Raw genomic sequence first — 121,896 nt, forward strand, 5'->3', positions numbered from 1 at the left:
TCTTCAGGCCGTGGGGTACGGGGCTCGCGGCTGCGTCGGCGCGCGCCGGTGCGGCGTTACTCCCTGAGGAGAGGGGCCTCGGGGGGGGCGGTGGGCACCCCCCGGCCCGTCCCCCACAACCGGACCCCAACGGGTCCTGCGTCTCAGGACGGGCGCTGGTTGCCAACTTCGGGTGTGCGGTTCCCGAATACAAATAACCCCAATAATGCCTTAGTGTAAATGTTGCTTTTATTCTCTCCTTGCGTGAAAACCCACCTAACGTGTAGTACCTCTGCGATACGGCCACTTGAACAATTTCTTCACTCAGAGGGCTATAAATCTATAAGGTGCTGCAGCTCTTTTTGGAAACCCGCTGTCCTAGAGTAGCATCATGGTTTGCCACAACGAGAAAAGGAACAGTGGTTTCTTTTTTAAGTCGAAAACCATTTAGACTGCTTTTAACCAAGGAATTTTCAGTTTACTTTCTGTAGAAATGTAATAATAGGCCTTTTTTGTTACATCTGTAGAAGTGAAGTCTGTAAATTGTGAGGATTGATGTGCTATAACTACGTAACGTGTCATAGTAACTTTACTTAAAGAAAACAGTACGTGAACACGTGTGGTTTCTAAGTTTGTTAGAATGATGAAGTTAGGGAAAGGATCTGCTAAATGTGTTGTGCGGGTTTGATAGCAAACCAAGCTACAAATTCTATATGAAATAGAACATGCACCTGACACCATTGTAACAGCTGCAGAACATTGTATAGAGAAAAGAAGTAAAATGAGTAATGATGTAGGAATGTTTACAGCTGTGAATGCAATCAGCAGAGAAGCCTCATTTGTCTGAACACGGCGCACCTGTCACCTACAGGCATACAGGCTCAGAAATTGCCGTTTTGTGAAGCGACTGTCAGGATTCCTAAGTTTTTTGCAAGACTTATTACTGGAATTTGCGCAAAGAAGGGTAAGCAACCTGTATATTTTTAATGTGCTATAAAATATTATTGCCCGAGCATGGGTTGAGTCGGACGATATTGATACTCAACCGTTTCTTGGTAGTTCCTGTCAAGATGCTGCAAGTTCCTGCAGGACACTTGTAAAAGGGTTGTTAATAGCATGGTCGTGTCAGGGGAGGATTCTAAATTAGACCATATGATAGTAGCATATAAATGCTTTGCAGCAATTATCTTGTATGGGGAAAAGCTGTCACTTTTGAACAGTATCTGTGTTCTGAGGCAGTATACTCTGTGTGGAGAAGGGAAGGGATGCTGAATAAGAAGCAAGCGTGTACTGCTTCGAATGTGTTGTGGATCCTAAACGCTGTGAATGGTATACTTCACGTTCCTGAAGCAATGCATATGCATACTCATTCCTGTATGTTTCTGAACAAAGTAGAGCTTTTGCAGTGCTGTCCTGATGTTGCCCACTGGATTGCAAAATTGATATGCCTCTGTTTAGTGCAAGGTTGGGTTTTTGCCTGAAGGGTGGAAAGAGGTACAAGTTATACAAAAAGTTAGATGTAGCTAGCAGGTAGTAACTATGCTAAAGACAACAGTGGGCAAAGAAAATGTGTAGCAAGAGTATATATCAGCTATTCTAGTTTCAGAACTGGGGTAGTAAGTGACATGAAGATCTTAACTCCACCCAGTTTATGAAAAGGTCAGTAAGAAAATTAAGATGTGAGCTATGTATGCTTGCAGTGCGAGTACTAGTGCAAACCTGCTACTCAGCTGAAGTATTTTCAGATTGTGTCTGACTGCATGAATGCAGAACATAATGTACAGTGTAGCTGTTTTCCCTGTCGCTCTGTCTGTTCCCAAAGGTTAGTTAGGTGTACGCGTGATGACAGTTCTGAAGGTGCCCTGTAAAAGATGCATACAGCTAATTATACTTTTCCCAACCCCAGGTACTGTTGTGCTATTACTCTAACTTGGGTTCAGTGGTGACTCCCTGAAACCTGGCTACCTGGCAGCTTGCAGTTTTATCTCTGATGGTCTATACGCTGCAGTTTCTGACTCTGCAGTAATATTGCATCACAGATTACTTTTAGCACAGAGGGACACAGCTAGCAAAACCTCAAGCATGGTCAAGAGCATGGTTTTGGTGTTATTACATGTGATTACATCTGAATTAGGAGGAGGAACTGTATTACCCTACGAGATCCTGGTATGACTAAAATTTATTTATCATATATCATCAGTATTCATTTAAATTTAGTTGCATTAGCTGGCAATAGAACAACAATTAACTGAATTGTGTTACATACTATAAAACTGCATACTCTGTAAGAGCAATAAATGGGGTGTTATGTCAGTATAGTGGTGCTCAAGTCATCTGCTTCCTGGACAATGGGATTACGTAGCAGGCAAAATACTTTATCCTTACGAACACTGCAGAACCAATATTGACATAGGAGGGTGAGCTGGAGTCCTTTCTGCCTCGTGTGTTATCATCAAAAGTGTCAGCTAAGTGCTATTTGCAGAATCTTCATTGCTAGTTGATATCTGAGAGGAAGACTGTGATTTGATTTCTACTTTTCCTCTCCTTGTTTGTTCTGGCCTGATGCTGTGTGCTGTTGAAACTCATTTGCCACACATTCATAAGATTTAATGATATGAGGGGCAAGTCTGCAATCTGCAGTGTTTTTGTGACTTGATAAAGATTCCGAACACTGTCAATACTTCTAGGAGTATTTTTGTAGTGTAGGTGGACATGAGCATACTTGGTGAAATTCCATCTTCAAGAGAAAAACAATAAGTGTTAATTTGTTGTCACTGTGGGGTAGAGCTTGGTGTTGTGTATTCTTTGACTTTAGAGGCTCCTGCCCAAGGTGAATTGAAGGCTTTTTTTCCCCAAAAATTCTTAGATGGTGCATAGGGGGCAGAGGCTGGGTGAAAGATGGCAGAAGGTTTAGTTCAGTCTGTCATATTTCAGTCCGCCTATTTGCTGGGCTTATGATTTGGCTTGACAAGAGTGATGTATTAGGGTTTAATTCTTAATTTAGTTATAAGGTCACAGTGAGCTCTGTTACATCCATGTAATCCTGTTGAAATAGCTGGTTTTGCATGAGTATGATGAAAGACAGACCTTGTAAACTCAACTAGCAATGGAGGTTTTCTAATGACACTTTTGTCACTAACTAAGCATTATAAAATCCAATATTGGCTTATTTCTTGCTTTATTCAAAACCATAGTATTTTCAGCATAAAGAGGTTTATTCCTCTGTCTCATTTTATTGTGTATAGAGTTCAGTGTTGCTTTGATATATTTCAACTGGAAGATGTTTCGTGCCAATTACTGTATCTTTCCTTGCATCATGTAAAGCACCATGTGCACTTATAGCATTACACACAAATGAGACTACATTTTGAAATGTATGTTCAAGTATTTTGGTTCCAAAGTCAGATCTGGCAGTCAGAAAATGTCTGATTGAGGGTTGTGCAGGTGTAGTTCTATGTTGTGAGCTACGCTGTTCATTGAATGGGCTGATGATTTTCAGGAAAAATAGTATGTGATCTTAACAGTTAAAAAAAGGATTAATGCAAATAGAGCTTAAGTCGTACACTGTTTTAAATATGATGTTTCCTAATTTTCAAGAGCTTAGCTTTCAACCCAAATAACCTTATTGCAAATGTAGTTTCTAACATGGAACCTCTTAGTATTAGCTTTTTTTTTTTGGTAAAAAAATATTAGATCGAGGTATAACTTCCCTTGTTGACCCTAACAAATCCTTGAGTGGGATTTGAGCCTTCAGTAGTGATTTCTAATTCAGGTAATTGCCTTACTTGGTAAGGTTGTTATTTTGTGAATGAGGAAGGACCTTCAGGATCTGTACTTCGTTTAGGGAAACCATGTTTAAAGTCTGACCTATTTCATTCTCCTTTCTGCTGTATGTCCTGCCACTCTGCTTTTTTGCTTCAGCAACCTGTAAGTGCTCCATAGCACTGTCTGCTCCTGTTCTGTCTGAAGTGCGAGCTGCCCTGCCATTGTGTCCGTGGAGTCCAGGTCTGTTTCATGATTTTTTTTTTTTTTTTTCTTTCTTTGAGACACCACCAAATCCTTGATTTAAAAAAGCAAGCAGGCATAGGAAAACAGTTCAGTTTAACTTGAGTGTATTGCCACGAGACAAAGAGCATCTCTGCTATTCCAGGGAACTTCAAAGGCTGCCTGCAAATGAGGCAAGTGTCAGAGCTTCTCAAAAAAGTTGCAAAAGTCTTTGTAGTGGAAAGTGTCGTGAGTCTGATATTTAAGTGTGCCTACCAGCTTTTTCCACTAATGGAAAATGAAATTTCATATATAAAAATAGCAAAATAAAAATTTTATTGAAGTTGGTGAGACTTTTGCTGTTGCATTATTTTAGTATTTTGCCTTAAATATGTTGTTCAAGTTTATCAAATAAATTCTTACAGACAAGTACACTACTTGGACTACCAGTCAATTTAGCTGATGGTATAAATTCAAAGAAAGCTCTTAAAGTGAACTAAAGACCTCCTGTGTGTGATAATTAAAGTTAACATGAGGCAGGTGGTGTGTGTCTCAGCTAGCAAGTGGTCCATCTTTTTTTGCAGTATATAATAGCTGCCTGGATTTTACAACCCACAACTAGTAAATAATCACATTCTTATCTGGAATGATAATATCAGACAGCTTTGAAAAGAACTTTTTAACAGGAAAGTGAGATATGAGTCAAGGTTCACATGTTAACTTGCACAAGTGTCTCCAAAAAAAAAAAAAAAGCAACCTCAAAGGTTTTTCTTGCACATATTTGCTGTTTTTCTGTTACCAGCTGCCACCTCCAGAAATCTGAATGCTCTTTTTTCCCTTCCCCTCACCCCATGGTTTGTCTTAAGAAGGACTTTCTAAGCAGGGAACACTGGTGTAATTAAATAGATAAGTTTAAATTTGAAAGGTGTTATTTTTAGGACTAGCTCAAAAGGGCAGGTACTCCTTGGAGACATTATAATATAGCCAGATTGTCTGCTCCAGCTGAAAGAGCAATGCAAGACTTGGGTAGCATCAAGGTTTACTTAAAAGTTTTTGACATGTTCTCTCTGGGCAAAAGGAAATTCAGAGGAGGCTGCAGAGTGGGACAGCTTCTGAGTCTCCCAGCTCTTGAAGCTGTGTTGGAAAAAGCATCACCTGCCAGAGAGGCTGACCCTATGGAGCGATGTCTTTGTTCCCTTGACTTTGTTAGGACCGTGGTGATGCTGGTTGTTTTCCCCATGCTTGTACAATGGCTCTTCTTAGGAATGCAACACTGTTGGAAGGTAGCACAGATGTGTACCTGCCTAGCAAGGGTTATGCTGGGGACAACAGCTGTTCCCTAACTGCCCCCTAATCATTGCCATTGCTTCTCTGCAATTTGGATCCTCAGGTGCAGGGAACAGAGAAGTTTATGTATGCTTCTGGTAGGAAGGGGCATGTGCATGAATTAATGGGCATACTGCAGAGATACTTGTCTCCCCACTCTCCTTCCTTTTTTTTTCTGATTCATATTTGCTCACTTTTCCACCTTTCAGCAAAGGGGAGCATATGGCCATGTGCTGTCCATCTGGTTGCCACTTACTGTGAAATCATTATGCAGGCGAATTTGGCCCCATCTTGAATTTCTTATGTAGGTAAAACTGTTAATAGAATGACAGCTGAAGTGTTTCTCCTGAACTACAGTTCAGAAGTAAATGGGAACTAAGCACAGAGAGTGAACGCAAAGGGAGCTTTCTGAGTATTTTCCATCTTCTTCCACGTTAAAAAAATACTTGTGCTATGTGAATATTTAAAACAAAAAAGATTGGGGACCCTCATTGTGCTGTAGCGTATTCAAGTATGGATAAAACACAAGTCCTGTCCCAGAGGATTTGCAATCTAAATACATTTTAATGAGAACCTTGTTAATGGTGATAGATGCTTAGGAAAACCTTAGTTATAGAGGTAATATATATGTCATTAAAAATCCTGTTTACATTTTTGCATCCTAGCAGAAGCTTGTAACATAGTCTCTTTAAATGCATAGCAGATGCTAAATTCATTGTTCAGTAGTAGTTTCTTTTTTTAAGTGATTAAGTGCAACACTTTTAAGAATCTCTGTTAATTTAGGTCTTGTGCGTTTTGGGTATAGCCAGATGCTTCTATTTATATACGTGTCAAGGATCAACACTCGCAAAGAGAAGTCTTACTGCCTTTGGTGGCAGCATGAGCATGTGTACATTTTTGTTGTCATCAGATTTCAGATTACTAACATTGAAATGGTAGTAACAACCTAACTTTCTTCTAGTTCTCTAAAGGGGTACCACTGAAAAAACAATTAGGCTATATTTATACTATAATATTCTATGATCTTACCTGAAGATAATAGTACCTCCAAAAGCAGTTTTAAAATTCAATGTATTTTATACATATGTCAGCTAACTTTCATACATTGTCTGCTTTGTCAGTCAATTGTTTATTTTATATGTAGCCACAATGGAAAAGCCTCTATTTTTTTAAACTGGAAGAAGTGGTTATAAAACCAGAAAGTGGGACAGTCAGAAGGAAGTAATTTATCTGAAACAATCTTTCTTGCTGCTTAGATCGGGGATCTTCACTTTTGATTGTTACATGGATATTTATTGTATAGGACGGTGCTGCAGTGACTGCACTGTGATACGAAAGTGCTTGTGGACTGGCAAGAATGGTTTTGGCTTTGGGGAGGAGAGTGGCTAGAGTTCGTTCACTGCGTTTTTTTAAAGTTTTTATCTTGTTTTGAACAGAAATGCAGTCAAGTTTTTAACAGAGCATTGGCATTTTTTGCCTTTTTATCCTGCAAGAGTCAATTTAAAAGACCGTAGATCACTTTCTAAAAAGCTTTTGTCCTATGGTGAAACAGGTAATGAGAAAGAAGTTCATTATAAGTGTTCCAAGAAAACCTGAGTTGGAGACTTACTCTGAATGAACTGGTTTTGGACAGATATATTCCGTGCGTTAGCATCTCTTCGAAGTATTTTAAAATGAAAATCCAACCCTCAGTACACAGCTGTGAAACTAGGCTGACAGTGGGAATACTGAGTAGTTTTTGGGAGAAGGAAATATTTAATGGCTTCTATTACAGTCTCATGACAGCTGCGGCCTATCTATTGGTGATCTATAGCTGAATATCTGTAGTAGTATCACTGAGGACAGCCAGCTCTGCTGTCTGAAACTGAATGGTAAATCTGTTAAATCACTGCTGAGCTGCATCTTGCCGTACTTTGGATGGAGCTAATTCTTACGTGCAGTGTTGAAAGACATGTGCTCTGTGGAATTTTTTTTTCCAATTCAGAAGGAAGGAGAAAAAAAAAAAAAGGCACAGAAAAACCCTAAGGTTTGCTTTTAGCCCTGAAATCAGAGAACTTCAGAGACTAGTTAGTGTGTAGTGGTTGGGTTTTTTAAATGCACGGTATTGTATGGCTTGTGTTAAAGTGTTCTGAAATACATTATTTAGATATTCAGGAGTTTGAAGGGTAAATCTGTGATGGATGCCACTGTGACATGCCCGGATTCATGGATATCTTCACCAAACTTGGCTCCCCGCTATTGTTTTCTAACATGAAACTGAGGAAGAATTCCTTTAGTAGTCTGCTTCTTGTGAGACAGAAATAACCAATAAGGCAGTTTCTCTATGGTCTGAGGAGTCAGTATCAGATCACCATAGTGACTCTTGAGACTAAAGCTAGAAAAAGTTTAGATTTAGTTAAAGATACTAAAGGTCTTTAGTTTAAAGATACTGACCATCTTCTTGCATCTATTATTCTGCTGTAGAAAAAGAAGTCATTGTTGTGCAGGTAAAATAACATGGTCTAGCTAAGCAAGAGACTATAATAGTTATCCTGAAGTGCTGCTTTTGGGCTGGTACCCAGGCTTCATATCCTGCCGGAAAGTAGAGGAGTTTTGATGTGTAAATGAAGGTATTCTTTGAAATGCTGGGAAGGCCTGGAGTACCAGGCAAAGGATTCCCTCGACAGCCAGAGGAGTAGGGGCTCAGGGAAATTAGATAGGCTTGTTGCTTCTGAAGAACTTTTTTCAGTCTAAGATGATTTTCTTTTTTGGGGGGAAGGGAAGGGGCACTGTTCTCAAAAGTACCCTGCCAAGGCCTGAATATGAAAGCGCTGGATACAGTGGACTGGCAAACAAAAACTAATTGGTTATTTGTTTGATGCATTTGGTAATGCGGCCAGTTCTCAAGAGTGTCTAGGTGACTGACATCAGCTAGTATCTGATTGATATTTGCTGGGTTAAATGAAGTAAGTATATAAACTAGTGAGAAATGATCCGCATCCTGATCTAAAACCACTCTTAACTAGCACTTTCACAGACTGCCTTAGTGGAGAGATTTCATAGACTGAGTGAACATGTGAAGTGACCTTTCTTCTGCTTCACACCTTCAAAGAAGGATTAAGGTGCATGTGACAAATTGGCTGGGAAATACAGCCTTGCACAGCTCATTTTGTCAAGAGAGGGAGGACTTCATGCCCTAGTGCCTGTGTACTTTACAGACTTGGAAAATCCCCTTTAAAACAGACTCACTTTCTGTTGTTGGCTGTGTGCGACAGGAGCTTTCTCTACAGGTAATGTCTAATGTAATGAAATACTCCTCTTGATTATGATGCCATCATAAAGCAATGCAGAGTGGTTTATCATAGAATGAAGATAGAAAAAGGGAAAGACAGTGTTCAAAATATTAAATTATAAAATGGAGAATTTTATATCGAAGGACAAACAGGTGGCGGTGGTACTTTCCTTCCCTAGAAGGACATCTGATCTTGGGACTGCATACTGGTTTTGTTTAAATGGTTTAACAAAGCACTTCACTGTGAAATAGACTGTTTTTCTATAGGTTTCACTGGGTATATAAAGCATACTGCATGAGCAACATTTGGCAGGAAAGGAACATAATTTATCTGAAACCTTTAATTATGTGCTGTAGGCAGCTCTGTCTAGGTCAGAGGATACCATATTATCAAATAACATATTACAGGCATTCAGAACTTGTGTGGTACCTCGATTATTCATTGAGTAATTGATCTTTGTTAAGCAGATAATAGCACTGTTTGCATTCAGAGCCTAGGTTTGAAGTATATGATATAGAATATTTGTATTTTAAATCATCTGTTATGGAGCTGATGTAAGAACTAAATAGAACAGAGTTCAGTAAAAACTTTAACAACAGCAAAGACTGCCTGTTCTACCATGCATGTCACACTCCTACTTACTGTATGTTACCAGCAGTTCTGAAAGTGTCTTAAGAGATCTTTTTGGTTTATTGAATTTAACTTTGTATGGGTGTTTGTCTGAAGCAACACTTGGGACCATACAAACTGTATAAACATAGACTATTAAAAAAAACCCCAACAAAACAAACAAACAAAAAATGCGCTAAAGAATAAAACAGTTTAGAAGCTTCCAAAACTGCTTGAGGGCAGAAAGAGAGGAAAATAAATAGTGAAGGAGAACAAGTGTATGATTAAGACAGGCAAGTAGGACTTACAAGAGAAATGGCATGTCTGTCACTCGCTGTGCCTTATTTTACTTATCTCTAGAAGAGAAAGTATTTCTACCTTATCAATAATTACTTGGGCTTTTTAATGCTTTAAGATCCCAAAGTGGAATAGGAAATTGACTGCAGTGTCAATAGCTGATAATTTTTGCAAGTATGTCAGAGTATGATCTAAGGTAAGTTTGCAGGTTCCTCTGGGAACTCACTTATGTAAGCTCATGCTTGGAGGTAACTATCAGCTTGGTAAAATTCCCAGTTGCTTCAGTACTCTGTTTGGGGTTCCCAGAAGGGCTGGGGAACAGGTGGTGATGAATGGAGCTTTTTCCTCTAGATTTCATCCTGCTTAAGACAAACATCTCCCCCCTTCCCCTCCACCCCCCCAACATGCAGTTTAAAAAACAAGAAATAAAGTGATGACATTATTGCCTTAAAGGACAACAAAAGTGATCAAAATCAAACCCACTCAAAGTAATGGTTTTATTGTATGAAGTGCAGCATGCTCAGTTAATCAAAACATGTGGTCTGTATCTGTTGTCTGTTTAGGCTGCAGAAGATCAGTTTGCTTTGCAGTAGAGAAGTTGTATTTTCCATATGAGCTATATACCCATTTGAGCTGTGATCAGCACTCTTTGCCTTCCCTAAGGAGATGGCAGTGATTGTAGCATTTATCATACATAAAGGAATCTGTCTTGCTTTATATAGCTACCAAAAGACATGTGAAAAACAGGACAAAGGCGGCACTGTCCATGATCTCAGTAACCCTTCAGACAGCAGAACTGATGGTGAACTAAGGAAATTACTTGCCCACTTCTCACCCGAACCCCATCTGTGGCCGCAGCAATGGTTATGAGCTGGGCTGATTTGGTAGTATGTCTGTAAAGGAATCTGCTAGCAGAATTACATTGTCTGAAAAGCTGGTGTGGTGGCCTGTGCATGAAGCTGTTTACCTGAGCTGCAAAGACATGAACCTCTAGGTGAAAACAAATTCTTGTTCGCTCCAGAAATTGAGTACACAGATAGAATGCTGTGGCTTAAATTAAGAATGGTTATTTGAAAATGAAGTGAAATGATGGGTAAGAGTTTGAACTGTTGGTATTCAAGGAAAAATCCAAATGCATACCAGTGTTTTAATAACAGCAGGGAGTTTGTCTGGATTATTTAGGATTGAAAAAAAACAGGATATAATGCATGTTCTGCTACCATCGAGCAGCCGTGTGACTGGAGCAGGGACATGAAACCAAGGGCAAAAGTTCTCCTATTTAGGGAAGGAAAGATGGAGCAGACTGAAGTGGCAGAGCACTTTTCCAAGGGAAAACACTGAACATTTGAACTTTGCTTTAGTCCTCTGTGCTTTATAACATGTAGCAAAGATGATGGATCAGTGATTCTTTTGACTTGGCAAAATTAAGGCTGCTTTCTGGGAAATGCAGCAAAACAGCCTCAGAGGCTGCTCTGGGGATGCTTACAGATTTGTGCTCCTATGAGGAGTATGTGCCTTTGCAAGAGAAGGAGAAAGGACTTGCAAGCCAAGATCAAAATAACAAAATGATATATCAAGATGCCGTACGTGACCTATTTTTCACTTCTCTGCTATAGGCGATGAAGCTACATGGTACTTAATTTCTAATGACTTTCCTTGTATCAGACTAAGCATTCTCTTCCTTTACCCCCAAAGGACCAAACTGTAAGGATTCTTGTTATTTGAGCAAGGAGAGATATGTAGCTGTCGCTACAGAATCTACATGCTGGACCTAGCTGCTCCCCTTCTTACCTGTCATGGTGTTTGGCGTCAATGGCATTCAAGTTGCTGATTGTTAATTTGACATCCAAATGATAGGATGGATGAAGATATGGGTATGTCCATAGCTATACAGTATGTCTATCCCTTATACAAGGGGTATGACAGTGTTGTATCCAACCTTAGATTTTTGTCAATTTTGAGATAGTTTTGTGTTTGTTTTAGTGCATGGATTAATGCATGTTTAAACTAGTTCTCATCTTTTCCCCAAGGCATAGTTTTTAATTTTTATAATAATTTATAACTGAAGTGTTGGAGGAAACATCTCAGTCATGAGTATTTAATAAATTAAGATCTAGTAACACTGTTTGCTGTTGCAATCCATTTGCCTAGAAAATCCTACCAAGTTTTTCCTTAAATAAGCAAATAAGATTTCTTGCTCTTCCCTGGGTTTGCACAAGTTTTGACATCATATCCACTGAAAAAGTTCATAGGTCAGGTTAGGAGAAGTGTGTTTGCCTTGTGGAATTTTTGTCGTTACCTAGAGTGTATGTATATACATGTGGATCCTATAATTTTTGTGCCTTCAGAGCTCTCATTAAGGTCATCCTGCTGCAGAGGTTCAAGTTTGATTCATACTTTATACCAAGTTGTCTGTAGGACAACCTCTCATCTCACTGATTTGCTGTGATATTTTTATGCTAACTATAACAAAAGGAGAAAATCTGTCAGGAGAAATATTTTAAGAATTGTAGATGTACTCTTCATCTTTTGGACGCAAACTGGTATAACAAAGGGGAGAAAAGTCAGCATAATGTGGCCAACCATCTCTGTAAGTTGTCGATGGAGCACAGTTTGAGAACATCTGGACTGTAAAATGCACCTCTTGAACCTTCATTGATTGGTTCTTTGGGCTGGCAGCCATGAAGTATATTTTTAGATACTTGCAGCAAATCTTATTGCATGTGAAAGAATGCCAAATCCATAGTTTGGCAGCTGCTGTTTTTCAGTAAGTAGGGAAAAAGGATTTTGGTTTGAGTTAAATAGTTAATTTTGTGCTGCATTGCAGACTGCAGTTGGTACAGCTATATCTGAGTTAGCTTTAAACTAGGCAGCCTGGCAACTAGTATCAAAGTCCAGCTGCAGCAGTGCTAGCTCAGCATGAGCTGCTCTAATCCTTCTCTCTAATCCGAAGAGGAAAACTATTGGCCTGGACACAGTTAAAGCAATCTTTTCTTTCAGAAAGCCATTTCCTTTAAAAGCAAAGAGGGGAAAAAATGTGTGTTTGTCTTTCATTTTTATGGCTCATGTTTTACCTTTCTTTAACAAGATCAAAGGGAGGCGTAGTAATTTAGTGCAAAATGAACGGGTTGACTCCTTAGATGGGTGGAAGTTGAATGCATGCTACGATTATGTATCACGCAATAGCACGGGTAGTCCTTGGGACTTTTGAAACGGGGCATGCTCTTGTTGAAAGTGGGAGAAATTAGTTCTGCCCTATAAATGTGTGCTCTGTCTGCCATCTGCAGCAGTACACACGTTAGTGGTGAAATGCTTTAGAAGTGTACAGCTGCCTGAACTGATCTAAACTCATTGATTGTCTTAGTCCCATAGGAGTCAGAAGTGTTCTGCTCTTGGATGAGGGTGCACTGTATGTTTTGGCCTGCCTGTACTTGGCAGAATATTTTTGTAGCCTTTGGATGCTGCCTAACACTTCTTCTCTTGTGAGTATTTTCTCAAGTTCATCATGTTTGGTTTGGACACCTCCTGCTTAGCAGGAGAGTGATTCTGTATTACCAGCTGTTAAAGAAGGGTAATATGCATTAAAAAAAAAAAAACCAAAACTTGGTAACAGAATATTTTTTGAAAAAACTTGTTCATCTTTCATTCAAGACAGAAGTTTTCCTGTGCTGAAGCATTCCCTGTTTCTCATGCTATTTATCCTTCAATTTTTCCTAAAAGACCATATCTTCAGTATCACAATAAGTATGATAGTCTGTTAAACCAACCTATATTTATAACTATTCAGTATATATTTGTTCAAAACTCTGTGATCTTATTAATGAAAACATTGTCTCAAATTAGATTAAGAACTTTGGAGCAGGGTTTATGTCACTTTAAAAAATACCTTCTAAAGTACCTATGTGTCTCTAGGTAGCATGTGAATAACAAAAGTATGGGTCAATTTTTCTTGCCCTGCAAGAATGTTCATTTCTAGGACCTTTAAAAATCATAGAATTGTGATTGTCATCTCGGTATCTTTCTCAATCTTGCCATGGATGCCTTTGACGACTCACTGAGATGCTTGATACCATCTGAAAACTTTCTATTCTGCATTTTTCAAATGTTTTAAACTCAACAGGTCATGAATGGTAAATTGTCGAGATCATGTTTGAAATCAGTATATTGAGCGTGAGAAGGACAACACAGGTGAATAACAGTTTTATTAAGGACCAGTGTTTTGGAGCTATAAGGTTAGAAATGAATGATCACAAGAAATTGCTTCTTTAAACACCTTATTGGCCCTTGCAGCAAGCAGTTTGTCTCATTTCTACTGCTTGTTTTTACAGCGTCAAATGCAGTAAACCTCTGACCTGAGGCCAATATAATCTTAATTCCTTGCAGATATTCTTGTTTTATTGGAGAATTTATATTGATTTGGCATTCTTTTGTATTTCTGATTCAAACAAGACTTTAAAACAAAATTAGTTTTATTTTTGCCAGATTTTATATATGTATTTTTAAAAAACTCAACAACCTACACTTATAATACTGGACGCTTTCCTTTCTATTGGGAAGTAGCATATTTCACCAACTGACAGACCAAAAGTCAGAAATAAGAGTTCTACTCCAGACTTTACCACCTATTTGCTATGTGGTCTTGGACTTTGGGTTAGTTAGAGAGTATGTACTGAGTTTACTTGAATTTTATTGAAAGTGTTAGTGAGTCTTTGGCTTGAGAGTGATAAGTTATTTAGCAGCTAGGGATTGGGTTGGAGGAGTTGGTGCAATGTTGATGTAAAAATATTTCTGAAAAACTTCCAACAGTTTGATGAGCTCTTCATGTTTTTAATCCAGAAGCTAATACAGATAGAGCTTCCTTGCTTTCATCTGTCTGTCTTTGGATGCTTTTTCTGAGTTTCCTACCTCCTAGAGATGTTAATGACTCTGTCCTGGTAACATTGTGGGTTTGTTTTTTTTTTAATTTTAATAAAGGTGAATTGATAAATCTTCCCAAAAGTCTGTGTTTGCAGCTGTAACAGACAAAGTTCTGTTTCAAGGAGGTGGCTGGTATGTGTAATGGGATTAAAAGCAAGAATGCATTTTATTTATAATTTAGCATTTGTTTAGTGTTTCAGGGCTTGCATTGCAGTATGAACCCCTTGCATAACCATTGCTTGAAAAGCATCCTTTTATCTGATCAGTGTATTAGACAGAACCTCTTTATTGGATATGGGTCATGAGACTTGAAGTACTAAATAAGATACTGCTAAAAAGAGCTGTGAAGAGTGGCAGGATGACCACTATGTCGGGTCACACAGTAGTGGCCAAAGCTTTTTTGTCTGTGTGGTGCCAAAAGAGGCAGAATGCCCCTAACTTGCTCTGCTGGATGGTTAGGAACAACTGCATAGAATGTTGAAGGATGACAAAGATTTTCCTGGGGTCCAGGGTGATTGGGTTGTCCTGTTTCCTTTATGATCTCTTGTTTTATAGAAAATCATGAGCAAACTAAGCTTTTTCAAATACATCTGCTTTACATGTTCCCTGGACTGAACTCCAGGGTAGCAGACTCTGTTGCATAAACTTGTCCATTATACTACGTTTGTCCAGCAAACATGGGTATGTGTGATATAAGTGTTCGCAGAAAATTATTGTATCTCCTTTAATAAATGTTTGTTATAAGTAATACAGAGGCAAAAACAACTGTGGTCTGATTCGGAGTTAGTGCTAGACATTTTAAATGAGACAAACTCTTCTCAATCAGTTCATTTCCCCAGCTTTTTTCATCTGTAAAGAAACAACTAGGGCTCTATATTTAAAGAGCAGCCTAGGAATTAACATACATGACTTCTAGTTGAAAATACATGGGAGGTTTTTATATGCTATTTGCTTTCCATTTTGCTATGATTTGGTAAATATTTTGAGTAGAACAATTATTGAAAAGTTTACTTTTGGAACTTCCAGAGAAGCTGAAGCTAGGTCCCTGTCTGTGCAATATTTCCTGTACTTTTTTGCTGCATTGTCAGTGACGGCAGAAGGCTCGTTGGGCTCTGCAGCACCTCTGAGGTTCTTGGTGCCACTTCAGGAAGACTAGCTCTGAGGAGGTCAGGATCCTCTGCATTTTCGTTAGATTGAGTGATTGCTTTCCTTTATCATTGTGTCTTACGACTATGCTGTCTTTAAGTTTGTGATCAAAACTTCTCTAAGGCAGGGATGTACTTTTTCTTTTTTTTTTTTTCTTCTCCCCTTTCCCCCGTTCCTTGAAGGCAGAACTGTGGTCCAGGAAGTCATGGTCTATTCCTGTGAAACACTTGGGCACCTGAAATGGCATGCAGGCACCGAAGTCCAAACAGCTGAAGCAGCGTCACAGCATAAACATTTCTGTTTGAACCATAGCATGAATTTTATCTGCCTCTAACATAGGAAAGTATTGTTCTTGTTGCTCAGTGCCTCTCACTCACATTCTGCTGGGGTCTTAGCTGATTAGGATGGCCAGCTGTGATGGTGTTCAGTTTTGCCATGTCTTTAATGCCCTGATTCAAAGTGCATTACAGAAGCCTGTCAGGGAATATGGAAGTAAGTTTTAAATCTGAATCTCGGAGTACCATCCTCATTGCTTTACAGCATGGATTTCTTAGTATGTTAGTACTAACTATCAGTGGAAGAGCCACAAGTTGCCAGTTCTCTGCTTTAAAACAAAGGGAGTTCATGAGTGGGTGTTCTGCACTCTTTTTTTTTTTTTTTTTTTTTTTTTGGAATTTATTCAGTAGCTTGTGGTGCTCTGCATTTACTTATGTGACAAGAGTATCAGTCCTCTCTGTTCTTTCAGAGTTTAAGAAACAAGATACCAAAAAAAAAAAAAGTTTTTTGTTTAGTTTTTCTACTTTGAAAAAAATGAGCTTGAAAGTTCCAAAGCATATATTTAGGTACAAATAGTGCCTGAAATTAAAATTTTTAAATGAACGTACTATTTTTTTAAGCTCAAAAGTATCTACTTTACATGCACAATGTAAGGTGGAAGTAAAAGTGTAATTGGTCATGAGGTATATCATTTGTAGTTGTATATTGAACCAGACCTTGGGGATGTTGGCTTTTTCCTCTATGAATTCTTTAGCAGGCCATATCCTGGGATTTGGTTGCAACAGGTGTCAAACCAGATCCTGTTTCTTCTCTTGCCACGTGTTCTGTTGCTGTGCTGCTTTTCATGGAAACAGAATGGTTTGGGTTGGAAGGGGCCTTTAAAAGTCATGTAGTCCAACCCTCCTGCAATGAGCAGGGACATCTTCAACTAGTTGAACTTTTGCAGAGACCATTCAAGTTTCTGCTTTTCCTTTCCCCTTTATATTTCTAAAAAAAAAAAAAAAAAAAAAAATATATCCTAGAGTTCACACTGTAGTTACTTTTTGCTGCAGGGCACCAAGCAAGCACTTCCCATGCTCTTTCCAGGTTCAATGGGATGAATTGTTCTGTATGCAGTTCTCAGCAGGCAGTCTAGACTCCAAACATATACTAGCCGTGTGTCTCCTCTGTGATGATGTCTTCCAGACCTCAATTAGAAGTGAGAGGGGAAGGTCCAGGCTTGGCTACTGAATGTGGAAATTACTGGCCAGTTGACATGGCTGCGTTGGGTGGGCTACCTCCTCCAGATTGTATGTAGGACTGTCGGGGCTGGCCTGCTTACTCACAGCTTGGACTCGGTCCCTTACCATCAGTATTTTGTACAACTGTGGTGTCCGCATGCGCCGTGTGAAATAACTTTCCTCTGAAGTACCAGACAGGATGTGAATTCAAGAATTTTATTAGCTGTCTGGTCTTGCAGAGTGAGGCTTACCCTGTACGCATCACCAGGATGAGGTACGGCAGCTGTTTGTAATTTTACAATCAAAAGGGCTGGGCTATTTGTTTCCAGAAGCTAAACTACAAAGCATAGCACTGTTTGGGAGAAGAGCAATGTATTTCACATCCATGGGCTAATTATTATATACTTGCTTTTAAGACACACTATATAGCCATAAATTCATATAAACTTTTTGCATTTTGTCTGGAAGGTTGCCCATAATATCTGTGAGGAATGACAGAACATAGCTACTTCTCAAAAAGTTACTTGTAGTATAGTTGGTTCATATAATGAAATCTTTCCCTCCAGATGCTGTTTTTGACTTGTCTAATAGCTTGACTGGGTTTAGTACCAGTCTGCTTGGGTTTGTTTTGATTCTGTACTGCTGATTATGTGAGAGACACAGAATTGGTCTAAAGAACTTTCTTCTCAGTCTCCTTATACAGGGATATAACATTTACGGCTTTGCAGAGCCATAATTAATAAGATGTGTTGAAATCCTCAGCTCTGAGAGAATAAATAAATGCTAAGAATTTCTCATGAAGTTTGCTCTGTACTTTCTCCCATTCTTATTGTAGTGTTGTGAACCTCTTGCATTTTAGTTGACATTAGCTTCTCTAGAAAATTAGAGAATTTAAAATTTTCTGAAGGCATTTCAATCCAGGATCTATTAGTCCTAGGATTCTAAGGAAAATAAAAATTAGTAGCTTGAGGAATAGTCTTAAGGCTGAAGTCTAATGGCTGAAAGCCAGTCTTCAAAGTACATTAATCAAAGGGTATGGGCAGATACTTAAGCTTGTATTTATTAGGTTAACCTCCAAGTAAGATGAGCAGCAGATATTGTAGATGGAAATTATAATGTAGTGACTTTTAACCATTTTCATGGCAGACAGGGGGTGAACCTGGTACTTTTACACAATTGAGAGAGTGTCACCCCCATGAATTGCGACATACACTGTACTGAGGGATGTCTCAAAGCAGGTTGACTCAAGTATTTGTGTTACTCTGTCTAGTGTTAAAAGCTTGAGTGAAATTCCATCTCTGTTCAAATAAATTTTGCTGTTGGATTCAAATGGGCTTGCATTTTTACCTCAAAAACGATTAGCAGACTGCAAAAATTAAGTGCGTGTGTGTTTAACTCAAATCTCATCAGAGAGACCTGCCAGTTACCTATATCGAACTAAAAACATTAATTCTAGCATGTTGAAAGGTGTATGTATTTTTTCTTTACTATTCTAGAGTGGCTGGAAAACAAAAGACATGGCTGCATGTCTGTGCCTAGTGGCTTTTCACTGCAGTTCCAGGGAGTAAGAAAGAGAGCTAGAAGCAAAATCCAATAATTAATTCTTGACAGACACAAGCAAATCAAACTTCTTTGAGACTTGGTTGAGCAAATTGGTACTTGATTTGCTTCTAGTAGTAATAATTTGGCTTGATATGACTCAGCTAGGTTAGTGTCATCCCCAAAGATCCAAATTCAGAAATGGAATTGTTGGCCAAGAAATTATAAACCCAACTTTGCTGGCTTTCAAATTTTATATTTTAATATTTGATCTAAGGGAGATTGGAGTTATTTATTTTCTTCTTTTGAGAACCAAGATTTGTGGCACAAAGAAATCTCGGTTGGGTTGTGGGGGAGTGCCTCTGTTATGAAATTGGTCCAAATGATCTTCTAACCATGTGCTGGCTGAGCCCAGAGTCATTTAGTTTCCCAGACCGTAAAAAAACAGATGTTTTCAGTCCAGAGGAGCTGTTGATGCCAGGCTCGTTCCTATCAGCATGTGCAGTGGCATATCGCAAATGCTAATACTGAGCTTTCCAACTTGTGCCCAGAAGCAGTATCAACACAGCATCCTGCTGGAGCTATTTTATCCAAGCCCATGGTCCCTGTTAGTATCGTTGTGCTGGGCTATAAAGAGAGATCATCTCGCTAGGAGCTATGTCTGGTCTAAGTGGTGCTGCTTTGTATGTGTAGATATGCCCTTGATTTTTCTCAAATGCAAGTACTGTCTCCAGCAGCTGGAGTCATAAGCAGAGCAGGAGATGTTGAGACATGCAGTAAAATACTGTAAGTTGTCATTCTTGTGCCTAATGCTCATGTGAAACAGTAAGTGTTCTTTTGTGGTTTCCCTGCCTATTCAGCAGGCCCAAGCTTTGGAGACTAGACAAATCCGTAAAGGGATCTTTTAAATACGTGATTGCTCTCTTTCGTTCTTTCTCTGGACTCGAGAGCCCTATAGCGTGGTGGGTTTTTTTCTTCCACTTTAACCACATGGGGAAGCTATAGAGAACAACTGTTGGGATCACCAATTTAATACAATTAAATTTACAGTTTGTAAAATGGTGAGGTAAATGGAAAGCTTGGAGAGTTACTCCAGAGTAAGAGATCAAATGAGTAACTTTCTTGCTGAATGAATACATGTTCTCTATTAAGGAGCTAAGAGCAAACTTAGTTTGCGTAGCTTTGATAGTTACTGAGTTCTTCCAAATTTTTGAGATACCATATTGTTCCCATTATTTGCCACAGAGTGTTAAAATTTGGCAAGCAGAAGGCCCTCAGTCCAGAGAAGTACCTTTTCTTTGCCCCGTGACGTCTTCAGAATAAGCTACATTATGGATTGCTTCAGTACCTGCTGGACATAGGCCTTTTCTGGAAAATATTGGTAGTCTTATCAGAACAACTGAATTTCAACGGTGCCAGTATGCACTGTGTAACGTGGACTGGAATGAAGGCCCAAAGGAGCTGTCAGGGCAGCACTGGTATGTGTTGAAAGCATATTCATGCCGGAGCGTTTGCATGTCACAGAACCCTGTCTGTAGGCCAGGTACACATAGCCCCTGCCCTGTCTCCCCCATTCTGAGGTGAAGAGGCAGCAGAGGGAAGGAGCATGAGTGGAGTCTTTTCATAACCATCCCAAACAGAACAGCTGCTCCTGTTTCTTTCTGGCTGGAAGTACCGTGTGCTGCGCATCTGCAAGCTCCTGGGAAGAGGGTGGTCTTGACTGGGCTCTACTGGGAGTTTGTATTGGTCTAGGCTTTCTTCCACCTAGTGTTATTTGTCTTGTAGTCCACATTTGCAGTGCTGGTAAGTTAGAGGTTTGACGAATGATCATGATGCATTTGCAGAGTGATTATTATGGTTGTGCCCAATATAATTTTTCTCTTATTTTTGGCCCATCTAAATGTCTCTCTCTAGAAAGTATGAGCTATACTTACGAGTAAATGAGACAGTCTTTAGTTACATGATAACGTGCTTTGTTCCCCCCAAAGAGCATTCTGCTTAATTTCAGCATATAGGATGATCCCACAAGGGGCTAGAATTATGGCTGCATGAGCAAGTTCAAATCTGCTGTTTCCTAATTTCTGAATGCCTGATTTTTTTTTTTCAGTCTAAACAGCTTTCCTGTAATGGGGGGTTTTCTCCTTTTTTTAATGTGATATGTTAAAAAACTTTACTGTAGACCCCTCCATAAAAAAGATGCAAAATTCAATGTCCCTTCTGCCTTGAAATAAAAAGCTCTATCTCTTGTACTTCTTTCCTTTTCTGGATACTTCATAGGAGTGTTAAAGCTATGAATGGAATTGGGAATCTGCAGTGTTAAAATAATATGTATCAAATGTACTTGACTTGTTAAGAAAATTAATTAGCTGTTTGTTTTCTGTGTGGCATCTCTGCATTCATAATCTTTTGACAAATCTAATTCTTCTATTTTTTTTAAAGAAATAAAGGAAGTATTCTGTATCCACCTATACAGAGCCATATAAACAAATACTTTATCAAACTCTTGGCTTAAATAGAAGTGGGATTAGGGAGGGTCAGTTTAATCGAAAGAAATTTTAAGTTTTTATCACAATGAACCTGTTCACCCATTAGGAGAAAAAAAGAAAAAACAATTTTGTTCAACCTGAAGTGAAGCAAGGAAGTGCTGGGACCTCTCCTGAAGGAGATTTCCAGGGTTTCCCCTTCAGAAGTGCAAGTTGCTGGACTTCTGAAGGAAACAGTTTTGACATACATGACCAACAAAACTTTCTAAATGCACATGTGTGGAGCTGGTTAAAATTCTCACGAAGAGGTTAAAACAAAAACAGTTGTCAGAATTGTCAGGCTGTGATCCCAGGAAGCCTAGTTTCAGTTCTTGAAGAAACGTGACTTGCACTAGTAGAGATGAGCGATCACATCATGTTCATACTGATCATCAGGGTGATATCATCAATGGTGTTAATCACAAAATAAATGTGGCTAGTCTGATTCACAAGAGCTAAATGTAGATATATATATATATGTGTGTGTGTGTATATATATATAATGTATATATTCACACTACCACTTTCTGTTTGAAAGCTTCTGGTGTCATGTCTGGTTAGGTGTTTCCCCTACTCCTATTTCAAATTAGTCCCTCTTTCCCTTTCTCTGTTTTTCTGGATAGCTCCATGATGTCCTTAGGATTCTGCTTGGTAGGAACCTCAATAGCAATTGCTTGCATTTGAGCTTTAGACTGCGTAAGAATTTTAATTTAGAATCTGAAATAAGAACATAACTTTTTGGCACAAAGGAAACAAAATTCCATTTCCTGATGTGTACTAGAGCTCCGATGTGACACAGAAGGAGAAAAAACCCACACAGAACCTCTTTTCATTTCCACCCCTTCCCCAATCTGTTAAGCAGATTGAGTGCTTGCTCCAGTTGAATATTGCCAATGATGAGGGCTCAAGACATCATCTTTGGTTTGAGTATTTCTGATCTTAGGTGTTTTTCCACCATGCTGTTTGTTCCTGTGGCTGTGCCCAATGCACTGCCCTACCCTCTCAGTTTTGCTGATGTAACTATTTTTGGAGCTGTACTGTGACCTGTATCAGGGAAGCCATCCTACTTTTTAGAAGGGAAGAAAAAAAGTGCAGGAAAAGAATAATTTTGTTGGTCCTCTTGGAAATGCCAAATCAGTTTCCTGGTCCAGCTCACAGTAGTGGCCCGTGGGCAGAGGAAGGAGCAGAAGCTGGGCAAGAATACCTAAAACCTGCATTTCAGCTAACAGCAGTGTTTCCTCAAAGCATGGCCTGTTGCATTTAATTTGGATGTGAACTGTGAACCTGTCCATGTGTCTAAGCTGCTCTTGGGGGGGCTGTGTGGAAGAACTTTTAGCTAGAAGAACATGTCAGAGTTTTGTAGCTACTTATAAGTACATAAACTCAGATGTTTCAGTGTCCGTTTTGTACAGGAGCTTACAGCTTCATGATAATACTCCTCTGAACGTGAGCAAATGCAACAACAGCTCCGAACCATGTGGTCTTGACTTCAGCTTAGCTAAACACGGTACAAGTTAGTGGAGACTTTGGTGCAAAAGGCTTAAATGAAACCATCTCCCTACTCCTCACCCCAAATGGGGCCCGCTACATTGTGGTATGTATTTTGTAAGACTGTGCTTAAACCAATGCTACAAGTAATGGTGTTCATGCACCAGTGGAATAGAGATAATTATTTTTTTTCTTTAAGGTTGCTCTTGGGGTTTTGTTTAGGGTTTTTTTTTCTTTTATCCTAGAGTGTATGTACACACACAACAGGCACCATCTCACACGTGCTATGCTTTACCATATGTTTTCCAAACTCTGTTCTATGCTTTGTGTTTTTTAAGCTGGACTTTATCTCCTTTATCTTGGCAAGCTACAGCCAAGGTGTGGTGACTGACAATAGAAGGTTGATCTAAACATTAACAAATTAACTCAGGCAGGATGTGTGCTGGGCAAGGGCAGCAGCATGAACCTTTGCTCAACTGTAGCGCATGACCCCACTTTTCAACCTGCGTGATTCTGAGCATAACCCATGAACTGTGAAGCAGTTGCTTGCCAGTGCCCCCACAGAGGAGGGAGTGAAAGAAATCATGATCAAGCAAAGGGTACCTTGCAAAAGCTTTGAGGAACACTGGTGTATGTAATACCTGTGCAAAGAATGGGGAAGCTGGAGGGCTTGGAAGACAAGTACAGTGCTTCTAAGCACTTTGAAGGTCTTTCCTTGGAAAGAGCTCGGTGAACTGGGTGCAGCTTCCTTCAGGTACTGCAGAGGGGTGAAGAGCTGAGTCAGCTTTGCTGAGATTTGAACTGTAATCCCACACATTTTAACTGCTAGTCTACAAACTTCACTCTATACAGAAAACCAGGTGCAGAAATATGCTTCCCATCAGATTGCACTGTCCTCTTGGTACATGCAAGACAGTATGTCAGTCATTTAGTCTAGTGAATGTTTCTGGTTTTTTACACTGCTTCAAAGCTTGCACTAGAAACTTCTTGGGACTATTCTTTCCCTTCTGTCATAGGCCCTTTTTAAACTACTTCTGTTTAACTCTGGAAACTGTGCTCCTTTTACAGCCATCTCACCTTGAAAACACACCACAGAACAGATAGAATTGCTGAACTCTCACAAAATGGGCATTGCTCATACTCACATGGCAACTCAGCATGCATCGTGTGCTGTCTGGTCTCAGTTCCAAGAAGTGAAAAAAACCCCAACCTTGGAACTGTTAACTAATTCCCTTGGAGGAGACCATGAGAGATGAGGCTTTTTTGTCTATTGAACACTGAGTGGGATAGGTGTGGGAAGGGCTGTATGGAGAAATTCCCACTCGGGTGGTGGATGGAATACCCAAAGATTGCACTCTGCCCCCTGCCCCTCTCTTTTGGTAGGGAGGAGAGCCACATCATTGCTCTTTGCCTACGCTGTATCCTATAGGAATGCAAGCGAGAGAGAAGTGCAAGAGAATGAAATCTCCCTGCTGTTCCTTGTTGCCTCTAAACACCACTCAGTTGCACAGAAATTTGCTGTGGAAGTTGGAAGTGGTTTACGCTGCTGTAAAAGTTTTGGGGTTTTTTTAAGGAAGTTTTGAATGTAACAGATAGGTGAGGTGGAGTGGATGGAAAGACTAAGTTTCTGCAAAATATCAGTTTATGTTAAGACATTTCTGTTGCTTGCATAAAGCCTAGAAAGAAGCATGAATCATAGTAATCTCTTTAGGATATAGATATACGCAACCCATTACGTCGTTTTGAAGGTTTCAGTTGTGCTGCCTTCTTATTGTACATATTAACTAGTTGTCTTTTTAATTCATTAAATCAGCTAATACATTAGTCATCTGCACCAGAAGTTACTCACTTTTTGCCACTTTTTTCTCACAGGAAGGCTCCACTGAGTCCTTTGGAGACTTGACTCCTTCTATCTCCTTTCAGGTCTCTTTCCACGTTACTCGTCTCACCTTTGTGAGCGCCCTATGTCATGGTAACGATCCCTTCAGCTAAGGCAAGTTGGACTCTGCTCCCTGTGGAGCCGTCAGAGCTGTCGGAAGAGCTTGCTGCCTGGCTGTAAGTTGCTCCTTCAGTCCTGGTGGTGAGCAAACTTTATCTGTAGAGCTGCCAACTCTGGTAAGAGGGAGCAGGTCTGGCTTATTGGTGTTGCCATTGGTCAGATCTGGTTGAGTTGTAAAACAAAATTCTGTATGAATGTGAGCATATTTCCAGCTTTTAAAAATAAAGAGACTGAGTCTGTATTCTGGAGGGGCAAATATTTCATCTTCATGTTCTGTGTGAAAGAACTGCAGTGTTGCTGGCCCCACTGTTAAGATTTAAGTTCCCTCAAAATCTTGAGATTAATCTAAAGACTAAGAATTTTTAAAAACCTAGCTGTACATTTTTTGTCATTGTTTTGTTTTATAAACCCCCTCTGGGAGGGAGGTTGCGTGTGTTAGCACTGTGCTGTCTTCCAAATAAATGGTGAGGTTTTTACAATGTTAAGAAATTCCCATATCTACATCTGACTCCTGTCCTTTGAGACCAGTTTCCGTCAGTTTTATTCCCATTTCCTAAATCAGCTGTATCCCCATCTATCTTTTATTCTCCAGGCCTGCAAATGCAGGTATAGCAGGATTCTCAGCTTCCTCAGTCTCATAAGACAGGTGCAGAGTACTTCATGCCTGTACCATTTTCTCAGGCTGAGTGCTTAGAACAATTGGTTTGGGTAAAATTTTTCATTAAAATTTTTTTTCTGAAAAATGTTGTAAAGTATCAACCCAAAATGAGACATTAGGGAGCTAACATCGCAAAACAAGGCTGATAGTTATATTTTAGTTTTGTTGTGCTGGTAGGTTTAACAATTGCTATCGTGAAGCTGTCATAGGTACAGATTCACCACATCCCTTCAGTGTATGATTTAAACATGCATAATTTTAGGCAAATGTTTTAGTATTTTGCTACCTTAGGGATATAGTAAATGAAATAATTCAAGGACTGGGAGCAAGCCAGGGAAGAGATTCCCACTGGTATCAAATGGATATTGAATCAAGTCTCTGCTGTATCAGGGAAGGTTTATCAGTAAAAAGTTGGCTTCTTACTCTGACTTTAGAAGTAGTGCCATGTTTTAGATAAATGGACTGTGTGTGTTTTTCTAAAATATGTGAATTTTTCTGTTTTTAAGTCAGTCATGTTTCTTTTCTTCATACAAAAAAATCAAATTGCTTTTGGCTGACTTACGTACCTGAGGAGGGTGATCACAGTGTAGACCCTTTCTTTTTGCATACCCAGGCCCGTTATCTGAGAATGCATTGACTACATTTTACGTTATTATAAGGTTGCAAGACATGAAATAAAGCCTTGGAAATGGCTCTACAGAAGATGTAAGTTTGATTTCATTATTTGGTATCAAGTGTTTGTTACGGACCATACTGCTGCTACATTTATATGTCTCCACTGTAACTACTTGACTGATACTAACAATTCAGCCTGTAAGTGACTCTATTATAAAGTTTAGTATAAGAAGCATTTTTCATTATAATGAAAATTTTTTTGGTGTTAGTTAGCAATATTCTAATTTGCCAATCACTATTTTTGTTTAATTAAAATAAGAGTATGGTTTTATGTTACTTTTATTGTATTTAGCATATAATCTTGACAATAGCTTTACAAAATCTCTCATGATATCTTTTCCTAAAATTTTTTGTTTCTTATATGGTATTCTGCAGTTTACATTTTTCCAGCTACCAAAACCTGTGTATCAGTAGGTTTCATTCTCACAAGCTCTTCCATTCTGGTTGCCATGCATTGGTCCAGGTACAACACAAATGGAGATTTTGCTAAAAGCAAATGTGGTGCATTTCCCAAATGCAATAGTGGCTTTTGTTGATCAAAATATCGTCTTGATAACAGCCCATCTAGAATGTTTGACAAAATGAATTAATTCTTGGAAGAGACTTCCTAAAGTAGAAAAGGGAGTCAGGAACACAGTTCAAATTGGAAAATGGAGAACAAAACCCCAAACTTTGTTGACAAAGCTAATGCTCATCTCTATAAGGTATATTAAACGGTTAAAAAAAAAAAACCCAAGCAACCAAAAATCAGTTGGCTTCCAATAGAATTTGCTTTGAAAATCTGCCACCCCCCTCTTATCTTGGTTATCTTTCTCAACAGTCTAGTAGTTTAAAGCACGACCTGTGTTCATATGGAAGTATATATGTGAGCAGGTGTCCCTGTGTATAAGTAAATGCACTGTAACTCTCTACAGCTTCCATAATATGGAGGAATTAACCTGGATTAAAACCATTTTGAAAGGGCATCATGGGGGAAATAAAATTATTAGACAAACTCACAACATGACAACAGATGTCAATACAGCCCTTTGGAATTCTTTCAGCTGTGTTTTAAATAATTTTAATTTGCTTCTCACAGAGACCTAATCTTGGAAGGCTAGAACTTCTGTGCAGAGCAGCTGGAATTAGTTAAATACTGGAACCACTGCTGATTGTTTGCATCCTCCAACATGACCAATCCTCAGTAAGTACCATGTGAGGATAGTTGTAACTTAGTTTAAATAGAAGGGAACAGGTTGCTACCTGTAGGAGAATGATGTTGTGACATCAGGAGGGTTCTATCAGTATTACTTGAAGGAAAAGTTCGTAATTTGAGGAGTAATAGGATTTGGTCAGTTGTCTATATAGTGTGAATTAGCAGAAAAAAAAAACCATGAATGCTCTAAGCATGTCTGATGTGTTACTAACAGCCAGTGGCTGAAAACTAGTATGTCATGTTATTTTCAGATCCATTTGCCTTTTTTCTTTCCAAAAGCTGTTTGCCAACACTAGTCTGTTGGTTGATTGGCTTTCCTTTTCAGTCGAATCAGACAATGTCTGTCATTTAGTCTGTCTAGGAACACGGAAGGTAAGTACTGTTGGAAGAGGGAAAGCTGCACCAACCCGTTTCCTTTTTCCCTTCTTTTACTGGAAATTGGATCATTTTGTGCTCTTTCATGCAAAACTGGACTAGCTTGGGCTTATAAAGGTAAATGTCCACAGGATGGTGCTAGAGGTGGAAAATTAAAGAAAAAAAATTCTAGCCAAAATTAGCTCCTCCCTCTGGGCTTCTGATTTCAGATTGTTTATAGAGGAATATAGTTCCGTTGGAAATGAAAGAATCTCATTACTTTCCAGTATTAGTTAAATAAAAAATAAAATAAGCCTTCAGGTTGTTCAAATGGTACTTCCTTTTACCTCTATTTTCTGCCATCATATAACATATTTGAAGCCTATCCCTGCCACATACTTGAGATATAACAGCATTTTCCGATTTTTAAAATTACTTTCTTGTGTAATGCTGGCAGCATTTAGGTCCTTTTAATTTAGGAATAATGTTTTCCATCTGAAAATTATTCTAGTGGTGAGGCTCTGACCAGTAGAATCTTTCTCTCTGTCTTTCACACAGAATTTTAGTTCCTTCCCTCACATCCTTAGACTTACAGGATCTATGAGTTAAGAACGCCTCTAAATTATTCATTTTTTTCTGCGGAAAAAAATGAACTGTTATTCAGGTTGCTTGAATAGCTGGAAGATTTTAATACTCTTCTTTAAAACAAAATCAGCAATGCAACTTTTGCAGTCAAATAACAGAGGGAAGTTGGGTGCTACGCACTTTTTAACTATATCCCTAAGGAAAAAGAGCATCCTCACACCTGCTGTTGAAAAGCTCTGACAAGTAGCCTGAGATTTCTTCAGAAGTTAACAAGCTTCCCTGGATGAAAGCTAGAGAAGTTTATGCGTGCACCTACTCTGAATCAAACGGAGCAAGCAGCTTTCACTGCTTTCACTGGGTACTGCAAAGGATCAATCCCTTCTGGGGCTTGACATGCAAGCTCTCTCCTTCAATGAAGTCATCCTTCTCATGCACTAGTTAATACACTAACTGACAAAGTTTGAGTTTCTAGATGAGTAGTATCTTGTTATAAATGTGGAAGACACATACATAGTCAGACTCTGTTTTTACCTGATAGAGTTCCCATTAGTGGGGTGGTAGAAGAATACATGTTCACATTTAGAAGCTGTACATAAGGATAATTAAGATAATCTTTATAGAGGAGTCCATAATTCTTCTGAGTCGTAGTTCTCCTTTCAGAATTATGTTGAAATAACATGGAACAGAATGATCCTTTCTAGCTGAATGAAACAAAGTCACCATCCATCAAAACTATTTGAATATTGACCCACAGTGGAAGAAAGGTCAAACTACATCCATTAATTACCACTTAATTTGTATATAATGATTAATAAGCTTAGCTATTCATTGCTCACTGATCTAACTGACAAAGCAGTCAGTTTTTAGTTGGCATAGTTACATGCCTTCTTTCTGTTTTGCACAAATATTTTGCTTTTGGATTAATGCATTGTTTCCATATTTGTTTGTTTGCTTATAACACATCCGTTTATATTTAGTACTTTTGAAGCAGATTCAGCAGAGTGAAATGCTGTTCTCCTTTGTCTGTGAGGTTTCTGTTGATTGCAGTGGGAGCTACAAAAGGCAAGTTTGGAGAGATTTGGTCTGTCCCCTCAATGAGGACACCTCCCCCAATGACCTTGTAAAGGCCTTTTAAGTTGCTGGCCTTTTTGGGTTTTGTGAAGTTCTTGTATCTAAGTTATTTTTACTTGCTTGCTTATTTGTTTATATGTATGTGTGTAGAGAGAAAGGGTTGGTTTTTATTTTGCTTATTACATTTTCAGGCCTACAATAGAAGGTGGTGTTTCAGAAGTTGAGATAATTTCACAGCAAGTGGAAGAAGAGACCAAAAGCATTGCTCCTGTACAGCTTGTTAACTTTGCTTATCGAGATCTACCTTTAGCTGCACTTGATCTCTCTGTGGCTGGGTCCCAGCTTCTGTCAAATTTGGATGAGGAGTACCAAAGAGAAGGGTGAGTACAAAGGACATCATTTTGTTTTATAGTTTTAGGTTATAGGTATTTCATGGCCTGGAAAAAAAGAAAACCTTGAGCTGGAGAAGTGCTGCCAGTTGTCCTCAAACTTTTTTAAAAAGCATTGTCACATGATGGAAGTGACTTTTTCTAATATAACCAAGCTGTGCTGGATTGGAGCTCTTTGTGATTTTAAGTGATTCATAGCTGCTATTTGACCACAGTCAGGAAGCCTTCTGTCAGGGAAGACTACAGCAAGCATCTAACCCCCATCAGACAAGCAGAATGGTCTGGTGAAAGCTCTTTGTGAAAGGTGTTTCAGGATGACACAGAGTGGCTACTGTGATTCTTGTACATGGTTGTGCATCTCCTGACTGAGAGGTAATGACTTAGTACTGCTGATTCTTGGACAGGCTGTGTGCTTTTCACAGAATAATTTGAATTGTGTAGTGTGCTTATGTGAGAACATGGTCTTTTGATAATGTAGGTACATATTACGCCTGTTTTCATGGAACAACTGTTCTGGTTTTATTGGAGTAAAAGATCTTAATCAGTTCATAACATTTGCCCAAACGTAACCCAGTGTCAGATTATGTAGCATTGTTGTCCTACAGGACATTAGAAGTCATTGTTATGCCTGGTTCAGGCTTGAAGTGGCTGTAGGTGGACTGCTGTACTAAATTTTTTATGAAAGATTTAGGTCAACTGGAGAGAATCCAGAGGAAGGCAGTGAGAATGATTAGAGGCTCAGAAAACCTGCCGCTGGAGTACCGATTGAAATAACTGTTTGTGTTTTATGTGAAGAAGAGACTTTTGGGGAGCTTGTAAGAGACTTCACTGAGAAAGAGAACAGTCTGTTACCGATCTCCGTGATGTTTAGGTCAAGAAGTGAAAACCTTGAATTGCAGCAGAGAAGAGAATAATGAGGGTACCAAAGTGCTGGGGTAGACTGCTGGTGCGTATGGGGAAGTGAGGAGTAGAGTTGCGATTGCTAGATGTCTTTAAGAAGATGCATTTGTCAGGAATGATAGCGCTATAGGTTAACATCTCTTGGGACAAAGGTTAGGTGAGCGCTTGTGCCTAGCCCCTCTGATTCTGCGATTACTGTTCCACTGTGTGTTGCGCTGGACATATATATACTCCACTGTCGATAAGATCCATCTAAAAGCACTTCACAGTAAGTCATATAGAGCTCTTACTGATGAAGACATTAAAAGGCTTTATATAAGCCTTCATTATTAACAGATGAACGTGTGTTAACCTGTGCTCAGGAATCAGCAGAGGCCTGCTTGATCTCTGCTTAGCAGGTATTCTGTATGGTAGTCAGGAAGCAGTATGTGGGGAAGGCTCTTGCCTTTAATTTCTTTCTAAATTGGACTTTATGAGACATCTCCAGAAAGTTGTTACTCCAAAGAAGGGGAAATACATTTCAAGTAGGTTATATAAGTATGGTACAACTGTAACATAAAATACCCTGCATAGCAGAAGAGGCACTTGAAAATTAATTTGAGTATGCAGGTGTAACCCTCAGGCTATTTTGGTACTGAGTAAATACCAGTTTAGTTCAAATATGCATTTTTATAGATTTTTATGATCTGAAACTCAATTCTTCACTGTGCCAAAGTGCACAGATCTCTCATTGTAACCATTTGAGCAGCTTTGCAGTCTTAAGCATGGAAGTAGACTTGTCATTCTTTTCTTCAGCTGAGATCTCTTCCTTCTTACAGACGACTTCTGTGGCTTTGTCACTCTGAATGGAAATAAGCAGGTGCCATCTAGACCTCCCAGCTGGAGGAGACAGAGTGGATTCTCTGAAGCAAATTCAGAGCTTTAGTTTGTATGTCTCAATGCATTTTGTCTGAGTACGTTCAGCTGAGTCCTAGGTCTGCATCTGCCTTGTGGGAATGGCGGCTTCTTCCTTTCAGAAGCACTGATTGCAGCTGATGCCCTGTGAAATTTAGGAACAGAGCTGAGCTCAAGGAGCCCAGCAGCAAAAGTAAAATACTGTCCCCATACCACCTCATGGCTTGGTTGGGAATATGTTTGGTTTTATGAATGTGGTGTAATTTCTTTCTCATGGCCTAGGTACATGTGACTGCCTTCCACCTGAGTAAGAAGGAGACAGGGTGGGTCAAATCAGTTTGGTACAGGAACTGACCGTTGCATTTCCCTCATGTATGAAGAGAGTGATGGGGGAAGGGCAGCACAGGAGGTGGCAGAAAATGTCTAAGTCTCTGTAGTTTCTGCCAGCGTCCATATTTGTAACTGTGAAGCTCTGTTACCCCAGTGCTTCCATACAGGTTGCCGGTGGAGATACCGGAAGATACTGCCAATGCCAGAGAGAACTAAAAAGTGATGTAGGATTCCTCTTCCTCTCCACGGCAGTCTGCCTTTGTCGCAGACTCCAAGCATTATCTTCTGTATACTTCTCCCTGAGAATTGCAGGGAAGGTGCCAAGCTGTATGAGCTGCATACAGAGCTATATGGCTGTATAGCTCTGTTGTTCTAGATCTGTAGCTGATCTAGGCAAGTTGTAGTTGTTCTAACTGTAAGGCTTTGCAGCAGAAAGGTCTGGCGCACCCCTGTGCTTGGAAAATGCTGGGTTGTTGCTACAAGCTGCATCTGTCCATGACCTTGTGGTTTTCAACATAATTGTCCACAATACCCATTAGGAGCGGAGTGGGTTGTCACACTTCATCACTAGTAAATCTCCATCTCCATGCACAGAGCAACAAGAGAGACATCAGATGAGAGATGAATAAGTGGTCAATAAAGGAGTCTTCTGATTTAATGGTTTGGTTGTGTGCACCCCAAGGCTTTCCTCTAACTTTCCTTCTTTAAGGCCAGAAGATGTTCAGGGCCCAAGCACAAGCTCAAATTTAACCTGGCTGCTAAGTAGGGGAGCTTTTTGTTTCATCTGAGAGAATGTTTCTCTCAATAAACCTGATATTAACAGGCAGCCAGGAATAGGTGGGTCATAGCCCTCTCGGCGTGCCTGGAAACTCTCAGATGGCATCAGACTAGCTACCCCCTCCTATGACAAATGAAAAAAAGAAAGGAAAATTATGGGCTGTCTTTTGTTAGACGGACCATATGTAAACTGACGTTCCCATGGCTTTAAAGACACTGTAATAAAAATCTTATTTTGTGCAGTTTCCTTCCTTCAGTAAGTAACTTACTTCCTTCAGTAAGTTTGCAGATGACACCAAGTTGGGTGGGAGTGTTGATCTGCTGGAGGGTAGGAGGGCTCTGCAGAGGAATCTGGACAGGCTGGATTGATGGGCCGAGGTGAACTGTATGAGGTTTAAATAAGGCCAAGTGCCAGGTGCTGCACTTGGGTCACAACAACCCCATGCAACGCTACAGGCTTGGGGAGGAGTGGCTGGGAGCTGCCCAGCAGAAAAGGGCCTGGGGATGCTGGTTGACAGCCAGCTGACTATGAGCCGGCAGTGTGCCCAGGTGGCCAAGAAGGCCAACAGCATCCTGGCCTGTGTCAGAAATAGTGTGGCCAGCAGGAGTAGGGAAGTGATTTTACCCCTGTGCTCAGCACTGGTGAGGCCGCACCTCGAATCCTGTGTTCGGTTTTGGGCCCCTCACTACAAGAAGGATGTTGAGGTGCTGGAGCGTGTCCAGAGAAGGGCAAAGAAGCTGGGGAGGTGTCTGGAGCACAAGTCTTATGAGGAGCGGCTGAGGGATCTGGGATTGTTCAGTCTGGAGAAGGGGAGGCTGAGGGGAGACCTTATCGCTCTCTACAACTACCTGAAAGGGGGTTGTGGCAAGGTGGGTGTTGGTCTCTTCTCCCAAGTAACTAGCGATAGGACGAGAGAAAATGGCCTCAAGTTGCGCCAGGGGAGGTTTAGATTGGATATTAGGAAAAATTTCATTATGGAGAGAGTGGTCAAACATTGGAACAGGCTGCCCAGGGAGATGGTGGAGTCACCATCTCTGGAAGTGTTCAAAAAAAGCTGTGGATGGGGCACTTCAGGACATGGTTTAGTGGGCGTGGTGGTGTTGGGTTGATGGTTGGACTTGATGATCTTAAAGGTCTTTTCCAACCTTAATGATTCTGTGATTCTGTGAAATGCTCAGGGCAGTCAGTTCCCATCTGTCAGTGTTGTTTAAGGAATTTTGTCAACAGTTTGAACTGTTTTTGTCAGAAATTTAGTTTACAGTGCTGATCCCTGTGCTAAGCAACAAAGAAAGGACTGCAGATTAGATGGCACATTAAGCCTGTCCCTGAAGAACACCTGTAAGTAGTGAAAGGGTAATCAGGCAAGAAAAACCTTTCTGCTTGCCCAGAAACTCTCAGACAAAACACAAAATGTGTCATCTCCTAATGTGGGTTGAGCAAAAATTCTTTTCCCTCCGTAGACTTCTCAAGCAGGGAAAGTACAAAGATTTACATGATGGAAATTAGTTAAGTTGGATGGAATCTGCACTGAAAATACTCTCACTTAGTATAAATCACGTGGGTGGGCTGGCATTGCTGCCTTTGCACTGAGAAGGAGTAAGGTGCCTGTGGTCTCTGCATGTGGGATAGGAGGGATTCCTGCATCTGGCTTGCTTCCTAGCTGCAGTGAGGCTGATGTGCCTAGTGTTAAACAGAGCTGTGGGTCTTACTCTTCAGGAAAAGGAAATTTTGTGATAAATGCTAACAACATTTAACTAAAACTTTTTGAGTTTTATGTGACTACAGCAATCTCTTTTTATAAAGGCCTATGTCTTCCACACTGTGGAGCACCGTGAAGAAATAGTAGCTTGGTTCTCAGAACCAATATGAGTATGATGTTCATTATTAGTCCCGCTGATCTGCTGTGCAGGTAACTTGTTAAAATCATCTTTAGATGTATCTGCTCTGCACTGTGTGTCATGCTTAGACATGCAGAAATGATCGAGGCATAGGCTGGACACATGTATATGAGAAATAAGCACATTCAAAAAATGTGCCTTGGATGCCAAGAAGAACCCACAGTGTACACTTCTAACATATCTTTAACAGGTTAGGTGGTACTAGTTTACAAAAAGCAGAGCAAAGTTGCTGGTTTTCTTCATTTCTGTGAATTTATTGGAGAGGCTGCGTCTGAACTAGGTTTGCATGAAAATATGTAAATGTTTATTTAAGGATCCTACTTGCACAGAAAGCTAAGGAGATTTTTAAATGCTAACATTAGCTTTAAGTGCCACTCTTAATTTCCTTTTTCCAATCAGTATTCTGTTTTCCAAAAAATACTTACTTTCTTCTATTTTTGCATCAATTACCAATAAAAAATGGTGGGTAATAGTTGGAAAATTGACAACATGCAGAAAGTGCTACATGTGTGCTAAAAACAAGCAGGGAGATGGAACAGCTCTCTTTCCTATATTTTCCTTAAGTTCCAGTTAGGAGGTATCATTCATAATAAATTATAAAAGAATTTACAGACCATTGCACAACAGGCTGTATCTTTTTTTGTGAATATGCGGTTAGGCAGTGAGTCTTGTCTCATTAAAGATCTGTGTTTAATTGGGGTGGGAAGCAAGGGGAGAGAGCTACACCAACTTTAAATTATTTGTTGTATTTGTTTTAGCTTGCAGCTCTTGAATTTGTACATGTTAAATCTGAAACATGGCTGTGCTTTCAAATACCGTGTTTTACATCAACAGCTGTAAAGGTTGGGAGTTCATACAGTTAATGTGTCTCACTTGACGTTAGCTGTAAATAGTAATGCCATTGTAATTTAATCATTTATGATCATTCTGTTCATAGTCTTTGGTTGCAGCTGGAAAGTGCATTAAACAGTAGGAATAGCTGAAAAAAGAAAGCTGTAGGGATAGAGAGAGAGAGAAAAAGGAAGGGAAACCAAAACTGAACAGAGATGTTCAGAGATTCAGAAGTTAACACAGGGACGAGTTGTGAGCTTTTAATTTTAAATTGGTTGCAAGCCTTCACTGATGCATGTATTCACCCATCCTGGGTGAAAAGGATGTCTGTTCCTTCAGTCTGTCTTCTGTAATTGCATCAAGTGGATGCCATTATTTCTGGTTTTCATATTCGTCTACAAAGCTTGAAGGTGCTTTAAACTAAAAGAACCTGAATGGACCAAGTTCTCACATTTCTCTTGTTTTCTGCTTTTCTTGTCTTTGTCTGGCAGCATAATTAAAACAAACAGTCCCTTTTCTGAAAAGTTCACTACACCTCATGCAGATCCTGGAGTGCATCATGTTGGTACATGGTGAATAATGAGGTCCAAGCTCAAGATAAAGTGCAAAGGTTTTGGAGGGCAAAACTATTTCATGTAGCAAGCAAGCTCCTTGTATTTACAAAAGTGACTTTAAATTTATTTTTAGCTGCTAGCCACAGTCTGAATCCAGAAAGATGGTGCAAAATCTTAACAGCACAATACAGTGAATGAGACTGTAGTGCTGATTTGCTCTTTGTGCAGTACTATATCACTGCGACTCTCTGTGCTGTGGTCCAAAACTAAGACCTGCACTGCAGCAGAAAATGAGCATTTGGCGTGACAGAACCTATGAGGTGACCAGCTCTTCACTAGAGAATACGCGAAATTTTGGGCTATGTTACAGGGATGTTTAGTGATTTAGAAACTTCTTTTTCTGTACAGATCCTTTCAAGTGTTTATCTTTATAAATGTAATTTTCCAGAATAGCTCATTACTGTGTTTATCCTGTAACCTAAATCCTTTGAGTGTGTCCCTCTAATGTCTTTTATCAGTAACATACCAACTGGTAGAGGAAGCACTACTATAAGTAAAAAAAAAAAAAAAAAAAAAAAAATTTCTAGCTCAGTGATTTTTCAGACTTTTTTGGTTTGTAGATCTTTCTGTGTTTTTCTGACAGAACTTGCTTTTCCTAGGAATTTTTTGTGCGTAGTTGTGTAGTAGATGTAGCCTACAGACCACTGTTTGCATAGCTCTTTATTGGAGAGTGGAAATGACATGGGTCTAATTTATCTGTCTTAGCACTGGAATTAATTGTCTAAGTTGGAGATGATGTGGCTTGGTGCAAAAATTGAAAGATGGATAAGCAACAGACAAACGAGAAATGTGGAAAAGAGGAATATTAGTCTGGAAGGAGAGTCCATGAAAAGGTCAGCTAAATGCTGAGCAGCAATCTCAAAGCAAATCAGCTGTTAGGATTCATTAGGAAAGGAGTAGAGAAGAAAAGAGGCGCCATTGTTGTGCCTCTGTGTATATCCAAGCTTTGCCCACATCTTGAACATTAAGTGTCAGAAACTGTCAGAAACTGTAGATATAAAAGAACTGGGAAATATTCAAAAGAAAACAGTGATCAAAGATGTGGTACGACTTCCATTGGAGATTACTATGTAAGCTAGAACTCTTCAATATGGAAAAGAGAAGGCTGATGTGAAATTTGATTGAGATTGCAAAATCTGTGCCATAGAGAGGTTAAAATAAGGTTTGACACCCCCCCACGCATCTCCCAATACAGGTGCTAGGGTACGTTAATATATTATGGCCCAGTTAAAAACAAACAAAAAGAGGTTGCTTTTTGCACAGAGGGCAGTAGATGTGTGGAACCACTTTCTAAAGGATATGCAGCTGCTAATACCTTATTTAGCCTTACGGGGATGTTGGACAAATTTGGGGAAGAGAAATTCATTGAAAGTTACTAAGTAAAATCTGAGAAACCACATTTGTCTCAGGAAGTCACCAAGTTGAAAGTAGTTGTATGCTTGAGAGTTTTAAGGGGAAGTAGTATACATTTGCCATGTTTCTACTCATCTTGAGACATCTGCTTATGGTCACTACTGGAGACAGGATACCAAGCTTTTGTTCTGACCTAGTGTGGTTGTCCTTATGTTTCTTAAAGGTTGGTTTTGCGCATGATGTTTATATTTTGCTAAAGACCTTAGCATAAAAAGGAAAAGCCTGATAAGTAATTTTCTAATGAGAGGAGTAAAATACCAGGTAATCCCAGGCTGTCCATGAGCAAATGGTGTGATACACACCGATAAAGAAGGCACAAATGATCCTAGAAAGCCTGAAGTACTTCAAATAGAGCTGGGAAGCATTCATGTAATTAAACCTGTTCCAAAATATTATGTACTGCTCTAGTTGTCTGTATTCGTATGCAGAAGGGACTGTTAGGACAAGTATAGAAACTGAGTGTCTGTTTTACAAAAAGCATGGGCTTTAATTAAATTAAATGAGGGGATGCCATTGCTGTGTATAAATGCATCATGGACAAAATGCCAGCAAGGGGAAAAAACTAATCAAGCTAAAGAACAATATTGGCATAAGAGCAGATATGTATAAACTGGCCATGTGTGTGAGTTTAGGCAGAAAACTGGGGCAATCTTTCTTGCCATTTGAGCAACAGAGTTTTGCAGCAGTCTTCCAAGAAATGTAATGGGGTTGGAAATAGTAAAACTTTTAGGGGAAAAAAAGGATGAGGGTGCTTTCAATAGTTTAACTTCTGTAGTTAAACTAAGCTTGTAGGAGAAGCCAGGAAAGGGGTGCAGAGCTCTATCAGTTCCTTGGAGTTGCTCAAGGCCTCCAGCTGCTACCCGTAGCCTGCTGTGAGGCTCTGCTGTCTGTTTTGTCTCAGCCAGATTTGTATTGTTATCTTAGCCTTTCTGTGTTCCTGTTACTTCCTGCCTGTGGCCTTTCTACTCCTTCAGACAGTGATTTGGGTCTCATCCATCCTTCTGCTTTCTGATCATAGCCATCTTGTGAGATGTAAGCATCTGCTGTTTAGCCAGGGGAAAAAAAAAAAAGAAAAAAAAAAGGCAGGGTAAGCTCTAATGCAGATTTTGGGGTATTTGTTTGCAAGACCAGAAAATAGAAACAGTGACAGCTGTTAACAGCTTGAACAAATTGTTTCTAGTGGTTCCTTACCAAATAAATATGCTAAACCTTTTCCAGTTTTGCCTTATGTTCTTTTTTCCAAGCTGTTTATTAATAAAACTAGCAGTGATGATGACAGATTGGTTTTCCACAAAGCCATGTGTGAAAGTATCTTTGAAAAGAATTACCCCGGTAAAATTCCACTAAATATATTTTAATGTCTCATAACAACTTTACAGCCCTGTACCACCATCAACCAAGAAATTCCCATGCTAGTACATTTATTTACTTCATCTGGGCACGGTGAGAAAGGTAAATAATATTCCTGTTGTAGATTTGGAGTAACTGAGGTACCTAATGAGCCTGTTCAAAGTCTTGGAGTAAAGTTGTCCCAAGTCATACTTTATTTGTATCCATATAGTGCATGGCATCCACAGACAACACAGGATGCCAAAAGAAGTTGTACTTCTTCAAAATAGGACGCTTTTTTCTTTTTCTTTTTTTTCTTCCTGGAGTGAGAGGAGAAAGGTGTTTTACTTCTTAGTATGTAATCCCTTCATAAATGAGCTGTGTAAGTCAACTTTTATTTTTTTGAGAAGTCTGTGTATCTGAGTGTCTAATCTGAGTTTTAAACTTAGCGTAGCTTTGCCGTATTGCAGGGTAAATGGCCAGGATTTGGAAGGTAAGTTTAAACCCACACTTATTCTGGTAGGGATTTGTTTTTCTTAAACTTAAAACCCAGATTTCTCATCTGTTGAATGGATAAGCTCTTGCACATCATCAGGGAGAGATGCTACTCTACTAAGACAGGTTATAGAGTTGAAGGAGATGAGGAGATTTGTGTATTAGGAGTCGATGTGTTTAGCATGTCAGCAGGTTTATCTAAAATATACTTCCAGTTGGATTGTAGTTCCTTTTATTATTTATGTCCATCCTTTACAAGAGGTAGGAAGTAAAAAAACCCAAAAGCCAACGACCTAAGGCCTGATCAGGACTCGACTCTACAGGAGTGTAGAAGTAGCAGGGAATGAGCTAGCTAAGCAGCACGGGGGAAGGAAACGATCCAGGAGTCCTTTTAGAGCACAATGTGGTGGTTAATGTCAGTGGATTCAGAGGACTGGGAAGAGGTGAGGTGAAGGTGCTGATCACTGTCCATTCACAGGATAAGTGTTGAACAAATGCACCTGGGTGTAATAAATTAAGGTATGAAACTGGAGGTGGTTTTTGAGTGCTTAAATTGCAAACACTTCTGTGTCTTTGAAATCAATTTATATGTTTTATGAGTGTTATATAGGGGTTCACATGCAGATGATCTGTACTTGACCTCTTAATGATTGTTTTTCCAGTCATAAACTGATAGTTTTGTTCAGATGCTTTTTAGAATCAGTGGAATATTAGTACTGCACAGACAGAATACCTCCACATTCTTTAGCATTCTATAAGTAATGATTAGCTTGAATAAAGATTATCGTGGCTATATGTAATGTGTGCTGAGTATCACAGTTCATTTATTCTTATTGGTGTATTTGAAAATCTCGACTACGTAGAGCTTTTAAAGGAATGTACTTAGGCCCTCTACTGATAATTCTGAGAATAGGAAAGAGGAAAAACTGCTCTGCAATATTAAAATGCTGGCAAAACAGGTCTTTTGGGAAAAGGGAAGGTAAATGTAGGACAAGAATAGAACTAAAAACTGTTCTATTTAAACAGAGACATTCCATACCATTATTTTTAGAAAGATGTAAAAAAAAACAACCCCCAAAACCCAAAATAACAGGTGCAGTAAAGACAAGTTGTCCTGTTTTGAGGTGATGTAAAATAAAATCCATTCAAAGATCAAGCCTGCAAAAAGGCCCTATCCCAATGTCTTGTCTTCCTTATGTTTTAAAAATACCTGTTTAAAACCTAGTGCATCCTGTATTCAGGCCAGAGCCGTAACAAAGTTAAACTAAGGGCAAGTTGCTGCTAGTAACACTTGTCAAATCTTCTTTGAAGTTTTAAGAGTCAATTGAGGAGGTCTTTTACGGTCAGGTAATCAGGAAATCTAGGTTTGGGAGTATTCCCTGGTATATGCTGTCCCCAAAACTGTGCTACCCTAAACTCTGGCAAAGTCCTTTTTGGCCTGGTCCACAAACAGATTGGTGGATGAATAGATAGGCTGTCTAGCCTTGGCCCGTGGCTTGACACTTTGCCAGGCTCTGTATATTTGCTAGAACAGGTGTAGCTGTGGAGTCACTGAGCTTATTCTTCAGTGTTCTCCAGATTCCTGTTGTTCTTTTCCATGACGTCATGGACTGATTGTTGCAAACCAAATTTCGTAGCTCTTGTCTGATGTGTCACATTCTAGAACAGGGATAAAGTGCACGACCATAAAATTCAATAGCAGAGAAATTCTTAAAAAACACCATTAGCTTCTAACCTAATAGCAAAGTCCTGCTATGCCTTGGTACTCACAGATAAGTGAATGTACCATGTGTGTCAAAATAAAAACACATGAAAAATAGTAAGACAGGAGGGAAGTAGAAAACTGTGTGTGATAATTAGGGTTGCGTTACTTGGTGCATGGGAAGGCCCTTGAACACCGGTATGCTCCAGAGGGTTGGAGAGACAGACAAGACCCCCAGGGTGAAGTTTTTTGTGAAGTGTTTTTCTTGCTCAAGAAACCATTAAAAGTGAGTTTTGCCAAGTCTTTGTACATTGTTACTGAGTGTATCCATAACAGCAGAACTTGTCATTTTGAGTTCACTGCTCTTTTGCTCTCTTCCTTTTTCACTTCTTCTTCTTTTCTTTTCTGTTCTTGTTTTTCCTCTTAATTTTATTTCCTTAGATCTAACTGGCTAAAACCGTGCTGTGGGAGACGAGCAGCTGTGTGGCAGGTATTTTTGCTCAGTGCAAGTCTCAACAGTTTCCTGGTAGCCTGTGTAGTATTGGTGGTGATTCTTCTGACTCTGGAACTCCTAATAGATATAAAGCTTCTCCAGTGTGAGTAGGAGGATTTTTTTTTTTTTTTTTAATTTTGATGAAATAAAGGCTTAACTTGCTGGGAGGTTTTTGAAGGGGGGAGGATGGTGGGGATTTTTTCTTTCCTACCATTTAAATGATTACTAGGCTAGGTAAGAAATGTGTTTTTGTGGAACCCTGGTATAGTGAAGTTAGGCTTTTCCTTATTTTGCTGACCAAATTCAGTATAGGACACATTTTCAAAGGATACAAGCAGAGTGTACGTGCAGAGATCTGCATATTGTCATTGGTACTTGAAAAGGTCTGTCCCTTACAGACACGCTCCGAAGAAAGATTTGTGCATCATTAATCTCCGATGCTTTTCACAGGAATGTGGATAGACGGAAGTGATGAACTTGCTAGGGTATTTGGTGCTATCTCTACTATTAATTTGCTTATACTGAGGTGGGTAGAAATTGAAATTATGGGTTTCTATCTTGTAATGCACTGAAATGGTAGAGATTTTCATTCTTCTTTGCTAACACACTGAGAGTTAAACAATAGCTTAAATGCAGTTTTGCTTTATCTGAATTCACTCTACACAGGTTCCACAATGGAAATTTTCATGCTGTTGTTTTGCTTCTTTTTATTCTTTCTACCGCTCTTTTCCTACATGCTGCCCCCCATTTTTTTTGCTTTTGCGATACAAATCTGACATGAACACAAATACCAGCTATGTTTTTCCTTATGCTAAATGATGAAGAGCAGCCAGTAGTATCTCCATAGAATCTCAGATATGTTGAAATGGCAGCGATGGGGTTCAGACAGTCCCATAAACGCAATAATGCATAGCATGAAAGAGTCGCGGTCTGGTATCTTCTATGGCAACTTTAAACTGAGCAAACGAGCTTTTTATTCTGTTGAAGTCCTTTTATGTATGTGATTTGTCAACTGATATTTAGTGGAGTTAGATTTCACTGTAAAGATTTAGGTATTACAATTGTAATTAAGATTACTTTAGAGGACTTTACTGGTAATTGCAGCCATTTTATAAACCCTATAAGATGAATAAATAACTAAGCTGTCTTTCCACACTGTTTCCCACTATTTAGACCCCTGTCTGTCCATACTGCACACACTGTTCTGAACATGGCCACTCTGTTAGAGTTGTTATTTTCTGTAGACTCTGGTGACTTACCTTTTTGGATGAGGAAGCCCAGAATTTGGACATGTCTGCTGCCTTCAGAAAAAGTTGGGAATGCTAGTTATGGGCATAAATCCTTAAAAAGAGAATGAGAAAGAAGCTTCCAACAATATTTATTGAGGTGCCACATCTTTCTCTACATTAAGTAGAGAAAAGTCACTTCCTGTAGAGTCAAAGAATTTAAAAACTGTTTCTGTTGATGTCTCTTGGGTTTTTAACACAGTTTTGGAGACTCTTCTCTGGAAGCACCTGCTTTCTTACCATTTATTTTCTGAAGAATCTTCTAAAGAAGTCTTTATTTTAGAGATCATTCTTCCTCTATGTGTCTAGTGCATGTGATACTCTTAAAAGCTCTGCAGCTTACATCTTGTGCATAACAAAAGTTGTTTGGTTGAGTCACGTGATTTCACTGCTCAGAGGCTGCCCCTGCCTGTGTGGGTTTTCTCAGCACCTGAGAAAGAACCTGCTCTGTGTTGCTACATTGCATTGTATTAACCCATCAGGTTTCTTGTCTTTGATAAGTTGAATACCTCCTATTTTGTTTTAAATCAGATAAAGGCTATCTTGGTGGGGCTGATGTAAGTATTGCAGTTGTGTCATTTGAGGAATGTGTGTAACTTACCTTAAGGTTTTAAAAATCCATTGGGCCATAATTATGTTTTTCAAAAAAGTAATTACAGTTTTAAGTGATTCCATATTCTATATGAAATCAACCAATGCATTAGGATATGTTACGGCACATCACTACCAGTTTTGTTCATAATAACTGCTAATCCAGTTATTAGTTATATAGACTGTAATTACTTTGGAAGCCTCCTTTTTTTAAAAAAAGCAAACAAAGCCTAGCATTTTCTTCGGCTGTGACATTTTGAGAGCATCATTTTCCTCTCATACTTTTAGTGCAGTCTTTGGTCGCGCTGTGCAGTTCTCCCATACACGAAACTGTCATGTCAGTGATGGAGACCACATTTGCAAATGCGTAGGTGATGCACAAGAAAAGGACAGAGACCCCTTAGGGTATTTTAGCACAAAGCATATTCATGCCAGAATTAGATACTCTAGAAAGCAGAGGACATATAATGGATCTTTTATTATAGGTCTGTATCCTATAATCAGCTTTCTTAGTCCTATGTTCACAACTCTTCACATGCATTAACAAAATAATGCCTCAGTACCTTGTGATGGTTTGCAAATGCAGAAATAGATGTATATTAAGTTACTTGCACCTCATTTCAAAAAAAGAGGATCATGGCAGCTTCCAACCCTCACTCCTCAGAAATACAGACCATTGTATCCCTTCCTCCTCTTCAGCAGTTTTATGGGAAAGCAACTTGGGAAAATCAGCTTAGTATTGCCCTCCTTCTGCCATGAACTAGAGCGGGTGTGTGTGTAAAAGGCATCAGGCCTTATGAAAACGGTGGAGCTGCAAAGCTCCGCTACTGTCCCTTCGATTGCTGGATCCGGGCTCTGTCTTGAGTGCATGCATAGCTGTACAAAGGAAATGCACGTTGTGGTGCAGCAGTGGCTCAGTAAGAACGGGTTCAGGGCTTGCCCGAACCATGCAGTGAGCACCTGCTTTGTGCTCCTTGCAGAAGCAGTGTACTTTGTACCTGCCAGGAAATCGTCATCAGGAACAACATCCATTGAACACAAGCGCTGGTAGTACAAGCTTCTGTAGTGGCCACTCAGGGTTTGTCAGGGTGTATGCTTCATCCCTCCCCTCCTGGATATACAGTTTGAGGAGACGTGAAAGGAAGGGAAAAGCGGGGAAGGATAGACTGAGGTTGGCTGTACCTCTGCATTTTATACTGAACCATCTTCATCAGTCGACTAAAAAGCATCGTGGATTTGCATTCACTTCTTCCCCATAGCACCAGACAAGCGAAATGTGAAATAAAGCAGAACTTTTTGGCTTTTAGCTACGATTTTGGGAAAAAAAGGTTATGCCTAAAACAAATGTGAAGTTCTGTTCCAGATAGAAGTGGAAGCTGAATAGCTTAGGTGCTTTGCCTCAGACAGAATGCAAGTAATGTATCCGAACCACCACAGAGCAGGGATGAGCACCGCTTGGAGGAGACTCTTCTCCCTTTTTTGTAGCTTTCCACTGCATTTTTGAAAGGGAGTGCTTTGGAAGAGGCAAATATCCAGAATCAATGTATGGGCTAGTGATTCAGCTCTTGTACAAAAGCTTCTAGTTTGAAGGGCTTTTTAAAATTTACCATCTTACTGGCAATTTAATTGCACACTGTCTGGCAGCACGTCCAGCACTTCGCTACAGTTAGTGCAGCATCAGAAATTGATTTTCTTTCCAAATTCCTGGTTGCTCTAGCTTTTTTGTCCACTAAGGGGCAGCTGGAGCCTTGTATGTCACTCGACAGCAGTTTGAAAAATAGCTTAGGAATGGTTTCCGTTTCTTGTTCTTTATGCCACCCTTAAAGACAGTGTCTTGGGAAAGTTAAATATGATATATTTTGCCCAGTTGTTTCATCTTTAAGTAGTTTCTCTGCTGCACCACAGCAAACCCTCATCAAGCTCCAGATGAGCCTCAGCTATGAGCGTTCCAGTGACTGTACTAACAGATTTCTTTGTATTCTGATTTCCTCCTGCATCCCTTCCCTCTCCTTCCCATTTTAATCAGTTTTAATTTTAAAATAATATGCTGCTTTATTTAGTACGTGTCACATATGTTCTTGGGACTTTGTAAATTTGCCAGTGTCTTGCATCTCTATGCACACAGTCATTGATTGCCGTAAACTTTGCTGTTACACGGTAATTCTTTGAAACAGCCAGACCGCGCAGACTGTCTTAATCTGTCTGCTATAGGGATGGTAGACTCACAGATACCCTGAAGTAAAGAGAGAATTTTTTCTCATCATTCCCTTATTCCAAACTTGAGAGCATGTGACCTCCAGAGTGGAAGTTGCCAGCAGTTCAGATACTGGACCCTTTCAGCTTTCTGCTTTGTTTTGTCAGCAATGAAGGGAACTTTGATCACGGAATTTCAGTTGAACTTACTTGTTAAGGAACCCTCAAGATTTCAAGACATTCATTTAAGCCTATAAAGACAACCCATATCATAGAGCTTCTTATGTAGTCCTGCAGCAATCTCATTTGTCTGAGCTTATTTCATGTTATTTATAAGCAAAATAAGTTGAATCAAATGAGAGCTTGATTTAATGCCAGTGAGTGTCCATGCAAGGCTTTAGTAGTCTGTAAAATCATACTTTTAATGAATTCAGATAAATTTTCGTGAGTGTTCCTGCCAGTCAGTACCTGCAAGGACTTTTGTTCAAAGTCATTCTACTTTGAAAATGGCATAACTACCTCAACAATCTGCATGCATGAAGAGTACCTATATGGAAAGTTAGTATGTAGAATCCAGAGTTTTATAAATTACTCTTTACAGACTTCTTCTCAGGGAGGAGTTTGAAATGAAGTGAACATAAGTGATTTTAATGGTCACTGTCTTTCTGAAAAAGACTGCTTACAAACGTAATTGTGGTTTTTAACCCGTTACTTAAACTGGAATTTTATTTCATTTACTGTAACTTTCTCAAGTGTTCTCACAGAAACTTGCTTAAAGACAAAGCTGTCCATATGACAGCCACGTTTCCTGAAATAGCCTGGACAAAAATACTCACGTTATGTTTGTTGTACACATTAGAATTGCTCCTTAAAATTAATATATTAAGATTTGATCTTATTAGCATTAACAATGACATTGTTAATGTTTTTTCTGTTGCTTCTCTCACTATGGTTTTCCTACAGTCAAACCTGACTCTGAGAGGAATGGGATTCTGAGCCGGTCATGGCTGTTCATGCCACATCCAAAGAGCTGTGCAAAAGTCTCCTTACCTAGGTTATTTATTTAGATGATAGAAACGTGTTTTGAAGTCCAGTTTTTAAGCACCCGTTCCAGAATATTACTGATCTTCAGAGCTGAATTGTCCAAGACTGAATACAAGGAATAATACAAGGGATTCTGTTTCCTTACAGAATTCTGTGGATTTTTAGGCATACAGGATTTAGTCACACATCTCGTACTAAAGCAGTGCATGGAGTGAAAGCATGGAGCAGGGATAGAGCATCAAAGACCTAAAATGTGTATGTCATTGCTTATCAGCAGTCTTATCTGTAAAAGCTGCTGTGGCTGCTAACATGCTGGCCTGCATTAGGGTAAGCAGCTGACAGGGCTGGAGTTCCGTGTCCCATTACATCCCATTCCCTTTCTGGTACTTCCATTACAAAATTTAAGCAAGCAAGCTTCACCCATATGTAAGTTGTAGCAATACTAACTATATTAAACACAAGTTGCATTCTGCTGCTATAATGATGCTTCATTGTATTGTGTTAATTGCAGTTTCAAGTGCTTCACAGTTTGCAGGAATAATTCACTGGATCAGCCTAGTCATCCTGTCTGTTTTCTTTTCAGAGGTATGTATGATCGAAGTCTTTCACCACATACAGAACTGTGAAGTATTTTTATGCTGTCACTGGAATTAGCAAGAGTTTAACAGTAATTTGACTGTGAATAAATGTAGCACAGTGTACTTTAAGGAGAAGGAAAAAAAAATAAGAAAAAAAAATAACAGTTGCCACTCCTACTCAGCAAACTAAAAAATCTTGTTTAGATTAGCACTGTTTGTCAGCTGGCTAGAGTTGTCAAGGAAACATGGAAGATACTGTCTTTACAAACTATAATTGGAAAACTACCGAAAGAAATAACGATCTCCAAATCACTACAGGCACAGGGCAGGACTAGTTTCATCAATTTGTTCTCGCAGAAATCTCATCGGTGTCATTGGGTATAAGGTACGGGAATAAGACACATTTTTCAGGAATAGATATACACAGGGTTTTTTTACAAAAAGATCTGTTTTAAGAATGGCATTATGTCCTCTCACACTTTATGTGGGTAGTTTAGATGTTCTAGGTTGATGCATATAGACACAGGAAAAGAATGAAACAAATGGTGAATTTCTTTGCAAAAATTTGTATCAATGTATGCATTGGAAAAGGCTGTAGTCAGTGATATAACAAATAACCCAACTGGGATAATCCGTTATAGTTTTCAACTTTATTTCTCCCTCCCCCTCACCCCCCAAAAATGAAGTAATTGGTATTGAGATATTTAGACTATTCCTGAAATATCCCAAAATATTTTTAAGGCTGTTTTTCCAGGTCATAAGGTGTTACTTGTCATAAAAACCCATTTTATGTTCGTTAAGTTGGAAGACAGCTTGGACTTGAATATTTTAAAATATTTTTCCTATTTCCATAGGAGAAATTATTATCACCCAAACACATGTTAAAGTCTTCACTCTGCGGTAAATTTAGGTGAGGGTTACAAGAAAAAAAAAAATCAAAAAACAGGGAGCTGTGATATCTCCAAATGTTTTGATAGATCACTTGTGTTGAATTCACACTCGCCATATTATACCACTGATTATTGCCATGGTTCTATTAATCAAATACATTTATTTACATATATCACTTTGTATTTCTACTCATAACAGCAATTTTCTAGCTGGTGTTCAGACTGTCAGTGGGTACTTCCTGAATGGATTCCTTGATAACAGGCAGGGGGTCTAAAGACTGCTTTGCATCCTAGCCTTCTGGTACTGCAGTTAGTCAAATAGATATGATTATCTTCCCCATTCCTTGACAGTGATTGTGTGTTGTAGGATACATTTAAACTGACTGAAAAAAAATCTCTAAACGTTTAAAAAAATTTGCAGAGTCTTTCCTTTGTGAATTGCACATCCTAATTCTCAGAGACCCAGGTTTGCTAGATGGAGTCCATTCCCTGTAAAGAAATACTTTCCCCTCTCCTCCAGAATCTTTCTTCAGAGGGGATTAGCATCCTGGAGCTCTCTGTAATCCTGAGCTTCCCGATGGGATCAGCTTGTACTCTGCTGCTAGCAGCATGGCTGCACATGCACGCTCACCTGATCTTCATTGCTTTCTGGAGCTTGTTTCACAAAAACTTCTCTTGTGGTCCTCAATTTCCTTCTGCCGGGGCGTAGTCTCAAGATCTGTTTTCATTCTCTTGTACCACCAACCACTCTTCTCAAACCCTGATGCAGTGCCTTGCTCCTGTATCCCTTCCATAGTTCAATTCATACGCTGATGGTTTGTGGCTGGTTGGTTGTGGCAGTGCAGATGCATCCTCAAGGCCAGTACTCATCTGTCTCAAGGAGGAAATTAGTTGTTTTAGTTCTACTGAGACAGAGTACCCACATAAATGGATGAACTGATTCAGAAGTGAAATAACTTCACAGAGCCAAAACTGGTTGCTTGGCTCACCATCCTCATTTTGCATCAGTGTTGGCTTTTCTCCTCCCTCTGTATTAGGTATTTGGAACCACTTTTCTTTGTTTACTTGCTGTTCTCATTTTTCATAAGCCTCTTATCACTCACTTTATTATCTGTTTCTGTCTTCCAAAGTATCTTCCTTCACCTATTTGATGATGGTTTGAATTTACACCAAAAAAAAATGAGGCCACAAGGCAGCCATGTAAGGTACACAGAGGAGGGCAGATTTTTGGATATTGGTTCATTTGGCAGCTCAGAATCCTTGACTGGGTTAAAGCAACAGAGGTGGCTCCACAGAGCAACTGGATGTGCTTCAAAGACCACAGGTCCGGAAAAGAACGAAGGTGTACCTTTCCTACTGGGTTTGCTGCAGTTGGTCTTGTGCCAGGTTGGTTTAATGAGCAGCAGCATATCCGTTTGCATTGAAATGTCTCATCAGAGGAAAAATGGAGGGTTTAATTTTTTTCTCATCCAAATAAAAAACTCTGATTTTTCAAGAGGTTACAAAATATTGCAAAAATTGCAGATCACAGAAATTTTTTTTGTTTTATGCATCTTAATTTTATTTACTCTTTTGGTGCCTTCAGGGGATTTTTTGCCCTCTGATGGCAAAGACCGTGAGTCAGCTGTCTGTCTTTGGAATTATTTGTTGAGACAATCCTGTGTTATAGTGAAATTTTGCAGTCTGTGACTATTCATGCCAGGATGATTTTCCAGAGATGAGCAGGTTTAATTAGTTTGCTTGGATAATAACAGGCAACTGCTGAGGATTGATTAGTCCTTCAGTCAGTGCCTTTTTCCTCAAAGCAAGGATTCAGGGTTTCTGGTGTTCAGAAGGGACTGTTTCTACAGTAAGTATCATGTCCTAAGTTTGGATGTTTGTTCTGTAGTTTGGTTCCCATTAGTTGTAAGTGCAGATATGTAATTCTTCAGAAAGGCCTCAACTCAGACCTAGAGAACAAATAGTACAAAGTTGTAAAAGACTTGTTAAAAACCAGAAAACTTTCAGCACCAAATCTGAATGTTTTGGAAAAATATGACTGATTAAAAGCTAGTGCCATAAAGGCATTGCAAGTAATTACAGTCCTATCGTGCTGAAGTTAAACAGGCACTGGCTTTCTGCGTGGTTAAAATGAAGGGGACAAACATGCCAGCAGCTGGCAAATGCCAGCAGAACAGCTGCCAACAAAATTAAGTAGCTACTCTCACAGCATATTCCTGCTTTTTCTACACTTGTGTTATAGCCCCAAGCCTTAAAGGAATTTATTGCACTCTGTTAATTTTATATTCTCTGTCACTGTCTGTGACTTTCCAACATTAAAATATCCTTATTCATGTGAAGTGCACATCAGCTCTTTTTGCTTTTTTCCAAGTATTTGAACAGGATTTGCTAGTGGTGATGATTGTGTATGTTTGTCTCTGTTTACATACATCACTATGATTTGTCTGTGCACCAAATGTTACCCAGATGTTAAGACAGAAGAGAAGAGACAGACACTGGGGGGGGGAAACCCCAGTACCAACAGCAAAGCAAGGCCGGGGTTACACCCTATCAAGAGGGCAAATTCGGCCTTGGTAATAGTTGGCTGAGGAAAGGAAGATGGGGAATGTCACAGTGTTTTGGTAAGTGGATTGGAGTCTGCTTGTATTTTAATAGTCTTATCACATTGCCACAAATACGTGATTCTGTAGCTGTTGTTCAGTTCTGCTTTTCCACTAAGATTGATGCGACTGCGTGCAAGAATTGAGTTCTTTGATATTAGTTGTTTGCATTGCTCTGTGTGTGCTTCAGTTAGCCAAGCACTCAGGCATTCTGCTAGCTTTCAGCACTTGAGTGTTTCCCTGGGAGTAACCAAGTCTTCTGATGTGCTTAAAGTTAAGCAGTCACGGCATTGTGACTTTTTTCCTGCATCTGTGTCCAAGAAATGAGTTCTCAAATTGAGTAGAGTAAGTCTGGGGTCCTAGCTGATAAAGAATTTGTTTCATTAGCTATAGCTTACAAGTGCATTTTATATTTTCACTTTTAGGAGGGAAAAAAACCCCAAAACCAAGACTTTCCTCATCCTGTATGTTAAAAGGAAGTGTTCATAAGTAGTCTGGCACTTTATTCCTTATTAATAGCAATCCTTGTAAGGAATAAAACCTCCTAAGGAAAACCCTACTATTAGGTTTCTGTTAAAAAGGAAAGACATCCCAAATGACCGAACTAAGAAAATGACATATTTCCCATGTAGAGTTTTCATAACAAATTAATAACTTTATATTAATCAGTTATGTTACGTGTGTTATATTTTTTTGTGAGCTTCGAACAGCTGAGCAGAAATATAATAATTTTTTATTCTACAGTTCTTCCATAAGCTGTGGCTTCTTTCCTGGATGCTTGCTTTCATTCCATGTACACACAACTTTTCTCATAGTGCATAAATGCACTGCGTTGCTGGCTGTGGCTGTTTTGATTTTTTAAGGGGGTTGATTAGGGGGCATCTAGGAACAAAGATATGGATTTTATGTGCTAATATAATTTATGAAGGTAAATTTAAGAGTCCTTCTTTGCTACTGTGTAAAAAAGTAAATACTTAATGTACTGCAAAATTTGTTTTCTAACCACATTTCTTGCTTCACAAAAAAGTATTTACCAGGGAAAATGGTTTTGTAGAGGTCTAGGAATTTAGCTAAATGCCTTCCTGAAATGCCAGTCTCCCCATTTCATTTCCAAGAATATACCTGACTTACATGATGTGCTCCATCACTGCTTCATCCATGCTTTCATCTCCAGTCCAGCACCTTCTATATGGTGCGTTTCAAAGATCAGAATTAGTGCTAGAGTAGTCGTGCACAGAGGAAACTTCTGACGCAGGGCTGCTTAGGACCGGCTTTCTGTCCAAGCTGCATTTACCTTATGGTCGTATCCTGCATTTCCAGTAAGCCTTTTCTATTCCTGAAAAGCCCTTTCAAATCTGATCAGAGTTGTCAGTTTAAAATTAATTGGTTTTTCTCCATATTCTAAGAACAAATATTGTGGGAGTAGGTAAGAACAAATGTAACTGCAGTGTTTATGCAAAGGTTCATTTGGATACTATATGATATCATAATAGGGTATTAGTGGTAGTCAGTGAAAAAGAATGTACTGCATTCATGTCTATTAGTGTCACCAAGCTTTTGCAGTTAATTATTTCTGTGTGACCACACATGCTAATAGAGCCCCAGCAATGACAGAGTACACGGGGAGTGTTTTGTACTGGGTGATACGTGAGGTGAGGTCAGTAGTTACACGTTTCCTTTCAGAGCCTTGATTGAAGAGAAGCCATGGGAGGAGGATGCTTATGCACTGGAAAGAGAAGGGCGACTCAGTTTAGAGATGCTAACATGTTCCTCCATGCTGTAGTGGCCTGGGGCTAGCGTGCACTAGAACAGCTAATGCAGTGTCTCAGGACAGGCACACCAGAAGGTGGCAAAAGAAGATTCTTCCAGAGTAGTGGATGAGCTAAGGCCTCTGTGGAGTGACCCAAACCAGAGAGGTTATAAATTACAGATTGGGTACAGGATGTTCTTTCTGGGAAAGATTTCAGTAAGTACTTGGTCTTAGGAGATATATCCAAAAGCCGGAAGCTTAATCTTCAGAGTTTCGGTATGAGCCAGAGGTAAAGACCCTCTGTAACGGCTAGATTAGTTTTGTGGCAGTGGAAGGAAGGAAGGGCTCTTCAAAAGACACCCTTTCTAGCCCATTTCATCCTGCCTGTCTCTTGTACAATCACTGCCCCATCTCAGAATTCAGAGTTGCTCTCCTTTGCTGTTAGCTAAACCTGCGGGCCAGCTTCACCTCCTGTGCTGCCTTCTTTTGATTTCATTATGCTACTGATTAATTTGGCACAGTGAGTCACTGAGTAGTAAATTGTATATTAACTGTGCAGGCAAAAAAAGTATTTAAAGTTACCTAATGTACGTTGCTGTCAGCTAGCTCATGCAGATTGTGGGAATTCACACGGCTGGCTCAGGAAAGGATTTGGCCAGGTTTCCCTACAAAATTAGAGCAAAGATCTACAGTTCGTCATAAACTTCACTGCAGACAGTTAATGTTGTGCAAACAACTGTGTGTCACTGAGGGACACTGTCAACCTCAAAATTACATTTGTGTCTGAAAATGGTTTAAAATTTTACTTTTATCTGGATTTACTCCAACTTAAAGGAGTTAACAGAAGTGTTCAGTCATTTCCCTTTTATGAGTGCACTGGACAGACTTTTTATGTAGGAATTTACATTTTTTGTTTTCTGAGAAAAGCTATTTCTTATATAACTAAAAAATATGTATGTTAAGGACTTTCTAATTAAAAGATTTGCAGTTAAGAAATGTTAAAGCATTCTTTTTCAAGTACAAAAAAACCAAGCCAGCAGTGGCCTTTAACAGAAAGGTACTCGCACTGATATTTAACGTTTGCATTCAAATCTATGTGTCAAAAAACGCAGAATGCCTGTAGTGTAATGCAAAACTATGTGTGTGCATTTGCTACAGTGCTGAAAAATGCCTGCACATCAATAGGAAACAGCAGCACTGCTCTATTTTTTTCCTATTTCTTGTAGATTCTTGTGTCTACAAATGGTAGTGGTGACTAACATTTATGTTTTGTCTGTGATGAGTGTTACAGTTGCAATTCTCTTTTAATTCATATGCATTTTTCAGTTTGGTCCATGTAGAGCATGTAGGAAGTTTCCTGGATTATTAATTTCTGTATCTGTTCCCTCCCCCCCCCCGATTCTGCTACAGGTTCTCATTTTTTAAGTTCTGTACAGAGAAAGTACACAATCAAACACAATATGTATTTGTTTGAAAGGTATTTTAGATTGTTTGGGAAAAAGACTAAACCGTTGTTTATAAGTAACACCAATGCTTTCATTTCAGTCAAAGTATTTATTGTATTGAACAGTCAGGGAGATTTGCCCAGTGAAGTCCAAATTTTCTTGGCTCAAGACTCCTCTGGGTAAGAGTTGTGGCAGCCGCAGTGGGATGTGGTCTCGTGCTTTGTACGAGCAGAGGGAGAGTAGAGAAAGCTAAACCTAGTTCGCAGTTGCTGCTAGTGAAGACTGGCTAGTGGGCAGTAAATGAGCGTACGGCATCTCTGTCTCCAGATGCACACAGTCTGTGACTCACTCAAGGTACTTTCTTGGGGTGCCCGGTTCCCCCAGGACACCAAGGAAAAGCTGCCTTACATGGCTTTTGTCACTTCAGTGGTGATGAGGGTTTTTTTGTTAAGAGTACCAATGCTGGTGCATAGCTTCAAGACCTTCCATACAGAACAAATGTTTTTAAAGCTTAACCCTCAGTTGTGCCCAGTTTGTTCTGAAGAGTGCATCTCCCAGATGGAGAGCTGGGTTCATTCTGCCCTCACGCTCTTCCGTGCGATAGTATAGACACACTCGGCTTTAGCTGAGAGCAAAGATGCTATTCATCAAGGCTTTTTTTGTGAGGAGGAGGCCTGTCTTCTAGAGGTAGCACCAACAACCGTTGCTGCATTAAATGTCGGTTGAGTGAGTAGACTTCCAGTCATTGCTGACTCGTGCTGATTCACACCAGCAGACTGAAAATGAAAACATTGGTGCTAGCTGCCAGCCCTTGGAACTTCTAAGACCCATTAATATGACAGCAGCACAGTCTGATTTAAACACTGCAGTGAGGAATTAAAAAGGCAGAAAGGAAATCCTTTTTTATGTTCTCTCAACAGCACCACGTTAAATCATATTTGGGGTTCTGAGGCAGCGTTTCGATTTTCTTTGTGCAGATATGCCTTATTATTTCAGTGAAAATACTTCTGTACACACTTATCCAAAGGAAGAATGATTTTCAGCATCAGTTACTGTAAATGTGTTAAATGTTCAGCCATCCTTTAGTTAGTTGCTCCTTGGCCTAGCACTTCATAAATGCTGCCTAAGCATAGGAGAAAATGACGGCACAGAGCAATCTGGCTCAACAGGGTTGCTGTAGGAAGGATAGAACCCCAAGCCTTAAAGGCAGCGCTGCTTTTCCTCATGCATTGCCTGATGACTGCCTGCAGTGGAGCTTGCTGTGGTTGACCCCAGGTTACCTTACACAGCTGAACCTACAGGCTCATGAGTAACTTGTATTTTAAGCATTTTGTGCAGCTTCTCAGTGGGGAGTGAGGGACATGCTCACAGAGGAGCTTACAGGGATGCTTTAGTCTGAAAGTGTTCTGCTCAGGATGTGAGTTGAGGTTGCAGCAGTGCCTTGGTTGTACAGCAGCATGTGTACTTACACCTTGCACTTGCATCGCATCACATCATGCTGGTGAATTTGGAGTCATTAAGGGATTTGAGGAGCTGCAGTTGTGCATCTCTTCCTCCGTAGATAAACTCTGAGCACACAGGTTAATAAGGAAATGGCCGTGAATAGCCTTACTGCTGTGCTGCATCTGTAAAATGTTTTGGGAGTAAAATGTTCTCTTGAGAAGTACAGGCTAGCAGCAATAGCAGTTCTTGGTGTCTGCGTTAGATCCTCATAATTTTTTTGTAGAGGAAAGAGCGCGCTACATTTTTCTCTTCAGGCGAGCAACTTCCTTTCTCAGCCAGACTTGGCCCGTGCTTCACATACGCCATTTCTGAGTAAGCGTTGGCTGGTTCACTTTCCTGCTCATTGATGGTATGAGGCTGGGCTCTGAAAGCACCGTATCTCCCACTGCAATGTCTCCCTCTGCAAAACAGGATTAAGTGCTGTTACCCAGGTTTGGAGTGCCAAGATAGAGCTCAGCAGAGTCATCCCGGGCCAAGTGAGGCAGTTGGGCTCAGGGGGTTTGGCAAAACCATGCATAGGAACAGTACTGAAAAATCCAGTGTTGTTCTGCAATTAGTGCTGGTATGTTTGGCATAAATTCAGAGTTGTTAGGGATTTAATATATTTGTATTTGTAATGGAGAGGAGATACATATATTCATCACAGTCACTTTTTTCTGCACGGTTCTTGGCCCAGACATCCCTCAGACATAGGTCTGCCGAGCCTTCTGTCATTAGTACTGTTCTTTAAGGGAGAAAGTAGCATTTTGATCTTTGCAAGGCACAGCTGCTGTTAGAGTCTTCATGTCTGTAGTGTCTGTCAAAATCTGACCTTGATGTTGCTATTGGCAGAAAACATCCCTACCAGTTAGGCTTTTATGTGAATTCAATTTCAATCATGAAATGGTTGATTGATTTTTAAAAAAAAAATTTTTTTATTACATCTTCTGAAAGCTGGGTTAAAAATGAGGAAAGATGCCACTGGATTTTTTTAATGGGAATTCACCATTGGTTCATTCTGCGTTCTTTCTTTATTCCTTTTTTCTAGCTACTGATGCAACTTATAGCTGTTTTGCTTAATAGAGGAGGATCACAGAGATATTTTTCTCCCTTATGCTGTGACTTTCTGGGATTTTATAATAAAACAGCAGCCCTGTACTCCAGAGGGGGAGAATAAGAGCCTCTGCTCTTCAGATTGATGAAATGTCAGTCTCTTTAGGCTTGAAGAGGGGGCAGTGCCTCTTTTCTTTCCTTAGAAAATAGTAAGCACTGGCGTATCTAAGATCGCAAGAAAAGACAATCTTCCCCCATTCCAATTGAGGGGGCCCCACAGTGGGTCTTGTATAGTCTGGGGTGAGGAGGGTTGGTAGTCTAAATCTCACAAGTCTAAAAGAGAAGTTTGAGCAGGATGGAAAGACTGATGAACATCTGAACTTGGAACTTGTTTATGGAAGTTTCACTGAGTTGATAGAGTGGTTGGAAAGCAATACAGAAGTGTCCCTATTTCTAGATCATAGAATCGTAGAATAGTTTGGGTTGGAAGGGACCTTTAAAGGCCGTCTGGTCCAACCCCCCTGCAATGAGCAGGGACATCTTCAACTAGATCAGGTTGCTCAGAGCCCCATCCAACCTGGCCTGGAATGTTTCCAGGGATGGGGCGTCTACCACCTCTCTGGGCAACCTGTGCCAGTGTTTCACCACCCTCGTTGTGAAAAACTTCTTCCTTATATCTAGTCTAAATCTACCCTCTTTTAGTTTGAGATCCTCATTATTATTCAGAAGACATGCATAATGCTTAAATAAGATAAAAATGATCCCTTAAATAGATAAAGGACTAAATGTTTATCTAAAATTAAAATAACAGTCATCATCTTTTTTCCCCTCTAATCTATTTTACTAGACTATTTTGAGGATTGTGGTCCTTGGCATATGGGATTACATTGAAAACAAAATAGAGGTAAGCACTGTTACTCTTTGTACTGTTTTTCAGGCAAACACAGTAAGAATATTAAGAACTGCTTTGGGTGGCTTTGTTATAGACCTGATGCGATACTGTATCTTTTAACTTAGATGCATATGTATATGTATATGCACATTCTTCGCATTTTATGCATGGGTACATAGCTGTATGATGCAGTCCCTTTTTCTGTGACAGACTCAGAAAAGTATGATATTTGGAAATATTCTATTAAGAAGGGATCGTGGGGGTTTTGGTTTATGTGTTTATTTTGTTGCTAGAGCTGTGCTAGTCTAACTCTGGACACTGCTACCCTGAGATAATGAGCCATAGGAGTGAAAATTGTCACAAGACTTGTGTAACCCCATTCCCATAATCAAGGTGAAATTAGAACTGGTTGAAAGATTGTGTGCAGTTTTCTGATGGAATGTACTGCTTTGGCAAAACCCCCGATTTTATTGTGGAATTATTTTTAATTAAATTGAATTGTGATAAAGACTGTAATTTGTATCTCAAATTAAAAATGAGGTAGAATGTGTATGCTGTTGCAGAGGCAGATAAGGAAATGTGTGTGTTATAAGTAACACATAATCCTGATCTGACCAGAAATCTGGAGATCAGGGAAATTAACACCTCTTTCTTGATACTGTCTGATAAACTAGTACTGCACGGGATGTACCAGAAGAAAATCTGTGTTTTTTGGAGCTTAAGTGGGTCTAGAGGCTTGCACATTTTTGTAATAAAGCTGTAAACCTTTTAACTTGTTTTGCAAAAAAACTGAAGTGAAACTTAAATTGTTAATCCAGATATTCTTATTATTGGGGCTAAATGCAGCAGTTTCTGATAATTTATTTTGGTAATTTGGAATGCAGTGATATTGTTCACTGCCCATCTGCCCAAATAGTAGCCGTAAGAAGTGTTTCTTTTCAGTACACTGAATTTTTGTGCACAATTCTGAATGTGTGGTGCCTATAAAATCCATGTCCTGCCTCCTTATGCAAAACATTAATCAATGGTCTTTGGCAGCTGGGAAGGGTCACAGTAGGAATGAGAACATGGTATTCTACCTTGCTAGGTGAGTGTAAGGACAGACGCAACACTTGCCAGTTTGCTCTGAAATGTATTTAGTCATGCATTTCTGTCTGATGCTTTGCACAATTGCCTTTTCTGATCTAATCCACAATGCGACTAATGTCATGCAAATCATTCTGAATAGTCCCAGTTGTCAAAATGCTTGAATACCTAGCTGTCCAATAAAGGTGAGAGCAGGGAGTCTTTCTGTCTTGATGTACGGCTGTTCCCACACATGTTGTATAGTCAGGACATGGCCAAGAGCCATCAAGCCTCTTTGCTCCATCTTTTTCTCAACTTGTCTTCTTGATCTCTTCATTTAGACAGTAAGATCTATGGGCAGGGACTGTATCCTTTTTTGGGATGACATTATGCCAAGTAACAGGTAATAAATACCAATGACAATAAAACTCTTTGGCTTTAATAGCATTTTAGGCTATCACTTCTGCTTGGGGATTTTGGCCAGCATTTCCAAATACCTTTCTCTCTCCCTGCCCTCCCACCACAGTTTATCTCTCTTCACCTCATAAAATGCACTAAGGAATTCTGTTGTGCTACCTAAAAAGGATGCAGCCTTTCTGGGGCTCGGCCACCTCTCATAACCCTTTCAAATATATACCGTAATTGCATTTCCTTTGGGCAAAGTGGGAGCCCTTCAAGTCCCCAGGCAGGAATGGCAGGGTTATGATCTTTAGGAAGGGTTTGAAAAAACTGATTTCTCTCTAGGTGTTTGATGGTGCTGTCATAATCTTGTCCTTGGCACCAATGGTGGCCTCAACAGTGGCTAATGGCCCCAGCAGCCCATGGGATGCTATCAGCCTTATTATCACACTACGAATATGGAGAGTGAAGAGGATCATTGATGGTGAGTGGTGATTCAGTTTGTGACTTCAAGAATTACTTGGCAGACTGAGGAAAAAAGAGGTTTTAAAAATAGTAAAAGATTGCTTGCCACCACTGTTTCTATTGTTCTCCTTCCCCTTACATTTTAAAAGCACTGAACAGAAGAGAATTATGACTCCCATGGAGGAGAGTAGGCCTCAAGTTTGTGGCTCTATCTCCTGTTCCCTATGAGCCTTTATAATAGATTGGTTTGTTTTTTCTGTTAGGCACCTTCACATCCCCTATCCTGTAAGGTAAATACCCCGACCTGCTTCCTGTCCCTTGCCACCGGCTGTCATTCCTGATTCTGCAAAATAGTTGCTTCCAATCTGCTTTTCTGCTATTTGCTGCACCCTCCCCATTTCCATACATCTAGCTCTGTCTTGAGGCTTTCTTTTCCAAGTTCTTGTCTCCAAGACAATTTTCATGTCAGATTCCAGGAGCATTTTCTTACCCTGAGGTTTCCATGCTGAAGGGGCTCTCTGTAATGCTGATGTGTTTTACAGCATAATAATGAAGCCTGTATCGGTACTGTTTTGCACAGACCTCTGTGGGGAAGCACCAGCGGAGATAAGAAAGCCCCAGCAAGTCCAAGCTGCAGAGAGCAGAACTGGTGGTTGTGCCTGGAAGTAAAGACAAACGAAGTTTGTGTTAGCGATTTCAAGCATTTCAGGTTACAGGGAGAAGAGGTGGAAAGGGAATAAATGAAGGGTCACTTTGCTCGTGTGTGAAAGATCAGAGTCAAGTTGTTACTTTGGGTTTAGATGCCCAGGAATCTCTGTATTCAGAGTTGAGGAAAGGTCGTAGCCCCCTGACTGAAGTGTACAAGAAAAGTTCAGGATCTTGTGTAAAACAGAAAACATCAAGAATTGCAATATGCATGGAACTGTTTTGCTGATCAGTCTGAGTTTGACATAGTCATGGCAGGAGCAAAATTTCCAGAGGCGTTCAGAAGACCTATTGAGAACTGGGCTGTAGCTTGAAAAGCAATAGAAGATAAATGCCTTTTTGTTTTTTAAAATACCCTTCTTAGTCTGCTATTTCCATTAAGGACTTATTTCTTACCACAAAGTCTAGGAATTAAATGCTTAGGGCTCTGGAATAGTTCTTTTCCTAAGGGAGCCACACTGTTCAGGTTTAGAGGGGATGGGCCTAACCCTAAGCAGAAAATCCTCCAACCCAGCAATTCAGGAAATCTGTGGTAAACACTGGAAAAGATCTGTGTTAGTGGAACAGAAGCTAGGCAGGGCGTGCAGGATGCATTTCAGCTCAGCCAGGCAAATGGAGATCTGACCAAACAAGATCTCGACCCTGCTGATGACCTGCATTTCGTATGTTAGAAATCCTTCCCCAGAAGAAATATTCTAGTGCTATTTCTATAAGAAATACTCTAGTTCTCTAGATGCAAGTGAAAGGGTGACATTCTTTAGCCAGTAAAGGTTTTCCCTCTGGTAAAAAAAACATATCACAGCTGGGTTACTTTAAGTGCTTATTTGTGTTTTCCAGCCTATGTCCTTCCAGTGAAAGTGGAGATGGAGATGATGATTCAGCAATATGAGAAGGCAAAGGTTATTCAAGATGAGCAGCTGGAAAGACTAACCCAGATCTGCCAAGAACAAGGGGTAAAGTTCAGTTTATCTTTATTTACGCATAGCTTGTCATGGCTAATCAAACATCTCGTGTACTTTGCTGCAAGCTAGGATTTCAGAAGTGCCACTAGGACTTCTGTTGTAAGGTGACAGGTCTCAGTGTTAAGGAAGTATTAGCTGCAGCCAGGATATTGTCAGCGTGCTATTTGTCAAACAGCAGCTGTCTCCCTCTGCTGCTGTGCTTGTGTTTTTTAAGGTGAGGAAAACAAATCTGAAGAACAGAAGAAGAATGCTTCCAGTATGTAATTTATTGAATGAGTACAGATAGCAGGCATAATACTAAGAACATGCAAAAGTCATTGCCATTGTTGCAGACTGCAGCTATATTAAGGCGGTATTCCTAGCAAAAGTACATGCAGTTGAAAGCTAATGAATCTCCCTGCTTTAAATGCAGAAGGCAGCTTCCCTGTAGGTCAGTCGGGGACTCTTTTGGCAGAGTCAAAATGTTGCAACAGAAGCTTCTAGTTGCTGGAAGCAAGTCAAGATTTAAGACTTCCAGGCCCCCAAATGTTCAGCGACACAGCCTTGAGGTAAGGGAAGGTGAAGCTTAAAATATCTCAAACAAATGTATTTACATGAAGAAGGTGTGAAACCAGTGTTTGGGAAATGAGCCAGGAGTTTTTTGCAGTTTCTCATGCAAATGAGTTAGAAACCAGGAATGTTTGTTGAGGCCCAGGCTAAGTGGGACATTCAGGTGACCATCAAACCACAACTGAATGATCCCCCAAGTGACTTACTTCTTATTTCGGTTGCAAAGGTAAGTATGAGGTGTCCAGATAAATCCTGGAGATGTCTAGCTTCAACTCCCACTCGCCAAACGTGCTGGGTGCTTTTCAAATACAAAATGAGGAGGCCTGTAAGTCTGAATGGCTCAATCAGTCAACAAGTTGAAGGACCTGAGCAGACGGGAGGAGGGGCAACTTGTCCCAGAACAGACCAGCTGCCCAAAAAGTGCATGATCTGAAGCAGGGATTGAGGTGCCCATCTTTTACTGAGGAACCTAAAATACTTGTGAAGCCATCAGTATTTAGGTCCCCAAATGGCTTTTTAGATTTTGTTCCAGTTCTCCTGGATCTCAGCCTAGGATTCTGCAATGAACTCTTGGTAGTGTTAGGTTGCCTTGTCTGTGTGATGAATTTGGAAGACCTGTTGACAGTGTGTGTCATGAAACGTAACACTGTTTCTGACAGTCTCTCAAGTTAACCATAACAGATTTCTAAACCTTAGGCTTGACTTTTGCCAAAAAATAGTTAACTTCCAATTATGTAAGTATCTTCAGTGGCAAAACTGCAGTTCTCTTCATCACAACTTTGCACAATGGATATTAAGTGATTAAGGTTCACAACTGCTGTCATAGTTGTGAAACGAACAGGGAAGTGGTATATGCCCCATTTTACAGGGGAGAGATTACTCTTTGACTGAAAGCATCAGGCAAATCAGTGATTTCTTGAGTCCTGTTGCAGTATTTTGTCTGTCAGACCATCCTATTAGGCTAAAGGTCTTGACAATCATAAATTTGAAAACATGCATTTTTAGGAAGCGTATTATGCAGCCAGATAACACTCTCCATCTCCAAACAAGTTTTGGTGGTGTTATTTCGTAGGCTTCGAGTAAAGATGGGTTTGTTATCCCAAGTGGGGTTCCGGAGCAGCTTTTGCCACTCTCCATTCTGATCCATGTGTCTGCATGCCTGGCTTGCAAAATGGCTGAGCCTAGGAGCCCTGATCCGAGCTCTGATGGTTACAGCGTAGCTGTATATCAAGCATAAAGAAATACTGCGTTGGTAGAAGAGTAAATCTGTGAAAACAGAGCAGGTTCTCTCCTAGCTTTCAAGTGTCAGCAGCTATGGAAAAATATGGACTATAGAAAAATGACAGCATACTAATCCTTCTTATTTTACCGTCCTGACTTCCTGCCAAACAAATGTCTCAGCTGTATAATATGAGGTAAATGTACTAATTTGCTACGGTTAGCAACATAAGACATTGACACAAGTACTGCATCCTTCCTTCGTAAATTAATAGCTTCATAATTCAGTGAAGAACAAGTTGTCAGCATTATAATATTCTCATTAACATTGTGTACAGTATCTGGTGGGAAAAATGTCTCCTGGTGGTATTTAATGTCTAAAATTCTGCCAGGTTTTTGCTTTTTCATTCGATTCTCTTTCCTGACCTTTTTAAAGGATTGCTCGTTCATAGAGTTTGAGTGCATGTCTGTGTTTTTGAGCGAAGGGTTGCCTGCAGTAGTCTGGCTGTTCTCAAATCTGGAGCACCGGCAGGGAAGGGTTCCAGTTTGCCTTGTCAGTGTGGTGCCACCTCCGGCACGGGCAGATGGGGTCACTGGGAGCTGCCCATAGGGGTTGACCTGTTGCCTCAGATACGTGCTGGCGCACACTAATGCCAGCCCAAGTAGGAAGAATGGGCAAGCCACCACGGTTGCCTACGTCCCAGCAGTGGATGTAGGTGCTGATTCATCCTGAGGCTGCATCTTTGTGACCACACTGATGCTTGCATTTATTTAATAATTTTAGACAGAGCTGAAACCACTTTTCTGAGATCCTGTGTTCAGTTTCTTACTGCTTGGCCACTTGTCAGGCAATCGGGATAGCAATTCTCAAGGTCTGGCATCTTCTGCAACTGAAATTATTTTGAAAGTTTCGGACAAAATACTCATTATTTCTGAGGAGGAATTGGGAAAAAAATTAGCCTGTTCTGTTCAGGATTTAAAACAAAAATAATTGGTGGCCTGTTCTCTGAGAACTCCCACGGCCTCCTGTTTTGAAACCGGTATTTAACACTTGACAGGCAAAGGTAGAGTTCCCGCTTTAAAAAAATAAAAGCAGGAAAGACGCAAACTCTCTTCATCTTACTTTTTGAATTCTGTTTCTTTTTTCAGTTGTATATTTTTTGGCCAGTGATAGGGTATCGCAACTATAAAGTACATTTCCATTCCTGAATGACATCGGAGACGTACTTTTGCAAACATGAAAACTCTTTCCAGATGTCGTTTTTTGGCTAGCTATACATCTGAAAACCAGAATATATTTTATAAATTACAGTTGCACGGACCACCGCTTTGTTCTCTGTAGTACCCCACCGAAACTGTTTGAATAGTTTGCTGTTTTATTTATTCTCCATTGGCCAAGAAAGCAGTCATTAAAAGGAAGTGGAGCATGAGGGCTGAAAATACTGAAAGGGCTGAGATGGCTGTACAGGACTTCACAAAACATGAGAAACGTTAACAGTCACAGTAAGAAGGATTTTTAAAAATGGATAAAGGTAAAAGGTAAAAAAGCGTCTCTGCAATTACTACCAAAAATATGAACAGAGTATATTGCTGATGGTATTGTTTTATCAGAATAACTTAACTTAAAATGCAAAACAAAGTGACAAAGTTTTATTAACAATGCAAGTTCCAGTCAGGGAAGATTCTTTTTTTTTTTTTCCCTCTGGAATCACCTGCAAAGGAATTTCCATTTCTGATCATAGATCTACTTACATGATCTTTTCTGCTTAACTTTCATAAGGGTCATTCAGCTGAGTACCGTCCAGCCAAGACGATGTATTCAGCCTTATCACAAGAGCTCCTTTTCTGTCAGCTCCTATGGAATTGGGTTTTTCATCATTCTCAAAGCTGCAACAACTATGGAAGCTATAGTTTCTTCTTTATCTTGGAATGTAATTTGTACAACAGCTGCTAGTTTAATGACAGGGCTATTTAGCTGGTAAAATTACCTATCGGAGAAATAACTTATGTTATCCTTTTGCAATAATTTTAATTTATTTCTAACTACCAGTCATTTTCTTGGTGAATGGAAGACAGCCAAGGTCATCCCGTGTTTCATTCTGCCCATAAATCATTAGTTTGCAACTGTCTCCTGATTTTTATTGTTACCAACAACGGCTAAACTAATGGAAATAAACATTGGATAGTATCCCAGTGGCAGATGAGCTTTAGGGCAGGGCATTTTGTACAGACAGCACTAATAGAATTGAGCAAAGTTATTGCTCCTGTATTGGACACGAGTAAGCTTCTGGCTAAAACGTTCATTGATCTCTCTGAAACTATGTCAATCATACTCTGTTGCCAGACCATTAAAGGGAAGTACTATATGATTCACTGTGAAGTCCCTTTTTGAGTCTTATATCCATGTTGTAAAACATCAGATAGGATGGGTGGCACGTTTTACAAAACCAGGCATGTAAACTGAGATGTTATCTAGAGCTCTGGGTAGGCCTCTGTCATTTTTTACCTGCTTATTTCTTTTTTAATCACTTAATGCCTTCTTTGAGTGAGAAAGCGCACAGGTGTGCCCCATAGTTCTTTCCAGTTTGTTTCCTGCCAAAATATTGCCAAGTTCGTGCCACGAGAGGACACATAACAAATTTTGAAAACACTAAGTAAGTTTAAATTTACCAGCAATGAATGTTCTCTTCATGCCTGACCATCTAGTTACTCGTTCTTATATGAGATGGCCCGTATCTCCCTTTTTCTTGGTAGTAAGTGTATTTTCGCATTAGACGGGTCTATTACACCTTTATTCAACTCCCTCATGGGAGGGTGTAGACAGGCTCTTCTCGGAGGTGCACAGTGACACTATGCAAGCTGGAATGTGCAGTATTCCTCTTACGGAAGAACAAACATTTCACTAGGAGAATGGTCAGGCACTGGCGCAGATTGCCAGGGAGGCTGTGGTATATGCAACCTTGGAGATATTCAAAACATGACGGGACAGGCTTTTAGCAACCTGAGCTAAATGGGCTTGCTTTAAGCGGGGTGTTGGACTAGAGGACTTTCACAGGTCCGTTTCAGCCTAGGTCATGCTGTGACTCTATGAAGTTTTCAAATACACTTTTTTCCATTGCAAAGTATGAGTGTGTTAGGAACTTATTGATAAAGGAACCCGCCAGAAGCTACCAAAGTATATGTAATTAAAGATAATTAATATCCTGGGTGTCCTGGTAAGTAATGTCAGCAGCAGTCTCAAGTGGACCAGTGCTCAGCTTGTAATTATCTTGAGTCAGGAAATGGTTTACCTTAGTCCCCTTGATCGCAATAAGTTATCTTCTACACAACAGCATTATTTACCCACGGGCTCCCCGTGGGATTTACAAGATTCTTCACACAGAGCTGATACCTATGAGTAAGTCTTAATTTAAACAAATCGAAGCATGTGGTGAAGTTCATAAGCTTTTTTTTGTTTGTTTTTTTTTTCCTCTCATGATATGCATCTTCCTTGCAGGCTAAAGGAAGGATGGTCTACCTGAAAATACGAAACCTGGTCTTCTCAGTACAGCTCTCCTGCAGTAGTCTGCATTAGAGAGGCCCAAATCTACATTCAGATAGCTACATCAGCTACTACTGCAAAAAGAAATTTCATGTGTTTAACTTGGCCCAGAATTTTTACTTAGAAAGGCTGTTATATTTTATACCTTCTAATGATTTATTTAACCTGCCCTGGACTGCATGACATGCAGTCAGAGCGATCTCATTAGCTCTTTTACACATTAGAACTGCCTGAGGTCAGCGTTCAATATAACGTTCAATAGATATAAGCACCTACAATGTAATTTGCTCATGCAGTCTGTCATTGAATTACACCCGTAAGGAACACCTACTTCTCTTAGACTTAACCTTTGTTTTTAGTGGGCTGCTTTTAGTGGGCAAAACTGTATTCCAGCTTTTACAATATCTTGGGATAATTTTTAAGTAATAATTGGAAAAAATTAATATTGAACAGACCTCCTGAGTAGATGCATGCATTTTATGAGCAAAAATCTCTGTTTCTTTTTTAACTTTTCCTAGATATTTAATTTGAATGTCCTTTTGTTTTCTTAAATCGATCCTTACGATAAATGGTGATTTTTTTTCCACCCCACCCAGTCCCTTTTTGAACATGCTTTCAGAGTTTGGGTTTGTGTTTGGAACCAGTATATTGGGCTGGGTTTTGGCTCTGTTTTAGGCTCTGTGTCTGTAACAGTTAGGGTTCTGCACCTCTGTGGAACATGTTGTATAGATCGCTTTGCATCAGTAACAGTGAATGTGGGAGTGAGACAAACACCATTATTACAATGAATGCCCTCCTCTCTGTCGATAAAAAAATGACAGTTACACACACAACAGTATTTAATTCCAGCTTTCCACTGTTTTAATGACTACATAGACTTCAGGGCAAATGTGAATGGTACCTGGAAGCTGACCATCTGAGGTAATGGAGAAATGGAAGGGAGAGCCCGTGTCAACCAGCTGCAGCTGGATGGTTTTGTAGGCAACATCAGTTTCTGCTGTTACCGTTCTGAACATCTCGGTGTGCTATTATTCACCTTGCACATGATGTTGAAGGCCAGAGTACTGTGCTGCTTTGAGGAATTCAATCCTCGTATCTGCTCTTGACAGTCTCATGTTGAGTCCTGGATTTTAGACCAGCTGAACTAGCTCAATGTTAAGACCTGAAAGTAAGACAAGCATGTGGATTGTGCTTGCAGCTAGCAATAAAAGAGGGTTCATATATCACTTAAAAAGCTGCAAGTCTTGCATACACTTCTCATCCTCAGGCAGTGGATGAGGGAAGCGTTGCATGAGCCAAAACATCAGGTCTAGGTTTCAGTTTCTGCTAGAATGTCATATTTGTGTGATCTTCATAAGCAGGTGCTTCCTCTGCTGGTGTAGGCAGAAGCATGTATTTCTGTTGGTCAAACATAAGATGGCAGCAAAGCCTCTTCTGTTTCTGACTGTACAGGGCTACTAACTGTCCACTGGAATAACTGTAGTCATCGTTTTCTCTGTGGAGTCCAGTTTCTCATGCTGTCCGTGTGGTTGGGATTCAACTAAGGTAGTAATTTTTCCTATATGAATGGGAAATAAAGGATTATTTGGACAAAGGGTAGTTGTCCAGCATGGTGACCCCAGCAATGGTTGCTGACCGCTGCTTGGTCCAGCGTGCCAATCTGAGTAGTTTATAGCTTGTTGGCAGAGCCATATTAAACCATAAAATCATCAACTCATCTGTTAAAAACTGGATGTTGGAAATTTTAAAGATTGCCAATAATCTGTGGATATTTGGAAACGCTCTATTAATTCGAACATGTAAACGGGCGTCAGAAAGTCTGGTCTCTTCTCCCATTTTTGCCATAGGTTCACTGTAGTAGGAAAGATCGCTTAATGTGCTTCCTTTTTCACATCTGTAAAACGTGGTGATACCCTTCAAGCTTTTGCTTGTGAAAAGGTTTGGCCAATCTTTGTAAACGCTTAAGCTGGTTAAATTGGGTGTGATGCAGAAATGCAATTGTTGAGCTGACTTTTAGGTACTTTTACCGATTTGTGTTATAAAATACCTGCCAATTTTTTTCTCTTCCATGAAAAAAGAAATCGTATCCTGCCTCTAGGCCAGAATTAAGCATTTTAGTGGCAATATTTCTTTTTCTGGCAGACAGGAATTTTTGAAGGATGAAATGTAGAAAAATAATAATGATACCTAATTCTTATTGCCTTTTAGTTTGACCTAGGCAAGTAGATATGCTTAGACAATAATTATTTTTTTTTAAATCGTCAGATTTATTTGTTACCTCTCATATTTGAGTGCATTTCTTCCTTTAAACCAAGGGAGTGTCTGAAAGGGTATCTTCTTCCATTTAAAGGTGAAATGTAGGATTTTTGGGGACTTCTGTTGTTTTTTTCAAGTCAAGGATAAAACCTGAAATTCTCCATCTTGTAGTGTTGAACTCTAGACAGTCCTATCATGGCTGAATGACACATTCATACTGGCACCTCTGGTATGGCACAAACACCTTCAGCCTCAGGAAGCTTAGGGCTGGCTGGGAAAAGAGCCGAGTTCTCTCAGATTGCTCCTTCTTCCTAGCTGATAAGTTAATACAAACACACCATCTGGGACCTGCCATGGAGGTTTCGTTGCAGGAATCAAGGAGCAGGGCTGTATTTTGACATTTGCTGATACTACCTGACTCCTCCGACTGCCGCTGCCAGAGGACCTTTGGTTAAGAGCAGTGAGCATTTCATGCAGCTAAGCTGTCTGCAGCTGCCAGACCTTTGTCCGCTGATTTTGAGACAGAGAAAAAGCTGTGCGCTCTGTTAGATCTCTATATTAGGTAGTCTGAAGGTGATCTGGAAAGCTTAAGCTGCCCTTTTGCTCTCTAGATTTGAGTCTTGCAGTGCGCCTTCCAGATACTGTAGTTCCTTCCCTTATGCTCTGGAAAGCAGATAGTCTCCAGATGTGGCAAACTGGAATCCCTTTTTCTTTCCTCTTTTTGTGTTTCTAAAATCTGCGGAAATTGTATCTTGTTTGCCCTCCGGTCGCTTACACGACTTGGAGGAACTGCTGGTGCTCTGCAATGTGCCTGGGGTTTGCACCGTGGTGGATCAAGCTAGGTCCACTGATGGATTCCAAAATCCGACAGCAAAGAAATTTGAGTCGGCATCTGAGAGGCAAGAGCTGGAACCAGATTCATTTAGCCTACATGCTGTTGCACACCAGTTTTCAAGCATTGAGGTGCTAATTCCATCTCTGTTGTAAACATGGAGTGACGGGGCACTGTGGCTCGCCATAGCATCGTGCTTTCTGATGGCTTTTCCGGCCTTGAACTATGGGAGGTCCAGCGATGCTAAATTTTAAATGCTTTAGCCTATTACTTGCCTCATTTGCTTTTTCCTCTTCGACTCTCTATAATTAGATATGACTGGATCACTGCTGTACCACTGGTCTTAAAAAGAGTTTAAAAAAGAGCAACCTCTGCCACGTAGCCCCATAGCTGTGCTGGATGGAAGAGTGGAAGGACGGTGTCATCTCGTAGTACCTATTTAAGGGTTCAAAGAAGGGTCTCTGCAGCCTCTCCAGAAAAACTATTTTCCTTCTCGCATTGCAGAAGGCCTATGGCTGTCAAACCCAAGAGAAATATGCAGAGTCCATCAGTCAGATTGTACATGGTAGCTTCTGTCTTTTTGCCGGTGTCTGTTTTTAACACCAGCCACGAGGCAAATACCCTCCTGCCTGCAGAAAGTCCTTAACTGCCGTGGCTCATAATATTTGAGGGGAGAGGCCAGAAAAGTGGCAACCTTCCCCAGGGCTTTCTGCAACACTGTTGAGTACAGAAGGTTTCAAGCTGGAAGAGGACTGTGGTGTTCCTCCCCCTTGCCCAGTTAGTGGAGGCGGACCATTCTGGGCACTGCTTAGAGAACCTCCCTCCAAAGAAATCCTCATGACAAAGTCTAGCAGATTAGGGATGTTTGTCATGATCCTAAATCCCTAGGTGCCCGTTAAGAGTGGCATTAAGTGTTAAGAGTGCCTGTTAATCTTTTTCTACAAAGATTTCATTTGATTTGGCAGCTAGATCTGTTAAAAATCGTCCAAAGTCATATCTTCAGGATGCAGACATGTACAAAGTAGAAGACCAGCATGAGGCAGTCGTTATTTTTAGATTATGTGAACAATGGTCCAGCTCACATGGGCTCTGGGAGAACATCAGCAGCTTGGACTCGTATTCTGTCTTAACCACATTGTATTTACTGTCACCAGCGTGTAATGGTTTAGTGATAAAATGAGTAATAAGTCCCCAACTGTAGAATATAGACTTCTGGCCATGCTTGTATGACATCAGTATGTGGTGTTGTTTTCTCCTCTAGTTTGAAATCAGACAGCTGAGGGCCCACCTTGCTCAGCAGGATCTGGATCTAGCTGCGGAGAGAGAGGCTGCGCTGCAGGTCCCACATGTACTGAACAAACAGAGCAGCAACAGGTACAAGGTGGTAGCAACTGAGGATTCGGATGATGAAGCCACCGAGAACATCACTGAGCTGCGACATCCACGAGGTGAGTGCTGCCTGCGTGCTGCTACCCACTGGCACAGCTGGTCCCTTACATGGAGTTATCGAACACACTAAATACTTCCACTCTACCAGTGAATTGATTACTTTCCCTGGAGATGGCATTTTCCCGTTTTTGCAAAGAGGCTATGTCTGCTTCGAAGTGGCAGGAGCTGTTGTATTTGCGAACAGATTCTGAACAGAGCCAATAAAGTGACCCGGGAAGAAAATAACTATGATGTACCTTCCCAGTGTCCTCGTGATTATATCCCTCAAACACTAGAGGAGCAGCAGCCGCCAAATCGGAATTGGCAAAATGATAATCACTCAGAAGTAGAAGCAGGGAAATGGAGAACAACATTGAAAAACAGTTTTGGTCTTTGGCCACTTTAATTTCTGGGGTTTAGAGAGGACCCAGACATTGGCTATGAAGCTTGCCTTGCCTAGAGGCTATGTTCTCACCAGGTTGCTTAAAACTTCTGACACTGGACAGCCCATCTGCGCTTGGACAGGGCAGCTCTGGTGCCAGGAAAGGAGTGATGCACTGTGTAGGCAGCTCCTGCTCGGATGTCTCTGGGTGCCACGTGACTATGGTGGAGAGCAGTCCATCGTCTGTGAGCTCTCTGTTGGGCAGGTGTGTGGTTCAGGGGAATAGCAACAGTTGTATTTACTTGGATCCATTTTTATCGCACAAGTGCTTAGACCAGAAGTATTTTTGGAAAAGACGTAGCTCTTTTTCCTGTGATCCCCCAACCCTTACAATGGAGTGCTGAACGTGTAATCTCAGTACTGATCTCGGTAACGTAATATTCCGGAGGAGACAACACTTTTCTACCTTAGCTGGTATGTTAGTCTTCCCTGGATATCTTAGCTTGATTATTTTAGTAGATGAGCAATATGTGAATATATCTGAAGTAGAGGTTTGTGTGGTATCTTTATTTTGGTCAAATTTCTTAGAATTCAAGGCACAGAAGTCCTTTAATCAAAAGGTTTAAGAGAAAATGCGCACTAGACATTTTCAAGTGATAATCCTTTCCATTCTCTACATAGTAATGAAAGCATTGTAGAAATTTGTTTTGTTTTTTTCCTCTTCATAATATCTAAGTGCTAACCACAAGTCAGCCATTAATTATTCCTGATTTGAAATTGTATTTAAAAGCAGCAGTTGAGCAGACTGCCCCTGAAAATGCATTTCCTCCTTTTTTGTAGGATTTCACAGGTTTCCCCAGTGGTTCTATTATAATTTATGCATGCGTTCCTTGAGGGTTACATTTGGAACTGGAGAGTGTTGTGCACATTATAAGGAGGTTTGTTGAAATTTTAGTGCTGTGGAGATTCATCTAAAAACTCTTCTGTCCCAGGTATTCATTCCATCATCCAAGTTGACACAAGTACTCATTATTTGTTTCTCCCTGTAAAATGCTGGCCCCACGTGCAACAAGTAGACGCACAATCTTCAGGATCGACTTCTATGTTCAGTTAGGTTATGTGATTAGGGAGATGCGTGCTTTTCACTGAAAAAAGACTTCCAGCAAATAAGAAAACATGCATTACTTTACATATTGGGTAAGGTGCAGTTATATTTAAAACATTCATACTGAGTATACAGAATTAATTTCTGATTCCCAGAAGTCATCTGAAAATACAGGAGGAAATATTTTTTGTGCATTGTATCATGTATTGCATACAAAGCCTTTGTAGATGCATTATTTTGAGTGCTTGTCCTTAGAAGCCAAATTTGGGTGACTCCATTTAAACAATTGTCCTTTATGTTGAATGAGGCAGGAGTTGGACAGAAAAAATTTCCTTTTGGTCTTATAGCAAGGGACACCCATCTGTGATAGTCTACCGTCACGGTGGGCTACCAACAAGGGGACCGGATTAAGACTGCATGAGAAACCACAGGCCCAGCAATAACACTCAGTGCTTTAGTTCACAATTCGGGTAACAGTCAATGGAGGCAGAGGATTTTGCATGTAATTTCCTGGATTATTTTGCAAAGGAAAGAAGTAGTAAGCTACCAAGGCTTTAAATTCTGCACTAGCAGCGCTGGCTTAGACATTGCTTCTGCGTAAGCTACAGGACTTCAAAACCTCAACTAACAGCTTGAGAAGGCAGTTACCCCTGGGGAAGAGAGATCATGAGCCAGCCCTGCCTGGTTCTTCTCCCTCCCCACCTCAACAGGGTCTTTCTTCTCCAGCGCTCCCAGCGCTACCTTGCACTCCCAGTTGCTGCAGCAGCTTTCACCATTATGACGTTGGCATGCCGCCAGCATTTCTTCACCTACACTGTGGCCGCTCTGGCCAATACATATATCGGCAAAGTCTGAACGAGTGGTATGTTGGGTGGAAGAAGACCACATCTTCAGCTAAAGGCGCCTCCCATTTGCGTAGTGTGGAAGGGATATATGTGGTTGCTGTAGGATCTCCCCACCCGCTCGGTCACGTGAAATACTCCTGGGACCTGGCTCTGCAGAGCGTAGATGATTAAGATGTTTCCTGTAGGTCATTTCTGTATCCTTCCGCATCTCACGTGCTGTGGTTACACCGGCTGTGCTACCTTCAGGTCTTTCCACACCACTTGCTCTGCCTGGAACTGTAAGCCACCAGTGTTTTAAATCATGACTTTTGGGTCAAGGGTTGTGTTTTGCAAGTCACCCTCTGTGTCAGACCACATTAGGAATTGTTCTGCATCCATTTTCTCAAAGCTGTGTTTCTTCTCCTTAAAGATTCCAGTGTGATGAATGCAGTTAATCATTGTGTGTGCCACGTGGCACTTATGAGCTTTGAAAAATATCCGCAGTTGCCTATTACACCGAGTAGTTGGAGGAGAAATAAGGGACCAGGTTGCTAATACTGATAAAGAAAAGCTACAGTTCAAAGCCACAATTGAGCTGTTGGGCAAAGCAGGCTCGGATGTGCTGTTCTCTCGTGCTCTGGCAGAACATTAGCCCTACATATACCACCTGAGGGTAGGGTATAGCACGGAATGCGTGTGTTTGTGCCAAGCTTAACTTTGTCAGCCTTCAAAAAAAATCACCGTCTTTGGAGAGCCCTGAATTCTGCCAAACCAGCAAGCTTGAGTTGGCTAAGGAACATACTGCATGAGAAAACGGGATATTCCGTCTCAAGCTAATCTTATTTCCCCTGTCTATATTGAACAATGCAAACATTCAGCGCAGAATACTTTACCACAAAGGGGTTTTGGAATAGGAAAACATTCATACTCATTTCCCTACCTGGGAGTTTTATGGGACAGTGCATAAGTTAAAGCTCCTCAGGGGCAGCTGTAGCTTGTACTCTGGTATTTACACTGGATTTAGTGCAGCCATTTACTACAGCCTTCAGTAAAGTCAGTCAGGTAACCCCAGCATCATGTGGTACACACAGCACCTCGGGGAACTGGTGTAGAAACACACACTATGGCCTGCACCAGGAGAGTACTGTACGTATTGGTTGATTTGGTAGCTTTCAGTATGTGTTTTCACCCAGCTTTTCTTTCTGCAGACCTCTCTTTACCTGAAGTGCCTTAATTGCTGGTACAAGACTGGCAGAGGCAAGAGCTCTAGTCAGATGGTCAATGGGCTCTGAAAAGTGTCCCGGAACTCCCCAGCTAATATTTCATGCCTCTTTTTGAAGGACTGCTTCTTGAGGCAGTACACCTGTAAGCTGTTTATGGCCTGGTCAGCCCCGTGCTAATTCTCTGAGTAATGAGCTGGTTACTGCCTCACATGCTTTTGTCTCCCCAGAGTAGCTCACCGAGAGACCTCCTAACATAGTAGGAACAACTCTGTGGAAAATGTGTGGATATATGGTATTTTCTAATTAATTTGGCTAAGAAGCGGGAAAATTTTCACCTTTAACTTGCTTTGAATGGAGGTTTTATTTGTATTGACAAAAAATTGATCTCCAGAGCGGACAAACATGAAGGTTTCATGACAAACCTGAAGGCTTCATGACAAACATGAAACACGGGCTTCAGCATGCAAGTCACAGGGTGCCATTATCAACACCAGGAAAGGTGATGGACTCGAGAGAAGGGCAGGACTCTCTAGTTTCCAGGAGCTATAAACCTAGGGCAAAGCTGTGACATTTGCTGCACGGTGAGCACTTTACTTGGCTCCTCGGTTCGTAAAGAGCTTTAGGGTGAAAGCCATTGCATGTGAATGCACGGCAGCATCGCTAATGACTTTCAGGACCATTGTGGTCAGCCCTTCTCTAAGAGCAAGGGAGATACCCTAAGTGCTGTCATCCCCTTTCTTCTTCCCAGAGATGGTTATCATTTGACATAATGGCAAGTATTGTCTTATCTGTTCATCTCTAAATTATAAAGCAAGTTTTTTCTCTTGCTGAGTTCTTGCTTCGTACAGTATGTAACTGGTCGTGGTCAGAATAACATCTAATGTTTTCTGCTCCTGCACAAATCATTTTTAGTGTTTGGTATACAAAGTTCCAGACTTCAGGGAATGCCAGGTTCACAGTGCCCCATGTAGCCATTAATACTTCCTTCCAAAATTTATTATTCTGTAATCTCTCCCATAATACATGAATTACAGTCCCTAGTGGAAATTCCTCATTTTCCTGCATATATCATTTCATTTTTTGAAATTCTACAGTACTGCCATAGTTTAAGATTAATATGCCACCCTTCTATTCCTTTGAGCAAGAACCGGATCCTAGCTCTGTTACTTTGAATCGCAGAAAGCTTATTTTAGCTATTCTGAGTCAAATTTCCATTTTTATGGGTTTAGCAGTAAGTCTCTTGCTTTGGGGGACTGCTGCAATTTATGATCCCACTTGGAGAAACGTAAAGCTTGCTCTCCCCATAGCTACCCACTCTTTTGTAAGTGAAGAAAGTAGGATATTGGGAGGGGGACGTGAAGAAATCTGGAGCTTCGGAGAGCTTCCCTTAAGCTTATTCATCAGCTGTCTGAGAAGGCAAAACAGGGCACTGGAAAGGATTTTGTCAGTTGTTCCTTGCAAGGCAGTCTGAGCTGGTTGAACACTTTTAAACTCTAAGCCAGTTCCTTTGGTGATCATCTGTTAGTGCTCTAAGAGAGCCCTGTTACGCAGAACAATAGATAAAAAATAGTTTATGGTTATTTTCAAATGTTGAAATAGATCTACTTTGAAGCCTACTCCTGGAAGTGGTTATATCTTAAGTGCAGTCCACTTCCTGGTTAAACTCCATGTATCTGTGGAAGAGTGAGGTTTTGGCTTCTCTGTAGGTGCCTTTTTCAGGCTTTGTGGTTCTCTGTGCACTGATCATCCAGGCAGGAATCAAAGGAGTTGAACCGTAAGCAACACTTAGATAAATGTGTGTGTAGTTAGTGAAGTTAGGCTCTTGAATTTCATATATTCACCAAATGGGTGGGGTAGAAGCTTTTTGCTTCCAAACGTGGTGAGCGTACGGTCATGCGTGTGAGGCTGAAGTTGTCTCCCATCATTAATGTGCAGAGGTGTGACGACATTGCTGACAGGTAAAGGAACACAGAACTGGAACATTTTCCCCTGTTAAAGCATGCAGCCCCTTTCATAATAACCCCTTTCATAAGCAGATCGTGCTCCATGTGACAGCTGTGATGTATTTTGCCCTCTGCCGCCATTATAACACTGTTCCAGCATCTCACTTTTCTAAATTACTAGAAATCTTTTCCTAATTCCCAGTCTACATTTATTCATTGCCAGCTTACAACAATTTGTTCTTGAATCATTTAGCTTAAATGAGTCTTCTCTTTCCCTGATGTTTACCCAGCAAATTATTGTTTTGTTGGTAGCCATATTCTTTTTCAACCTTTGTTTTTCTGGACTCAACAAATGTGGCTGTTTTGCAGAGAGAGACCCAAGTTCCTCTGTGTTTGCTTCAGGCAGCCTGTGTAACAAGCCAGCTCAGATGTGGATCTGCTGATCCATATTCATAAAGAACGAGGTTGGAAAGAGCACTGGGAGGTCCCCCAGGCCATCCTCTCCCCAAAGCCACCAGCCGTGCTGACACACGGATGTCTCGCATCTCGGCACACGTGCTCTTGCAGCGTGAGCTGCTAAAGCGAGGGCCAAAGCCACCCAATTTGTTGTCGGTTGAGGAGTTTGGTTTTCTGTCACAGCAGTCTCTGCTGGTAACGGAGCCTGTTCCATATCCCAGGATTTCCTTCTGCACAAAACGACTTCCTTCTCAGGTTGATTTCTTACTTAGAACCAGGCTGAATCTGTTGCTCTGTTTTCTGTGCAAGCGAACTTTGACAGTTGCTCGCAAGAAGGAGCATCCACATGCTCAGGCATCTGCAGGGATTGGATATCCGTGTGAATGGAACTGCGGTGTGAGTGCTGCACCTTGCGCTAATGTGGCAATCTGCCTTCATTCGAAAAGCAGGGGGAAGTCTCCTGGAGAGTGCCAGCTCGGCTGTTCATGTTTCCCTCTTGGCACAAACTTTCCACGTTGCTAGAGGGAAAGGGAGAGTGACCTTCGAGGGCCAGCAAAGCAAAGGGGAAAAGCCTCTGCTCAGGTCATCTTGCACAAGACCAGCAAGGTGAACTAGACAGTACAGCGCAGCCTAGGGAGCATGCATATGCCTTAACAAATGAATTTACAAGTGAGCAGTGAGCTAGTGAGCTGTACTTGGACTGCTGGGGAGAAGAGGAGGTTAGGTCTGGCTGTGAATTTGGTGACGACGAAGTTCAGGTGGCCAAGGTCTGGAGCAGAAAGCTCCCTAGGAAGGTTACAGCTTCACTAGGGAATTTCCCGCCCCGGGTGGATTGCCGGTCTGCTCTCGGAAACACCTACAGAGGTCCTTTTTTTTTATATACATTCTGTCTTCCTTTCTCACTGTGCTACAGTGTCATACTAAAGCTATGTTCTTTTTGTGCAAAGTCGGGTTGTGGCAGTGTTACGGGCTGTGTCAGAGCAGCGTTCTTATTTCTAGAAGTGTTTAGCGGCAATAACTTGATCTTATAACTTGTGCCTTGAAATCCCTTCCTGCTGGGAGTGTAGCTTAGTGGTTTTTATTGCAAAGTGTATTTCATCCTACTTTTCTTTCCCAAATGCCTCCAAGTGGTAGTGGTACTTTAAGGAGAAGACGCTGGCATCAGATAGCAACGATGGAGATGAAAGATCTGCTTCTTTAGAAACCTTCTAGTAAAGATTGCTTTCTGGAGGAGAGTCGAGGTAAGACATTACTCTAAGGACTCACATCCTCCGTGGGAGGCTACACAGCAGAAAAAATAACCTTCCAGTTCAGAAAATTCAGCTTTGAGAGACAAAAGGCAGTACAATCAGTGGCAATAAAAATACGGAGTAAAATACTTTAATAATGAAATATTTCAAAAGAAATCCCTTTAAGGCCTCTAATCTAAAAGATGCGCAGATGGTATTTACCTTATGCAGGGGTTTTGCAGATTCATTCACTAAAGTCATTGATGAAACAATTAAAGGTCACTGTTGAGGGATTATAGAACTAAAGGAGAGATCTGCCTTGCCTTGGGTGGAACGTCATTTATGTGTTTCACCAAATTTATTAGGTTTTTGTAGGGCCAGGAGAGAGAGATTACAACGTTGTCTCTTGGGTCAGAGGAGATTATATGGGACTGTGCTCTAAATAGTTTATTACTCCCTCAATCATTTTAGCGTGTGTTCTGAATCTTGCAGGAAAAGAACAGGCAGATAAATTGAAAACCATCAGGCAAAATCCAGTAGCTGTCAGATCCTGACCAAGAAGCGCACGTTTTTTCAATAACAGAGATTTGGGTAGCAGGCTAAGAGATGAGACTCATTTCCCCTTCTTGATTTGACTTTACCGCACTTACAGGCTCACAGAAGTGGTTGGTTACCGTGTCAGGGAAGGCTGTTTTGGTTTTCTGCGACGGGTAGGAGCCTGAGCAACCTTCCGAACCAGACATTCCCTTTTGCCTAGTGAAAAGTCCCGATCATGCTGGGGTCAGCCCTGCTGTCTCTTTGTGGTCCCACATTACTCTGCTGCCTCACCTCTCGGCAGTTAGATAGCTGCCGTCTTCCACTGGTAGGGGAAGCAGTTCCCGGTGTCTCATTTTGTCTTGGTCTTTCGGCAGTCATTCACACCCCACACTACTTGAGCAAATAATGCTCATGGACCGTAGGCAACGGCCCGTTTCTGCCCGTTCCTTCTCCTCCCCAGCACAACCTTCTCTCAGCTGAATTCCTCCACAGTGCTTGCTGCATCCCTCTTACTGCTTCCCATCGCGCTCGCTTCCCGGGCAAGACTGTAGACCCATCCTTGTTCGCCACAGGTTAGGATGGGTTTTCACCTGGGGGAGACCTGCCTCGCTCTTCCCATTCTACCTTTTCTACTCACAACTATTGGACCTTCATCGCCAGATTCGTCCCCAGATTTCCTGGGGGTAAAGGCTTTCGTTTCTCCTGGGGCATCTCGCAAGAGGATCTCCTAAGGTTGCCATTTCCAGGGGAAATAAGAGGGAAATGTTTTTTCTTTCTGCTTCCTGCCATTTTCCTTCGTTTACTACAAATACCATTTGGGTGTTGTTATGGCTAAGGACTTTTAAATGGCAAGTTTCTCTTCTGGAAAAGGAAGCGCAGGTAACGTTGCTGTGTATTGCAGACATGAGTTTATTTCTAGGAAAGGAGGAAAATGAAATGTTCTGGATCCTGAAAATTCCAAGGCAGTAGAAATAAGAAAAAAAAAAAGTGTAGGAGAAAAACCAAAAACAAACAAAAAACCCACAAACCCAAAAAACCCCCCCCCACACACAAAAAAAACCCACAGGGAAACTATGAGGAATGAAGTATTTCTTAAGACAACTGCCTTTCTGGAGCTGAAACTAAAATACTCTGACAGCGCAGAACACTAGGCAGAAGTTAAATAATATAAGCAAGCAATATGCCCTCTTGTAAAAGCTGGTCTCCCCTACTTACTCATACGAACCTCCTGCATGCCATCAGCTGCAAATGTCGTACTCCTGATCCCATTTGACTGCATGTACTGAGCAGGGGGCACTTCATCTCGTTGTAAATCACCATAAAGTACTCGAGCAGTGTTCCATAGTAATATGCAATACTGTACGTTTTGTTTGTGTATACGTTACATATGCAGAAATCATTGCTTTCAGTAGTATATTCGTGGCATTTTTTTTAAACTCCCTGCTTTCAGCAATGTAGAATATAATGAGAGATAACTGGAATTGTTTATAGCCTTTTATGCCCAGGGCAGCTGAGACTCCCATATGACTGAGATGAGTTTGTTAATTGTCAGTTTGCTTTAATGTAATGATTCAGAAATTTAATCTCTTGTTGAAATATTTATTTTGCTGTTGTTACTCCATTAATCTTTACTGGTTTTTATTCGTAAGAAAATATTCAAGGTGAGAGAGAGATGTGTATTATATTTTACATATAATACATGTGCATATATATTTATACATACGTATTTTATTTGTAGATAAATAGATAAGCAATGTAAAACGACGACGTTAGTAAAATCATCACATAATAACAGGCAAGTAGGCAGCTCGGCAGCTCTCCCAACCTTGTGTGCGAGTGGTCGCACGCACAGCCGGGACAACCGGTGACTTTCCTCACCGCTCAAAGGGGTCTGAGTGAATGCATTTCAGGACTTCCTTTTCAGGCGTTTGGCCTCGGCCTCTGCTGGTATGAAGAGTAGTCTACACGTTGGTTTGAAAGCAACTGATGGGTTTGAAAATAGTGCCCTGGTACGGTCTGTTAGCTGACAGACAGATGGCCGGGGCCGTAATGGTATGCGGTCCTAAGGAAGACGTGATTTGAGCCTTGCCGTAAGACGTGAAAAGCAGACAAGTAACTTTCCCAAGTTGTCGTGGCGTTTGGAGCAGCCTTTAATGAGAGCCAGAGGAACTGAGAGCACCCCAGTCCCCCATTCCTTGTGCAGAGTGCGGCCGTGTGCTTTTGCCAGGTGGTGAGGAGGGGGGCGACCCCCACATGCAGAACATGCCCTCGTCCAGGCCAGACTGTAGTTCTGGTTTCTTCATTTCTCTGCTTAAAATTAGAGTCTAAGTTAAATTTGATGAAAGTGCATTACCAGAACTACAGATAATGCCGGTGTTTTCTGACGGTAGCTGAAGGTTCCATGCCTGAAGAAGAACCTGTATCTATGCGGGCTGGCAGGTTTGGTGGCATTTAGAGTATAAATTATGCATGATTGAAATGAAGTGTATTTTAGCAGCAGAGAGCTGAAAAGCCTTGCAATGTACTCCTAATTCAGCGGCATTGCCTTGAGCTACTCTGAGGCCTCTTTTTTAAACTCAGACATTAGCACAGAGCACACCTCTGACTGCAGGCATTTAAAGATCAACAAGGGCCAAAAAAGCTTTTAAGATCCAATGAAACCAGGAAAACAACCACGTTGCCTTTCAGTGTCAGGTTAGATTGCCTTCTTAGGAGAGCAGCTATTTCAGGTACAGAGTGCTTGGTGGTTTGGGTCTTGTTGTGTGGAGAAAGCGTTCCCCAGAAAACATCTGTTTCTTTCACCTGCAAACCGCAATGTGCTGTGAAAAGGCAGGACTGTAGCCACAGAGACCCAGGGGGACGAAGGAAATCTGGCTCAAAGGGATGAGCATGGTTTTCTGAAAGGCGGTATCAAAAAGAGCACTTAAAAGGAGAGAATGCTTTTAGAGCACGCGATACACCGCAAATTGGGCAGGTCAGGTTGCTCGTGAGCTTGAAATTCTTCCTGGATTGCCGATACTGTTTTCTTAGCAGCAGTATTTGCGTTCCGCTTGGAATTGCAACGAGAGGAGTTTTTTACTGTCTTTTTCAGCAACTGTAAAACATTCTGCTTTTCTGTAAGATAGCAGGAGATCCCAGTGTCACCTGCAGCATCTACAAGCTGTATGTGCGATACAGCTGCTGCTTTCCCTTTTGTGGGCATGGCTTCATTTTGATCGTACCGTTACTGAAGTTCAGGTGCAGCTCTCGTGTATGTTTTACAAGCGTAGTACCACACCCTTGACTTGCCAAAACCTTCATAGCCTATTTTAAGCCAACAGAAAATGTAATGTTAATACCATGCTATGTATTACATAAGTGTATCTAATAACCAACACAACCACTCCCTTTGTTCCTTCTGAATGAAAAGACGACGACGTTATTTTAGAAGCAGGACTTTACACGGTAAAACTGCACGGATTGCCAGACAGCTGGCTCGCCCGGCTCTGGTTTTTGTGTCCCGCAGCAGCGTGTGTGCTGGGCTGAAGAGGCGTTTCCACCTCCTTTGGTAAACTCGTCCTGCGGCTCCTGTTGGCCACGTCACCCAAGGCAGAACAGGGAGACTCCTAGCCCGCCTTCTGGAAACGTACTGGATGTGGTTTCCGCTTTTTTCCAAGTCGACTGGCTTTCACAGGGGCAAGTTAAAAACGCCAGAAGGAAAGAGAGAGCGCGGAAACACAGGGAAGCTGCCCAGGAGCAGCGGTTATGTCACTGCCATTCCGCATGGCAACCGTGTAGGTCCCAGGGTTGGGGGATTGCCGATAAAAATGAGGAGCTGTGTTGGAGCACGCGAAAAGAAATACTGAGAGGTGATAGAGGAGGCTGAACCCAGAACGCCTTGTTCCCAGGCTGGTCCCGTAAAGAACTGCAACAAATGATAGTCCCTATCTTGGCTGCGGCCACACGGCGGGTGGGGGGTGTCGCACGTCTCCAAATCACACCTGGTCTTCTGGCCTAAAAATACACAAGAGGTGGTGCTCTGGGCATACAGGGCCAAGGGGAGCCTGTCCCGGGGTGGAATTTCAACCATTTAATCAAAAAATTGTGGTCTTACAGGCACCTTTTTGTTCTTTCAGAGGATGACATGAATAATTACGTCAGTCGATACTACAGTGAGCCTAGCAGTGGTAAGTTTTGCTTGAAAATGTAAATGTGAACCGCGTGTTTTTGCGTTGCGCTCTGTGCTGTAAACCAGGCGAGACTGAACAACGTAGATCCGTCCCGGCAACGAAACCCACCATGGCGCCTCTCGGTTTGCTGCAGGGACGATTGTACCAAACAGTAATTCTCTAATGGGTGAAGGGCCCCAGGTTTGCTCCTGCTGAAGGTGCTCGTAACAGTTTGGAGGCCCGCGAGAGGTTAATGCCCCGGCTGCAGGGCGCTTCCGAGGCACCCGAGAAGGAACAGCGCGGACAAAACAAACGAAGAGAAAAGCAGCGGGGAGCCGGCGGAGCCCAGCACGGCACTGGGGACGGCTCGGACGGCTTGAAGCGAGGGCTCAGGAAGCCGGGTGGCAGGCACGGGCCGACACCTGCGGGCCGGCTTCGAGCGGACATTGCTAGGCCGGCGGCCCGCCGGCCCCGAGGGCTCCCCGCAGGCGGCGGGGGCGCGGCGCCGGGAGGAGGCGGACCGGGCAGGCTTACCCCGTGTCAGGGGAAGCGGGGGGGAGGTGGAGGGGGGGGTGCGCGCACCCCCCCTTATGTATATAAAATTTCATATTTTTTTTTATTGTTTTTTAAACGTGTGTGTAGGTATAATGTACTATATATGTATATCCTCAGATATACATGGGGTTATATAAAAAAAAGTGTGTCTGCATGTACACATAGGTATAATATATAGAAAATACATGCGTATAAGGATAATGTATTATATGTGTATATCCCATACATACATCCCGATATATAATATGTATACACACAGTGAGATGTAGACATACACAAAAAGATATATCTATCCGTAGAAGGATGCGTCTGTGTACATATGCACATACTGTATAATACATAGAGAAAATGTATGTATGCATATATCGCTCTAATGGATTACATATGTATATCCCACATCATATATACACACAAACTCAGATACATATACATATTTATCTAAAAAAGACATAAGCAAGAATACATACGTAAGTTTGTACATACATTATACACATGTATCATGTATGTGTTGCCAAACATACATCCATTCCCATATATATATATGAGAAGATTTATGTACATGTAAAGGTATGTGTGTGACACTATATAGATGAAGATATATGTGTATGTCTTTATATACATGTAAAGATGTGGGAGAGAGGCTGTGCCTGTGTATATACACAGATGTTTTATGTGAATACATATATTAAATATAGAAAGGTAACTGTAAAGGGGTGGGGTTGTGTGAGAGGGGAGGAGAGATGATCTCTGAATGTATGTCTATATATTATAGACATTAAAAAAAAAGTATCTCTGTAGCATATATTTGTGTCCCCGTATATACATACACACATGGAGATACTTACATGTATCTATATATGTGTGTAACGTAAGAATAAATGAAAGTGTATGGTTGTAAACATGTATATCCCTGTAGCTACACCCCTGCAGTGGGGATGACGGATATCTCCTACACGGGGAGATACATACATAGATGCTTATTAAAGATACCATCTGGGTTTTCATATATATATATATATAAATAAAAAGAAATGTGCGTGTGTGTCACAGCGTGTCTGTGTATACCTACAGATTTTGTATGTATTTTGTATGTAATACAGATTCTGTATTATATATGTATGTGTATATAGGTCTGTCTTATGTAGCCTCATGTACACACATAGATATATATGTATTTACATATATAGAAACACAGACAAAGTTCTATGAAGGTGTAAGTGTGTATGTACATACATATTTTATATGTATTATATATGAAATAGGAATATGTGTGTGTATGCATGTGTATGCAGATATGTCTTATAGATCTATATCCGTATATATGGGTATATATATTTATATGTAAAGATATGTTTGTATGTGTGTGCATACATAGGCCAGTCATAAAGCTACATAAAGGTGTGTGTCTGTGTATATAACTGCGTATATGCAGAAATGTTATATATAATAAAAAGGGGTGTGTGACTATATACTTACAGATTTTATATGTATTCTATTGTATGTATAAAGTGTGTGTGCATACATATGTAGGTATAATGTATTTTCTATCCCCATATGTGTACATGGGGATATTGAAATACAGAGATAGATATATGCGTGAAAGAAACTGTGTGTATGTATCTCTTTTGTATTTATTATGTAATATACATAAAAAGTCTGTGTAATATGTAATATATAAAAAGTGACTGTATGTACATATAATTTTTATATGTATAATATGTATTGCATACAATATGGATATATCTCTGTGTATGTGTAGCATGTATAGGTATAATGTATCTGTATCTCTCTATATAAATTCCACCTCTCCCCCCCCCACCCCCCCCGGGGGAAGAAAGATAAATATATGTGTGTGTCTATTTTATTTTAAGAGAGAGATATGTTTTAAAAGGGTGTGGGTGAGAGAGACTGTGTCTCTATATATACGTATATACATACCCTTTAAATCTGTATTATGTGTATACTGTACATATAGACTATTTATGTTTGTGTGTATATACAGGTATATCCCTATACATTCTCTGGTATGTGTGTGTATAAAGCTAATTACATGTGTACGTGTGCAGACAGAAAGACAAGACATGTAAAGGGGCGGTGTGTACCTATGTAGGTATTTTATGTATGTATAAATAATGTAAAGATAGATATACGTGGGTGTGACAAGACTGTGTATATACATATATAGTTTAACATGAGAGTGTATACACATGTATTATATATAAAATCTGTGTGCATATATAGGTATAATATAAATGGGGATATGTACATATCCCCATAGACATTCTCTATAAATATGGATAAATGTGTATCTAAAGGTATGTGTGTATGAAATCTGTAGATATGGGTGTGAGAGAAAGACTGTGTATACACACATCATAGATTGGATCTGTAAAAAAAAAGTATGCACGTACACATAGGTATACAGTATTATTTTTGTCTATATTTCTTTATAAACATTCCTGTTAAATACATGGCTATATAGAAAGATTTATGAATGTATACATAGGTGTGTGTTTAAAAAGACAGATGAAGCGGAGGTGTGACTGTGTGTATATACGTATCATTTTGTGTGTATGCATATAGGTATATATACGATTCTCACATATATACACAAAGGTAAGCTCTATATATATACACACACACGTATTCCTGGTATCTATATGGATAAAGCTATATATAAAGATTATGTGGATATAAAATGGGGGGGGGGGGGGGAAGACTGTGTACATACATGCCTATGTATTTATTATGTATAACATGGAGATGTGTGTGTATATATGTTCCTGTGTGTGCAGACAGAGTGAGAAATAAATATATTTATAGAGGTAAGTATATGAGGGAGAGCATGTGTATTCTCGTGAAAGATAGATGATTGTATTTAAAGGGGGAAATGCACACATATTATATAGTGTATGCATCAACTGCCTCTGTGTACAGATGCATGCATACTGTGTTACTGTATATGGGGCTCCCAACACACATTCCCCATAGCTGTATGGATAACTCTAAATATTATGATGTGTATATAAAACATGGGTGTGAGGAGATGACTGTATAGACACACACACATAGGTATATGGTATTATTTAAAGATGTGTAGCCCTCTGTATATTCATTGCCATGCATATAATGGGGATGAATATAAAGATGGGTGTGTACAGTTATATAAATTGGGGGGGAGGGGGTGTTCCTGTGTAGGTATAATGTCTGGTTTTTTATATATGTATATTTTGCATTAATATAGAGACACACAGAGAGAAATATATATACATATATTTATATACAAAGGTAGGAGAGTTGTGTGTATCCTGTTTACTGTATGTATTTAAGGGGGGGAAGACTATGCACTATATAGTGTGTGTATCTATAATGTCTGTACATATATAGCTATAAAATGTATTATATGTGGGGCTCATATACACACACACTCCCTGTAACTATATGGTATTACATACAGATGTATATCCCTGTCTATACAGTCCCTTAACATACTTGGAGGTGTGTGTTCATGTACAGATATGTGGGTTTTTTATATATCCCTATATATGTTCCCCAGATAGAGATGTATATATACACACAGAGTGAGAATTCTAAAGGTAAGCATATGTGTGTGAGAGAGGAAAGCATGTATCCTACTTGAAGTAAAGATAAGTTCATGTATGGGGGGGGGAAATGACATGACACATGGACACTGTGTGTGGGGTTTATGTACACACATATTCCCCCTATCTATATGAATAATGCTATACAGAAAGATCATGTGTATATGCTCCTATGTATTTATAAAATGTGTGTGCATACATTTAGAGGTATACACTAGTAGTTGTAGCTGTGTATCCCTTTACATACATCCCCATTATATATAAAAGCCATAGATGATAACTAAAGAAAGAGGGACATTCATGGGTAAGCATAATGTATTATTTGTGTATAGTCCTCCCTCTATAACCATGCCCCATACACACATATTTCCCCATATTTTATACAGGTATGGCTATATATAAAGATACTGTGTATATATCTACACCCATACCTTAAAAGTGTGTATGCAGTAGTATTTATATGTTAATGGCCCTCTCTATGCACCCTCCTTATACATGGGAATACACAAAAATGTGTTTGTTATATACATATGTTCCCCTCAGTCTAGATATTTTTTTTAAGCTATATAAATAAAGGATTGGGGGATATCCTGGGATCTATAGATGTATTTTCATTTATGTGTATACCACACACATAAGAAAAAGTTAGACAATATGTATGAATCATCTATGCTCTAGAACTACATGTGTATTTTGTATAAAATGTACACACAGCTGGAGGTAGATCCTGTGTATCTCTACTTAAGCATATACATGAGGAAAAAAAAAGCTCTGTATAAGGAAGCAGGGGCGTGCAGTGTACGTAGCTACTTTGTGCATGGATAAAAGCCATACCGGGGCTGTGCGTGCCTGGGCTCTCAGCCGCCTCTCTGTGCTCTGTTCCCTGCAGACAGCGGCATCCCCGAGGCAGCCATCTGCGTGGTCACCACCGCCGCCATCGACGTCCATCGCCCCAACATCTCTTCCGACCTCTTCACCGTGGAGGTGCCGATGCGGCTGGGCAGCGCTGGGACATCGGCCAGCATCACATCAGGCAGCGCCTCGCAGTCGACCGTCAGCTCAGGCACCCAGGCCTGCAGCAAGACGCTGGGCTCCTCCCCAGACTGCAGCACAGCCTGCGAGGACATGGCGGAGGCCTGCGCCAGCCCACAGTCCGACCTTGCACCCACCCGGCAGCAGGTGGCCCACGCTGTGGTGCAAGAGCTGCTGTCATCCCTGTCTGAAGAGGCATGCCTGGTGCAGAAGGGGCTGGATCCTGTCAACCTGAAGCTGCCCAGCCCTGCGGGCTCAGTGGGGGCCAGCCCCAGTCTGGGCCACCGGCTCAGCATCTACAACCGCAGGAACCAGGAGAGCCTGGATGTCTTTCAGCTCAAGCCCCTCCTTGACTGCCCGCAGGGCACCCCGGTGATCGAGGAGAAGTACGGGGTACTAAAACCCCCAGAGCCACAGCTGGGCACAGTTCCTGAGGCATAGGGAGAGCTGCTGACAGGACATACTCGCCATGAGGCTGCCGCAGGAAACAGTGGCAGCACTGGAGGCAACTCGTAGCACCTCTGGCACTGGCCACCACCCTGGGGCCAAGCCAGCATCGCTTCTGCCCACCAGCACCCAAGGGGCACGATGGACCTGCAGTGGGACCTCTACAGCATCCTGTGGGGCACAACGGACCTTCCAGCAGTCTTAGACCAACATTGACCTACGGTGCCTGCAGGGACAGACTATAGCCCTTCCACAGGTCCAGGGGCAGGGTGGAGCTGCTGGACAGCCGGGGAGCAAGGGTGGGAATAAACACTGACAAACACATGCTGCCTCCTGCTGTGTCCTCCCCTCTTTCATTCCCTTTCCATCCTTCCACCACTGTCTGGGCCAGGCCTTTGCTGCCCAAAAAAAACCCCCAACACCACAGTGACCCCCACCTCATTCCAGTACAATCCTTTATTTGCCCTTGTTCCACACCTCAGCCGCAGTGTGGGGTCCATCGCTCACTTCTTCTTCAGGAGCTCTGTCATCTCGGGCACCGCCTGCAAACACCAGTGCTGGGGTAGTGCCTGCTGCACTCCCCACCCTCCCACCCCCAGTACACAGCACACCACTCTAGGGGCTGTGGGTCACCCCAGCTCACAGCACTCCCCACTTCTCTCCCGCTGAATAAAGCCTCTTAATTATTTAAGAGCGCTACATTTCCATTAGGTGGAAATAATGCATTCGTACAAAATTTATTAAGGAAATTGTCTGCATGGTGTTTCTTCAGAATGTGACTTGGTCTCTGGCTTAGGAAAAGGCCCGTGCTCACCCCTGAGCCAGCGGGCATTAGTTCAGGAATGGCATTAAGTGCTGGCAGAGCTTCTGTCCACAGAGCCGTCGCAAGCTCCCGCCGATCGCACGTAAGGGACTTGCGCGCACCGGGACACGGGCTGGCTCGCAGCAGAGCAAAACGCAAGTTCTCATGGGCATTAGCAAGGCAGCAAGCCCAGGCAAAAGTAAGAGCTCCTGCTGCAGCCTAAATACGATGCCAACTCTGTACTTTCATACATTACGAAGCTTAAAATTCCACGTAAGCACCTACGTGCAGTTATTTCTCAAAATGGTTCGTGTTCAGGAAACCAGAATACAGGCAAGCTGACTCCCCACAACACACACGACAGCTTCGGCTTGCAGGGATTCAATTTTGAGACCAAAAGCCATGAAATCATAAAGCCAATTCTTTCTAACAAAACAACCCAAAGCAAACACCCTCATGCAGACATCTGTAACACTATTAGATGATACAATCTACTAATCTGAGCTATCATTAGACCTCTAAAACCATTAACCCCACGCATCTCCAAGTTTAGCCTCACCTGAAATAAGTCCGCCACCAGTCCGTAGTCTGCCACTTGGAAGATTGGAGCTTCTGGATCCTTGTTAATGGCAACAATGGTCTGCAAGCAACAGTAAGGCACCACGTTAATCTCTCTCTCTCTCTCTCTTAATTAACATCTAGGGCCAGACTACAGCAACGGGCCTAATCTAGGAAACGCAGGCTAAATTCTCTCCAAGCCCCTAGAAGCAGAAGATAACGGATCACAGCATTTAACAAACGTTCTTCCTTCCATCTCAAAACCAAACACCTCCCCTCCCTGCTCATTGCATACATCAGGGCTATCCTTCCCTGTTGAAAAGAGCCTAGAAAAAAACACTACTACAAAAGAGGATCTGCAAGATCGAAGCCACAGCACGCACTTACAGAAATAACTCAGAGGTAGCGTTTAAAACAAGTACAATACAGCCACGCCTAAAGGCCTCAGTACTTACTCTGGGACATATCTTTTAAGTTTGTCACACAGAAGAAAAACGCACAGGAGCAAAATCCCAACGCACCTGTCCAGAAAACATCCGTCTTGGATTAAAATCTTTCATACAGGTAAATCATTCCGCAAATGTCCCTGACAGCCTCCAGCAAAATAACTGTATGCGTCCACATCAAAATCTACAACAGGTCGGGGCGCGCTCCATAAAGGCTGGGGAAAAAAACCCACCCCAACGACAACAGCTCACGAAACGAGCCTTACAACCAAGGAGGGGTCTAAACCACGGCGGTCCGCTACCGCCTTTCCACCTAAACGCCGCCGCCATGAACTCTGCCTCGAGGCAGTAAGACTCCTCAGGACAGCTCTTTAATACGCTTACCTGCCATTCCCAGGTAGCCACAGTTCACGTGTCTCTCTCTCACTCCCTCCACTGAATGTACCTGTCCAACAAAGTTAACGGCTCAGTAGCATACGCCTAGGGGCAGGAACTCACAGATACAAAGTTGCAAAGCCTGTGTTTTTAGGCATGCGGAAATGCTTTTTCTTTTCCCGGGTGGTTTGTATCCCGTGACTCGCTATAAAGAAGGACCCCGTGGTATATGCGAGGAGGAAGTACCTACAGCAGAGCGCTCCTGCTGCCCTCTCGCCAAGTCATAAGCAAAGACCTGCAAGTATTCCGGTAATGGAATCCCTGACACATTTTTGCCGAAGTTTTATTGTTTTCACGTCAGTCACCCCACGTGCAAACGCAAAGCCTCCGCTGACGATTCTACAGCGCGAGAAGCTAAATGCAGGCTGCGGTACCCGAGGCTACCAGCTCAATGAAGACTTTAACTATGCTCTGAGGCCCTACCGTGCTTTCCAGAACCGTTCGCGGGGGCAATGCCGAGGGCCAGCTGAGGGCAGCGGCTGGTGACACCTTGGGGGCTGCCTGCTCTGTCCTTACCACAAAAATAATTAACCACCAGTCGCTCGCAAAACTGTCTTACGCTTTCGTTTGGCAGCCTAGTCCTTCCTCCGTCTCCGTGAGCTGAAGTAACTTTTTAATAAAATCTGGTTCGCTACCTCATGGCTAAATCAGACTTTCCACGGTAAGAGGCAAAAGCATCACCTTGCCTGCGAGAGAACTTTTGCGAGTTCAGTCTCTTGGAAGGCAAAGACGCTTGTGACTACCTCACGAGGGAATTAAAGATAAGGGAAAGCAAGCAACGACAATTCTCCAGGTCTCCTCAAAAGCCGCATTTGTTACCTTGCTGTAAAAGGACAAATAAATTATACATTTCACTTGGTAGAAAGCATCTGACTGCTTTGGAAAATGTATCCCGAAGTGTACGAGTTCGCAATGCCAGATAATTCACAGTGCTGAGGGAAGGCGAGGGACACTCCCACGGAGTTCCCGTGGCTGCAAATTCTTTACATTTGTAAAAACGGAACCTTTTCAGTAAGTCCAACACCTGTAGGCTATGGCTAAAGGGAGAGCAGAAGACATTTCAAACACGCTACGTAAAACTGAATTTTACAACACACGCCTTTACACTAGAATAAACTACAATATATAGGAGAAATGAAACCATTAAGGATGCATCTCGGTGACAAATTTCATCTGTCCTTATTTCCTACAAAAGAACACCTCAAAATACCAAACACGGCACTGGAAAAGCCAAAAAAGCAAAGATTTTGCAGTTACAGCGCAGGACAATACTGCTGCTCCGTATTTCTCTATCAAAGGAAATTCTAGCACTTAATAGGTTCCCAGTACTGGTGGTAGTCTTAACTGAGATAAGGCAGGAGATAAATACAAACAGGGTCAGATCAAGTTTTACGCACCTTTAAACACACAGTTCTCAGTCAACAGCCGATACTAATCCCACTCGCCCATCCTCTCCCTCGCCCAAAAGCGCAGCTGGAGACTAAACGCCTCGAAACAAAGACACACCTAATACCGTGGCCCATCGGCTACTAGCGGAGTCCAGAGGGAGCCGAGGACCGCCGCGGTAGCGCCGCATCGGTGCCGCTCTCGCCGACTGCCGCTGCCCGACCGTCCCCGTCGTCTCCCTGTCGCCGCACCGCGAGTAGGAGAGACTACGGCGGCGCTGTTCCGCCATGACCGGTGAGAATACGCTGCTACAGATACTGTTACTCACACTTCTCAAGAGTGACCTTCATCCCTGCCCATCATTCATCCTTAATTCCTAATTTTGGTTGGTTTTCCTCCACTGTCAACTAATGCTGATGTCACTTGAGTCCCCGATTTTAGAAGACCGAGGCCCCGAAAAGGGTGCTGTATCCCAAATCCGGCTTTACATGATCTTCCCCCATAAATACTTAAATAATATATGCAAAAGAAGCTAAGCTGTAAGAAAGCACAGATCATCCTACCACACAGGCTGGCTTGTGAGGGCAATCACCAGGCACATCAACTCACTAGTCTGTCACTGGCTACGCAGAAGGATCTGCCCGTCAAGTTTCGCAAACCTTTTCCTCCGTTCTGTACGCTAGTCAAAGCTCTGGGTTTGGTTTCTGGCAGAAAGCCTAAGTTCATTCCCTGGAAACGGGGGGCGGGGGGGGCAGGAAGGGAACATACAACACGCTTTTTCTAAAAGTACTTGCGGGGAGGCAGCACAACCTACACTTTTTGACATTTGATAGCATGATTCAGCAGGTGATTCTGCTCCTCTTTCCAAACACCCCACTGTGGACCAACCTGGCAATTCCCATTTCAGGTTCTTCCCTTTGGCAACTAATGAGTTAAACCTTTTAAAGTTTTACTGCCATTTTATAACAGGTTTCCATTTGAATGGCTAAATGCAGGAATGTCAGAGGCATCTTTTACTTTATGGAATAGTTAAGTTCATAATTCAAACTGCACATTGTTATGCATGAATTAATGTGTCATACTCTGAAATAAACGCAAGTAGAACTATTGTATAGAATGCAGGCACCTGTGTTTCCTTGCTGCTTTTTTAAATAAACAAAGTCAGTAAGCTGCTTCTACTTCCCACTTCGGGTTGTAGTGCAACGGTTTTTCTACTGTGAGAGATGTTTCGCCACGCTATCTTTTTTAGCGAGGCTTAGAGGGCTAGCACGTTTTAAAGCGGCAGACAAATTGTCAATTTTACCATTAAAAAAAAAATCGGAAAGCCGGCTAAAGTACTGATGTAAAAGCAAGGAAGTCAACTCTCTCCCTTCCTCAAAAATCTTTTCTAGCACACCCATCTTTATATACCTTGCTGTCTTTCATCCCAGCCAAGTGTTGGATTGCTCCAGATATTCCCACGGCAATATAAAGTTCCTAGAAGAAAACAAAAGAGAGACATTTTTGGTACCCACAGCACACAGTTTTGGTAAGCTCTCACAAACCTAACCCAAAATCAGTTACATGCACATGACAGTAGCTTTCAAAGTCAAAAGGCGGCTGACGATTGGTTCCCTTCCCCACTTGGGGATGCAATGTAACCGTAAAAGGAGGATCTCACAGGAGCATCTGGCAAAGAGAGATGAGGCAAAAAACCCACACAACCAGAAAACAAGAGATCTGCATCAAACGTAAGACACTGCTCAGCTAGAGGACAGGGCAAGCAGTATTACCCGTGACCCTGGAGACTGCCAGTGCAAATATTAAGCAAGATAACCTACAAATGGATAATGTAGTTACCTAAAGAGAAAACCTAGGCTTCTTTCTTTGAAGCCTCCGGGATCCTTTAAATAAGACAGAATGCACAAAGCTGAAGTTCAGGGGTGCTGGTCGACAGCCGGCTGAATATGAGCCGGCAGCGTGCCAAGGCGGCCAACAGCGTCCTGGCCTGTATCAGGAATAGCGTGACCAGCAGAAGCAGGGAAGCAGTCATGCCCCTGTACTCGGCACTGCTGAGGCCGCACCTCAAATCCCCTGTTCAGTTCCGGGCCCCTCACTACAAGAAGGACGTTGAGGTGCTGGAGCGTGTCCAGAGAAGGGCAACGGAGCTGGTGAGGGGGCTGGAGCACAAGCCTTATAAGGAGCAGCTGAGGGAACCGGGGGTGTTCAGTCTGGAGAAGAGGAGGCTGAGGGGAGCCCTCATCGCTCTCTACAACTACCCGAAAGGGGGTTGTGGCGACGAGGGCGCCGGTCTCCTCTCCCAAGTAACCACCAGCGATAGGACGAGAGGAAATGGCCTCAAGTTACGCCAGGGGAGGTTTAGACTGGATATTAGGAAAAACTTCTTCACCGAGAGGGTGGTCAAGCATTGGAACAGGCTGCCCAGGGAGGTGGTGGAGTCGCCATCTCTGGAAGCGTTCAAAAAACGTGTGGATGTGGCGCTTCAGGACATGGTTTAGGGAACGTGGTGGCACTGGATTAGTGGTTGGACTCGATGATCTTGAAGGTCCTTTCCAACCTTTGCGATTCTGTGTGATTCTGTGATTCTGGTGTTTAAACCTTTAAAAAGTATCCCATGCGGCAGCTTCGAACGTTTCACATACCGAAGCGGGCTAGCGCACTATATACACTTGTAGCGATAGTTTCTGTTATTTATCCCAACCCTCAATGTTCATATGCCCTAAAGCTTTTCTTCCCCCACGCGCTACCAACTCCTACAGAGGACATGTAAAGATGCGCTTCCCAGGTAGGCACCGACACGCAGTAGATCTCTACGCTTCAGGGCTCCCGATCTAGCATCTCCAAAGAGACTCTACATTCAAAATAAATTAAAATGGATAGGCAACTAGATCTACAGCGACAGTTTTAACTCACAGCAGAAAAGCAGGTTTTCTTCCCTTGGGCCCAAAGTCACCCGGGCTACAATCTATCCAAAACCCAGTATATTTGCAGCTCTGCGACAGTTTTCCCACCACCGCAAGTCCAAGTGCCAGTCAAGCCCGTACTGTTCAGCTACCTAATTTTACAGAAAAAAACCAAAGACGGTACTTTTCACCAACTCATTCGGTAAGAGGAAACTGTAACACACAACACTAGTTAGGAGATCATCTGTCAAAACCAATTAAAAGGTGGTAGTTATACATGCTTAGAAAAGATGCAACCTCAAATACTAACAGAGTTTCTCTTTAGAAAAAAAAAAAACACCGAGGTTAGTCCATAGTTAAGAACATACAAATCTAACTCTAGAAATTATTTTTGGTGCCAGGGACAGTAAAAGGGTCAAAAAAAAATCTCATCCCTGTGCAACTGAAGATGTCCATTACAGTTAAGCGGCTTCTAAACACGACAGAACAAAGCACAGCTGCGGAACAGGCACAGACCTACAGAGGACTTGGCTGGCAAACGAAGGTGTTCAAATACAGACTGCTTCTTCCATACAGGCCTGATAGTCAGTACGTCAATTAAAGAAAAAAAGATGATTGCTTTCTGATGTTTCTACAGCTACAGGTTTCACCTATTACACTGGGGTTTAAATAGAAATAGATAAAGAAACTTTATGAAGCTTTTCGACAAAAGCTATCTCCTGTAAAAATTAAAGGGGAGGGAAAACAGAGCAGGAACACAGTACTTCCTATTAAAAAGCCTTGCTTTGAAATTCAAACGCAGAACCTAGTCTATGTATTTCCACAAAAACACACAGCTGTTGAAGACGCTCAGACGTTTCTCAGCCTCGATAGCATTTTACCGAGTAGATTACTATTGGAGGTCAATCCGTTTTAACCACAGCTGCAATGTAATATAATATGTCCATATAAGAACTCACGGTAAGAATGGAATATATTTAATTATACCAAATAAAAGAACAGATGTTGCAGGAGAAATTATTCTAACATCATATAGTCTTTCATACAAGCTCTTTTAAAAAACACATTACTGTAATTTGATTTTTTAAGAGCAATTCATTAAGTGCCAGTCATCTAGACTACCAGATACTCTTATCAGTCTGTTTAACATTATGAAGTTCAGTCTTTGGAAAGAATCCAGCTAACCAGGAGCCAGATGCCTATGTACATATTCTATTAAAATATCTGGGAAAGACAAAGATGTTTCATTAAAAGCACATTTGTAAATCACCAGGCTCGTCTAAAAAGCCTTTATTACGCATCCAAGCCATGCCCTTCTAGGTCACGTGCTTTTGGCTCCCTGGCTAAGGTAACCGGTCCATTCAGTAGGCTCCGACGCTTACGGCAGATCACCTCAGTAACGTTTTCGTACAAAGAATGCGTCGGGCAGCACGTTTCTTATCAATAGTTCCATACTGTAAAATAGACTGGACTGCTTAAATATTAGTTTAAATCTATTCTATGATTTAGTAAGAGGGAAACGACAGACCCGCAAGGTCTGAATGATAAAGAGTCGGGACTGTTAGTGGTCTCCAAGGAGAGAATCCAGCTGGTCATCCAGAGGTCATAAAGGACTCAGAAATGCAGACCTCTCAAGTTCTTTTCAAGGTAATGCCCTTGTTTTGATGTCTCCCGTGAAATCATTAACTTCTATCGTGGCTTTTGCCGAGTCCTATCATTTCTACTGCGTTGACGTTCAAAGTCCCAAGTCAGGACTGTAGCCCCAAGCGCTAAGAAGCGAGCGAGGGAGCGAAATGGAAAGAAAGCGGATCGGTACCACAGAGCAGCGTCGCTTCCAACTGCGTTATGCGACACGCTTGCCATCGCAGCGGAGAGCGCATTAAGGTCTGGAAGGAGATCTCGGTTCTTCAGAGCTCATCCAAGCAGGAGACCCACGCCGAGGCACAAAACGGCATGGATCAGAGCCTGCATCGCACCTCTCGGGTGCCAACAAAGATGGCTTTGCACCAACTTCAAGTTCCTGCTTTTTGGATCCCCGGAAGCTCTAATTACTGCCATCAGGTGTCTGCTCCACAGACTACAATTACGGGCGCTTACGTCAAAGTCCGGGACACGGAGCGGCATTTATCAAATCCCCGGCGCTTGTGCACAGGCAGGTTTTCACCAAAGGGCTGCTGCCAGCACCGTGCCACGTGAGAATGGCGTAACAAAATGGCACACGGATTCTGTACTAAGGGGCACGCTGCACCGTCCGATACAAAATGAAGTCCCCAAAGCAATTAAAGTCAAGGGAGGTGAAAGTTTGCGTGGTGTAAGGGCACGGCATCAGATCAGACAATTGTCTTGCCTCATAGTAACTTAATTTCACACAGGAAATAATTACTGTACGTATGTCACACCCGTGCCACAAATCTTTATTTTGTCTGAAGTGGGTAGCAGACATCAGCACAGGGGAGGGACACCAGAGAAGAGAGCTAGCGGTAAGAAAGAGCACAACGGAGGGAACACGCAGCACGGCAGTCGAACGGACCAAACAGCCAAAGAGCGTACGAAGAAGGGGGCAGGGAGGCACAATCGGGAAGTACTTAAATTAAAGACGTGCTACTGCAGAAAGGCCTCTGTATGTCAGTATCGGGAACGCGTGAAGGCGGGAGCATCTGCACGTAACGTATCCATTAGGCTTCTCGTAAGGGCCAAAGCAGCAGCCAAAGCCGATTCTGCCAGCAAACTGGCACAAAGGCCAAGAATGTTTTCATTTGTCCCGCCACACAACTGCCCGCAAGACGCCAGTGGGAGCCAGGGCCCTGACAGAGGCCTCAAAGTCTGTAAGCACAGATTTGCATCACAACAACTCTAAAAAGAAACAAAACCCCAAGTCCCAAATATATCCTATTTAAAGGCAAGATTCCAAATCAAGAATCCAACTTCTCATTTGCTATTTAAAGTATTGCTCTAGACTCGAGTATTGGTTTTTTCCACGACCTTTCGAGAACACGACCGCGGTATGTCTTGTAGGAACACATTGTATGCTAATCATCAAAATGAAAAAAAAAAAAAGTCCCCCTTAGCCATCCCCTAAACCCTTATTTCTGCTTTAAATGTATCCAGCTCAACGTCTACAGCGAGTCCATGAGACTTCACGTGCACAAATTTGCACAACTGGCTCCAGAATCCGCATAGCCAGTTACACGCCGTTTGGATAAATGTCACGGGAGCGCTATACGTGGATGACTGTCATTGACAATAGAGCAGTGCAGTTATTTTCCTGTACGTACTGACCCTTCCAATTATTTACAGAATAATTCATGGCATATAATATTACTTCATTTTTACTTACGAGAATATTTAAAAATGCCTTAGGCTGCCTTGGGGCAGTTAAGGTACATTTGCTTAAGAGAACCGCAAGACCGGTTTTTAGTTGCAACGTACAGTGACTTTCAGGAATGTTATGTTACAGCAGGAATGCTGCTGTAGCAGACTACTGTGCATCTTCCACAGGTGCGACACAAGACGAGGTAGTTACTTTGCAAGCATGCCGTCAGCTACTATTGATTTCTACGCCGACTTTTGATTTACGCTGAAAACCTTCAATGTACATCCATTTATCATCCTACCAGCGGCATGCTTTTAAACAGCCTAGTTTAATAAACCGCTTTGGCACATGTACTCATTTTAAAGGCAGCTCAGATATTTTATTTTCTTTGCAAGAGTGAAAGGACAATGAAATGAAAAAGAAATCTTTTTAATGAAAATTGCTTCATGCAAGAGATTCCTTCCAATTAGAAGCTATTAACCCAATAAAGTATTTTCTGGCTTGACATAAGTTCATCTATATTACACTGTATATCAAACAATTATCTAGTACATACTACTTTGATGCAGTTGAATATGTTCCATTCAAGAAGCACACATTACTAAACTATATCCCAACTACAGTTTCTTTTTCACTTTAAGAACCTTTGATCAGCCAAGCTATGTAATTACTCTTAAGCGTGGTTAGGGTGTCTGCTGGAGAGCAGGGCCATACAGCAATTCCCCCCCCCCCCCCCCCCCCGGGAAAAGCACATCAATTGCTTTCAGCTAAATGCACTCACATATGAATATTTTAGTACAATTTAATGTTTCTGCACCAACCCCAGAGGAGCAGAGCATCAATTTGTGAACATAGTTTTCCTGGAGTTAAAAGCTACACTGGATAATGCAGGATGAAAGGGGTTGTCAATCCTTAGCTTTTTAGCAAGTCAGAGAAAGGTAAGTCTGTAAATTCAGTCCCAGCTGCATACAAACAGCTCTCTAAAGTTTGCCACTATAAAGCTACTTTTCAACGATAGTGAATTATCAGAGGAGATATTCCAAAAAACCGTTTCCCAAGCATGGTCACTTTTCCCAATGCTATTGCCATCTGCTAGCTACCTAACAGCCTCAACCATTTATACAACAAAAAGTGCACCTGCCAGTCTGTTAATAAAAACCACAAACGTACCGTACAAGTAAGACATGCCTACAAAGCAGCTAGCTGGAGATAGGAGAATCAAGTAATGTATCGTGTGCAAATACAGTAACTTTAGTATCTCAATATTCTCTTGCATATACTCCTAACAAATTAGGAAGCAATGAAGATCTTCCAATTGATAAGCAAGGAGCAGAATACTTTTAAAGCGAGTACAATCAAGATGACAGAAGTGACACTTCTCACAAAGCTTAAAGGAATTAATTAGTTCATTCTGTCATTAGTAATTTTAGGTGAGAGGCAGAGAACAAAAAAGAACAGAAGTACTGGAATAAAATATACCTTGTTTCGCTTCCCCTACATTACCCCACAAGAGAGCGAAGGGAAACAAAACTTAACAATGCTAACCTGAGCAAGCAAACGACCCCCACGAAAGCGATGGGAAGTAACACTGAAGAAAAGTTAGTATCCACTTATTATGCAATGAAACCATGAGTCACTCGTGCATTTTGGAGAGAACAAAACCAGGCTAGGTGAAGTATTTGCTTGCTTTGCCACCAAATACAAAGAAATACCAAATAAAGGAATAACGTAAAATGTGATACCGTCTTTCTCCCTTCCCGCTACTCCCAAAGCAAGACGATGACTACACCAAGCGCTAAAAAGTCGCTCTCTGCAGTGAAAGGGACCGCCTAGGAAAATACAAGCTCAGAAAGCATCCCACCCTCTTGTAAAAGAAGCGGAGCAACAGGAATTCCGCTGCTCCGTAGAAGACCGCTCTGCACCTTCACGTATCTCTCTGCCAGGAAATGCTTCCTCGCTCTTCAAGTTTCCTTTTCCTGCTTCTAACTTCATCCCACTCCTGCATTTTCTACCTAACATAACGCTTTAAATTGTTCCTGTTCTTCCACAGCTTTGGTGCCTTTCAACTGAACCAACATCTCACTCCTCAGCATCTCAACTGAAGTCGCATCTTTAACACGCCTCTTTTTCCTTCGTTATTACTGTCAATTCCTGACAATTGTAAACGTGCCTCCCTTTTGAAATTCCTGCAATCCATTTACATCCAGAGAGACCCTCTGGTATGAAATCGAAGCTTAAACACTGAAGCTAGGCAGGTCAGCAAGTTTACTCCTGGCGATCGTATCAGAGCTACGCTGAACTCCCATCTGCCTTCCCCCACCCGAGGTTTCTCGGTACACGCAATATCCAAATGCACCTGCCTTCTGCGCAATCATATCACATTTCTAGCACAATCATCTGAGCCGGTGTCAATTATTACTGTATCATATATTTCCTAAGTCCTGCCTTCCTGAGTTTTCCATCTCAGTTTCTCGTCGCCTGTTAGAACAGTATTTTGCGCCCAATGTTCAAAGTAACATGATAGCAGCAACTAAAGACCTCAAAGAAAAAAGAAAAAAAGAAAAAAAAAAGAGGAGCTCTGCCTGGCTGCGTTCTGCCTGCTGGATGCATCCTCTGGACTGTACTCTTCTCAAGAAGAAAACCTCACAAGAAAGTCCGAGATGGCAAAGGTGAGGCCTTCTAGCCGTGGTCCACCGATGGCTAACCCCAGATGGACACCCCGAGTCCTACAATTGTGAAATACTGGCCACACCTTCCCCTACTGCCAGCTAGGAAAACCTATAAAGAAAACTAAAGCAGTTCTAGAACTGGACCCTGAAAGAACACAGACTTCTAAAGAGGAAAATAAAATAAATTTTAAAAGAGCGACGTGACCATTTAAACTCTGAAGAGATTAGACTAGAAGGATGCGTTTCAGGCAGCAGCAGATCCTTCACAAGGTCACAGGATAGTAAAATAAACAGCCTAAAATGACACATGCTTTCTGAAAAAAAGCAACTCCCCGTGCCACTGAGGTTTTGTTTGTTTTCCGGGGGGAAGAAGTGGAGAGTGAGATAATCCCAGTACAACCCCATCCTCCTTCAAAAGCTAAAGGGAGAATATAGTCAGAACAGGACACAAGAGAAAACTTGGGAGCACATGGGAACAATTTGGGTGTCCAAACATAGGTGCCCAGTGGCATTGCAGATACTGGAGGATTTCCCACCCGAATCATAGATGCTGCTCGTGAAGGAAGTCTCCAGGTCCCACACAGTAACTACCAGCCCCGTGAATGTACTTTTTATACCCCAGATGGCTAAAATGGCATTTTAGACACCTGTTTGTAGACATTCAATCATCCCCTATATGCAAAGGTCACAGTTCAGAAACTAACAGAAGCTACTTAAGGCTTATAGCAGTTGGGTTTCTTTTCTCACAACAGTCAGAAGTTCTTTTTGTTTCAACATTAGACAAATTATGCAAGTTCATGAGAAAGATTACATACTACTTTGTATGTTAGAAATGTTGCTAATTATACCTTGAGTAAGGAAAGCCAACGCTGAACTAATAAATGAGGCATTCGTGTCCTATTTAGAAAAGTTTTAAATAACTGAAAAGCATTATTTACCTCCTCTCTTCTCCTCCCCCCTTTTGTTCTTGTTTCTTTCTTTTTTGTGAACGAGATAGAACTGGGAAGATTTTTACCATGAAAACTAACGTCCTTCACTATTTGAAATTTCTTACCTAAAAACAGCAGTTGCCCTGGGGTGGTGGTGGGAGGCTTGATTTGTGCAGGGAATTAAGTATTTTCTAACTGGATATACTTAACTAAGAGTAGGCACTCATGGGAAGGATATTTTTATCCTAAACTAACTAATTTGAACATCCTTTTTTCTGGAGGGCTTTTTTCTGAAACAAAAGCTACAATACAGTGCTTAATCTGAGAACTGAATTTCTTTTTTTTGCAGAACACCTGCATGTAAGAAATAGCCGAAAACAACTGGCTTCTAATTTAAAAAAATACGCTCCTAAAATGGTCGTCACTGATTAAAGACATTAAATACACTAAATTACTTTTTTAATAAGGAAGGTAACATTTTATATTTTACTATATCCACATATGCCTAAATATTTCCTTCCTTCCATCTCATCAAATAATACAAACCAGCCTTCTCTTTCATAAGACAGAATGTTCAAACAGGAGCTGCAATCACCTGAAATCAACAGGTAAAAAAAGCTACTACGGGAAACAAAAATAATACACCAAAAGTTTTAAGAACTGGAATAAAATTATACGAAAGAAAAACTACCAAGGATTCAGTCATAAAACAACAAAATGCATAAATTCCAACATGAGCAAAAGCTCCAAGTTGAGAGATCCAAGCGTAGATGTACTATATAGAACCAATTCTCAAACAGAAAGAAGGTGAAATTTGTACTCCTTAATTAACTGCATTCTTTCATTACTTGAGCAAAACTAACTACAGTTGTTTCTTGACTAGCAAGTGGCTCAGGTATTAATACATGAGCATTTCAGGAAAGCCCTGCTGTGGCTGTGAGGTTTTCATGTCCTGTGATGCACTGTCTGGGCTGCACTTTTAAAAACTGAAGCCAGTCGTGGAATCACTGAAGGACCAACGACCAAAATTACCCTTCCTTTACCAAATCCACAATCAAAGGCACAAGAGAAGAAATACGCAGATCTTTTAGACTATTACCTTCTTACCCAATGATCGGCACAGAAACACTCCCCAGCGTTTATACACAAAAAGCAGCCACAGAAGCACCTCCCCTCTCCCCGAGCCTGTAACTAACTCTTCTCCCTCTATAGTCTCAAAAATGACCCAATTCCAGAGTCCTTTAAAAAACAACGCATTCCAATCCTCCACCGAGACTAGGCAAGAGACTATTAATAGAAGAATAAGTGCATACGCCAAGATACTTTCCCATCAGAAACTAACAGCTGCACAGGAGCGCAAGTACATCTCGAACACCAGACATTTCTCATATCCCAGGTTCTTCCCCTGTTTAAAACACGCCCAGGAGGGCATGCACCATGTCAGTCGGAGTTCAAAACTAAACACAAATCCCAGGTCTCAGCTAATAGAACTAACCAACGTACAAAGCTGCCTTGCAATTTTCCAGATAAAATGTCGTGAGCTCTCCCTGAACTAGCGGTATCAAGCATACCTCATAGGAACAGAAAGCAGTCATCTTCCAGAGGACCGTTAAACTACCCAGTGCAATCCTGATCTGATCAAGAAAGTTCAGTTCTACTCCTTTAAGTGAATTCTATCTGCCACTGCACAGAATAATTTTGTTATATAGCTAAAGTACCAAAAAGATAGCAAAGTAGAATTCGGAATGTGAAGTTAAGAACTTCCGGCTTTAAACCACCTCACATATAAGATACCTATCCAGCACATCGAAAAATTAATTTCTCTAGTCCGCAACTCTGAGGGCTTAGTATCAATGCAACTTGCACTTTCATTACAATTAACAAAATATTTTCTATACTTCTAAGTCACCGTACACTGTCCTTGCATGTATTTTAAGATCCAGAAGAAATATTTGAACAATTTGAAAGAAGGGGCATATAATTTTCAGTACTCTGCGGAGCTCGCTACTTGCTTAAGAAGGGAGAGGAGAGAGAAATACACCTGCTGACAAAAAGATGTAGCACCATGCGATTGTGCCAGTTAGGATCGTTCGCTGACACAATAGTTAAACATTCACTAGTCAGTCCTGACTAATGGCTGTTTTAACAATCCTCTAAAAAATTACAAAGGTGACACTGATGTGATCCTATGATGTGGCTGTATGTTCTTATGACTCTCACATGTTGCTATGAGCCATCTGTGGCACGTTACAGCACTGTATCTTCATCAATAACTAGCCTTTTCTGTTTCAACATAATTGTTTATTATGCCCCGGACTCTGGAAAGAATGTTCATTGTTGAGCCTCGAGACATACAAGCCAGAGCCGAGCTGTCTTCAAATTAGCATTTTCCACTTCATGAATGGGTATTTGGGTAGTCAGTCTCATCTCATGCCCTTTCAAAATGACACTCAGCTTACTCCCTGGTTTTCAAAAGGTTGGGGTACGCAACGACCAGCTAAAGACTGCCTCCTCATGACAACCAACTGTGCCTTCTCTGGAACCTGCAATTTCCATATATGCTGCAGTTGCACTCACTCACTTGGTGGCGATTAGCTTGCCGAGACCTACAGCTGCACTACGTTGGACCTTGTGCCTACTGTATGATCAAAAGAAAAATGCATTACATTTAAATACAAACGTTCCCTTAGCAGAGAGGAAGTATTATGCCGGGGGCTACAGCTGTCCTGCATTATGTCAAAAAAAACCCCAAACAATTACATACTATGCACAAAAGAAAGACATCACCAGAAAGAAGAATTAGGATTGCATTTATAATCTGCAAAGCCTCAGAATGTCCTTGCATAGCAGAGGCTAATACCACTGCTGTCAAGATTTTGGAAGGACGCCATATGCAACCGGGTGGACCTTAAGACCAATCAATAGGTCTATGTCTCAGAGGCTGTTTTTTGTAGCAGTTGGTTATCATATAGGCTTACAGGTTAAACATTAGTGTGCCTAGAAATAGCTCCACTTGGTCCTACAGGGCTATCATCAGAAGGCCTCCGATGAGGGCTGGGAAAAAAGCAGCAGTATCTTCAAGTGCTGCTCTATCCTGCTGCATGTATTACTGGAAAAATAACGATCATGGTTTGAAGTGCTTGAATTTGCAGCTCTTAATGGTACAAAGGCAAAGCATTTCAGATCCTATGAAGGCTTTGGTATTCTTTAAAGCTTTTTAGCATTACTTAAATTATTGAGATTCAGTAAATGCAGCAGTTGAAATATGACAAGTTTCTCACTAAGTTCCAGCTCACTCTCCCTCCCTTTCTCGTCTCATTAAACCATTAACAAGCAAAAAGTTGCTCTTTGGCGCCTTCTGTTGCCATACATACTCAAAGAAAACTGCTTGCCAAAAGGATATTTCCTTGATTACGTAGCTCAAGGCGTACATCTGACAGATTTCCGTTCCTGCCCGTGTTCTTAGTCGTAATTCCTTACTCCAGTTCACGATCGTCGCATCTCAGTACGCGCTAGCGCACATTCTACCCCACGCTCAGACGAGCTACATTTGTACCTTCTTTCTTATAAACGCTCAGGTGTGCTTTACCTGTCTATCACTTTCCCCACATCTCCCCAGGTCATAAGGAACAGCGAAAGTAAGCTCAGACTTCCACATGACAGAAAGGCCCCCCCCCTAGATCCAAAAAGACCCAAGATAGAAAGCAGTCCCCTGTGATACCAGGATGCATAGCAGAGAAGAGGTGCAGGTGGTCATTTCCCAACATCACGGTACTCATTAGAGTATGCCCTTCTTGGTATGTCACTCTAACAGCAGCCAACCTGTAGATTATTTATCTCTGAAATGTCTTGCACTTTCACCCCTTACAACAATTTTGCTTAGAATGCAATGCAATAATCCTGTTTCGATTACCAAAACTTAAAAACCACCACCAGTAAAAAAAAAAAAAACCACCAACCAACCAAACGCCCACACCTCCCAGAGATCAAGCTACACATCAATATAATTTCAAGTCTATGTTGGCAATGACACCTTTCAGCATACCAGCGATGGCTATGAGAAAACTAAAAAACGTTCAGCACAGGCAACTATGAAAAACACCAGCACGCGAAGCCCCTGACAAAACCGTCTGCAGAACACTTCTGATTGACCCAAAGGAAGAGACTCACATGACAGCTTGCTGCTGTAGTTTTTGCTAACGCATGGTTAAGTGACAATATCACACTGGGCATACAAAGATTTTTCCTGTGAGGCTCAATATGCAGACTTAGCTCATATCTAAGCATTTGCTTTGAAGGAAAATGCATGCTAGAAAATATCACAGCTCTTTTATGAGAGATATTTCCATACTTACTGGTGCTACTATTTTGCCCGTCTGTCCAACTTGCATGTCATTAGGAACGAAGCCAGCATCAACAGCTGCACGGGAAGCTCCAACTAGTTGAAAGAAAAGATTTCCAGTGTTTTCTTTTAAAATATTAGCGAGCCAAATTTATATCACCATAAAAGCACATGTATTTTACTGAAGAGTCCCACACCCTAAGGGCACGTATTTAGAAACTCCCCTCTTAAGAGCTCTTATAGTAATCCCTCTCTATACCACTGGCTGAAACTTCCAAATACTAAGTGCTAATGCACTTCATAAGCAACAGGAAATCCTTACTCCCAGCACCAAAGGGCCATATATTTAAACCCGAGGATTTCAGTCTGGCATATTTCCATTATTTGCTCTTGTTGCTTTGTCAAAAGAGAATTTTCCCATAAATGCCTTCCCATAATGTTCCTCCAAGTTTGAATAGAACACATGTGCCATCTTACATTGCTGTGGAGCTCAAAAGTCAGGCGTACTAAAGAAAAATACCAAAGTAAACTTGAAAATGCCACATGGACATTTAGTTAGTGAAGCCACCAATTTAGAAACAAAGCTATTCATGTAAAACTATAAATCTATTATTACATGTGAAATCTAAAACTAATGTAGTTAAAATAGTAACGCAAACAGTTCCTCGTCCTCCCCCAAGCTTTAGAGTATTTTGCTGAAACACTGAACACGTCAGCTTTCTCCCACTAATACAAAAGCACAGCAATAAGACAGGGCCACTCAAACTACAAGAACTGTGAAAGGCATTCTGTAAAGGAGTAGTATACAGGGACATATGAAGAAAATACAGGCTCTTCAAAGTGAGCCAACACCATTTTTTAATTTATACAACTTCATTTTTTGTTTGTGAGCTTGCATTCTGGAGATTTGAGAAGGACAGGGAGTATTACAGTTTAGTATTTTGCTTCACACATGGCCATTTAAATCCACAGTTGTCCACAACGACAAGACAAAACTTTATCTACAACTGAACTAACAGGATTTTCAGAATTTATTTGATAGAAACATGAAAATAAAAGACTTAAGATGAACACTGTTTTTAATGTGACCTTTTAAAATATAATAACCAGAGTTAAAAAAAAAAAAGAGGAAAACAAGTTTACCTGCAGCATGTAATTGATCCGCAAGATCATATAACAACTTAAAATTTTCACCGCTCTTCAAGCCTCTCCCTTAAAAATTAAGAATAAAAAAGATGACGAAAGAAGAACATAATACACTAAGGTTTTTTTATTGCCTAGATAAACTTTCTGTACAAGTATTTGCGTTTGCAAAGACACAAATATACACTTGCACAGGGTACTTTTGGGTTATCTTACCTAACAATACTGGTATTCAGGAGTTACTATTTGGAGATATAGCTTTTGTCTTTGTGATTAATACTATTATTTCAGATGTATAAACAAACACCATCCCATCTAGTTTACTTCCTGCCTACAGCGCTATCAAGATCATTCTCTGAAATCAGGGAAACAGGATTTTTTTACTAATTTGTGCTCCCTCTGCTGGCTTTGGGTACAAAACTCTGTAGTGGGATAACTAAGGAATCATTTTTTGGCCGTAGGCATACAGTAAAAAAAAAAAAAAAAAATCAGTCCATCACTTTATACCTGAAGAACAGAATACAAACATAGTGATTTTTTTAAAATCGTTAAAGCCATTACATAATAATGTTTAGACTGCCTGTAACGATTAGCAATGATTTTAAATATGACAAATTTGGATCTAAAAACACTTCATATTGCTTTAATTTTAAAGGGACTCGCCAAATATGACAATGCTCTTGAAAAGCCTACTAGCATATGTTAAGCTCATGTTTTGCCTCTTCACGAAACATACACGTTGAGCGCATTCCCACTAGCATCTATGTCATATTTCAGAATTGCATCGTAAGATTTTTTTTTAATGTATTACATAATAGTGTTCTGCTACAGATATTATTTAATCAAGATGTACCATTACTTAAATGCAATATGACATAGTTTTAGTATTATCTACTTACCACCCGAAACGACCACTTTTGCACTAGTAAGCTCCGGTCGATCGCTTTTTGTCAACTTCTGCTCAATCCATTCAGATAGACCCACAGGCGGTGGAGGGGTTACTGCACTCATCAGATGAAGAGAAAACACCGCAAGAAAAAGGACAAAGCATGTATTTTGAACCTTTTCAATCTGAGTTTAAACTTAAGTTCATTCTATAACCAACTCTACCACAAGCTTTTAACCATTATCAGTTAATTGCTCTAAGGCTCCGAGTTGCTAGCCTCTCCCATTAGCTGCGTTTAGATAACCCATAGTACTAGCTGCACAAATGCTGCACTACAATGAAGGTCTGTTGTGTAAGTAATACATTGATATCAACCCAGCGTAAGCGTGGTTCTTATTAAGACAGGCAATCAAGTCAACTAAGCAGAATGACAGTGCAATATGCTAATCTTAAGTATCAAGTAGCATTTGTTTCCTAACATCCCCAGACATCAGGAAATACAGGACGGTTCAGGGGCAGGTACTAAGCCACCCAGAAAGATGCGAGTACTGGGATGTGCACGCACACGCACACAGCCTGTTACTAATGATTGCCTCTGCTGGATTTACAGCACATTCATAGAAAGGCCCACAGCAAAAAACTGTAGAGGTGATCAAACACTGGAACAGGCTGCCCAGTGGTGTTTAGTCTCCATCCGTGGAGATACTCAAAGCCTGACCGGACACAGTCCCGGGCAACCTGCTCCAGCTGCCCCTGCCTGAGCAGGGGGGTTGGACTAGATGATCTCAAGAGGTCCCTTCCAACCTCAACTGCTTTGTGATTCTGTGACTGGATTTCTCTATCATCAAAGCTACACAGGCTTCATTAAAGTAGTAATTTAAACTGATTTAGTTAAAATTGATAGAAAACAATGATTTGGTGTTCTCAAACCTATTTAAACTGCACTAAGTTAGCTAGACACTGTAATGACCTATTTCAATTGAAATACAATGAATTAAACCAGAACTGTGAATAGCCAGCCACTTTGATTTTTGCCCAATCTTACTTTCAAAACCAATCTGACTATTAAAGCAGCTGTAACTTTAAATACGGGGAAGTTTCAAGATTGCAGTGGCAGAGGTTTAAGCAGCAGGTGAAACAGGGACAGATAATCTCTGTTTCTGGTGGAAGAGAAAGTAAAGAGAAAGCCCTTACCAGACATCACTAAAAAGCGCAAGTACCTATATTAAAAGCATAAAGCTAAGACTATGACAGTCAGTTTGCTTTAACAAATACTTGTGCAAAACATCACTGTGCAGTGGGCAAAACTAACTCCATTACATGAAATGGCAAAATAACAGAACAAATACTCACACTTTTCTAAACTGGCACTACCACCACTTGTTGGTGCAGCCTCAAAAGAAGTTCCCCGTACGGTAAATACTTTAATCGCTTCATCACACTGCACAGTGCAAAGAATATTTCCTAAAAAAAAAAAAGGGTCACATTTTTACAGAAGATAATATCAGATATTAACTTTGTTTCTAAAAAGCATGCTCTATCAGAAACACGTTAGCAGTTCTACTAGAATAGGCAACACTCAGGAAGTTACTTTCCAAAACTGCAGTTTTAGATGCCCAAAACTCGAAACCTAGGCACTTAATATCTGTAGATTACAAATATTTTAATTTACTTTTTTCCTCCATGTTTCTCAAGTATGACAATAAATCCTCTTTTTAAAGGATACAGAACATTGAAATCATCCCTTACGAATGACCTTTTAAATTTCAAAAGAGAAAAAAACCTTGAAAGTGTCATTCTTAAACACAAACAGTGTCTATAATTCAAAGTAGATCTTCTATCCTGTTACATGAAGACAAGGAGGCCTGCTCCCAGTTGCCCATCCCAATGTGTGGGATTGTGCTTCTTCTCAATAACATAGAATATAAAGTATTCACTTCACCCTGGAGGCTGCAGGGAAGACTACAAGAGAAAAAACTGCTGCAACACTATCTATTCATAAAAAAAAGTCATCTTGAAACTGTGAATTACTGGGAAGCAACTTAAAAGTGCAACACAAAACCCACATTCTGGTAATGTAACTTGAAATGTGTGGTACAGTCTTGTACAATAAAATTAAGAAACACATGCTAATGAGCTCATATCTAAATTAAAACACAGGGCCAGACAAGCATTAGAGAAACAAGACTGAAAAAAGAACTGTAAGTTAAGTCAATTAAATATTGTAAATAATTAGTTCAATGTCTTCATAACTAGGAAAAATAACCCTGTGGTATCTGAAATCAGAACTAATGCCTAATGCTAGTCATATTAAATAAAGATGGACAATTAACTTAATGTTTTACATTTTACAAAATCTGATCAGAAGTACATTAACAAAGAAATGCAGTATGTATAAAGGAGATTACCAAATTCTACTAATTCAAGTGATAGACCTGGTTTCTAACTGATAGTACCAAAGTTGTTGGGATTACTTGCTTTCTCACACATGGAGCATCATGTCCACCCCTAAGTTTCATTTTCATGAACCACAGCAATTCAGATTGTAAAGTGAAAATTCCTATTGTATTCCAAGGTTCTAACAACAGGATTATGTAGAAGAGTTATCAGTATTGGGTCCTTTATTGCACAAATACCACATACCTTTTGCGATTACTCACCTGCATAGATAGTTCTCACAAAAGTGTCTGGTGACTGAATTTCAATAATGTCAGAAACAGGGGCAACATCAAGTTTGCCAGCCACTCTGGGAATAAGATTCTAGAAGTTAAAGATCAAAAGTTAGCAAAGTTAATGCTAAGTAAAATGCACACGGTCAGTAAAAAAACACCTGCTGTCCCGATTTCAACTTCATAGAATGTTGTCTGTAAGCAAAAAGGCACATGCAACTATAAGGTTGTGGGTTTGGTGGTTTTTTGGTTGGGTTTTTTGGGGTTTTGGGTTTTTTTTTTTGTTTTTTTTTTTTTTTTTTTTTTAGGGCTACTAATGTAGCTTTAGCAGCCAAATAAAATTCCATTATTGTAATAACATTAGAAATTTTATGAGACTTACAGTAAGTAAACCCTTAATTCAATATCTTAAATTAGGAAGCTTATTTGCTTCAATAGTTTAAAACTGAATACAGATACGATTTACTCAGAAATTAGACAATTATGGACTGCTGACCTCATAGCACTTCAAGGGAAAAAAACCCCCCATTTTTGGAAGCTAGACACCAGAGATAATAGGAAAAAAATCCCTGCACTCTCCCCCCCACCAAGCAAAAAAAAAAAAATTTTAAAATTAGTATTAAAGTATATATTCTCTTGCTCTGAAATTGACTCTAGGAAACTACCTAGCACCTTTAGGAATGGGAAGGAGGATAAAAAGGGCAACATATATCATGAAGAAATTAATGATAGCAAGAGCTTTGCTTGCTTTTTGTGTCCACTGTCCCCCCCAATCCGGTAGAACACCAAGGGCCCAGTTCTGAAATTTTTACTCACATTAAACACGTAAATATGGAAGCACCAGCTTTAAAGCAAAAGCTATTAACCTTTACTGAGGCACAGCAGAACAAAAGTAAAAAGAAAAAATAAGACTTTAAAAAACTCTAAGACTTAAGGTGTGCAAAGACTTCTTTTAGCATTATTACAAGTATACAGATTGATATTGATTAGAAGTGAAAGTAGTCAGATGAAAGGCTGTTGTCATTATTCATCCCACACTGGCAAGATTTCTGAAGTATCCTTTTTCTCTAATCTAGCTGCATCACAACGTTGACCAGATTCTTAGTACTGAGGCTCGCCCTGTACTTAAAAACACACTCCTTAAAAATCAAGTTTTGCAAAATCGTACTTTCATTAAAAAACATCTTGGCTAGGACTTGAATCTGTGTTATCTGACATTTCAATTTCCATGATTTACATCAGAGATGCAATTCTCCCCCTTAAAAAAACTTTGCTTCCTATAGGTCTGCAGACTCACATTTTTCATCTCAATTTACTGTACTTTTCCTTACAATTTTCATAACGCTTTCAGATCACTTAATCTATTTTGTGTTATCGCACATTTTGCCTTGTGTACATAGAACTAGCTGGTTACCACTAAATATTCCTTCTACGCTGTTCCTTTGTCCAGGTCAGCCCATAATAAACTCAGACATGAATCAGTCCTTAGGTGAACCACTGTAACATTTTTTTAAAACTCAATACTGTCCATGGCTGACCTCACTCAGGCATTTGATTCACATCCTTACATACAATAGTCTGTCTCTTTTCTATGAGAAATTTTTGAGGCACTTTTATCTACTTACCTTCCCAAAGGCAGATGCTCCAGCGCAAATGTGGGTGTAATTAAATTTTTTATGAGTTTCCAAAATCAAGGGAGTCAGCTCCTCTGAAGATAAAAATATATTGCTCAAAATTTACAACTATCTTATTTTTAATCCCACATATAAATATCATTTCTTTTGTCAATAAATAAGAATAACTCTCACCTGCTAAAAATCCCTTGTACACATCATGCTGAGCCACCAGAACTTTTGCAACACCCTGCACTTTGCTGAGTTCTTGTGCTACCTATGATTACAAATGAATTATTATTAGTTTGTATCATAACAGCACATGGAGGCTCCAGCTAATGCTACAGCCCCATGGCAGCTGGCACCATAAACAAATAAAAAGAGATAGTCCCTGCTGCAAAGCGCTTACAGCCTATAGATTAGTTAAAACTGCAGCACAGAAGTACGTGTTTTTCAAGATCGGAACGAACCTGATGGAACAAAATACACATCTTCTGACTCGCAGCACAGTGCCTTATGGGATAACGAAAATAAGCTTTGTGAGCAAGAAAACTACAAAGCAAATCAAACATAGGAAAGCCTGCCCTCCTGTAAGCAGCATTACACAACGATCTCATGATTTATTACAACAGCCGCTAACAATCACACTTGAGGATTATCGCTCAGTATTCTGATATAATCATCAAGAAACCAATCCTACTTTCTTTTACATCGGTCAATCTCTATTGCACAAGCATACAACGCAAATACAAATGTACAGCACTGGTACGATCGTTGTCCAGATTTTAGAAGCAATCCTTTGTTTGCAGCTATTTGCCTACTGATGCGACGTATATTTTCAATTGTATATTTATGCATTTTTTCCGTTAAGTTTGCAGAAGTGAAGTTTAAATGATAAAAGGGTTGTTGCAGATCAGAGAGAAGAGGACTGACAGCAGTGTCTGGAGACCACATGCATCGTCCCAAAACTAGCGTAGTTTTACCGACTTTGCTGAGTATCAGTTTACCCTCAAAAATTAACAAGAGGAAATAAACAAAAATTCCCTAATAGCTGCAAGAGAGTATCTGTTTGAGTAACTGGCTCTTTTGTCCTATCAATATGGATCCTTAGAAAGAAGCTTAAAAAACCCCCAAACCTTCATTTCCTATATTTTTCCCTAGCAGGACATACATTGCCGAACAGACACCATATACTTAGTATTAAAAACCAACCAAACAAAACATTCCCAATCATTTTTCTACTATGCAAGTGCCAAAACAGAAGGAAACTCAAAGACAGACATAACAGGCAAAATTGTTTTTTTTTAATTTTATTTTCTTGATCTAGATAAATATTTGCTTCCAGGTCTCCGCTTTGAACACCTGATTCTCAGCTAGAATCAGTCTTCAGCAGCCAGTGAACTTTCTCCACCTATTTGTGAATTAGCTGCCGCAAGTATGCCTCCCGCATGAGATACTACATATTACTTTCGGAGTAACAATTGATAAACAATAGCCTAGTATGAAAAACACTAGGCATAATTATCTGTACTTTTACTGTTCACACAAGATTACATCATGTTGGAATAAGAGCGTCACTAATGTACTAACAATATTGGCTCTAGGTTTTGCACATCAAAATTAGACTAATACAACAGCTAACACACACGAAACTTTTTTGAGACATGAGCTAAACTATAAAGTCAAGACGCACTATTTTCAGAATTTTAGGTTGCAAACACACTCTCGCTATGCTACTAGTAGTCGACTAGTAAAAGCATGATGCTCAGAAGCCCTGTTTGTCGCTGTGCTGTTTCATTTCTGCTAGTTTGCATTTGAACAGTGCAAGCTTCTTTCCAGGTTCTTAGCACTTCAATATTTGTCTTTCAAACTTCACAGGGAAATGCTGTTTTAGAAGTTAACTGGTCTTCAGTCCTACAAAAATTTGCTTGCGTAAGCTTATAACAACCGATATTGATATTCTTCCTTGCAAAATGAAGTCTATACCATATTTTCACTTCAGAAGAGCAGCAGTTCAAATGCAGGACATTTCCAGCAGATTAGCAATTCTGGGCCCAGTTCCTCTTCACTACAGATTATTTTTCAGGCTGACCAAGATGCTATCAAGTATTGTTTCACTGCATTTGTTATGTGATTCATGTGAAAACAGCATTTCCTACCTTGTCACAGCTGGTACCAGCTACTAAACAAGAAACTTCCCCTCCAAGACGTTTTGCCGCAGTGACAGTATTCAGTGTAATGGGTGTAAGAGTCTCATTGTTGTGTTCTGCTATGACTAACGTACTCTGAAACCTCCGGAGCAGCAATGCCTTTAAAGAAAGAAAAAGAGAGAGAGAGGAGTTTGATACTTAGGAACAGTTGTTTTACTTAAATGCTAAGAGCATCCAATGCTTTACATAAAGTTACCAATTATACAAACTGTAAACCATTGCTGTCAAACAAAATAATAAAAATTATCTAGATTTAGCCTAAGTAGGCAGAATACATAACATGTTTAAAAAAAAGATATAAACTTGCTTGACTTCAGCTTATCGTGCCTTACACAGTGCTGTGTTTAAAAGAAAACCTCCATAAGAGAATAGTGAACAATATTAAGAAACACGTTTTCATACATTACAGTCAAGCTGAGATGATCAACTCAATCAAGTACTAAGGTACTTCACTCTTTAAGAAGAGTGAAGATTAGACCCGCAAGACTCAGACACAAGGAAATCAAGGTTAGCAAATAAATATGTACTTGGTTTTGTTTGCTTGTTTGTTTACTGTAGGTTTTAGGCAAAATCTAGCTACAGAACTCACTTTTTAAATTAGTTATGTATAAAGGCAATATTGTACGCAGCCAGGGCTCACAGCCTGAAAACACACTGTTGAACAGCAGAGACTTCTTTTTTTTCTATTCTCCTTTAAAACATTTGGCACTCGACCACTTCAGTCTACCACAACTTAATGGTCCTTAAATAATAATTTTGACCAATTCACCATCCACTCATAGACACTAACTTCTAAAGCAAAAAAAAAAAAAAAAAAAGGAGGGGGGCAAAGAATTGCCATGAAACCAAACCAAAATATTCTAAGCTCCGAGACTCCCCCCTCTAATTTTCAGGTGAACCTGGAAAAAGCATTATTCCTCCCAAACTAATACTAGGGTAGGGAGACGGTTCGGGGTGGGAACAGGAATATTATCCTTCAAGGCTTTGTTTTATCCTGTGTGAAGCCTAAATTAAGACTTGAGTTACGATCAATGTAATATGGAACACATGGAACACAAAATATATTCATTATTATGACCAAAGCACAAATACTAACACAATGCTAAAGACTGCACAGCTAAATATTACTTTTTGAAACATATATTGTGACCCCATGTCCCCTCACACCAAATAGGCACTTAACCACCATGTAAACTAGAAGAAAAAAACCTTTGAAAATCTAAGCTAAAATTTGAATAAGGACTTCAACAACACAAAGCCTACCAACACGCTAAACTTCTCACAAAGAAAGCAAATCCCGAGGACTTCCCTGAAGCTAATCACAGTGTAAAAATACAAATACAAATACAAGTTTTTGCAGAATCAGGACTGTAATTTGTCATTTCAATTAAAACAATAAGGATTCTTGTAGAAGCGCTCTGCATTTCATCTTTTACGCTTAAGGTTACTTGTTACGATTAAAGATTCTAAGATCATTTGAAGCCTATTGCCAGTAACAAAATATTTATTGCCAATATAGATCAGACACCATATTTTTGATTATGTTTCATACATCATTTGCAATAAAAGTTATGAGATTTTAGTCACCGTTTGAAGAATAAATCCATACTTTTGTGGCAAAGCGCCCACTTTTCCAATGATTTATAGTAGTGACATGGGGTAAAGTGGACTGTCCTCCTGAAAGATTCTTAAGTTTTCAAGTTTCCAAAGGGAACCGCAGACTCTTTAAAGATTTCTTTAATAAAGAGCCTGGCTTGGCTCTAAGAAGCATGCATTTTAAACACACACTTAATTCCGACTATATTACGATCTTTTCCCTAAATAAGTACTGCACCACCAGAACAGCTCTACATCATTCTGTCAAACGATTCTAGAACAAACTGAGAATTTTCTTTTTTAAAAGCCAGAAAGAAGAGGAGCAATGGATGTTGCTTGAGCAGACTGGATACTACAGCATTAACCAGGTATTACTTCTAAACTAATAATCACACATTTTATATTTGTGGGAACTGCACATTGGAAGGTCACTTTATGCCTACATGTATGACAGGAACGCAAAGACATGAACAGATTTTAAATAAATTTAAAAGTCACATTCTATATCTTGGGTAAAAATCTTGGATGACAAACAAGACTCCTAGGCAAGTCTGAATTTTAATATACTAACACATGTAGAATCTTTTTTTAATTAAAACCAAAACAAAAACAAACTGACTTTTGTTATAACAAAGATTCTGCAGTAAAACCAGAGGGTAATTCATTCAGTCACATAGGATCCTGAGAACTGAGAATCTGCAATGAGTAAATGAAGAGGACAGGTAGTTATATTTTGATGAAGTGACTTGTCCAGCTGCACATGTGCAAGAACAGCCCATTATTTCACTGATGTATTTTCTCCACCTGTACTTGAGCAGGATGTCTAGTTTCAAGCCTAGATAAAAAAAACAAAGGTCAGGTATAAATCTAACCAGCTGGCAGCACGGATAAAAAGCACAAGAAAGAAGACACACCAAAGAGCCAAACTATTGAAAACAACGCCTTGAGAGGGAACAGCACTCGGCGCTTGTGCCACAGAAGGCTCCTGGTGAAAACCAAGCTCTGGAAAAATGAGGCTATCCAAAGAAATCAATTACAGTTAAACAGCCTACAAACTTGGGCAATCGAATGGCTTCTCAAGCATGCCAGTAGATTATGAACGCATCTGCCAGCAACCAGTAGAACTGGCAATTTATTTCAGCTAGGTTTAGATACAAACCTAAGCTAGGCACCTATTTTCCCTCTACGGCAGAAACATCTACATTTCCTCTCTAGTGGAAACTCCAGTGATTCAGTTTATACTAAAAAAAACTTTTACGAAGGAAAACCGGCTGGAGTTTCCAGCTCCCCCTCCTCCCCTCTTTCGCCAGCATTTACTGCAGAGCAAACCTGACCTCTGACTTCCAGATATCTATAAATTGGTTAAGATTAACCGAGATGCGCAGTGATGATTACATCATCAATTACGCCACTCACAAAGTACCAAAGGATTCGCTGACTCTATCTTAAGTTTCTCCAAAGCACCTGAGAAATGCAGCTATGTTTTCCAAGCAGAATGTAAAAATTTAAGCATAACATACAAATTTCTAGACTTCAGACAAAATAACTGAGACTACTCACTACTACTGCCCCAGCCAAATGCTACAAATCCAGATGTGCCCAGTGCATGTGCACAGATTAAACCCATGCACGAGGCAAACACCCCATACATCCACACTCATTCAATCTGTATAGGTGATCTGCTCTTCACAGCAACACCAATGCAAACTGAATGTATTGTGGTCTTTCAGCACATAGAAAGGTCACCTGAACAGCACACAAGTAAGCGCAGCACTTCTTAAATATGGATTTGCTGCTTATATGCTACAAAAAATATGTATTAACAGCTGGAAAATCCCAGACAAAAGTGTTGTAAATCTTTGGTTGCTGCTTGGTGAGACCGATGAGCAGACACATATTAAAGGCCTCCACAATCAACAGTTGATAGCTAACTTGCCTGCAGCCTGCTCCAAGGACACTCGTTGCAATGCAGAAATTATGAAAACGTCTCTGAAAGTAAACTCACATGGCAGACAGAGGAACAAACAATGGGACTGCCAAAAAGTCCTTCCAGAAACGCAAGAACTTCAGCAGGTACATTCTACGTGGCCCCACACTCCAAATATGCTTGAATATAAGATAGGTTGTTGCGAACTTCACCCAGGAAACTGAAGTTTGCCTCCCAGCCTCTTCAGAGGAACTGCTGGAAGTTTTGGGAACTAAACCAAAATAGAAATTCACAAAGCAAAAGCACCTAACGACTGGATCCACAAAGGTATCTCTAGAGCTGATTTTCCTAGCTGTAAAAGCAAACTGGCCAGAAATTAAAATTTTAAAACTGCTGAATAGGAATTATGTATCTCATGGAGACCCATTACCACTGGGCAAAATTCCCAAGAATTGACTCCAGGACTAGGAATTGGGATATTACTAAAGAAAATGGCTACATTCCTATACAACCAAAAAAATGCCTAATTCTATTAATAGACCATCTTGTAGCTGCAAAACTTAAAAAAAAAAAGGAAAAAATATTTGGGAAGCTCAGGGAGAGGAGGGAGCTCTAGCAACAAAGCTTATACTTCTCCTAGAACCTCTGTACAGATCTGGCTACAGAAGAGATCTAAGCAACAGCTATTTAACTCCAGGAAACACTAACTAGAAAGACAACATTAAAGGTACATGAACTGAAAAGGAGCTGTAACTGCAGCAAAGAACAGCAAAAGAAATAAAGAAAACACCTATAAAAAGGATTTATTTAGAAATCTCAATAAAGACTTAAATGAAAGAGGAATTGAAGCAAGCAATAGAAGGGTGTAATACAGAAGAAGCTTCTCCAGATATATCCCACGCAAACCATTAATAAAAATCAAAGCAACAAAGCCATCTTGAAATACAGACAACACTACTGAAAGTGAACTCAAGGTAAATGAATACATTTTAAAAGTTAACAGTCTGAGCTTAGCTATGACAATTGAAAGATACATACAAAATATTCCCTCAGACTACAAATGTAGCCCAATACTTTCTGGGCTAGCGATTCAGACTATTAAACTTATTTATCTGAACTATCTCAGGCTAAAAAAAAAAACAAAACCAAAAAGAAATCCACACACGCATCATGAGATATATATGACTGAAATAAAATCCACCATTTACAGAAACACAACGGAAAGGTCTAAACTAATCGACAGGAACTCCAAAACTCAACAGCTGTGAAAACTGGCTCCCCTCCCAAAACACTGTAAAGGCAAAATAAAAGTAACTTCTCAATATTGCTAAAAATGAAGCAAGTGACATTTCGCTTTATTCAAAAGCTATTATATGGTAAAATGCTACCCTACAAAGTAAGAAAGAAAATGTGACCACCTTCACATGAAGGTCCCAACAGCTTCATAAGAACATGTCAATTATTTTGTTTATGACAACTCTAAAGCATTCTTGCTTTCAAAAAAAACATATTGCACAAGGAAATGCAACTTTTATTCTATCTGGACCTTTAAAACAACAGCAGAACGCCGAAATATTATACAAAGCAAAACAGTTTTCTTAAGAAACAAAGCACCACAATGTCCTTCGCTCTTCTACTCTATTGCTAGGAGTTTTTTGAGGGAGCAGGGAGTTAGATGCGAGGGAGACCAAGAGATTAATTTATAACTTGAAACGGTCAAGACCAGCACGTCATGACTATCCTTAGGATAAATTCTAACTCCAACACAGGTTGAATGACAACTGGATACAAAATTAAAGGCATTGGTTTTAATCCACCTACAATCAACTTGTCCCCAAACTGCTGTGTAATGTCATATAAGAAGAAAAAAAGAAAAAACGCACAACATTGTGAATAGGGAAAAAGGCAGACGCTTGCTTATCAGATAAAAACGATAAAGAACAGACCATGTTAAGGGAATACATTATCTGTTTGTTGTTTCATAAAGGTAGGAATGTGTGACCTCAAAATGCCTTTTAATTAAAAGTCTGCGAGACAATCCTGATGATCACAATTCTGTATCACTACACTTTTGAAAGGAACCTCAAAAGCTCATACAAAGCTATCCTCCATCAGATGCTAAGCAACCATATCTATGTTATTTCCAACATATTTGTCTAGCTTATTGTGTGTAATGGTGAGGACTCCTAGGCAACCTATTCCATAAGCTTCCTATCCTTTCAACTAGAACGGATTTCTTAATGTCTGTCTTACCTCTTCACAGCTATCTTAAATAGCTTTCTTGCACTCTAAGCCAACTATTATTTTACTACCCGTGGATCGGTGAAATGACTTATTCCCATCTCTGCACCAATTTTTTGGGTACTTGGAGTCCCATACTCCTCCTCAGTCCTCCCATCTTTAAGTTGTGCAACTCGAACCTTTCCTTGTTGCTCATACTTTACAGGTCTCTCGCTTCCTGTTTTTCTCTAGACTCTACTCACTCTTGAACTGCATGAGCATTAGCAGTGCTGAACTGGAGTTTACTTTGCTTCTCTTGCAGACTACATTGTTACCCGCACACTGAAGATGCACACAATGTTTTATTTGCTTTACTTCATAAATTTATGACTTTAGTTGCCTATGGCTGAAAAAGGAGCTGACCTCGTATTTCCAGCACATGAAACTGAACTGTGTAGTGATCATGAGAGTAAAGCATTATTTACACAGCAGTACCATATGTTCTAGAGGCTCTGGAGATCATAAAGGCCTTTGCTCTGGAAAGCCTACAGCCTTAACAATAACTGAAAGATGTCCATGATTACAGAAGTTATAACTTTTAGATTAACTAAATCACATATGTCCTGGTCTACCTTTGCTCTTCTTTTAAGCCATTCTTAGTACCTGAAACCAATTAATATATCCATAATTCCTATTCTACAGCTGTAGAGAGCTGTAACACCTGTAAAAGCCTTGGAGAGCTCAAAAAGAAATCTGTGAGATTTACAGCTCTTTTAGAAGGGCTATTTACATGCAGTTCTAGTGGATAGAGTCTCCTGGTGCATGCTGCGAGATCAAACAGATATTCATGGACATTTCATGAATCATCTACTCCAACTAACCTTGAGTTCACCTAGTTAAATTTGGTAACATAGCCACCGTGACCCACCAAGCAGCAAATGGCCTCCAAAAGCCGAGCACTCCTCCCAGCTGCGCAATATGAAGATCAATATGGTAGAGCAACAAGTGTTTCACATTAGCTTCATCCACAGATTGTGATCATTAAAGCAATCACATTTCTGCACAGCTGAGTTTCATGTGACTGAGAAACACTGTATTAACCTCCCAAAAGCCCAGAAAGCCTCTCCTTGAGCCACAAATTTACTTCTAACATTGTTACAGTTTGCAAGAACGAACTCCAAGAGTCTTTCCCAACTGTAAGGAAAGTACTCCGGCACCTCAGATAGTCCTATACGAGGGTGGATGAGAGCGGGCACTCGGACAAATTTAAGGCTTTCCTTACGACTATATTATCTCTTCATATAGGACAACAGTCCTCAACTCTTGCGTGCAGTGAGCACTGGAAAAGGCCTCTTAAACACCCAGCATCTGCTCAGAAACTTTATTTTTCAGAGCTAGGGCGTGAAAGAGAAGCGGAGTCCAGCGGAGGAGTTCGGCGGCGCCTCTCGCTCGCCCCCCGGACACCCCCGTCGGCCAGCGCTGCCGGGCAGGCCGACTGCGGAGCTCAGCCCCGCGCCCCGCCCCGCGGCACCTCTGCCCCACTGGGCACCGGGCCCACACGGCAGCGGCGGAGAGAAGGCAACCGACCCCTCGGCACCCCGCGTCGAGAGCCGCGGCGGAGCAGACCGCCCCGCAGCCAAAGGGGCGCGCGTGCTTCCCGCCGCCCCCAGCCCACACTCACCGCCCGCCGCAGGCGCTGCGCCGCGACCGCCCGCAACATGGTTCCACCGCCCCGGCCCCGCGCCGCTCTCGCGAGAGCCGCGCCCCGCCCCGCCACCTCATTGGCCAGAACGGCGGGCCAATGGGTAACGACAGACCAATGGGCAGCGGCAGAGAGTGTGCGTGCGCGTGTCCCAATGCCGGCCGAGGGGCGCTCGCGGTGGCCGTTGGGGCGGCTCGTGCGGGACCGTTGAGGAGGGCGCGATCGCAAAGCAGCAGCACGCGGGGCGGTTCGTTACTGTGGG

The 121,896-nt window shown here is 40.8% G+C and overlaps 2 protein-coding genes across 2 annotated transcripts; one reads left to right on the top strand and one right to left on the bottom strand.

Moving 5' to 3' along the window:
- Nucleotides 1–27,076: 27,076 nt before the first annotated feature.
- On the top strand, nt 27,077–87,879 carry TMEM266 (transmembrane protein 266; the record flags this gene model as incomplete). Its single annotated transcript, XM_082005014.1, has 10 exons — nt 27,077–27,090; nt 29,304–29,492; nt 41,127–41,281; nt 46,804–46,877; nt 56,938–56,994; nt 58,792–58,930; nt 60,454–60,569; nt 70,236–70,422; nt 82,217–82,267; nt 87,296–87,879. The coding sequence occupies 10 exons, from the start codon at nt 27,077–27,079 to the stop codon at nt 87,877–87,879; spliced, it is 1,566 nt and encodes a 521-aa protein (XP_081861140.1).
- Nucleotides 87,880–88,349: 470 nt separating this feature from the next.
- Nucleotides 88,350–121,652, bottom strand: ETFA (electron transfer flavoprotein subunit alpha; the record flags this gene model as incomplete). The annotated part of the gene is made up of 12 exons (XM_082005109.1): nt 88,350–88,427; nt 89,247–89,327; nt 92,923–92,988; nt 105,682–105,764; nt 106,812–106,876; nt 107,707–107,812; nt 109,051–109,161; nt 110,358–110,457; nt 111,992–112,074; nt 112,175–112,256; nt 114,139–114,288; nt 121,614–121,652. The coding sequence occupies 12 exons, from the start codon at nt 121,650–121,652 to the stop codon at nt 88,389–88,391; spliced, it is 1,005 nt and encodes a 334-aa protein (XP_081861235.1). The 3' UTR covers nt 88,350–88,388.
- Nucleotides 121,653–121,896: the final 244 nt, after the last annotated feature.

Source organism: Phaethon aethereus (genome assembly GCF_964289735.1).
Source record: "Phaethon aethereus genome assembly, chromosome: 12".
In the NCBI taxonomy this organism is placed as follows: Eukaryota; Metazoa; Chordata; class Aves; order Phaethontiformes; family Phaethontidae; genus Phaethon; species Phaethon aethereus.